At 46.9% G+C, this 144,179-nt stretch overlaps 1 long non-coding RNA gene across 1 annotated transcript; it reads left to right on the top strand.

Moving 5' to 3' along the window:
• Positions 1–44,326: 44,326 nt before the first annotated feature.
• LOC119394289 (uncharacterized) lies at positions 44,327–44,734 on the top strand. The gene is made up of 3 exons (XR_005184098.2): positions 44,327–44,391; positions 44,591–44,651; positions 44,716–44,734. It is a non-coding gene; the product is annotated as an uncharacterized LOC119394289 (long non-coding RNA).
• Positions 44,735–144,179: the final 99,445 nt, after the last annotated feature.

Here is a 144,179-nt window from a genome sequence, read left to right as displayed (position 1 = left end):
GTTAGCGCTTGCGTTCGTCTCGTACTTCTTCTTTGTCCGTGTGTCTTCCCGCGCTATGCTACTAGCCAGTTTACGATGAACCAACAAGCTCACATTGGTGCCCTTGTTAACATTATTTCTAGTTAGCGCTTGCGTTCGTCTCGTACTTCTTCTTTGTCCGTGTGTCCTCCCACGCTATGCTACTAGCCAGTTTACGATGAACCAACAAGCCCACATTGGTACCCTTGTCGAGTTTATTTCTAGTTAGCGCTTGCGTTCGTCTCGTACTTCTTCTTTGTCCGTGTGTCTTCCCGCGCTATGCTACTAGCCAGTTTACGATGAACCAACAAGCCCACATTGGTACCCTTGTTGACATTATTCCTAGTTAGCGCTTCCGTTCGTCTCGTACTTCTTCTATGTCCGTGTGTCCTCCCGCGCTATGCTACTAGCCAGTTTACGATAAACCAACAAGCCCACATTGGTACCCTTGTTGACATTATTTCTAGTTAGCGCTTGCGTTCGTCTCGTACTTCTTCTTTGTCCGTGTGTCTTCCCGCGCTATGCTACTAGCCAGTTTACGATGAACCAACAAGCCCACATTGGTACCCTTGTCGAGTTTATTTCTAGTTAGCGCTTGCGTTCGTCTCGTACTTCTTCTTTGTCCGTGTGTCTTCCCGCGCTATGCTACTAGCCAGTTTACGATGAACCAACAAGCCCACATTGGTACCCTTGTTGACATTATTTCTAGTTAGCGCTTGTGTTCGTCTCGTACTTCTCCTTTGTCCGTGTGTCTTCCCGCGCTATGCTACTAGCCAGTTTACTCATGATAATGATAGTGGATTGAGGACACATTCGCTTTGGCAGCAGCGGAATTTCAAGCAAAGAGTCCTTGATCCGGTGATGAGTAAAACTTCGATAGTCCCGTAAAAGCTTCAACTGCATGCATCTAGGTAATTCACTTATTAAAACAAAAAAAAATTATCCTTAGCTCTCACAACGTGTTGTTCCTGGGGAGTTTTACCGTCAGTGCTGTGTATTCGAAAGGTATTCGAAAAATATTCGGTAGTTCGAATATGCGCTATTCGATTCGAGTACCGAATCAAACAGAACGCTATTCGATTCGTTATTCCAAATTTTCGAATACTCGCAGACCCCTACTAGAAAGCAGACGATCTACATGCCGATACCGCCCGAAATCAGCGTTCTGGAAGAACTTGAGTTTGGCCTAGTTGGTCTTTACTGTTTGACATTTTGACGGCACACAAAAGACGAGGACAGAGGGGGGTACGACGACACGGGCGGTAAAACTCATTTCTTCCTGGAAAGACGTAGCAATATATATAGGACTTATGACATGCGCATAAACCGTTACATTCACTCAGCAACGTAGCGGGGCAGACATTTATAAAAAAACATATTTCGGATTGAAATAATCTAATGGATGTATCGCTTACACAGTCACCACTTTTCTTTCCAATATGTTAGGCCTCCAACAGCTCTCGGGCTATCTGATGTTGGTTTCTGCCCAGATTGTTGATCTCATGAAACCAGCGTTCACTGGCGCTGTCGTTACCGTGCGCAGGCAGATGCGCTAAATCGACTTTTGTTCGTGTTCCCTGGCTCGATCGTTGAGGCACCGCCCCGCCTACCATAAGTAGGACTTGCCTCGCGTGAGGGGGATCTCGTACACAACTCCTGTAGTGCATGTAGCATAAGGCTTTGCATGGTTCTTACCACAGCCGTGCCTTCTTTTAGGTTCTCTGGAGGTACAAGGTAAGAGCCGCGCCAGCTTGAAAGGCGCCGAAATAAAATTGCCGAAGCTTGCACTAAGCCGCGCAAGGCTTGAAACAGCGAAACTGGACGATTCTGAAGACTAATCTGGTTGCTTCTAGGTTGCTTTTATAGGCCTTAGCTAGGTGATGCAAGTTCTTTCTAGGTTACTTCTATAGGTCGTTGCTAGGCTTCAGCTAGGTGATGCTAGGTTGTTTCTACGTTAATTCTGAGCGCAGAGAGGTTCAAGTTAAACCACAGAAAGTCACAGACAAGACACGGATGTCCAAACTGCAGAGACATAACCTGACGTTGAAACCAAGCGTTCGCACTTCTCGTATACCTACGGAAACGTCATCGTTGGCGTAGGCCTTCCATCGCTTCGGGGTCTTCTGGCAGCCGCTGGGCGATGCAGGTTGGTTCTAGGCCGCTTCTAGGTCGTTGCTATAGGCTTTAGCTAGGGACATGGATGTCCAAACTGCGCAGACAGAACCTCGCGCTGAAACGAAGCACTCGTACCTCTCATAGATCTACGGGCATGCACGTCATCGTTGGCGTAGGCCTTCCATCCCTTCGGGGCCTTCTCGCAGCCGCCGTTGCCTTCCCGTTCCCTAGTATTCTCTCGTTGTACGTACTCGGGGACTTCGGCTCGCCGCCGTCGTTTCGCAGCCATTTGTTGTGCTAACTGTTGCCTTCTTCATTTTTAGTGGACCAGTGGTGATTAGTGGGATTTGCCCAATTTCTGTGGCACATACCCATTTATGATCATGATAGTTTTTTGGTTCGCCGCACAAAGAACGATTTTCTAAACAGCTTCGCTGTTAAAGCAAGGGGGACAACGTACTTTCCTGCTACCTTCCTTAGCTTGTGACTAATCATATGTAGATAAGGCACTACTTCAGGTCTTACTGAAAAAGTGGTCGTCCTTGTCCTTGGCTCACTCCTTGAACCTTGCACTTTCTGCAGGATTGTTTCCACCACTGGCGTCATCATCTAGTCAGGGAACTCAGCCGTCCTGAGACGCCCGTGTCATCGTACTTCCCTCTGTCCTCATCTTCCTTGTGCAGCCGAGAGGTAAACAGCATTCTGGAAGGTCGTAACCAGCAATAAAGCTCTGCCTTTACGCATCACTTACCCCGTATTCAGAAACGCTCCTTGACTTGAACTTGACTTGCCACCGCCTCAAGGGAACGTGTTTGAAACGCGTTTGTGCTGCCTTGGCACCTCCTAAAGGCAGAGCGTTCCAAGCGCGTTGAAGGCGGTGGCAACTCAAGTTCAAGACAAGGAGCGTTTCTTAATACGGGGGTTAGACAACTCGCAAAGGAGTTTGTGTGTGGGTTTACTTTTTGCAGCAGTTACACTCCGCTACGTTTCTTCCTGTGGAAACGTAATATCGAAGTAGCCACGGCCGGATGAATATTCCACCCAGCAGCCGTGGTATAGTAAATTTTTAACTTCAATAGCTTATTACAGAAATGCTGCCTATATAGAGGATAGGAAGTGTGCATGTAAAGCTGTATTCTTAGTTAAAGGTGTTGCTGTAGCCCTTGTTCCAAATTAAACGTGTAGATATAATCACTTTGCTAACCATAGCAAACATGACGGTTCTTAAAGATACCACCCGTGAGCAGTGGGGATGCATGCGGCTTCATATGCAGAGCAGTTGTCGGACAAGGATCTCCATTTGTTCTAACACACTGACATTCCTTCATTGGCTGCACAGCACGAGGACATATATAAGGACAGCTCCCTGCTCTCCCATAGTAGAGTATGTAATACTCTGAATCTCTTACCTTTTTCTGTTTTCTTCTTAACACCAGAGCAGACATGGAGGTTCTTAACGATAGCGTACGTTAGCAGTGGCGATAGTATGGCTTCATATACGGAGCATTACTTGGCAGAGCCGCTCAATACATATGCTGACGAACGCTAGCAAGAAGACGCAGTGCCGATGCCGCCAGAAAACAGCAATCTAGCGAAGATCGTAATACTAGCTCATTATGCCAACTCTTGCCTTTCCCGAGCACTGGTTGCACTGAATAACCTGCCATCACACATTGCTACTCGAACCGATTGCGCTACATTTCAGGAACTATGAGCCAACATTTCCAAGTAGATATCCACCCTTTTTAACATTTTTCATATCTTGATCAGTTTATAGATGTTTTAGAAAAAAATTACACCATTTCCCGCTAAAGGGGACCATGAGGCGATGCGAAGCCGGAGCACTTCCATGATCGCGTTCCATTGGCGTTCGTTGGGCATGCTACCGACCTCGCGTCGTGGAACGCGAAGAGGAACGCTACGCGCGTCTTGTCTTCCCTCTAGCCTGGCCGTTAATTCTCACCGGGCTAGCGGGGAACGCGGTCGACAGGTGTGCGAGAGGGGGGCAGCGTAGGAGAGGAGAGAGAGGGGGAGGGGACGCGCATGCGCTGGCGCTCATCGCGGCGTTGCGCAGGAGAGAATTTCGGCATGTCTAGCCCGCGTTTCAGAGGAAGAGTGAAAAGGGGGAGGAGAGAGGGGGATGGGAGAGGGAAAGTGGAGTTGGGAAGTGGAGAGGGGACGTGGAGAGCGGAAAGGGGAGAGGGGGAGTGGACAGGGGGAGTGGTGAGGGGGAGTGGAGAGGGTATGCGCATGCGCAGTAAGGGTGATCACGCCGCACGCCACCACCACCACTGGTTTGAACTCCGAAAAAGTTTTGTTGATTTGGAGGACCTGGTATTCGAGCCCACGACCTCTCGTCCGCGACGATAGGCGCCGAGAGTTACACCAGCGCCCTCTAGAATATTTTCAGGCCTGCTCACTACTCTGGGCATGGCCTCTGACGTCAGTCATTTTTGACCCTCGTCTCCTGCCGAGTAGACGTGCGCATGCATGCTCACGCGGTTCGAGAGAGCAGGATTGCTAAGCCTGACGAAGCCTGCCGTGGTATACTGGTGTTTCTTTTGGCGCCTGCTTGAAGACCGTGGTCTGCGTTTGTGAAGTGCTGCGTGGTGATGTGATGTGCTTCGTTCACGGAATGTTGTACACCTGCAAGCTCTCCTGGAGCAGTGCTGTGGGCCCAAGTATCGCCGATATTGGCAATGTACCGAAGGTTCCAGTGGTTTCATTCTCTCAAGGCGACCAAAAAGAGAAATGAGAGCGTGCCGTTCATCGGGATGACATCGATATGCATTCTCTCCGTGATTCAAAGGTATGTGTAGTCTATGCTACTTGCTTTTCAGATGTTTTAAAGGCACCACCTCTAACACGTTCAGTTATTTCGATAAAATAATGCCGTCTGCACTTCTGACTTGTTAGCGTAAGCCTTTACATGAGGCACATTTAGCTGAGCGTCGCAGACGCTCACCCCCGCGATGATGTAGCGTCTCTAGAGAGTGCATAGATTTCCCGTTTTTGACGAGCGCGTCTTGCCGAGACGCGGTGAGCTGGGCTGCTAAACGACGGCGAAACGAAGTAGACGCACCTTCATGCTCCAATCAAGCGACTTCACAAGCGGTGGGAGAGATGCCTTTTGCGTTCCGCTGCTCGCACCCCGAACTCATAAAAATTGAGCAATAAACGCGCGTGGCAGTATATTCTCAGAACAGGCGTTTCTTTCCTTCAGGGTCGGTAAACATTTCGCTATTTGGCCGTAGCACCGCGGGCTTCTTTTGACTGAGAAAAGCTAAGCAGTGTCGGTGCGTGGCGTCGTGCATCTGTTTTGTATACATAGTATTTCTGACCGGTGCTCCGACCACTTTTTGCGGTATTGTAATTATGCGCCAGTCTCGCCAGCACCTTCGCCTAATTTGTTTCCTTGAAATGTGTACTGCTGCAAGTCAGCCGAATGGGGATGCCTGTAGACACATCATAGATATTGTTTTGTAACTGAGCAAATAAGGATCACAGTGGAGCGGAAAGCCTGTGATAAACCGCTTTCTTAAATGGTTTTCAGGTGTGTGAGCTCGATTTCAAGCCAGTACACTTAAGGACGACTATCAAGTACACCAATCCAAGAACCGGCAGGACAGTAGTAGCTCCCATGGGGGCTACTTGGCTGTCTCTGGACCTCTGGACGCAGTGCCGTCAATTTTTCTCAGTTTACCAAATAAATAGGAACAGTTTCTGCGCATCTTATGGACAGTGTGACGTGTGTGCGTGTGTGTGTGTGTGAATAAAGAATGAAGTATTAATCAAACTTGCCTTATTTATTTCGTCACTTTTCGGGGCCATCAACCTTCACATTTATAAATCGGTCACATTTTCGATAGCGCACAATCTTTTATTTTTAAGTGGAATAATAAGTCGCTTACAGACCAATCACCAAAGACTCTAAAGCGTAACACATTCCTCAAGCCAGCGCCAATCCCGACGCAAAAGGCAAAATAAAGCTGTTGCGCATGTAAAACTAGCCGCGAACGCTTTATCATTTCATAGGAGACGATAGTGACAATGGCTTCACTGTCTCCCGCGCACTCGCTCGCTCGGTCAAGACGCGTGACGTCACGGTGGCAGTGAGCAGGCCTGAATTTTTTTTCTAGGTGGCATTGGTTATACCCACTGCGCCACCGACGCTCATATAGACGATTTTCCGCAGCTGGTTTGTTCAGTCAAAACTAGATGGCGCCACCGCCTTTGGCCGTCCCCCTACCGTGACCGTCTCCATGGCCATCCCCCTGCCGTGGCCTTTGGCAGCGCTGCTCAATATGTCTCCATCCGCCTCGCGTCGTCTGCTCGGCGTTCCCATAGCGTCTGCGCGCACGGGAGTAAAAGCGAGCAGACGGCAGCGCCGGAAAAGTAAACATGGCGGCACCTGTGGATGCACTTTCCTGCCGCCTCGAAGTTGTCACGTCGTCGTCCTGCGCTGTGTGGCCCGTAAGTTCAAAACCTGCGCATTTATTTGCTTTATATTCGCGTCCTGAAACTTCGAGAGCAACGTACTCGTCGGTATTTTGCAGTGTTTGCAAGATTCATTCTCATATTGTCGGAGACAAGGCTTAGCAGGCATGGCTAGATAAACACAGCTTGTCGCAATAATAAAGACAAATCATACCTGACGCTTTTTCTCCAGCGTGAGCTCACACAAAACGATGACCGATTTTGCCATTTATTTATTGCTGTGAGGTCAGTGGGCGAGTAGAAAGCACGAGTTCGGATCGAAGCGGGCTGTCGCTTCTACATGGGTGCTGCCATGTTGGCTTGTAACCCCAGCTACTGGCGGTTGTTAATACAACAATTAAGGGCATACATCATAAATACAAAGTAGATTAAACATATCGCTTATCGTTGTGGCGTGGTATGTACCAAACAAACGCAAATGTCTCAGTGTTTTCAACTTCGAAGCGATTGCATGTACATACAGTTGAAACCCGCAACAACAAAATCGGCGGGGAAAGGACAGAATTTTGCTCTTGCGGGAATTTCGTTGGCGCGATAATGCGGCAGAAAAGACATGGAATTTACAAAAAGCATATTTTATTTCCAAAAGTCAGTAAGTTTGTCTTTTGCGGGCCTTACCATGCAGCAATTTCATCCCTCTCGATCGGGAATCTCGTTTACAACGGTACAGAGTTCGCCCCAAGCACTGGTCAGTGACGGCGGCACTGCGCTGTCACCAGTACCGTCATCAAGTGCGCCTACAGGCGAACCTTCTTCCGGCTCCGCTGGATCAGCGGGGAACAGCGCAGAATCGTGGACAGCGAGCTGCACGCAACGCCGAATTCTTCGGCGATGTCCATTTTTTTCCTGCCCTTTTCCACCTCACTGATGATTGCAGCCTTATCTTCCAGCGTGATGAACTTCCGCTTTTTCGTTGGAGGCGGCATCTTCGCAGGCAGCGAAATCGGACGAAGCAATCGCAACACACAGTTCACGTTGCACCAAGCGACCAAGCAAACGCTCCACAAATGGTACCACAAATGGCTCCACACATGCGACCATGTACGCGCAAAACCGACAAAGCCAAGCACAGAGCCAAGCCAACTAACGAAACTCCATGAGGAATGTGGATTTGGCTACGTAGTCCATGATAACGAGCAGGTGTTTCGGCAAGCCATCATCATCATCATTGTTGCCAGCTTTGTTTTTTTGTAAACAACGATGGCGGCTGCTTCTCAAGTGCGCTGTAGCGATAGTTTTGAACAATTTAAGTGTAGCATGAATGCATTTCAGCAGTTTTCGAATGTAGTTAATGTTGCGAGAGTAGATTATTTGCGCACTCCTGTTTCAATAATTTCGTTAATGAGAGACTGCGGTATGAATATCTTTCGTAGTCGCGAGTTACGAAATGCATTGACTCCTATGGGCGTTCGCCGGTGCTCCGAAAACATTTCGTTGCGGCGAGAATTTCGTTCCCTCGGGATTTCGTTATCGCGGGTTTCGACTTGGAACTATGTTTTGGTGCGCAAGCATGTGATTTGCTTACACCCAGCAGCAACCAGCTTGTGTGGTACGGCCACGGCCGCTTCACTGGAATGCGTTAGCTGGGGCAAATGGCTGGGGGAAGGCCAGTTACGATCACGTGATCAAACATGGCAGCGCCCGTGCGCCACTGCGGAAAATCGTCTCTATGAGGTGTCAGAAACGCGCCTTATATCTATCACACCTCCCTTCCACAGTGACCCTGGTAGGCGGGGGATGGTGTCGCCGTTTGGGATCGGTGAAGTGAAGTACTGCACAGTCACATTGCATAATGATATAATGCGCCGACAAGGAGCGCTTCGGTAGTTTCAGCTTTCACTGAAGCCAGATATATCCCAAGGGGAAGCGAAACGCCTTGCCGCGTTCACGGCTCAAGCTATGAACTCTGCATCTGGCGTTCTTGAAGCGCTGTGTGGTACGGGTAGGCAGCGCTGCCCAGGTGGCGCGCCTAAAATGTACAAGCTGCGCCGCCCTGGCGAGCTAGCTGAGAAACATCCAGTAATACAGAGCCGCCGCGAGGCGTACGCCGGCACGTTTCAACGTGCCGTCACATACCTCTTGGCACGTTCAAACGCATGCTGAACGTCATTCGACACTACCACGGCTTTTGCTCGATGTGCGTCGTTTTGTTGGTACTTTGGAACGCACAGGACTAGCGAAGATCGGGACACTTCGCTGCACTGCGGCGCAGCGGGCGAGCAGCGATGTCACCGATTAGTCTCCGCTGCGGTTTCAGTGATGTGATGTGTGGGGACGGGTACCTTCGCGAGAGTGTGCTGTCGAAAGGACGGATGCTGTCCAATGCCAACTATGTATATGACTTGGAAGAAGCTGTTTTTCGCGGAGACAGCGATTGTGACCTTTCGGCGAAGTGTCAAGCACCGTACGACGTAAACTTACAGGTAAGTGTGTTTAAACTGCGCTAGCAAGCTCGACGGTGTATGCATTGTGCTCGTTGTGCGCCCGCTTTGAAAAAACTTAGTGCCTCAGGCAGCACTGAGAACATTCAGCCCAGTGAGTGACAGCCGTTTTGAGCGAGCATGTCATATTTACGTAATCTGTAGTTACAGCTCCGTAATTTACGTAATCTGTAGTTACATGATTTCCTTTACAGTGTTTTTAACGGCTTGCATGTGCCCACTAAATGCTCGTATTGCATTCTCTAAAAAACGTTTTTGAAGCTGACGGTGAGGCGTGAAATAAATGTAAAAAGTCCGGTGTAAAGTGGAGATCAGTGGTGTTGGCGGAAATACAAACATGTCGCAGGTCTCGTGCTTTAACGACGTCGACTCTCCATCGTCTGCAGACCGCTTGCAAACTTGCGATCGGCCGTCGTCTAATCCTGATACTTAAAAAAATGTCTTTGAAGAACCTGGTGGTAATTGACTTCGTGGTGGTTCCGAGTTTGACACGCAGTGTGTTATCAGCAATGAAACATGCGTAGACAACACGGTTTTTCTAGCGGTCATGAATTTGTAACCGGTCTAGAGCTGTGTACTAGACAGTGACGTATAATACCGTTTTACTCGAATGTAACGCGAGTTTTTTTCTAGATTTTTGCAACCTAAAGTCGACCCTCGTGTTGCAACCAAATACCGAAATTCTATTTTTTCGTCCTGGACGTAATGAAATGTCACCCCGGCGTTACAATCGAGTAAATACGGTATGTGTATAATGTACGGCGCGATGCTTACGCAACCTTAGCTGTCATGTGCTTTCTTTAACTTTCTCAAGGCCAGTTTCAAATAAAAGGTTTGTGATGTTTTCCAGGGCACCAACCCATGTGCATCAGTGGAAAACAAAGCCGAACGGAGTCAACTATGCTCTAGACTACTTTTTTTTTAAGTTATTAAAGACATTCTTGATTGTGGCATTTGTGAATACAATACCGCCGGTCTCGACGCTTCTTTTTCCTCGTTTGATGATCGCGCACGGCGGCATGGTTCACGTTAGCAGCCATTCGTATTTGTTTGTATGCCCGAGCGTTTCCGGCCGTGCCCGGCAGGGCGGCGCACCCTGTCCGCGGAAAGTGAAGCGCTGGTTCCCCATACGCATGAGCACAGGCGTAGATTACCCTATTACTGGGGAGCCCACACCTTGGGGCTTTTCTCGTCAAACGACGATGGCTTTGATGTGTGCACATTGAATACCAGTGTCTATTATGTACACGTTGATGCCATCTTTGCGCGGGATTCATCATATGTTGTGCCCATTTGTATGCTAACTACTTCAGCTACTGGAAAGATTAAATCATGATCATATACGTTAGTCGTCGGGACGGAGATGTGACACCAGGCGTCAACGTTGATGCGTCCACGTCAAAAGGTGCTATAGCTGCAAGCACCAATAGACATTGTGCAAGCTCTTATGTAACAATGTACAATAATAAAATCAACTGCTTCTGTGAAGACGCGGTTCACTTTCGTATTGTACCGATTCCGATGACGGAAGGATCAACCAGGTTTTTCTTTGTATTTTAAAATTTTCTATTCGGCTTGATTTCCCTATTTTATATCATTTTTGTTTTGATTCTGCAACACACAAAGCGCACATTATTTCATGCATCCTTTCCGCTTATGTAATAACCCCTTAAGGGGCCTTTAGGGCTCTTATGAAATACAAAAAAAAGTAAACTAGACAAATGTGTTTTCGTTGCCAGATCTCAACCTTTGTGCATTTATGCAAACTCTGCAGCAGTGTTCTATAGTGTAGTTCCCAAAGCGTGGAAATGTGGATAAATTCCGAGCACGTCGACTGCCGAGCTTATGCTGCAGAGAACCACCGAAACGAATAGGCAGGTGTTGCGAAGTGAAAAAGCAGTTCCTAATAGTAAGTTAGGCCAGCATCATTCTGATTGTTAACCTTATAAAGTACCTGCACCGAATATCATGCCCATCAGTTATCCTTGCGCCTCCCAAATTAGATAGCATACTTAGAGCATTAAACTACGAGAAGTTGAAATGCATCAATACTATAGCGTTTATGACCGGCTGTTCTAGTTGACATGAGGAATTCAGACATGCACAACGGTCAATGACGCCAAGCAGCTATACTTCCTTTATGGTACAATTAAATAACTGTAGATGTACTTACAAATAATAGTGTTCTGCAATGCATAATTTTCTCGTACAATATTTGCTGAACGAACTTGCCCTCAAGTGCGGAGCTTTTCAGGGGCCCGGGCTTCAGTATGCTGTTGTCTCCTGCCATCCGTCTTCTCATGTCACGCTGGCAAAACCATGTATAGCATAGCCATGTACAGAATAGCAATGTATAGTATATAGTACAGCAAGGGGACTGGAAAGAAAAGTGAGGGTGAGGAGGATGTAAAGGAAGAGGGGAGAAGGTAAAGCATAGCATAGCCACGTATGGCGTCTACATTTGAGTGTTTACGATTGAGCATTTAAATTTCTACTGCCCTGTCTACTCTGATCGGAATAAATATTTCTTTACACACATCACACCTCCTGTAGCATCGACGTGCCCAATAAATTCATCAATGTGCTCTCGCGTGCTCTTAAAGAAAGCCGCTCGCAATGGTGTCTCACTGCCTCCACTGACCGAGAGACGACAAAGCACACCCTCTCTCACATGAACTTTCTTTCTTTCTCTCTTTCTCTCTTTCTTTCTTTCTTTCTTCCTTTCATTCTTACTCTCGGGGTTGCCAGGTCAAAAAGCCAAAATATTGCCGGAAAATCGGAAATACTAGCCAAACAGTAGCTAACTTGAGCGAAGGGTAGTTAAAGTAGCCAAATTAGCACACATCTGTTAAAACTGTGACATTTTTTATTCAACTGAATAAATGCAAAAGCCTTTTTGCGAAAATTAAATAAATACGACATCTAAACCCTCCAATATCAAAATTCTTGAGATTCAAGAATAAATTTCTGACCTTAGCAATCATTTAATGAATGATAACGAAGTTTGTTGCACTGTTGCAAAAATGACAGTTTCTTCGCACGTCTTGCATCATTCTTAAATGGAATAAAAGTGACAGCCGTCGCGACGATAGAAATGAGTACGGCGTATGCGTACTAAAGATCACAGTTTCTGGGGATGAAGCATAAAATTCAGCTTCGCAATCATTTCTCCCATGATGACACAAAACTTAACAGATGACACAAAAAGTTCGTGAGATATCCGATATCCAATGTCAGTGATTTCAGAGAGCCCTGGACGCGGAGAACTTTCGATTGACCCACTCACTGCCAATTACCGTTTAAAGACGCGTTGAGGACTAGACGGTCTGCGAAATGAGGCGCCACGCAACAGTTCTCCCCGAGTGCCAGCCATTTATCCAGAAGCCTTTTCCTTTATGTACTGCCAGTGCTAAATTCAGTTTGGCTTGACTGCTGACCCGAAGGTCGCCGGATCGAATCCCGGCCGCGGCGGCTGCATCCTCGGTGGAGGCGAAAATGTTTGAGGCCCGTGTACTTAGATTTAGGTGCACGTTAAAGAACCCCAGGTGGTCGAAATTTCCGGAGTCCTCCACTGCGGCGTATCTCATAATCATATCGTGGTTTTGGGACGTTAAACTGCAGACTTTATAATAATATCAATTTTCGGAGCTAGAAACACGCCTGGGGCACCATGTTCTGACACCGCATACTCGAACGGCAGTGGCTGCGAGCTTACCAAATATTGACACTTTTGATCAAATCAAGGAAAGAAAAAAATAGAGAAAAGTTAGCCAGGTAGCCAAGATTTTTTGCTACCGCCAGCGGCCCAAAAATATAGCCAAATCTGGCAACCCTGCTTACTCTACGCTACACCTGCACTGCCTCATGTAGTTCAGAATAGAATGCAGGCTTGAAAAGGTGAAAAAACTTGGAAGACGCTTGAGCTTCGCTTTCAAGAGCAGAAGCCGATTGCGTAATCGGACCGTGTTCGTATCGCCTTCCCGATCGCTAACCCAGCTTCGTTTTTCGGTGGAGATCTAAACCACGCCGCAAGGTAAGAGAAAGTGAGGACGTCCTGCGGCTACGATATCCATGCATGTGGCGCGACGAAACACGGCCACATGGTGGGGCGATGCCGCTTAAAAGCGCGCCCAATGGGCCCTTTACGCTATCTCGTGGGTGACAAGCCGCTGAAGAACCTCCGAGATGTGCGTATCGAAACGTTAAATGGTGTATATAAATAGCTAGACGTTAGTATGCTAGAGGATGTATATGCGTGGTGGCCCAGCGGCTAAACGCATCGTGCCACGGAGTGAGGGATCGCAGGTTTGAATCCCCGGTATCACTGGAACCGAAGCTTTTTTATTATTTCTTTATTTGCATCTACCTCGAATTTTCGCTCACGGACAGCGCTGATTTTTCGCTCACAACCAGTGACGCCGGCGCCGCCGACACCGACACCGAGATTTCTGCGAAACAAGCTCTTTAACGCTCTCGCGTAAAAATCGTTGAATCCTTGCTGCCAACGTTTTGTCAAGTGGTCTTGTTTTCAAGGCAGGAACTTTGCTTTCTTGAAGAAAAGACCAGTTGACAAAACATTCGCTCTAGCGACACTCCCTGTTCAAGGATTCTTCATCACTGCCTGAAGTAAGTATACTGTAACGCCTAGTTAAATGCCGCTGCCCTCGATTTGCTATTGAAGGACGAACTCTTTCTGATGCGATGCGCAATTGGACGATCGGCCGCGCTCCGTGCAGACGCTGCTGGAGCACCGTCCCCATCGCTCGTCGGCCCACAAGGCAGCTAAAGCACTTTTGTGCTTTTTAAGGACTGCGGGCCTTTGTGAACGCTTTTGACTATTGTACAGTGCCACCGCCACATCCGTGTCAGCGCATTTATTGATCATTTCCTTTTTTTTCGCTCCCCTCTCTCTCTCTCTCTCTCTCTCTCTCTCTGTCTCTCCCATAGTTCCACTCCCCTTCCCTTTCCCCCGGCGGAGGGTAGCCAATCGGACTGCTGTCTGGTTAACCTCCCTGCCTTCTCCCTTTTGTATTCCTTCCTTCCTTCCTAGTTAAATATTTCTTCCTATGACGTCACGCACTTCCCGAATCACTGTTTAATCTTTCTTCTCAAATGTTCTCATTGAACTATTTGGCTGATATCTCGACCAAGAAACCTGACTACTAATTTAGGACTCGGGATCCTATAGTCGCACGTCGGCACCATAAAAAGGCCGACGTGCGAGTACGTGATTGTGCATATGAACACGCATGTCAGGCTTTCAGCGACTTCTCTCGGCACCTGTAGGTCTGCGGACAGCAATATGCGCTTCTTGCCGCTTTCTGCGCATATCAAACGTAAGTAATCTCCATGTTTCCGGGAGACTTGCTATGGTACTTGCGCGTAAATAACTTGAGGGTCTTGAATTCCGTTTATCTTTCCGAACTCCTTCAACTAAGTAAGCGAATATTCGTCGAAGAGTAAATGAGTATCAAATAGTTGCAGCTATTCAATTCCCATTGTGTTCGTGAATCTACTGTTCGATGTCGTCGAATGTTCGCTTACTTCGACTAAATAATGAATAACACGGCTGTGCGGGCTGTCACGGATGGTATAACGACGGAATTGACGACTGTCCCGAAGAAGCATTGTCTTCCATAAGCATCCGAGCTGGGCCCGCTGCAGGTTAAAGGCTCATTCGCACCTGCGACTTGCACCGGTCGCGCGACCATTTGCGGCTGGTGACCAAAGAGTGACTCAAGGCGACCGATGTTGAGACCTGAATTCTGTGTGGCGACTTGTACCAGTCGCCACACAGAATTCACGCCTGCTCGCATATGGCTCGCATTGCCATTGCCCCGTAACATAAGCTGACGTCCTGTTCCTGCCAGGTGTTCAGGCGTTTTCATATTTGTTAGCGGTATTGCATGCATGTGCGAGTATTTAGTTGAACAGGTACCTGATTACTTTGTTAGTTTGTTTTAGGGACGAAGCTCCTCTTAGTCTAACCTTGTCACGCGTCCGGCGTAAGGCGTAACCGGCAGTATACTACGACCCATCACCGATCCTTTGCAAACTGCCCACTACTTCGTCTTTGCAACACATCCCACTACGATCCATCACCGATCCATTACTTCACCGACCATAAAGCCGTTATAATGAAGGGGGAATGAAAGCCACCTTTGCAAACTGCCCACTACTTCGTCTTTGCAAACATCCCACTACTTCCCACTGCTTCCCACTACACTGCTTCCCACTACACTGCTTCCCGTTACATCCCACTGCTTCAGGAGCTTCGCCCAAGCTCTTCATCATTCACCCGTGGATATGCTGTGAATTTTTTACCAGTAGTATCCTCCATGAGCTTCATATCTCATGTAAATAAATTCGCAAATCATGAAATATTAGGTATGCAACTCGATTCGGAATTTTCTTATTCCAACACCTATACCTTCAATCAATAGGATGTTGACATCGCTTTGAGCTATACCGCTATTACTTGAAAATATGTCATTGACTTCTAACCGCCCTGCAGTGGTGCGTGTAATGACCTCTGGGGGACCCACGTGGTACCGCATAAACGCCCCCAGATGTGGCAAAATTAGTACTGGGGGCTCAGGCAAGTGGCCTCGGAGAGAGTGACCATCTGGAGCCCTCGGAGATGACACGAACGCAGTGAGCAGAAAACACATCCCGACGTTTACTGCACCACGCCTGAGCAGCAGTTGCCTGTTCTGGCCCGTGGCGCCCTTGCCACCGCGCTTCAGCCGCCGGCGCCGGCCGACGGTGGTTATAGTGGCCGTTATACCTCCCATGCTGCGTTTCCCCGCAGTACTTATTACGAATGACGCCCAGGCACAAAAAATAATGACGTTGCAGATAGATCACGTGCCTCGTATTTTTGTTTAGGGTTTTAATATAGTCCATTGAGCAAAAACCGTTGACCAGAGAGCTCCCAGCTGTGAGGCTTCCTTACGGTGCTTTCTTGCAGTGCGTGAAAGCGCCTCCACTACGGCGTCCCTCATAATCATGTCGTGGTTTCCGAACGTAGAACCCCAACAGTTATTATTATTATTATTATTATTATTATTATTATTATTATTATTATTATTATTATTATTATTATTATTATTATTATTATTATTATTATTATTATTATTATTATGTACATTACATTAAGTGTCGGCATCAGAAAGAGTATTATGTGTACTTACCGAAAAGGAATTTCCAGAAATCCGCTATCTTGCATCTCCTAGAAATGGCATTGACGGCTTATATTTAAATGTTACATAATTGTACTCACACTATTGGCTTCTAGTTTCCTGATCAGCTTAGACGATGAAGTCGTCGGAGTCTAATGCGTTCGTTACTACACTGAATAGGCAGTTATGCGTTTTACTTCCAGACAATAAGCAATTTTCGCATATGACGCTTTCTTTGGCACCGTACGACAATTATGGCTATGGTCTATGGTGGCAACATCACAACGGTGATAATAAAACTGAAGGCAATTTATGGCATACACCTCTGAAGTTTGATGGAGATTAATAAGAGACGGTTGAATGTCATCAGGATATTGCATTAAATATTAAACTGAAAGAAGGGCGTTAATTATGGCCGTCTTTACAACAAAGACGACGGAGGCCCATGTATGAAAATTCATTTTTTTAGCTTGGCTTTGTCTTTCTTTTAAACTGCGCAGCAGTAGTAACGAAGAAGATTTGACTTAGTACGGTCCACTGTTAAAGGGAACACTCCAATGAGCACCTTTCATTTTGCTGACCCTCTAAGAGCAAGTGGACAGGGTAACATTGTTCATGCACTGTACGAGTCTGTCAAAAAGAGGTAGAACTGTCAACCACCAGTAGTTTTATGCAAATCTAAGGCACTATGTTTTTGCAAGAGAGCGAAATCCAAAGATGCCCTGCACACAAGTGTTCCCTTTAACAGTGGAGCCGTCTGTACATGAGTATCAGGGGCGCAGCCAGCACTTTCTTTCAGTGGCCGAGGGAGGGAGCGGGGATTCATCCCGTCTGTATGTGCGTATGTGGGCATGCGTGCATATACATACACACAAACTGAAAAGCTTCGGTTCGGTGGGAGGGGGGAACCTAGAAGTTGCGTTTACTGTAGGACAAGCTATAATAAAAGGAACAGTTTTCGACACCTTCTCTAATCTGGTTCATAAGTCTACAGGCGCCTAGAGCATACACGTTTGTGCTGTTGCATAATATTTATAGTTTGTTCCAAACAGCATGATTTAAAACAATAGTAATCTGTGTCCACATAAGTGGAAGCATTTCCTACACACTTTAACGTATTATTTTGATTAAAGATTATTTGAATACGTCGATCTCGTTTTACTAGGGTTGTATCACTGCGTTTTCTTAAGCTACAAGGTGGCTCACACGAGTGTACAATTGCTCATTGTAGAATTGATCATTGCTCATTGCTCATACAAGTGCGTTGGGGAGAATCGTGCGTCGCATCCTGCGCCCGAGGTAAATGACAACTTTATTGTTTTCTTACATTAGGTAAGGCTATATTGAACCTTCGTATGCCTGAAGATCGGACAGGAAAAAATAAGGACACATTTTGCATTGTTTTTCTCGTACGACGAATCCGAAATCAAAGCTGGACTGTTCAAGAACACCGCCCCTTCCTCTCTCTTTCTCTCTCTCTCACACACACACACATATACAGATACACACAGCCGCGTGTGGGTGTTGTCAGTCCTCTCAAGCGTTGGCAGCTTTCTCAAACGGTATTGCATATTTTTCACATGTCAAATGCTAACCAATTTAAAAACAGAGGGGCCGAAATCACAAGGCTTTCTCTTCGTAAATTTAGTACGCCATTTAATTCGGAATCGTATATTTTGTAGCACTTAGCTCGTTATTGACACTCTAGCACTTACCGTCGGAATTAAGTGGATTTCAATATTACAAAAAACTCAACAGCATCAGGGTAGTCTGTGAATTTTGGGCCGAGATTCACACCCTACTGTACACAGTGTAAATACGCTGCAGTGGCAGCTCTCGAACATACGCGGCGGATGTATATAACACGTAAATCGGCGCAGGTGTTTCGTGGTCCTCATTATGAATATCACAGCACTGGGCGAGAAGGCGCACTGGCATGAATAATCAAGCCGTCAACACTGACCATAATCGTGAGCCAGGACACTTTGATTGGTCTGCCGGCGAGCAACTTGCTCGGCAAGATCCCCGCCCGGCTGTCACTCACAGTTGACGGATCAGGGTAGGGCGCGTCTGTGCCTTGCACCGACCAGGCGCGTCACGCCCTCAACCTGCGTGCACCGGTAGAACGATCCGCCACCTCTCTGCAGTTCGGGTATTCTTATCTTTAACACGGACGTTGTACACGCCTTGATTCAAGAGAAACCTGTTCCAGCGCGCCTCGCAAGAGCTTGCTGTCGAGAGAAAAGAAACATTGTGCAGACAGCAATGATCATAGATGCGTCAAACCTGTCCCGTAGGTACTGGAACTGCAGTTGGAGCAAGGTTCCAAGTGCGAGTGTGAAATTGCGTTTCCACTTTATATATTTTTGTATATAGGCAACGGCAACGTTCGCACGAATACGGCGCACACAGGCAGAATCAGGCCTGTCGAGATACACGACATGCTAAAATCGCACATTAGATCGCAAGCGTCAAGAGAAAGAAATGCATAGCGCTGCTCCGGGAAGGTTTATAGACGGCACACTGTGAGCGTCACACAAAAGGCAATAGTAAAAGCTCGTTAATTTGGATTTCACGGGACTGGAAAGAACGACCGAATTAACAGAATTCCGATTATCGAAAGTATCAAGAAAACAATAAAGAAATGTCTGTTACATCAATACTCTTTCATTTTCTTCATCATCATCATCAGCCTGGCTACGCCCACTGCCGGGCAAAGGCCTCTCCCATGTTCCGCCAATCAACCCGGTCCTGTGCTCTCTGCTGCCACGTTATACTTACAAACTTCTTAATCTCATCTATCCACCTAATGGGTAGATAAGATGATGAAAAATGGGTTCATTTTCTTGATGAATACGTAAATCCTGTACTATCTTTCCATAAGAGCAGTGTGAAGGCCGCAATTTTCTCCACTCGCGAATTTATCCGCAATGTGACCGCGGCTCAAGACTAACCTGAAACTAACCTGAAACGCGCTAACCCGATATTAACCAGAAACGTCGTTACCGTCGTTATACGGTACGGTTCGCGCTGTTGACGATAGCGATGCGGACTGCGACGCCTCGTTTCGGTTGTCCGCGAACGCCGTTTTCGCTACTTTGTGTCATTTGCGGCTCTTCGCGCTCGCCGCGCTTCGAGAATCGTCTGAATTAACCGGGTTGCGGCCAAATATAACAGAATTAACGAGAGTTTGATGCCATTAAACAATACATATGCTCGCCGGGACCAGAGAACGCTTCCGAATTATCCTATTTTCCGTATTAACAAGTGTTCAATTAACGAACTTTTGCAGTACAGCTGAACGATCTCGCTGTGAAAAACGAATGGCACGGACGAATTGCTGTGCTTATAGCCTATAGTCAGCCTTTGATTTGTCCCCACACCGCGATGGGAGGTCACTATTCTGTAATGCATGATGCCAGACTTCGTAAACAATTTTCGATATGCCCAGCGCAAAAAGAAAGTTGTTTGTTCTTGCAGCAAGGACAAGTGCTGCGCTTGTCTTTGTCGCTTCTTTCGTGCACTATGTCTGTCCTTTCGAATATTTAAAATGGAATACCAACTATACCTGTCTCACACAGTTCTTATAGGTATACAGTCACTATTGTTCAGGGCCTGCTCATTAGGATGCTTTCACATCAGGGAAAATAGCGCTGCACGCAGTATGGCACATGATCAGAATTAGGAAACATTTGCACGTGGTGCCGTCTCTCATGCACCTAACGTAACTCAATGGGAAATACAGTGAAACCTCGCTGATACGATCACAGCTCATACGAATTTCGGGGTGATACTAATTTTTTGTTGGTCCCGGCGAAGGCCCATTGGCCTGCAATGTAAGGGAGTACGGTTGTTGCGAACCGATTTTCACCCAGCGACGTTTGATACGAACGTACGCTACCGCCCAGGTACGAAGAGGTGCTGCCCGCGCTGTTGTGGAAGACATGCGAAGCACGTGCGAGCGCGCGAAAGCAAGCGTGGGCATGCGCGCCGCACCTCCAAATCGTCAGAATCACAGTGTAAGCAAAACACTTTTGTTGCCTCCGTGTGCCTTCGCGTTTAGATCACAGATGATATTAGCGCCGTGCTTTTTTTTCTAACGCGTTGACGCGGACTGCTGTCGTTGTACTGCGTTTACAATGCCGGCCTCTTTCATCAGACATCCTAAGAAAGGTGTACGAGGACCGAAAGAAGGCGAGGACGGTCTTGGTGAAGGAGTCAGGCCTCACAACGTCAATATGCGCGACCGTTGAGGTCGCACTTGTGCGGGCATGGCCGTAAATCTCCCAAAAAACATCCCCACCACCTCCGCGATAACAAAATCATAACACAGGACTGTGGTTCTGTAGTTTTGTGGCCTTGATCCATCGCGTGAAAGCACTTCTTTCATTACTTCCGCTGCAGTACTCCGGTGTCAAGCAAATAAGCGTACTAAAATTTGGAAGGGGCTATCTGTCTCGGGTCACAACGCGCGTGGCTCATTAATACGCGCGTACGGGCTGTGCATTTACGAGTGCTGGTATGATTTCCGACATATAAAAACTTAACTGACAATCATTCAGGCTTCTTCCTGACGTTGTTGCGGCCCTGTAAAAGAATAAACGAAAATGTACGCCAGCTTTCTTTTGTCGCATGCTATTCTTCCATGCCTTCTGGTGATACGAATTTCGGATGATACGAATATTTTTGGTGGTCCCGTGAGATTCGTATCACCGAGGTTTCACTGTAGTCGGAAGAAATCATATCTGATGAAATAAACTAATTATCAAAATAGAATCCCGGTTATATGCAGCCGGGGCCCACTGGAAAATTCTGCTAAGATTCCAGTTGCATTTCAAAAAGATGCGTATCTTCCAAAAGGATTTATATTGTTACAATGGGGCCCCATGTGCTTACAATAGGCGGTGTTCAAATGCCCTGGGAAGCCAGGTGCTTTTTAGTGCGACACATCAATTTTGCCGGCATATTCCACTTGGTCTCTGCTGAGTAGAGACGAGAGTCGATTCTGATAAGTACCTTTTTCTTGCCATATATGTTTTATTTTCTATTTCCCATTCTGTTACTGCAGTGCACCGTTGAAGCCGCCCAGAAATGGCGCCATATACACATCTCCCGAAATTCTGGGAATACACACAATTTCGCTGGCTGCTCTAGCATCTATGCAGTTGAAAGTTTCAGGGCCATGCCATCAATCGAACAGCAGTGCTGCAGATCTTGTGGCTAAGTTATCAAACACACAGCCACGTAATAGTGCACATTTCAAACATCAGAGATGCTAAGCCTTTTCAACTCCATGAGAAGAAGCTTTATTGTACACGTAATTTGTATATGCAAAAAAATAAATAAATAAAAACCTCACAGGTTCCCTTATGCATTCACATAAGACCACTATAGAAGGCGAAAGCCGTCCTTTCTTGCTTCTCAGTCGATGTATTTAGAGTTACTGTATACGCTACCTTTGTATATGCTACCTTTGACTGTATATGCTACCTTTGTCCTTTGTCTGTTCTCCTTTTTGTGCTCCTCAATTTTAGCGCTTATTCTTTCAGTGTTCATGGATAGCCAACTAGCCCAACAGTCTGTTCCGCGGCCTTTATGTAGCAGAGTTGGGCATAGGTCTGGCTAGCCACCACAGCTATGTCGCGAAGACGCACTACGTTTTTTCAGGCAACATGCCTACCGGGTCACCGATAGATATGTTGGGCGTGTCGAAGACCGGTGATTAAATTTACTGTGAATGACTATATATATAGTGTCAATCCAGTTCGCTGCAGCGGCGCCGTAGAGAAATACAAAAATTGGCCCGAGCGTCAGCTTCTCCGCAACGCATGGTTGCTAGCGGCGTTTGAAAGACAGATGCACAACTCTGCTACCTAAACGTAGCATATACAGTAACTCTAGATGTATTGATCATGCTCCGCCACCCTCCGAAAGCTTTCTGCGCCTAACGTGGTTTTGCACTGCCTCCAGGATCGGAAGCACCTCACCCATGGTTTTGCACTGCCTCCGTGATCCAACCACCTTTTACCAAGGCACGATTTCATGTGATGACGTCATTATGTGACGTTACGTCACGTGACGTCACGGTGATGCCACGATAACGTATAATGACGTCATAATTTTTATCGATATGTAACGTCATCACGTGATTATGATTATTTGCATCACTCAACCCCGACGCCGCCGACGTGGGACGCCGACGGTCAATTTTTGCGTTTGATGAGGCACCTAAGTCTTTCGCCTAAAGAGAGAACACGACGATAAAACAAACAAACAATCAAACAAACATATATATGCACCTATATTGTCCCGACTCCCGACTAATGGTTTTATCATACTCTCGACAACCCAGGCGAATAGACCTGCGCGTTACGAAGCCGTAAAGTATCATTGCGTTGGGTGCTTGGGAGCAATATTAAGGCTCCCGTTGAAGCTCTTGAGAAGGCCTCACTTAGGTTATCTATGGCGCATTTAAGTGGAAGAGCATACCGCTTTTCCTAATTTTGCTGTTTCTACAAACCCCGTTGTCATGTTCGGCAAAAGCTATCGCTCTCATTTGTGATTTGTAGTTTGGTTAAGGCCTATCTTGCTAACTTATATTTTGCCGAATTCTCCTCCATGCAGCCTCCATATACCCCTTTCCATATATCCCTCTCTCTCTGCCCCCCCCCCTCCCCCCGCCCCCTGGCTTATCAACAACGTTTTTCCATGTATTCATCCCCATAGCAATGTCCCGAAATTCAATATGCGAAGTTCGCGGGAACCAGTAAGTTATAGGTGCTAAGAGACGACCTTCATGTGTTATTGTTCTCGTTTGTTCTCGTTTCGCTGGGTACTATCCTCATGACCACGCGTGACGAGCTCCGCAAGTGTCCCCTTGCGAAAAGTATAATTCTTGAACCCTGGTCGCTGCCGACGTCAACCCGAATTGCTCTTGAAGGTATAGCATGTCTTATCAAAGGCATCTGAACTTGATTAAAAGTATACATCCAATGTCCTATGCAAACAGATCGTTTGTGCTGTAGTGAAGAGGAAATATAATGGTAACAATGGCCTAAAAGTAGTGATCACATCGGAACAGCACGAGCAAGAACTGGACGGGCGCGGGCAGCGTTGCAGCAAACACATGCTAGGCAGCTCCAGCTCGTGCATCGCGAAGGGCTGGCGATGTGGCTGCAGCGCTCGGCATTCGTCTTCACCACAGTGCTGACATATTTTCTTCACGCCTTCTCTTTCGTCTTCTCTATGTCTTCCGCCGCTCCCCCCCCCCCTCAGTGCAGAATAACTCATGCGGTTGATCCCTTTGACTATCATCTCTTATCCTCTCTCTCTCTCCCTCATCCCGAACTGACACCAGTGAACGCCTCCTCAGTCCAAGAATTAAGGATTAAAAGAAAATGCTTGCCCAAGGACTTGTCTCAGTCCAACAGGATAGTTAATTCAATGGTATGGCCAAGTGTATGCGAAATATATCGTAAACGTTGCCTCAATAATAAAAGCAGTCGCAGATGTACGCATATCCGACCAACTCATATTAGCTAAAAGAACGAATCTGTGTAAGTTCGTTAGCGCAACATCAAGGAGATTTGGGAATGTTTTTGGCACTGCTCAATGTTTACGAAAGAATTTGAATGAGCTATACTATATCCAGTTTAAGGGGTCGAATTCACAACACCTTCGCTAGTTTTCCTTTTAATTGGTCAGCAGCTTAAGCTTTTGGTTTATCCAGGACGCCGCGTCAAGATTGACTGAAATTTAACTAATGATGAATTAAGTACTTTTTCTCTGAATATGGCCCCCTTTTTTTTAGGGGCGAAGCTCCTTAAAGCGGCACCCATTCGTCCCTCGTAGTCGTAGTGCGTGACCATTCGTAACGCTAGTACCAGATCTTGACCTCCAAGTTGGTGCCGGTGGGAGATTTCTCCTGTGCGTTGTTGAACAATAAAAAATTCGCAGCGTGCGCGTTAACTAAAAGCCGGATTCTTCTGTCTCTCATTTCCCATTAGCAGTCATTGGCATGTTCCAGTAGGAAACGTTAGTAGAAGTAGAAGTGTAAGTGTTAGCTAAAAGCCGACTTCTTCTGTCTCTCATTCCCATTAGCAGCCATTGTTTACCTCCAAGGTGTGCCTGGTGAGATTTCTCCTGTGCGTGATTAAACAATAAAAATTTTGTTCAAAACGCCGTTGATTGATGAAATAAACCAACGAAAGACGCCAGATGTTTTCTAAAAGCAAAACGAAAGGACGCCAGATGTTTCTAAAGCAAAACGAAAAGACGCCAGCTGCTTAACGAAAGACGCCAGGTGTTTTCTAAAGCAATTGTTTTCTAAACAATGAAAATTCACAGCGTACATGTAAAATTAAAGTGAGCTGCAAGTCGTCATAACTCTCATCGAACCTTTAGTATAAACGCGCCCGATCTGACGTCGGTGATGATGTACTGGGCAGAATTCACGGAAGATTCACAGTTTACCGATGAACCTCCGCAGCTTCGCCCACTCATCATCATTCACTCCGTGGATATGCTGTGATTTTTTTGCTATGCACAATCCCTTGAAATGGTCTCAAATATTTCGACCTTACTATACCTCCACTCTTCCTTACATCCAGGCATGTTACCGCACGCTGCGCCAGATCTATCGAAGCCGGCGTCTTACTGGGCGTTCTGACAACGCCGCCTAAGAAAACTTATTCTGACCATGGTACTGACGCCTCCGTGTAAGCCTGTGTTGTTGGCTCTTCTTAGTGATGACTCATCACCGACACCGGCGTTCCACTGAATTTTCGCACGGACATCTTTTGTAACCTCAGGGCTTTGTCACAGGTTGCGTTGTTGGTTGCGCTATTGGTTGCGTTGCTGGACGATACGTTCGGGAGCTCAAAACCTAAATATAAGGAGGAGTGCAGAAAAGGGACAAAATGTTATATATATATATGCACTGTGGACTGGAGTTTTGCACATGCGACAGCAGCGCCAGAACGGACAGCCTAGCGAGCGTAAGAAGCGAAGCTGGACCGTAGTGACTGAAGATAAACAGGGCAAAAAAAAATTACAGCATATCCACGGGTGAATGATGAAGAGCTTGTGCGAAGCTCCTGAAGCAATCATGGTTCAGTGGTTTCACCCAGCAGTAATCAAAGCGATACACCGCTTTGATTATTTTTTCTTTTTCTTTTTTTTCTTTTTTTATTTTCTACTCCTTTATTTTTTATTTTTTATTTTATTTTTTATTTTTTATTTTTATTTCTCATTTTTTTATCTATGGGACAGCGCCATCTAGTATATCGTCACCCAACTGCAGTTTGCATGCAACAGCGCCATCTATTGAATGATACGGGAGACGCGACGGCGGGGACACGCCGGATGGAGCGACGACCGACCAGGTGATGCTATACACCTATTCCCCCGGACATACGTCACGAAAATGCGGTGGCGCTGTCGTCGGGCGTTTAGTTTCGCGCGGTGGGCAAAAGCCGCTGTGCCTACCGCAGTTTCTGCCGTGTTTTCGCTGGTGCGTGCGCTGTGTGCCGTCGTGCAACGAACAAAAAACGGTCTACCGACGAGATACGTTGCGGTTACTTACGCAGAAAAGCACAAAAGAGGCGGAATAAGCTTCTGTCCGCTTTTTTTTTTTATTTTTACGAACACCGTCGCAAGAAATTGGCCGCAGCTGCTAAACATGAGAACTCGTCTGCGACGCCGGCTCATCGGTTATGTGATAAAAATTGAGCGGTTTGGCGGCTTGTTTTACCTAACGAAAATGATTAGCTTTATCAAAAGTGTGTCATTATTACATCCCGCACCACATTTTTTGGCATTTAGCCTTGTGTGGAGCCACTGGAAGCATGTCTACCTGCATAAGCGGTGGTAGCTTTGTAATATGCGGAGAATTCATCACGACTGAAAAATGTCGAAATCAGAAGGGTCAAAAGGATTTTGTAGCATTCGCGTCAACTAAAGTCGTGGCTCGGTTCATTAACGCAGCAGCGATCGAAAGCACGACTTCGGCTACACTTTTCCAAATTTTATGCGGCTGCGATGACACACGCAACACAAGTGCATTGGACACGGCTGTTCTGGCTGCGATTCACATTAACACATTTCCAAGTCTGTCACACTCCACAGGCGAACTGCAAGCGTGAAATGTTCCGACTCCGTTTACGGGCTGTAGGCCTTCGCGGTCTCGACTTCAGCGTACGGGCAGAGCCGCGACCCGCGATTGGTGAACCTGACAGATATGTAGCAGCCTTGTCCATGACATGCAGTAATTGTTTAATACGTTATCGTAGCTGTATCGCCGATTAAAGTGTCACCGAGATCGCCTTTCACTTTAGAATGAGTAACTTACCCGGCAAATTTGTTTATGTGCGAGGATTTACCGTAACGATTATGGACCTGTTCGTAATGTTACTCCGCGCATTTTCATTCGGTAGCAAAGAGCGTCTTGCGGGGCTAGGAGGCCCGTTCTTGCATCAGTTACCAAATTAACACGTACAAGTGTACTACAGCAGTGTCGATGGCATTTCGCGAATCAGTCACAATCGTGGCGTCAAGATACCTGATGTTATGGTGAGGTCATCATAGGTAGAGTTCCACGTCAACAGTTTTTATATATTTATTTCAGAGTCCTTGTTGGGGCCACGAAAACTTCCTCTGTCGCGGCCGCCCTGCCGTCCCTTGGAAACACGCGGGAGGCGCCCCGACGCGCGGTGCTCGGAGGCAGCTTTGCATCTGCTGTGCCAGTTGTCACGTGATCATAGAGGGCGGTGGCGAGCTTTGGGCTGGGCGGAACCTACGCGCCGCGACGTCGCTACAAGCGCCTCACTATGTCGACGGCGCCTACCGCTGTTTACAAACATGGAGTAGGTCTATAAGGAGCTCCGCTCCTAAAAAAAGAGCGCGACTACGAAAAGCAAACGCACAGGACACACGCTGTCTTGTGTGTTTATATTTTTATTACATATTTTTGACCGTGGCCGTGGCCGTATTAAAAGGGAGAGGCGGCGCGAGCGTCTTATTTTCTTCGTGCTCCTAGCGGCCGATGTCGGCGAAACTTGGCCGTTAAATGACTGGCACGTGGCGTCCTCTAGTCAATGCGTCTTGGCTATACTGCCTTAAGTTTATGAGTTTTGTTGTACTGAAAGTTAAACTCATTGAATTGTGACCTCACGCTTAGCAGTTCTTGTGTTCAGCCCGCAGAATGTTTTAACACCGAAGCTGTTTAGCAAATTGTTCCTTGTCCGGCGAACCGAAAAACTATCATAATCGTAAACGAGTATGTGCCACATAAATTGGGCAAATCGCACTACTCCCCACTGGCCCACTAAAAATGCAGAAGGCAACAGTCAGACTAACAAATGACCAAAAAAACTATCATCATAAACGGGTATGTCCCACAGAAATTGGGTAAATCGCACTACTCATCACTGGTCCACTTAAAATGAAGAAGGCAACACTTAGCCCAACAAATGGCTGCGAAGTGACGGCGATGAGCTGAAGACCCCGAGTACGTATACGACGACAGAATACTAGGGAACGGGAAAGGCAACGGCGACTGCGAGAATACCCCGAAGCGATGGACGCCCTACGCCAACGACGACGTGCCCGTAGGCTTATGGGAAATGCGAACGCTTGGTTCAGCGCAAGGCTCTGTCTCTGCAGTTTGGACATCCGTGTTGTGTCTGTGACTGTCTGTGGTTTAAGACGAACCACTCTGTGCTGAGTATCAACGTAGAAATCACTTAGCTAAAGCCTAGCAACGACCTAGAAGTAACCTGCATCACCTAGCGGCTGCGAGAAGACCCCGACGTGATGGAAGGCCTACGCCAACGACGACCCGTAGGTCTGAGAGATGTGAACGCTTGGTTTCAGCGCGAGGTTCTGTCTGTGCAGTTTGGACATCCGTGTCGTGTCTGTGAATGTCGGTAGTTTAAAGGGGTGGTGCCATCAAATTTCGAGGCTATAACAAGCCTGTTGTGGGTTTCCTCTGTATGCAAGGACATTCCACACGAAGGGTCGGACACAGCAAACGTTTAGAATATATTTTAATTCACTTCCAAAGTGTACCTAAATGCTCATTCTCCCGATCGAAACCCATCGCTAGCGCGCCAACAGTGACGTAGATCTGTAGGATGGGCAACAAAAGTTGTAGTAACGTCACACCAAATCTGCTGTAGTAATGTGAGTGACCTCGGGACCTCCGCCACTTCCGCAACGTACTTACCGGCTGTAATGAACTAGAATACATTCTAGTTCACTGTAGTACCGGCAAAGCATCGGTTGCTACATCACTCCCCGAGTTTCGATCGCTTCCTGGCTATGTGCGTCACAGCCTTGTGTGGTCACGTGACCACGCCTCCTACACTTCTACATCACTGCCCAACCTCGGCGCCCAGAAACCGAAACCGAATGTTGTCCAAATCAAAAGGCAATATTAAGTTATTTAGCGAGAATACATGAATCTTGGTGCGTGCATCATGCTTCCTGGAGCTATAGGAAACGCTTACAGCAAAGAATGCGCAAGCCATAAATTTGGTGGCACCACCCCTTTAATACGAACCTCTCTGCTCTGAGGATCAACGTAGAAACAACCTAGCATCACCTAGCTAAAGCCTAGCAATGACCTAGAAGCAACCTAGAAACAACAAGATCAGTCTTCATAATCGTTCAGTTTCGCTGTCTCAAGCCTTGCGCGGCTTAGTGCAAGCTTCGCCAATTTTTTACAGAAATTGTAAACTGTTGCAGCTAAGACCAAAACTTGGCTGGATGCCTTCTTAAATGATGTTTCCTGCGCCACGATTGGCAGTAGTGTTCTATTTATATGAATTCTGGAGTAAGAGGGTTTTGTAAATTCGTGTTCTGCTTTTTAGAGAAATTTAGCATTATATTTCAAGTACAACTTTTAATAAAATCTTTGGATGGTTATCGGGGAACATTCTTGTGTTTTACAAGTATTTGAATGGGAAATAGGGGTCCGTTAAACTACATATGCAAACTACAGTACTAGGTAAATCTGCCATACATGTGAGTTGATAAAAGCCCGCTTTGAACAACTGGAGTGAGCCACTGAAGCACAAATGCTGTTGCAACTGCATGCTTGCCACAAAATGTGCTGCTCCAAATGCGTTTCAGCTACGCATAAGGTTACCGATAGCAGGCGTAAATCTCGGTAGGGGTGAGAGGGGTCTGGGGGATCCTGACCACCTTTGTGTTCAGGCCGGGGGGACACCCCTTGAAAGTGTCCCCTCTTGAGGTTTATCTTTCGAACGTCACTACTCGAATTGCTTGATAGTTCAGTAAAGCGCATTCAACTTTTTTTAAATTTCTGTTTATTTTGTAGTGTGTGCCTCTGTTCAATACCCCTCGGCTGTGTGAGCTGTGTGGGGCTATCAGCTGTGTGAGTTGTGAGACAACTGCCGCTCGACCGATTTCAGAGAAGACTGAATATAACTATTTATTTATTTATTTATTTATTTATTTATTTATTTATTTGTTTATTTATTCAGATACCTACAGCGCCCTATAGGCATTACTGTAAGGGGTTACGCGAACTGGGAACCCATGCTCGTTTTATAATTCTATTAAAAAGCATGATTTTAATATTTATGTAAATAAAAATGAAACCTATATTTATAAAAAACAAAATGGCCGCCATGGTAAGATGTGCTTCCTGCCTTGTGATATCTCTGTATTTGTGCCACTGACTGATAGCAACATGCAGTAATAACCTCAGAACATCAGGATTCTGTTCTGCTAACCTTCGTAGCTCCTTTCATTCTTTTTTCAGTCCTAATTGTGTTTCTTGTTGGTGTTGAAATTTAATTTTAAAGGTTTCATGAGCAGGTTTTTTCTTTTTTTTATCTATGCGTAAGTGGATCCATCTCACCGCCCACGGTACCAGCGGATCGCCGCCGAACTGAACGGAAAATAAGCGAAAGAATATCTGACGTAAAAAAAAAAATACTTGAAAAATTTATTCGCGCGTTTATATAGCCCCAATGGGAAAATTCTGCTAAAAGTTTCAGTGTCCCACCACAAAGCGCGCGAGTTACCAGAATAATTGAGCAGAGATGGCAGAAGTACCACTACAAAGTAATTAAATGACGCCACTATTATGTGTCAAAAATTTTTATAAATGTAACCAAATTACACTCTAAATTGCAGCTGACCTAATGTAATGACATTACATTTTTATTACTTTGGAATAGTCATGATATCACTTTGAAATTACTTTAACAAAAGGTATTCAAGCAACCAAGGCTTTGAGTTCGGATGCTGCGTGGCTTTTCTGCGGTTCTGCCTCGTTCCAACGCTTGAGGGTCGGCATTCACACTGAGCTGTGTTTGTTATTTTTCTTTCTTTTTAAGTGCGTAGCACTTTTGCGGCCCTGCTTGTCGTCCGTCCATAGATCTCATGTGGCGTGATCACGCTCAAAATCTAGTGGTCGTTACAGTCCTAAAACAAGGTTAGCAATACTCAAAACCGGGTTAAAATAAACGAACGGGGTCTAAAATAGTATAATTGACCGAAAGAAACCATGAAGTAATGGCAATAATTAATTTGAAATCACTAAAAACGCTTCGGAAACCTGCGGATGACGCCCGCGCCGCGCAAGAGAGGGCGCCACCGCCTCGACAAGCATTCGATTGCTGCTCCGACCGGCAGTTCTCCGGCGCCGATGCTATGAACTACTGCGAGAGATCATTCATACAGACAGAGACTAACAACAGCGCAACGGGAATCGCCATGGGTGCCCGTGCTACGCAATTCTTCAGGTTTCAAAGTAGTCCTGCATTGAACGCAGGATTTGGAACCACACCAATCGCTACACAAAAACGGCATTTTTTATCGTTTTACGCCATAAGGAAACCGGACATGCCATATTTGAGACAAAGGTAATTCGAAATGTGTTGGGTAATTTTCGTGACATTACTCGCTTGAAGTAATTGAATGCATTATTCCTTACAGCAAAAGGTAATTCACTTACTGCAAATGTCTGCATTTTAGTAAGTTTATACAATGCGAAATATTGAAATGTTCTGGGAACCACGCTGCTGTAAGTTTGCAGCAATTTTCCAGTAGGTATTTGCCATACGGAACCGTGAGTCAATTTTGATAAGTAGTTTTGGTTATCAGATATACATTTCTTTTTCACCTATTTACGGTTCCGATTCAGTTAGGGCGGGGCGCCGCAGCCCCAGCCGAGAGATGGCGCTACGTGCGCATGCTCGCATATTCTGGGTACGCGCGTTCTTTGCCTTCAATAATTTTGCGCCAATAGCTCGTACAGGATCTTCCCTTAATTGCGTAACTGGTTCGCCATTCCAACGCTGCGAATCGCACTTCCTTCGGGATCGACAAGGATGTAAAGTTGTTAGATTATTTCAAGTGAAGATGGCTGCAATAGATCGGAACGTCACACTTACTCTTCGTGTTTCAGTTATCGGCAGCCGCGGAGCAACTGACCAAGGCGGCGGGAAGACCTACGCCAGAGCAGTGAGTGCCTAAAGTTTCTGGATTCGACAGGCTTCCACTGAGAATGGTCAGGCATTGTTCTATGCCCGAATTCTTTCGAAATAAGCGAGTTTACTTCAGCAACTTGGATACTTAAAGCAGTTGGTGGAACATCGTTCAATAATGGGAGGCAAATACTCAGACGTAAGCCAGAGGACGCAAGACAGGAACGCCTTTGAGCAACCGAATGTCTTTATTGCTTGTTTTTTTTTTTTAGAACCTTACACATTCGCATGACAGGCACCAAAGGGAGAAAAAGGGTTTCGGGAAAACAATTAGCTGAGCTATAGCGAGGGATACATTATGTCTCTCTCTCTTTCTCACTTTCGTAGATGCACGGACTCTACAGCAACGGGTGATTGGCTCCTATACATGGTAGCCTCTCTAGGAATAGTAGAGGCGTGTTTTTAGATTTGACGGAGAGGAGTCGATTGGGAACAATCACTATAGCTTATTTAAAGAAACGGCAGGAAGGGAAAGATGGAAGCTTGCGATGAAAAAATCCGTAAAAGGGGCGTGGGTGCTCGAGCCGACGTTTCGACAGGTGGACTTGTCTTCTTCAAGGCTCGACCTTAGTTAGGAAGTACTATAGATGTTACAGAAATCATTTGACATGAAAAATTCCAAATGGGAACACAACAAAATGTGATTTTTTTTTCTTGGCGAATTGGCTCGTGACAACAGAAATGAAAAGCGTATCACACACACAACACACGCGCGCGCGCACGCACGCACACAAACACACACACACACACACGCATGCACGCACAAAAGGGTGGACAAGGCGAGAAACCTTTACTGATAGGTCCAGCCCTGTGTCCTTGTCTCGCCCCCCTTCTTTCGCGCAACCTTTTTAATGCGAAGCATTTCTTAGCAAACCAAAGGCAGTTTGAGCATTTCTATCTCCCTATCTATGTATCTGGGTGCTCTCGTGAGCACATACGTCTGGGTGCTCTCGTGATCGCCTCCTTAACATGGTGTAGAACAAAATTGGCATGGGAGTGCGAGAGGGTTTGACGAATGTGACTGTCTGGTCATGACATGAATAACGTGAAAATCTTGTCGAGTACCTCGTCAAACCATTTCCTCCAGATACGTGTGGCACATACCCGTATACTATACGGGCCACGTTACGCGGGTATGCGCCACAGGTGATTCCCAGTTTTTATCTACCCAGGAACGGCGAGAGCAGGCAATGGTAATTTAAACGGAATAGTGTCAAGAAAATGCGGCATCAGCTGCGTTTACCCGATGAATGCAAAGAATAAAAATCAGGATCCCAGCAGGAATCGAACCCAGGCATTCTGCATGGCAACCAAGTATTCTGCAACAGAGCCACGCCAGGTGTTCAAACTGCTTGGGAAAAAAACCCAATGCAAGAGTCATGTCGGTGCAACGTCTATTGTGATTGCAGTGCTGGCTATTTAATTTGATAGCAAAGCAATAGTCATTACATATGTGCTCCTATGACACAGGCGTCATGCCGGGTTAACGTCAATTGTGGTTCCACTGTTGGCTCCACTTTTATAGCAGTCTAATAAACACTACATTTGTATTCCTATGATTCGACAAGCTACCCGCTACGGTGGTCTAGTGGTTATGATACTCTACTGCTGACCCGAAGGTCACGGGATCGAATCCCGGCCGCGGCGGCCGCATTTTCGTTGGAGGCGAAAATGCTTGAGGCCATGTGTGCTTAGATTTAGGTGCATGTTAAAGATCCCCAAGTTGTCGAAATTTCCGGAGGCCTCCACTAGGCGTCTCTCGTAATCATATCGTGGATTTGGGACGTTAAACCCCGACAATTATTATATATTGTGATTCGGCAAAATATATTCAAACGTTGCTCGGCCCCGGAGGAATACGCTAACGAAAGTTAGGTATGATATTTACATGTTTTGTGCCTTTGCGGTGACATATGGGATATTGAACATTTCATTTGGCTTTGCCCGCAGTTTGATGTGGAAAGAGCAGCGATGGTATTTTTTGCCTTCTCAAGTGCTCGTGCAATTCATCCCTAGCTAAATGATGTCGTAATGTCAGGGAATGCAGCCTACGCCCTCGATCTTAGCAGCCCAAAACCTTGGCCACTAAGCTACCACGGCCAATTCAAGTGTACACGGATGGCATATTCTAATGACCATGGTGCTCATGTGGCCTGTCGATCTTCAACTGGCATATACCATATCAATAGGAGTATAGCGCATGACATATGTAGGGACAACATGCTTTGGCTTTCTTCTTTGTACGTACTGTGTATAATAATCCACTGGGAGTTGACTCCAACGACGAGACCACTAAAATACCAAAACCTCAGAATGGTGGTTACGGGACGACGACCCCTACTTTTGCCTCAGACTCTCTTAGCTCTTCATGTATATACACCTGGAACGAAGAGCAGCATACGTCGACCTCTGACTCGTACGACTCACCGGCGCGGACGGCCGGGTGCCTATTTGCAAACAAAGAAGGTAATAAGGAGTTACCGTCGGCTGGGCTAATGAATGACGAGTAGCGCGTCTCCTTTTTTTTTGCGTGCACGAGTGCCCGATGCGAAAACAGCGCCGGGACACTTGTTTCTAATCTCGAGCTCAGATGTGTATACACCGCGTCGTGCAGCACGTTCAAGCCGCCGAGCATGCATGCTGCCCGCGGGCGGTGCGGCGTCGTCCGCCCGAAGAAAACAGCCGGGTCCGAGCCGTCACTCAGTTTCTGCGCCAGGTTATTAATGACGAGCGAAGGGAAAATTTCCGCCGCCTGTTCAGCTCGGCTATCATGAATCATGCCGCGGCAGGCAGCAGCAGCAGTTTGCCGCGGCTTCCTTGTTACACGCTGTGTAACGCGCCCTAATTATCTCTCGCCAGCCCCGGGGCGAGGGGGAAATGCCTCGCGCGCCACGGCGCGTGGTGTGTTTGCTCTTTTTTTGGGAGACTCGGCGTTTTCGAATTGCGTTACATGCGACTTTGTGCGTGCGCTGCTTTTAGCCCTTTCTATTCTGACGCGAGGCAAAACGAAACGAAGTGCGGCAGATGCGCGCGGGCGGTGTGGAAGGTTTATTACGAGAGGGGTCCCCTCCCCCTCCCCTTTATCTGTTTTTACCCGGGAAACTGCTTCGAGAGCGGAAGGGATGAGATGCAGGTTCCAGGTTCTATAGTGTATATACTTAGTTTGCACGAAGGTGGAAGGGGTTTACCGTATACACGCACCACGCCCGAAAATACCGCTGCCCTTCACTTGTCTCTGCGAACTTGAGACACACAGGTTCACATACGCGCACCAATGTTTCATCGTTAGTACGGCGCGCTAAAATTGATGAATGTCCTTGAAAAGCGGTGGCGTCTCACGTGATGTCCTTTCCGTATATATAGGACACTGCGGGTTGGTAGTCACGTGTGAATGAAGTGTATCTTTTGCCATATATCCCTACTTTCGCTACACAAATAATCACGGCGTTTCCTTTTTTTTTATTCTTTTGATAGAGCGATGGACGTGTTCTTGTAGCCACCGATAAGTCTGGAACTTATAGCAAGCATTTGCGACGACCTTGACTATATACATGTGTATACACTAAGCGGTGAATATTTGAGGAGAGCACCTATATTTCAGTAATTGTTCTCGGTAAAAATCTCAGTATGATTATGTGAACTTTTTAAGTACTATTTTATTAATAGTTCCATATCTTTAGTTTTCAGATTAATCTTCTTCATAGCTTAATATCTTTATACGGGCGTTTACGGGGGAGGGGGGTGGGGGGGGGGTCTTGGGCTCTTCTTTTCCACCCCCACTCCAGGCTACGGGCCCATGCATGGTATGAAATCATATGACAACTAAATAAAATAAAGGAACCTCACATAAATTAACGTTGTCGCATACTTAGAGAGAGCACACATGTTCGTGTACTGTTTGTAAGAATATGGCTGAGTAGTTCCCATACAGACGAAAATTTCGAACAGCACAATCTCCACTTTCGTTTGCTATATACAGATATAGTGCAATTCCTGCCACTTTCTGACTCTACACAAACACTAGGCTTCCTGAAAAACGTAAAATCTTTTAGTTCTTTCTTTTGAGTGACTACTCTGTTTCATTTCTCGGACGTATGCAAATATAAACGAGACAATTCGTGGCTGTTTGTGTACAAGCCTGTGCTATCCAGGCGGACGCGCACGTTTGTTTATTCGGCTGCTTTGTCGACGTCCGCGCGTCTACGCTCGCGCAGGCCGTTGATTTCCAGACCCAGAAAGTGTACGATTCGTCAGACTTCGTTACCGCTGTTGTATTTTCTGCCGTGACCTACCATTAATGAAGATATACTCTTATTGCAGAGCTTGAAGCTACTATTAATGCGGACTGTTATTGTGCTGCAGGCCTCTTTCTCGATCCCATTAGGGAAAGAAATGAAACCGAGACAGAATCAATTAAACGTTTTCCAGAATGAAAATACGAAAATAGGGCCTTTTAGATTCCGAAGAAATGGTAAGCGCCAATCGCTGTCTGTTCGCGCGGATGAAGAGTTTCGTCCAGTTTATTCATGTTTGGCTGTTGAAACCTTCCAGAAACTTTTGTTGGTTTTTTTTCCTTTATTTCCCCTTACCGTGTGCGCGCTGGATTGCGATTCATTGCGCCTTACAAGAAGAAAAAAAAATGTCGTTCTTGTGTAAGTCTTGGTGTAGTTATAAATCCTGCGCTTAACGGAGCTCCACTTCCGTGAATCCTGAGGAAGTGCGCAGCACGGGAAGCCCAGTGATTCCCATGACGCTTGCCACCACCTCGTCCATCGCGCGTTTGCCTAGGCGGTGGCGCCCTCTCTTGCGCGGCGCGGGTATCAGCCGCATGTTTCAGAAGCGTTTCTCGCGATTTTACGTAAATTAATGCGATTATATTCTTCGTTATTTCTCTAGTTTATATTATTTTAGACCTTTTTAGCTTATTTCGCACTGGTTTTGAGAATTGTTAGCCTTATGCGGCATCCACCCCTGTAGTGATACACACTTAAAAGGCGAATTGCGGCCTGTTCGCGTGGACGAAGAGTTTTGCCGCGTTTATTCCATGTTTGACTGTTGGCACCTTCCAGCAACATTTTCCCCCCTACTTTCCTGTGCATGCGCGTGTGTGTTTCGTTACGCCTGACAAAAAAAAGAGAGAGAGGAAGAGACGTGCGTAGTCGTCACTGTGCACACACGCCCGCACTCGTTTGTTTTCGCAGCTGCTTTCCCAATCGCAGCGTCGGCGCGCTCGCAAGGGCGTCGACGTCTCTCCGACGTCTCTCGGCTGCGGCGGCGTGTAGCGTCGACGGCGCGCCGCGCCGGTTGTGGGCGCGCTAAAGGCCAGCGCCGAGCCGTCGGCGGCGTGCCGGGCCCAACCTGGGCGGTGCTCTGGCCGGCGCGCACAAAAGGAGAGACTCCATCTGCTCGATGAGAAGCTCCACCCGCGAGGGCGGTCGGCGCCGAATCCGGCTCCCTGGGGCCCCTCTGCCGCTTTTCTTTCTTTCTTGGCCATACCTTTTTTTTGTGTGTGTGTGCGTGTGTTGGCTGAGCGCAACTTTTTCGCTTTTGCTCCCTTTTCTATTTCGCGTCACCGACGCGGCGCGTTTTTCTCTCTTTGCTTTCTCTCTCTCTATTACCCTTGCTATTTCGTGCCGCTTGCGAGAAGCTTTCCTTTGCCGCTTCGCTTTGCGCCTTGCGCGCGTGTGGACCTGCTGGTTATTTGTGCTTCTTCCCATATCTTCAGCGTGATGCAGCGATAGATAGAGCTCTGGTGGATAAGACCAGTCTTTCTCGCTGGGCAGTACCGAGGGTCCCTCAGTCCAGGCATGCTAAAATTCTGTGTACCGCTCAGCTTGAAACGTTTGCCGAGATTACACAGTCGGTTAGCGTGACGCCACGAAGATTTATTATGCTTCACACGCATTGTACACGGTACTACCACGACGCCAGTACCGCGGTAGCCACCGACTGAAATGTACGCCCGGGAACTGGAGACACGTACAACGCCAGAAGTAGCGCTGTGCTCGTTGTTTGATTTATCTTAGCGAGCGGTAATGTGGCATAATGAGTGGGAAAGTTGGCACAAACAAAGTATCGATCAAACCACCGTTGAACTCCAGGGATGAAAATCCTATAGTTAATTTACACTTAACTCGCTGTGTGATATTGTGCGCGGCAACGGTCACATCTCGCAAAAATAGGGGTTTGCGTCGCTCCAATTGCGTTAGCCATGCCGATGCAGCGCAACCTGGACATTACAGCTGAACGCACTCAAAAGAAAAACCTGACCGAAGCTTAATAACAGGAACGCGCACGCGCCGTTTCATCCGAATGTCTATAGGCGCGCTCTCACGCACACGCAGACGAAACGAATTAGGGGTGGCTGGGGCGTCGTACCGTGTGATCAGCGGCGCGGACAGGACGCGGCGAGCGCGCGCAGGAAGACGATGCCTGCCGCCGCCGCCGCCAACGAGGAGGAGACGACGATTCGCACAAAACCCCCGAAGTAGAGGCAGGCAGCCACGGCTGATACACGCGGCCAGAGCCAGATGGGCACCGCGCAGGCGCACGGATAATAACAGGGGCAAGCCTTCTGGCAGCGAGGAGGAAGAGGGAGGAGAGAGACGCGCAGCAGGAGCAAGAAGAAAGCGGAGGGCGAGAGCGCGGAGCCGTGCTAGCACGCGAGGGCCATCTCATTAAATCGCGGAAAAATGGGGCTGCCTGCAATCCATCATTTCGGGGACGGCCGCGGCGGCGGCGGCGTTCTTCGCCTCGCGGGCCAGCGCATCACGTCGTGGCGACCCCCCCCCCCCCCCTGACCCCCCTAACCCTCCCTCCTATCAGCTCCCTGTACAGCGAGCCCCTCCACCCCCCCCCCCCCCCTTCCATGCACCTCGCCGGTGTCTCGGCGTTCCTGCTGCCGCCGCTGATGCAGAGCGCCGCCGTTGCCGGAGAGGGACTACCCACATAGCAGCAGCAGCAAGGGCAGGGCAGGCAACGTTGTGAAGCGCGCCGCAAAACTGAGGGTCTTGCGAGCGATTTTAGCGAGCGAGGAATTGAGAGAGACAACGCCACCCCCTCCACCCCCTGGGCCCGCTGGCGTTCGCATGCCACCAAAAACCACAGGCACGCCACGAAGCACGCCGCCGGAAGTATTCGGGGCGTCGCATTCTTTTTAGACTCTCTCGAATCGCGGTTGCTGCGAACAAATCTTATGTAGCTCGCAGGGCCCTGGCATACCGATTCGAGAGAAGTGTGGCTCCACCCAAAAAGGGTTCTTCAGCCACTTCAGCGACTTACATTGGTACGCGCACTTTAACGTGATGACCCGCACAGCTGCCGACACGAAAAATTCTCTGTTTTGGAATTTGCATGACTTGACATAAGCTCTTCTCTTACTGTTGTACGAAAGACAACTACTCTGCGCTTCGCTATCTATCTATCTATCTATCTATCTATCTATCTATCTATCTATCTATCTATCTATCTATCTATCTATCTATCTATCTATCTATCTATCTCAGGCACGTAGGCAAGGGGGGGGCCCGGGGGGCCCGGCCCCCCCCCCCCCGAAATTCGTCCGGCCTTCTATATTCCCGGGCAACTTTTGTTTTATTTTTGCCATGGAAATACTTTCTTTCGAACAATTAGGCCTTGGGCCCCCCCCCCCCCCGAAAAAAAATCCTGGCTACGTGCCTGATCTATCTATCTATCTAATCTCGTTAGGCTACTACTTGCATCGGCTTGTCCGATTTCTTGGTGTTATAACTCGCAACTCTGTTGAGTTATTTCCAAACACGGGAAAAGGATCGCTTTGCGCTCTTAAAATGACATACACAGGCTTGTGTTCGTGCTGTCGCCGCGGTGATTACGGTGCTCGGCTGCTAACCCGATGGTCCCGAGTTCGATCCCCGGCGCGGCGGTCGCATATTGATGGCGGCGTATGCTGGAGCCCCGTGTACTTATAGATTTATTTAGATGCACGTTAAAGCACCCCAGGGGGTCGGAATACCCGGAGACCTTCATTACGGCGTGCCTCATAATCATATCGTTGTTTTGGCGCGCAAAACCCCAGAAATTAATATAGTTATTGTCTTTGTGCTCAACTGCAGCACGTATAGAATTCAGCATTTAATCAAATGACGTTACTGCGGAGCACGTTAAATTTTATCAACGACTCGTGACGAGATGTTGTTAGAGAGATTCCCATCTCTCTAACAACACGCAGTGGCTGGCAACTGCATACGCGTGAGACTTACTGTCCCATTTTGTAATCCACAAAAGTAGGATCAACTCCAACGTTATGCAATTAAGCTCAAGACGAAGAAGCATGCGCACGCACACATGTGAGTAAACCTTAATTCCTACATCGATGCACAAAGCGGCCTGTATAACGACGAAAACAGTTATTTAATTTATGGCTTTGTTAGTAGTAGTCACGAAACGTCAACCGGAAGCCCTGTGTCCTTTACAGTAAGGACTTACCCACAATGGGAATGCCATGAGATCGATTTTACTGACGCAGGATACACGTTCAGGTTACAGGTGGAACACAACACACAGAACGAGGCACGTTGGTGGAAAAACTGCAATGGGACCTCGTGTATTTTGCTTTCGCTGTGTCCCCGTGAATGAATTTCGACAGACGCCACATTGTCATAGTCAAGTCCGCTGCTGAAGTGTGGCGCATATCCTTGAGCACAGAACGCACATGCTCCAAAGCACCATTTTCTAGGTAAGTTACAAATATGAATGACAATGATGAGAAGTCGTTAAACAGTGATTAGAAGTCGTTGAACCGGAAATGTCACTGAAGCCAACGCTTCGAAAAAAAAGAATAAGGATTTGTCTGGATACTATATCAATTGTAATTAGATTTGTTAAGACTGAAGTCTACCTGCAAGGATTGCATTTTTCAAACGCTGGTGTGCTGTGGGTCAACCTTCGTCCTCGTAGACAGCGTGATATGACGTTAACTTACAGAAAAAGAAACGAATTTTGTCGAGAAATCTCGGCTCTGGAGGCAATTCATAACGTTAGCCCTGTCTGTAAAACGAATGCACACTGTTATACTGGGACAGCCTGTTTTTATATTGACGAGCACTACACTGATTACAATTAGTTCGCATACCTACACTGTAAAAAAATAGTTGTAAATTTACAGATAAAATACATGAAATTTCTGTACCGCGAAAGAAACTTTCTGTAAATGTGCCATGAAGGAAATCTGTTAAAAAGAGAAACCGAAATTTCCTGTTATTCGTGACCTTCAGCAAAACAAACGACTCAAAATTGAACCTCCACAGTTTTAAATACTTCAAAGATTACAAATGTCCATGAAATTTCTTTTCATGTTTTTCTGGTTTCTCCCACAATGTTATTTGATTGTTAAATATTCAGAGCCTTTTCTGCGGTTCTACGTTCATGCCTCGCGGGCCCCTACCTGCCCCTACATTTACAAGATGGCTACCGCTCACGTCGAAGCGCGGCTACGCATGGCTGCAGTGTAAAGCGCGGCTACGGCACCCTCCAGCTCCTGCTTTTTGTGCGTCTGTCATTGAAAGGTGGGTGGTTTGCTTCTCACTAGACTTCCTAACAACAAGAACTCGTTGATATGCCTGCCCGCTTTCGAAATTCGCTCTCGCGTAGTTTCTAATTCAGCTTTGCGTCGGCAGCGCGTGCGACCACAACGTTGTGCGAGAGCCGGAATTCCTTCCATGCTCTGGTAGAAACACTGAAGAGGCCTTGTAAGTGGGTGCTTGAGGGAACGCCTGCTGTTGTACCACATTTATTTCTTTGCTGGTAGCGGCAGCGAACGTCAAGGTATCCTAATTTGTACTTGGACGGTTGCAGAGCGCATACTACAGCGTTCGCAGCGCACTTCATGTGCGTTCTCTGCGGGTAGCCAATAACGAGGTTTCGCTGTACAGAATAATGAGAGGTATTTGTTCACCTTACCCGCTTTGTTTCTTTATTACATCAAACCTGTGTTCTGTGTTTCTGCACCTATTTTTTTCTTGATGCTTGGCCCGACTTTCTCTAAAAACTAATGAAGTGCGTATAACTCAACTCAGCTAACCGAGCGACGTTACAGAGCATATAATTCTTTCTTTTTTTAATGAAAGTGCGAACGTTTCCTTTTTTGTGTGTTTATCTACGTGTAATAGGTAGCTTTCTCCTGCATAGTGAACATGGCCCTGAGCAATGTTGTTGTGGCTTGGTGTACGGCGTTTAATGTTTAGTAGTGGTCATTGCATGATAAGTTCTGCTTGGTTGTATAATGCTGTGTATCTTGAACATTGCTGGCGGGAATGTGCGAACGCATAGCTTCTTGGCGTAGTATCATTGGATGACCTTCCTTACGAAGCTATAAGTTCCTGGCGAAAGATAGATAACCTAGGTAAACCTAGTTTACCGAATGAACGTGTGGGGCACAACCACTCGGTAAACTGATACCTCGATTGACTAGCCAATGGGGCACGGGCTTGACGTGTACACGCGCTACCTCGCGTCATCGCATTCCGCTTGCGTTGCGGTGGAGCACGTCTTCTCCTCGGTAGGAGAAACTCGGCGCGTTTCGGATTGGCGTGTTCCCTGCTGAAGCTCATGTTAGATACGCGGTTGTTATCCGTGGTTTACACACAGCGGCGTGAAGCCGTGAGCACCCCTGGAAAGTGGGCTCAAGTGCGCTCGTAGTACAGGCGGTCAATCGTGGCACATGTCACATGTGATCTCTCAGTGAGCACCAACGCCGACGCCGCTGTTCTAGCCGTGCGTGAAGGCTTATTGTGGACATCGATCGGGACTACCTCTAAAGAATCCCGGGTTCCGGAGAGGCGGACTTTGTTTTTAGTGGCGTATTGAAGGGCGAATGAATCTTTCGTTGGCTCTCGCCCGTTTTGTTCACCAGTGCTTGGCGGCAGTAGGTATTACACTTCCATCGTCGAACAAAAGTACCGACACAAATTTTGAATGACGCAACCAAGTGTGTTCGATATGTGTGTACGAGATGTGTTCGTCGCTGAACACAAATTTTTTTAGCTCTTTGAGGCGCACGTCCTGTCGCGCGTGAGGTTTAGGGCGTCTGAAAAAAAAGACATGCGCACGTTTTGGTCGACAGCTTTAGAAGGACATCCGTTCTATACCTCCGCCCTATCGACATGTAGGCCACAAAAAGAGCAGCTTGGGAGATAACAGCGGCTCCCGAACTGATCAGACGACCGGCATATGACGGAATGGTCTGTGTGTTTTGCCAGCCATGCTACCGCGACAGATGGGCTTTGTTTATTTCACGGTGCTGTTTACTGCCAAATGACGCCATGCGAAACAAACTGTAATTACGCTAATATTACCGCTGAAAAAATAACATCTACTCCGTTAAGCACATCACTCCTTGATTGAAGCGAATTGCTCATTAGAAATGTTCTGTGATTTGTAAACATTCACAATATTCTATAGATTTTGAACATATATATTGCGTTGCTCTTTTGCGGCGAAGCAAATGTCATGCTTTATATAGTTTACAGCACGTAATAGGCAGGAATTGGCGTACCAGGGTGGGGGTTCAACCCCCCCCCCCCCCACAATTAATTGTTGATTTTGCATGTCTAAATATGCACGCACGAACATACATAAAGAGCGGTTGAACCCCTCCCCCGAAAAGGATTTCTGGCTACGGCCCTGCAGGCAGGTGCAACTCGTCTTCTGGCCCAATGGCTTAGCCCAACTCGAAGGAGTTTTTCAGTAAAAATAAAAACCTAGTTGACCCTCTCCTTTTCATAAAACGAAGGACATTTTGCTCCATCTCAGGCGGCAAGTTTTCCCAGATTGATAAAGATCATTGGACAGATTTCCCCACCACGTGCCCTTTATAAATGGATTCCTGGTAACGAAAAAGTGTGACGGAAATCGCAACTTGGTGGCTCGCTAGCCTAAATAATGAAATAGTCGACGCGAAGCAACCGTCATTGCGAACGTCATTGCGCATGCATTGTTGATTCCTTGCGTAAACACTTTCTGCAATGGAGGTTCACTGAGCGCGCCCACGTGCTCTGGTGTTATTCGTCTGCATGCTTAGCCTGACGTCCGTGCAAATGCGCATGCCTTTAAAGGCTTTTTGAAAGCATTATGAATATGTTTCAATTAGGTATAGCATTTAATGTTAAAGATTCATTCTCTCTGAATTGGCAAAAATGTTTGTTACAGTCAGGCATTAGCCTCCTTTCCTTTCTCTTTAGAGCTTTAAAGAAGTGCTTACCGTTATAACAGACTTTTCTATTTCTTTCGGTAATTGCAGTTTTTTATTTACTTCAGCGATGTATGTCTGCAGTCTCTGTGGTACCACCAAGACGTCTGTGCCACGTTTCATCAAGTATGCCGCACTGCACAAAAAGATGAATGCATTCTGCATGAAGTGCCCATTGGAACAGCACAGAAAAGTGTTCCGAGAGTTCCTTCTCTGAGCTAGTGCTACGAGATACCGAGGACGAAAATAGGACTGTAAAGCAAACGAAGAGTCCAAAAGGATTTATATGGTTTTGTGTCATGGAAGCCCAAATTACCTGCACTAAGACGATTACACTAAGTTGGCACTGATGCTATAGTGCCCTAAGGTGGTGCTGCATCTCGAGCTACCAGAAGGTAAGAGAATTATTTGACAGTGACCTGCTCCTCAAATTGTTCGCTGCTTTTATTTTATATCACATCTACAATGTCTGTAGTTCAATAAAAAATATTGTCTAACTTTTTAATTGTCTTCGTATGCTTGTTTGAACTCCAGAGTACAGGAGATTTGTGGCTACTTATCGCATAATTAACTTCATAACTTTTATTATTGCAGGCAAGCACAAGTGAAGATCACGTCGGAGACGTGCCGTGCTCCCCTTTCATCATTGCAAAAGGTATTGTTATGGATACTTGCAATATATTGCCGAATATTTCTAAACAGGAAATATTTTGTTCCAGGAGAGAACTTTCTGACTGCTGGGGCATTTACCATCTGTGATGATTGATACCCATGCTGTGATCGAATCCACCACACGGTGCCAGGCATTCAAGTTGATGTTCTTTGCACACTTCGCCTTTACTATTGAATACCGCAAGGAGGTCAGCCTAACCCTGGTGTTCACACAAAGGTAAAACTTAATGTGATTTTTCTGACTTTTTCAACGAGATTCATGCAACTAACTTGGATAAAGCCACATTAGTTAGTACAAAAGTAGACAAGTACTGAGGAATTTCCAATATCTGATACTACACTCCCACTTGGCTAAGTCAATGAGGGTTCTGATGGAGGGTATGACTAAATGGAAATGTTCAGCTTAAGTGTAAAACTGTCTACGGGAATCCTGAGCGGTCATGAAAGATTTTAAGTAATAACGTTAGTATATGGAACGGTTGACGTGTGAAGTATTTTTAATCACTGTTTAATGAGGATTTCGAAGGGGCACCAAGTAACATGAAAAGTTTCATTCATTTAAATAAGAGATAGCACTTTTTTATGCAGTTCTGCTGCCGGAGCAAGGTGTGTGTCCGGGCTAGTTGGTATACCATAATTGTGAGCACAACGCAGAAAGAGAAAGAGACACAATAAACAAAAGACCGACGAGGATTGGTGCAATCAAGCGAGAATTCTCTGTAAGCAAAATGGGCACAGATTGCATCAGCGACACGTCTATAAGTTTATTTGGCATCTATAGCTACACACGACTTTTTCATATCTCTTATTGTTTGCAATGGAGAACATATGCACGCATGCGCTTTAGGATGAGTATGTCCTTTCTCTGATTGTCTGGGGCAATGCCATAAAATCCGTGGTGAAAATTGTGCCCGTGGTGTCCCATCATCCACTTTGTCCGGGTCTATCGCGCTACAATGGTTTCAGTGTAATTTTTAGCAGATCTAAATTGTGAAACCCATAGTGCCTTCCATGCAATCATGCGTGTGCACTTGAAAAATCGGATAGTTCGGTGGTGTTCTCGGGTCCCAGCAAGCACATGCATTCTTTAATAACACCTTTGTTTTGTTTAATAGCATGGTAGCTTTGTTTTGACTTTGGGCTATGCGCGCACAATGTCACAAAGCTCATACATGATGGAAGCTGTTGAAAGTGAGGACCTTCAGCGGCACTCCGCAAGTCCACATAAAACTCGCTTCTTACATTCCGATGGACAAACGATCAGTTGCCGGCCAATTTTTCGGCGACAAAATGATCATCACGTGGGCGTGGTGGTGTTGCTCGAAGAGGTACGTAATAAGGGATGGGTTGAGAAAACGTTTCGGCTTAATACACGGGGTCTTGGACCGCGGTCTCATTGTGAACGATGAACCTAATTACAGGAATTGTGGCTTTTACTCCTATGCAAAATAGGTACTGGATTTGCGCATTCATCAAGGAAAAGAAAATGCATTGATATAATTGTCATTTGTTTATTTTTTTCTTGATACTCTCGATAATTGGGTATTCGGTTAATTCAGACGTTTTTTCCGGACCCGTGAAATCCGAATTAATGAGTTTTTATTGTATTTGGGTGAGTGTTTAAAAGCACATGAACCTTGCTCTGTGAGGAGCATTATTTCCTTTAAAGTCCTTACACTGCAATAAATGGCATTGTATGAGCCATAATGCAATTTTATAGAAATGAATCTCCATCTGGATCGTGAGGTTATTTTTTAACTGATTCCACACACACCTTAAAGAGGCAATGCGAGGGTTTCCCGAGCGCTCTACCAACATAATCAATGTTGTTCTCAGTGTGGTCCATTATGTTCAGCATAGTCATGCAACATCCCGGTGCACCTAAAAATACCATTCTTCGTTTTTAGGGCAGCCGCAGCAGTCAACCCTGACAAAGGGAGCAAGGTCGAGAAGTTAAGGAAGCAGCGCCGCCTCACACCACAAAGACCAATTTAATCAAACCTCTGCGAGACTATGAATGCTAAGTGCTACAAGGAAAAATTTGCAGTGTCATTATGAATATACGGTATTTACTCGAATGTAAGACGATGTTTTTTTTTTTCGAAAAAACGATGTGCGAAAGTGGGGGGGGGGGGGGGGTCGGCTTAGATTCGGGTACAATGATTAAGTTTTTTTTTTCTGGCCTTGCGAATTTTGCGGGTCGGCTTATAATCAGGGCCGGCCGAGATTCGAGTAAATACGGTATATCTACACATTTTCCAAACCGGTTTGAATCTACGGTGACAACATGTACGCAGTTTTCATTATTTTGAAGCTGTTTACATGCAGCATTTCCTGTGCTTAAATAAAGATTCGTTTCTTTTATCATGAAAGGAGAATCTACTGAAACGTGCCTGTTTTTATTGCGTTATTTACTAGAGTGCTGGAAGCAACGCCTCGCGGGTGTAGCTCCAAGAAGTTCACAATGTCCGCTGCGGTAGTACAGTGGTTCCGGTGCTCGGCTGCTTACCCGAAAGCCGCGGGTCCGACCCCGGCCGCGGCGGTCTCATTTCGACAGAGGCGAAATGGTAGAGGCCCATGTACTGTGCGATGTCAGTGCACGTTAGAAACACCAGATTGTCAAAATTTCCTAAGCTCTCCACTACGATGCGCCTCATAATCATATCGTGGTGTCGGCTTGTAAAACCCCAGATATTATTTTAAAAAACTGAATATATTTGGAATATGCACACGCAATATATTGGTATTTTTGCCATTGCATTTGGCTAAACAAAATATTTTTGCGTATCGCTTGTACAAGTGACATAACTACTTTTTATACTGAGGAATGCTTTTCTAAGAAAATATATATAAGTTGATCTTTATGCATAAAAAATATGTTCCCGAATTAAAATGCAGTATTGAAATAGCAGGAGGTCAGTAACAGAAAACACAGCCTTTGTGACTCGATATCCGAAATTGTACTTATAGATAACATTTCTGTAAACGATAACAGACACTATTAGCGAAATAACAGATAAATGAGAACAGAAAACAGTTTTTTTCAGTGTCTGAAAACTGAAACATGTTTTTAAACATAAAATTTCTGTACTGTAAAAGCGAAAATAACAGTGAAATAACAGAAAGAAGAAAAACAGAAAACCAAGTTTTTTCTGTAACACAAAACTGAACATTGTGTTTATGCAGAAAACTTCTGTAAAGTAAAACGGAAAAACTCCGTTAAAACACAGAAAACTTCAAAATAGAAAACATAGCTTTACAGAAATTTTGTGGCAAGAGAGCTGCCAGACAATTTCTGTTTTTTTCACAAAATATTTTTTACAGTGTACATTGAGTGGTCAAAAGTGTGCTATAAAAGTAGGGCTAGCGTGGTTTAAGCCATACGCCGCATTCCGTTTCGAATATTTCTTTATCGCGCAGCGTTTATTCGCCTGCAACTGCCACTATAGTGGGGAGTTTAAGCAGGGCTTGAAACACCAGAAATTGGAACTCCGGTCTGAAAGTATCGGGAAAAATTAATTAACGTCGCAATAAAATAAAACAATCGAGAGTAGCTGAACAAGAGGAGAATGGGTTAAAAAATGCATTTTGGTGCGATGACGTACGGAGCAGTTCCGCTGACAAAAACGACAAACTTCTCGGTTCCCGCGATCCAACAGTCTCGCGTACATGTTGCCAAGAGCAAACGCTCCATTGCGGCGGGCGATCAATCTACGAAGGAAGTTCGACCGTTGTCCGTCAGAGGCTTCTCTGCCCTTCGTCGTCGTCGTCGTCTTTCGCGGCGGCTCAGCGCAGCCTTTCGTTTCCTTCTTCCTCATTCCCTTTCTCTCTCTCATTCGCAGTACGGCTCGCTTTCGTAAGGCCGCTCTTTGTTTCTTTTAGTACCCTCTCCCACACTTCTCAATGCCCACCGCCTATCTCTCTCTTTCTTTCCTCGTCTCTCTTTTTGTTCTTTCGCCCTTCCCGCAACAGGCACGCTTTCCTTTTTTGCAATCTTTTTCGACGCTTTGTTTTTTTCTTCCCTCCGTCTCTGGCGTGCCTCCTACGGCGGTGGGAGAGTGGCGCTCCTACGACCTTCCAGAAGCAAGCCGGGACTCGCTCGCCCCTCGCCGGGGAGGAGCATTGACCACTCTTGAATGGATGGATCGCCTGTCACTCAAACGCGGGGATTTGCATAGAGTCAAGCCCCCCTCCGCGTAGGAGGAGAAAAAAAAGAAATAAAGGATAAGCTCGACCCTCTCCACGGCTCTGTCTCCTCTCACCCAAGCTTTCCAGTGGTAACGCTCCTCTCTTATATCGCTCTCTCTCTCATTTCCCTCTCCCTCTAACTCAGTCCCGCGTTTTGCTTTCTTTTCGTGTTCGACTCGGCGTGCGCGCGAGCGCATGTGTTTCTCTTTCGTCCACCGGCGCCAGCGCGCTCCACTTCGATTGTTTTGCCACCACTGCGGCAGGCAGCGGAGTTCCTTTTTGGTACTGGCCCTCTCTTTCTCTCACACACTCTTCCCCGTTCCCCAACCTTACCGGGTGCCTTCGCTCGCCCTCAGCATCTCTCTTGGCCAACGCCGCAAAAGCAGTCCGGGCCGTGAGCTTGTGTTGGGGGGGGAGGGGGGGGGGGGGAACGGGGAGGTGAGGGGGTTTCGCGGGCGCAACCGAAAGTCTCGTCGTATCGCCCGGGCTGCGACGAAAACATCGCATGGGGATCAATGCGTCCCTCGCTCGATTTCCACGCGCTTCCTTGTGTGTATGTATGAAGTAAAGGGGGGGGGGGGTGCGTTTCCTTTTGTCCTACGTCTTTTTTTGTTAATTTTTATTTGTCTCTTATTCATCGTTTCTTTCTATTCGTATGTTCCATTCCATTGTGTCTGCATGTTGTGGCCGAGAGTTCGTGCTGTCGTGCGGGGCAACTTCATCGGAATCAAACTCGGTCGCCGCTCGCTTACGTGACGAACTGGATGCAATTCCGTCTGCCTAATTGATTGCGCCTTACAAAACAAAAGAAGAACTAGGGAAAAAAACGAAAGAAACGAAGGCTTAAAAAACCGTCGTATCGTTTATTTGTCTCGCGGATCGGCAAAGAAGCGGCGAGCGAAAGATTGCGGTCGTTCGACTGTTCCGAGCGGTCACCGATTTCAGCGATCACGCGCTGCGTTATTAATAATGTAGGCACGGGCCATAGAATTGTCTATGCGCTAGCGCGCGCCGTGCGCCAGCGACGCGGTATTGCGCGTTTGTAAATATACGCGTTTCTCATTTCTTTCTCGTGGCTCGCTTTCGCGAATATTTGTTTACGATTATTATCCGTAGCAATTTCAGAAAGCAGTCGAGACTGACTCCATGGCTTATTCGTAATATTTGTTTGCGAAGTGTTTGCGACTTTCATTGTGTCGGGATTTTATTTCGTCGTAGTAAAAATGGAGTTTTATGTATATTCATTTCACTCGAAAGCAAGAGGCAATCATCAATTCTGAATGCTTGCCATTTAATGTAAATTGTGACGCCGATTTCGTCGCAAATGTTCGGCGCAATGTGTGTACACGTGGGAGAGGGGTAGGGGGTTGTTGTGGATTTTTGCATGTGCTTAATTATATGCACACTCGTGTTTGACATCCGCAATTTTTCGCCACATCAGTACGCCGTTGGCTACCATGTCTTAGGCAGCCAGCTGGGAACGCATACTGATGTAGAAGAAAAAAAACTTATTGTGTCCTTCGTAGTCGTTTTCAGTATTGTTTTCTCGGGCTGTCATGTAAAGCTAATGATCATACCAAGATAAAATTACTAAAGGAATGATTATCGGCTTGACCGCAGCATGTTTATCTGCAGTCATTTGCCAGTGCATGCAATAAAATACGAGGTAATTTTCTTCATGGCCACTTTTGAAGTAACCACACTTGCAGTGCCCACTTCATAGCTAACCTATACGTTACACTGTACATATAATTTAGCTTATTATTTATCATCCTTCTTTCTACGCATGTGGTCAATCAAAACTGAACCATTTTTTTATTTGCGGGTATTACGTTGTTGGCGCGAGGCTCGTATAAGCAGAGAGAGCGGTTGCGAACTTCGGCGTTTGCAACCGATATGCTGTGTAAAATACGTTCGTGAATTCGTGAAAGACTACTTCACTGCAGTGCTGGTGTGTTGTGTGGTAAAAACAGCCGCGGGGCAGAGCGAGGACTTTATTTCGGGGTGTCCGACAACCCTATATGCATGCTCGTGCCTGTGTTTCTTGTCTCTCTTCCTTTTATTATGCTCCCGTTTCTTCATCCGCCAGCACAGGCTAACAAACCCAAAATAGCAGTCTGGTTATTCTCTCTCTTTTCGCTCTTTTTCCCCCGTTACGAAGGTAATGGCTGCATGGTCCTCACTACTTCTTTTTTACTTTTTTGTAATGGGGTATGGCGCGGCTCCATGAATATTCAGATATCGTATTTGCGCATTGGCCAGCACTGGCCGATGTTAGCTAGAATTGCCAAATGTTAGAGCTAAGGCTGGCTCATGTTGCCTAATATTATCTAAATGCTGGCTAATGTTTGCTACTCTTGGCTAATGTCTGCTAAAGTCACTTGGCTAACCCCCTATTATATTGGCAACATTGTATGTTGTTTTGGCTTAATTTCTGTCCACTGACTGCATTGCCCACCAATTTATTTCTTAAACTCTCTCTCTTCCTTTCTTTCGGAGTTTGGCGCTTGCATCAATAGATGTAGACAGAAAGTTTTATTGATAACCCCGGAGGTGTTAATAGTCCGGTCTGCTTCTCCAGGTGTACTTGCACTAGTAATCAAAATCGGCAGGTCCTGGAAACTACGAATTTCGATTAATCCCGCCGGGGCGTTGAGTTCACGACGGCGCGCCGACGACGACCTGTCGATCACTGCGTCTTCTCCGTGCTCGCATTTTTAAAAAAGAACCGCGGCGCGTTCCCCGCGCGCGCCTATAACGGCGTTTCGGGCCAGCGCCCGCGAACAAATGGCGCTCATTACTGCCATTAGGGCCAGGCGCGCGCGCGCCGCCGTTGGCGCCGTGAAGAATCGCCCGGCGCAGCGCCCTGCCCCCAAATGATCGGATTACTCTCCCCGCAGCGCACGCTAACAGGTGCTGCCGCCCTCTAAAGCACGTGTAAACAAACGATTAAGTCGTCTATTTAGATTTCGCCGAGGGCCGCCGCACTGTAATTAATAACTGACTTCCTCCGCGCGACGTAATTAAATAGCCATTCCCTCAGAGTGGCGGTTTCCTCTGTGCGTCGTCTTCACGGAGGCTTTTTTTTTTCGTTATTGTTATTTTTTTCCCATTTCTCAGCTGGGTCTATAAACTCAAGCTGGCTACGCCAAGTCTTTACTCGAAAAAGTCCTCCGAGCGATGGCAAGCGTGGGCGAGAGAAAGAAATTTAGAGGGATGTACACGGGTATAGTCTTAGCCACGCGGTTAATAATTGTTTTTTTTTCTTTCTTAGTGCTTTCGCTCATTTCCTCTTGATGACTCTTATAAACTCGTGTAAATTGTAGCCGTATAAGCGACGTAATCGCGTTTCCGCTTCGCCGCAGAAAGTCGGTCATTAAGTGTTAACGGCGACAGCGGCGGTCGGTGTTTTTAGATTCACTAATAAGCGACGAATATAGCCCGTGAAGGTGTTTTCCGTGGGACACGTTGTAAATACTGCCAGCTGAATGTAGTTAAGACTCCTTTAATGTATCTGTGTGATTAATGGTAAGGTGCAAAAACGGTTCACCAAAGCAGCGATTTTTCTTCCGAAGAACTAATTGCGGGGAGGGAATCTGTGTAATAGTTACACCATGAGCGCGTATTCCTGGCATAATAAACCTCAGCTACGTTTACCTGACGGTTTCTTTTTATAAGTATACCTTGGTGCGTTTTTCCTGTCTCTCATTGGGTGTTTCTTTACCTGCATGTTTGTGGCAATGTGAAGTGTATATATAGCCCCCCTGCAATAGTCCATCTGCCACTCTCTAATTAATGCGAGGCGAAAAAGTGGATGTATTCATTACGTCAAACTTGGCCGTTTCCCCCATTTAGTTTTTCTCTCAGCCTCTCTCTCTGAAGTTGAGTGTACTTTCCCACTTATTGTATGTTAAGGTATAATCAAGCAATGTTATAACGCTGCGTGCGATTATTTTTGGACGAAGTAACGTAAATTTTTTATTCATTAAATCTTCCTCTCTATCTTGTCACTTGCCAGACAGTGTCCGCTATGGGGCACCACCAGGATAGGCCATATCGGAGTTCTAGAAGATAAGAACGGAATAAATCAAGGCAAGGTAAATATTTAAAATGCAGCGGTCTCACTTTTTTTTTTTCACCTTTCTATAGGAATCTAAAATTTACAATGGCTGATGTAGCTGCTGAGTGTTTGTAATCTGTAAGGGGCACAACTATAGCTGTCATGCAGGAATTCCAATGGATTAAAGCGTAAAAGGTATGAAAGCTTAAAGGCATAATGCAAACAAACTAAGCAAAAAATCTATGCATGGTCTAAAGAGAGAGAAAAGAGAAATTGGAAAGGCAGGCAGATTAAACAGAAGGGAAAGAGCGGTTTTCTACTGTTCTCTGCGGATAATATTCCACTCTTTCACCTCTCGATTGTTTTATTCAATTTATCACCTTCTGTTTTCATCCCAGCTAAGATTTTATTGTATACTATATTGGCATACTTTTCGTCGTCATTCACATGGCACACCCAGCACTCACTTTTTAGAGACGTCTCCAATACTCATCAAGGCTTTCACGTGTTTAATTTTCGTTTTCATGTTTTCCGTGGCACGAATATTCCTTGAGACATTAGAATTTAAAGCTCACGGGAAGTAAACTTCGTCCTGCGCTTCCATTCAGCCATTCAGTTCTGTAAAAAGTTCTGCGGGCAACATGTAGACAGGTGAAAAAAACCCGCGTGAGATACGGATTCAAATACAATTCGAGGTTATATTTGGGAGCATCTAAAATTGAAGACAAATTGTTTTCGTTCACATATAGCAGGAGTAATGAAACATTTACAGGAAAGCGCTTCGGAATGGGATGTATAAAGACGTAAGGTATAAGAGAGTTGACTGCACCAGCGCTGCAAACACCCGGCGAAAGCGTTTTGTTCGGTAATGCTTCGCGCTTCGATTGTCCAGGCCGACGCTTGCCCAGTTTCTTGTCAGAGCCACGTACGTATCAGAGATGTCTATTTACGTATATAACTGCAGAAATTAATCCTCGGCATAAACGAGCTAACTATACGTCAGCGTAACGGTTTTACATCGTACATGGTTCATAAATAAACCAGGCACTATTAGTGTTCTGCGCTATAGAATTGTTCGTAACAGAAATCTTGAACTATACTCATGCTGTTAGGCATATTATTAACGAAGTCCACTGGCCAATGACAAAAAGCGCTTACAAACAAAAAAGATAGTGGATTTGGTCCAGAACTGCAGATTTTGGCTGCTATTTGCATGCTTGGTTTCGCGTGCGCGATGCGAGGTGCAAATTTTACGGGCCCGTATACTGAAAAAAAAAAAAAAGAAGTCACATGGTCCCTCATGCATTCGCCGAAGACAACTAAAATGGGGAAGCCATCTTCTTGTTCTTCTTCTAAGTCGATTGCACTGAATAACACATCTGGAGCTATAGTCGGTTCTTCATCATGTCATGGCAAATACAGCGCACTTCACGTGTTCCTTGTGTCTGCGATTCCATTTGATTTGACGATTGCATTTGATCCGCCGCTTCACCCCCCCCCCCCCCCCAACGTTTTTTTTTTTTTTTTTGCGCGTCATCTGGCGTTGCACTTCCTCCTGGATCTGCGCTCCTTTAACCAAGCGACGACGTCATGAAATGACGTCATAAGGTGACGTCACCCTGTGTGAACGTCAAAATGACGTCATCTGTGGTCACGTCACATTTTGTAACATTCCTGTTGCCGCGACAGGAACTTTTCGCGTTCGACGCGGCATCTGAGGCTTTTGCCTTAAAAAATAAAATTTGTATACGCAAATATTTGTGGCATTGTTTCAATGCGACCTGAATAGCGGGTCACACTGATTCCACGTTAATGCGGTATACGTCGGGAACCCCATAAGGCCAACCTGAGCGCAGGGGCTGCAAGAGCAGGGCATCTCGCCGGCGTGGGCCAGCTATGATGACTAATCTGCGCGTCTGTAATCGCGGGTAGCCATACTGTATTGCGCCCGCTATGTGTCAAGCCACCCGAGGCGACGAAAGAGTTGAGCTGTGCGCGGTGTTGTACTTCGCGGCGGTGACTCAGACTTATGCTCCCTCTTCCCACAGGAGTCCGTTGCAAAACGGGGTAATCATGGCCGAACGCATATACGCGTCGCTTGATTGTGTGACGCGAAAATGCGACGCATTTCACAATCTCGCATTCCGAACCTTGCCTCCCCGTCTCCAAGCTGTGCGTCTCTGTCACGCTCTTTCCACGCGGTATTGGCTCAGCCGCTAGTCTGTGCAGCGAGGTAGTTGTCATGCTGTCTCTTAGGAAATTGTGACTTGCACCGCGCACCTTTCCCCTGCAGCCTGTAGTGCTGCTTGCTAATGACTCCGTGGGTGGGCAAATTAAACCATATTCAAATGAGCGACGCCGCTGTTATTAACGAATGCACCGGGCTTGTAGCGAAGCCAGCCGTGAGTATACCGTGAAGGCTTGTATGTGTTAACTCAACCCTCGCTGGAAGGCGTATGTGCGTTACATGGTCAGGCGACGGTTGCGGCGGTGTGCCACGCGTTAATTGCATGCAAATTTATATGAACCCAGCTGCGTCACTTAAGCGTGCATGAGGAGTTGTATATATATAATAAATGTTTTGACACAAACTCAGAGGGATGCGGAGTGAGTTAGGTATCAACTATGTGTCAGCGACTGCAAAGCCAATAGAGAGAAAGAGTGGAAAAAAAGAGAGTGAGGAGGAGGCAGGGATGTTCACCAGAAAAGCAGCTGGTTGGCTAACCCACTACATCTAGCCCAAATTCAGGGAATGGAAATATGACGAAATGAGAGATAGAGAGAGAGAGAGAGAGAATTAAAGGGAAAGTGTACTCGTGCACGCACTCAGAGGCGCTCGCACAAACCAGTCGTTTTTACAGCAGAAAAGTGCTTTCGCTGCCTCTGTGGCCTATGATCGGTTAGAACGGTGTTCCAATATTATCTGAGGACGGTGGCACAGTTAGTGGTCAGCGTCGCTAATATGGTCATGTGCTCATTGAGTTGTTACGAAAGGATACTGAGTTGTTACGCAAGGAAGTGTAGCAATGAGACCAGGCCAGTAGCCAGGGGGGGGGGGGGGGCGCCCCCCCCCGAAATTTTTGTGATACATGGTGTTTTACCGAAAATAAATAATGAAAATAGGCGTTTTTCTCAAATAGTCAAGGCTTTCAGCAAGTGCCGCCCCCCCCCCCCCCCGAAAAAAATAAAATTCCTGGCTACGGGCCTGAATGAGACCTGAGCCCGCGCTTAGTGAAATGCGCCTCCGGAAACGTAAATACAGACTTACGTTCTTTTTTGGTTTTGCTCATATCAGACGAATACAATAAAATATATACTATAATTACCGCTATACGATGGTTTAACTCAAACCTTGCAGCAATATCGCACTTTAGTGACTGCTGCTTCTTGTTCCGCAGCAACCTAAAGAAGATTTTGCACTTCCAGTTCTTGGTGTCACACAACTTCGCAATACGTGCAAATATTCTAGGTCCGCGTGGTACAATAATACATCTGGTATTTTCGCATGTCTGGAGCTGGAGAACTCGGGGGCAGGCATGCAGTTGCACAGTATTCCTACATGCCAGGTACAAGAAGTTTGAGTACACGCATCAAAAAAGTCGTTGAATGTAATTAGCTTGTTTATTGGGATATATTAGTATGATTTTTCAGACATATATGATCGGACATCATGTGTAAACGTTTCTTTATCGTGGTTTATTGGTTCACTTAACAGTGCGCTTTAATTCTTATTCACATAGTTTGTTAATAGTTATATTGCCTGTAAAGAAAGCAGGCTGGGGAGACTGCGATCGGAGGGAAGGTCCGTAGAAAGAAGGCTTTACGTTGAAAATGAAGAAAAACCGTTTAACGTCTCATGGGTGTATAGTAATTACAAAGCGCTTGCTAAACGTTATCAGGTGTGCAGTAGTCAAAATGGGACCGCTAAACGTTATCATTGTTTGTGATCACAGTAGCACTGAGAATCGTAGCGGCATATTCTACTCAGAAAACTGTTTTCATGCGCCACTTTCTGTCGAACTTGCTGACGTGATATTTCTATGTGCCGCGAAAGACAGAAAGAATTACACTTCATTTTAGAACCAGGCGTGCGCTTACTCGGGAAGTTTTAATAATACGCCATGAAATGACAAATTTACAAAAAAAAATTCTCGAGGCCGCCTTAATCCTTGACTTAGGTGTCTGGTATTGACACTCACACGCCGCCGCTCATGTGCCCTGGTGTATTCCTTGAGTTAACGTTGTGTTTCGTGCGCTGCCGAAGCTGATCTCGGAGGCCTTGTAGAAAGAAGCGCGTAGTTGACATCTACTCCGCCAGGTGCCGCAACGATCCCAGCTGCCCACAATCTTCCAATGAACTCAATTAATTTTAATTAATTATTCTGACAGTTAACTCAACCTTATCTTAGGTCAAGTCCCGCTCCCATATCGTGTGTGTCCAATAAAACTCTTAACCAGAACCATCAATTTGAGTTTTTTAGAATACTTTTTATGAATGTATTCTTAAAACCGGAAGTAAGTGCGCGACTGAAAGTGCTTTGAAGAGAAACAACGATGTCCCTCGGTGCTCGCACCACCAATAATGACAAACAATGACAACTTGTCTCTTACTTGCACACGAGGATTCCTGTCGAAATATGATGTCCCTTGAGGGCATACGGGACCTAACAATGTGAGGCCCGGGCCCGCAAAGCCATTTGTATGATTTTGCGACGGTGGGACTTAGTGAAGCGCTTAGCACAGCAGCACCAAAGCGGAGCAGTTTACATGCGCGTCTTGCAAAGCCACAAGATATTTGCCAGGCGCGCCTTATTGCCAGGAAACACTCTGCATGGGAACTGTAAACTGAAGCGAGAAATTTTCATCCAGCGAATGGTCACTATACTGTATACACTCTTAATCAGGTCCCGCTTAAAGTGCTAGATATAGCCAGGAAGCCGGGCATTTTTCGTCTAGTTTCCTGGATATAGCCAGCACTTAGCCAGGACCTGATTGAGAGTCTACTGCAACCTTGAACTGTCGCTTTTCGGCAAGGACTTTTCGGCAAGGAAACAAGCTTGTAGCTGGCAAATAAATTGCGCGAATGTATCCAGCAACATCCAATTCTTTTTTTTTTATTTTATCCCTTCTTCCCCCAGCCTCGCCCGAAGGAAACTGTCGGAGTAATCTTAAATAAAGTTTATTCATTCATTCATTATACTAACTTGCCCAGAGCTCTTTCTGTAGCGCAGATCCGTCTTAGAAGCGACGCTTAGACAATTAAGGTAAATGTATAAGAAAAAAAGAAAGGAAGGAAGAACGAGATAAAGAAAAGAAAACAGAAAAAGTACCTCGCCAAAGCCAATGAATGAAGGAAATCTCGCAGCGCGATGCAGATTCTGTCGACTATGAAACCACCGTTTTCCTCAACGCATTAGCCGCTCCTTACATCAGGACAAATACGCGCGTCCTCTTAAGTATTTGCGACGGCTTCTTAAGGGCAAGCCTTTTTTTAATGCACCAGGAAGGAGCCGAACCTCGGGAAAACCTTGTCCCTGCTCGCAAGTCTTCGGCGTTCGGTCGTCCGGTAAACAACGTGTACAAAGGGAGACAGGGTGGAGGAGGGTGGCGCAGAAGTCGTTAGGCCTAGCCGAAACGAAAGGATTGCCCGTCGACAAAAGCGACAAAAGAGGCAAAAAGGAGAAAAAAAAAGTTACGAGGTGGTATGGTGACTTCGAGAGGCAATTGCTTTGCTCATCAAAAGCCAACAAGCATAGCTAAGCTCGTTTCCTTCGGCCAAAGTCGCCGCCACCACTCAACAACAACAACAACAAAAAAAAAGGCGCCTGTCCACGGCTTCTCGTGCTTTCAGCGCTGTGCCGATTGCAACGCCATTCGCTTACCTGTACCTGCCCGGCGGCTTGAAGAATCCTTGTCTTAACGAGCAGAACGGCTTCGTGCGGGTGGGGGGTCGTTCTGGCATTGGGGGTCTCATTGTGAAGGTCGTGTAATCCGGAAGGTGACTTCTTCGACACAACAGGCTTACCCCTTGCAATCTAACCTCCCCCTTCCCCCCACACCCCCCAACCTTTTGTTGTGTCCGAATGAGCGAGGATGCATCCTTCCTGAAGGCGACTTCGGGTAGACCGTTTCCCCGACTTCCCAAAACCGCAAACGACACAAGTCGTCACCGACGGCGTCTCCGCCGCCAAGTGGTCGCAGTTCCGAGAAGATGCCACGGGACCCCTTCCTCGGCAAGGACCAGGGAGATCTCGCCGCGTACTACTACGTGCGGCTGGCTTCTGTCGTTGTGGTGCGTGCGAATGGGAAAAACTGCCGCGGCGCGGCTGCTCGTTTTGCGAGTGGGAGCCCACTTCTGGGGAGCAAGCGCGTGCCCGGCGCCAGGCACCCTCTTTTATTCGTTTTTTTTTACTCAAATTTTACTTTGTTCTTTTTGTTCGTCCGTACACGGGGCAGAAACGAGCGAGGCCCGAGTCGCGAAGCCTCTCCGCTCCTTGACAGCTTTAAATTATGATCGTGCTGGTGCGCGATTGAAAGAAACCCACCGCGCGGGCGCGCTTTTCTGTCGCGCCGGACGTTGTGTGCTGCTGCTGTGCCCGGCGACGGGCCCATACTCTTCGCCGCCGTCTCCTGCAGAACGCCGGCAGACAGGCCTGCTTCAGGCGCGGGAACCAAAGGGTTCCTGGTCGTACTTTTCTTCTTCGCTTTCTACCCCCTCAGTGAACAAAGACATTCCAGATGCAAGCCTATGTGTCTTGGTGAGAAAGAAGGAACGAAAGAAAGAAAAGGAGCGAGCGAGGAGTTGAAAGAGCAAGCCTGTGGACATGAGGAGGACGAGTGGTCCCGTATTCTTAAAAAAAAAAAATAAAAGAAAGGTGTGAACATTTAACAAGCGTGTACAGCCCACAAAGTACCGACATGGAACCAGATAACAGAGGAAAGCTGCGGCCTGTTTTCCTGTTCTTCCGAGGTACGTTCTGGACTCCGGTGCGCTTCCTACAGTGGTGGAAAAACCGTGAGAATGCCAAGAGAAAGCTATTGAAGTGCTCGTAGACCGCCTTTCGTGCCGTGGTCCCTGCATCACCCGCTCGCCTCATTTGCTAAATATCCACGACTACGTTCAGCCGAGATGGAAAACAGTTACGTAAAATCAACGCGAATGCATTGCATACGTGTTTCGGTTGTCTGTGACCAAAAGATGTTGACCTCAAAAGGGGAAGTGAGCATAACAGTGCCTCTTGGCTGAGTTACAAAAAAAATCACAATTTGTAACGATAAATTTAATGAAGTATTTCTCCTTCCCAATTTAGGTTCGAAATGCACTGATTTTTCGCACGTGCGCGTAATACATTTCGATTTGCGCAGTTCAGGTGTAATAGTAGAATAGCTGCGTAAGCCACGGGTGACATGTTATTTATTTATTTATTTATTTATTTATTTATTTATTTATTTATTTATTTATTTATTTATTCAAAATGCCTTACAGGCCCATCGAAGGGCATTGAGTAAGGAGGGCATCAGTATTTACAAAACAACAAAGACGAATACAGACAAAGGACTTCATAACGTTATGAAAGAAAGAAAGAAAGAAAGAAAGAAAGAAAGAAAGAAAGAAAGAAAGAAAGAAAGAAAGAAAGAAGCGCGCGGTATAAAAATTTACTATGAATTTGCATTGAGCTGTCACTCAAACAACACAACATATTTCATTTTTTAGACTTTCACGTAATATGCTGCAACCTTTTTTTCATCCATTGTTATACGTATATCTGCTCTCCTTTCAATGTTGCAGCCACAGTTGTGTAAAGTCCCGTATATGACTCACTAATTCCACACAACTGAAATTCCTGAACTGTGGCAACAACATTTACCACCTTTAGAGCGCTCTTTCTTGTAGCATGAAACATTAGTTCAATAGAACTCGTTTATTTCCTGTAACACGCGCATTTCCTCCTTCAGGCAAATGTCACAGGATATATGAAGTAATCAGGGGTGGACTTTTCGTTCATAATATTAATTGTTGGGGTTTTACGTTCGAAAACCACGATATGACTATAAAGGACGCCGTAGCGGAGAGATTAATAAATTTTGACCACCTGGGGCTCTTTAACGTGCTCCTATATCTAAGTACACGGGCCTCTAGCATTTTGCCTCAATCGAAATGCGGCCGCCGCGGCCGGAACTCGATCCGGCAACCTTGGGGTCAGCAGTCGAGCGCCATAACCCCTAGACCACCACGTCGGGTGTGAGACTCCTCGTTGACTTCTTGAAATAAACCCGTGCACATAAAGTAGGTATTTTCGTTCCTACATAATGATGCAAACGCGAATAACTTGCCTGCTAGGAGCACCCTGAAGATGGCCTCCGTGAGAAATTGTCTTGCGCGGAACCTGAGCCCACCACTCGATCTCGGAGGCTTTGCCCTGAATGTAGTTTTCCCACTAAAACCAGTAAAAAAGAATAACCCTATCACATGGCTGTTACAGGCGCAAGAATATTGTGTATACGACAGCTATGTGCTATAAACCGGTCACGATAGACCGCGGACTCGCGTTATTCGAAACGTAATTCACGGATTCTACACGACGTCTACATTCCCGCGTAATTTCTGTAGCTGTCGACTACGGCGGGCCCCATAATCATATCGTAGTTGTGCCACGTAAAACCGCATGTCATTATTGTCAAGATGGTTTATAGTTATTTTAACAGGAACTATATGACAAGATTGCATCACTATTATATACGCACATGACATTAGATCGCATTATAAGAGCACAATTATATGACCACATTCAGACAGTGCTCCATGCATGCGCATTTGTAAGCGACAGGGGATACGGGACTATTACTAGGAATTAATGCAACTACGGGGTACCTGGAAGAAAGAAAGAACAGACAACGTTTTCTGTGTCTTTCTTCCGCTACAGTCTCCTGTATGCATGGAAATAAAATGTGTAATGTATCATACGGTCATGTAGCAACTAGTATCGTCGAGACGCCTATACGGGTCTCGACGATAAGGCAAGCTCTACGCCCCGTCCATGCTGCTCGCGCCGTACACGCAATGCTGTCATCACGTATCTGGCCTGTGAAATTCGCAAGGCCTTGGCGTTGCTCGCTGAAAAAGGGCGGCGGACAGTGCGAACCAGAGACACTGGGGCTCTCGGTGTCGTCCTCGAGTTTCACGCGTGAATTAATAGGAAGAGGCGCGACGGGCGTTCGTCTTGATTAACCGGCAGCTGTCCGGCGCAGGAGAAAAGGGACGCGGCCGCAGCCACGAGCAGCTCCTGGATTGGTCGCCTGACTAATGAACGCCGCCACCGCTCCTGGCTTCTCCGAGCTGGACCCATGGCCGACATCGCGCTGCAACCCTTCCCTTCCTTTGTCTGGGAAATGCGTACCAGTTCGGTTTGCTGCGCGAGTCGCATCAGTGGCGCACAGTTATACGAACCTTGCTGACGCCGTAGTTGTATACTGGTCATGCCTTCGCCTGAGGTTCTGGGTGGAATTCACCAAGTTAGAGAAAGGAAGACCTTATAGAACTTGCATCAAGTATGTCTCACTGGTACGCATGGTGTCACCAGGATTCACCAGTGACTCAAGCGTACACAATAAGAACAAAAACAACTGACACGACTACGGCAACAAAATCGAGATATAAATACCATTTAGTCTCCATGCGGGCATACATAACGGTTGCCACGAGAAAGTTATAACCATTATGCCGGCATAAGTCGATGCCATCATGTCATCAGCATGAGCAGAGTGGTTGACGACTTGCGGTTGAGACTCTAGAACATCACGACAAATGTAAGTTAATGCGATGCAAATGTGCTCCAAGAAAACTTCATTATTCATGGTGAAACGTTTCCTACAAAACCTGCATATAAGTTTTCCATATACGACTTACGCCTACATGTGAACGGCTCTGATAGAGTGCCAAAGCGGCAAATGGATGTTGTTATGGAGAAGGTTCAAACGCGAATACTGTTTGTTGATTGGTATCGCTGCATTGAATCTTAACGTCAGTGAACCGTCAAGCGCGTTGATCAAGACGCATTTGCAGAAAAGTCAGATTAAGGCAACTGCTGTAAGTAGAACCATAAAAGCATGTTGGACGAGCTGTCACCGTCCATCATGTCCAATCCGTGGCCACAAAGAAATGTCACAAGTATCGGGTTCCGGAAAAAGTTTCCTCAAAACAAATCGTCAAGGTCTCTATAGCCGACGATGTTCATAACAATCGTTAGCCACCAAAACGAGTAGAAAGTAATATATAAGTTGGAAGCTAGGTGTGTGTGAATGCTACTTCGTTTTTGTCATACGGAGGGACACATACTAAAATTGAGGACACACTGAATAGGAAACGTAAGCCCTATGTGGATGTAAACAACCACATTGGAGGATTTTTTTTTTTTTTGTCTTCGACATGTTGCGTTATAGCATGGCCTTGAGCATATAACTCAAGCACCGGGAACGAACGGTTAATACATTCAAATTACCGAAAAGCGCGCAATTTGAACATAATAAGAGACGTATCGTCACAACCTGGTGGCTGCCCATTTTAGGTTAATCTGCGTAAGGTGTAAATCACTGCACCACCAGCCCTTGTTTATTATCCTGCTTGCAGGGTTGCCAGGTTTGGCTATATTGCGCCAATTTGGCTACCTTTTAAGGCTGGTTGGCGGGGAAAAAAACATCTTGGCTACTTGGCTACTTTTTGGGTACTTTCTTCTTCCCTCGGTTTTGAGCCAAATTATCAATATCTGATGACGTCGCAGCAGCTGGAGTTCGAGTATGGGGTGTCAAAACATGGCTACCAAAGAACGGTTCAAGCTCCCATAACTGAATTGAGCACTTGCACTGCACAGAGTATGAACTTTAATTAAACGAATGGCTCAGGTTACTAAGCAGGGGTACAGTGAACTAGAGCAGGGGTAAGGGTCAAAGGTGGAGATAATAAAATAAATATTTAAAAAATACATGTTTATGACCTGCCAGTCAAGCAATTCTTGCGCACAAAAGCAAAAGGCAAGGCCTTTGGATACGTGGCTGGGACTCAAGAGAAAACTGTTGCATGATGCTTAATTTTGCAGGCCCCCATTCTGAACCCAACGTTAAAACAGTGTAGTTGTAAGGGAACAGGACAATAGTAAACGCTCCGCATCTAAGGCGCTCTGCACCCAACCACTTTAGGAAATCGGATATCCGACGAACTGCTTGTCATTTCTTAGTGTTAGCATAGTCCTTCAATACTTTCAAGCTATTGAAGGACTGCGGTATTAGGTACGGACTGCGACTCTGGAATATTAAGTGCTCAGACATTGTCATCACGCAAAAAAAAATATTGCGAAAGTGAATACACCTTATGCTGCAATCTGAGCAACGGCGATAGCTCATCACACTCATGCCGTATATTTTTGTATTGTCGTTATGTGGTCCTTTTAAGAGAAGTCACGCAAGACGCGTGAAGGGTCTGTCATTTTTGCAACAGCCTAAGAAACTTCGTCATCCTGCACGATATGATTGTTAGTCAACAATCTATGCTTTAATCCCAACGATTCTGATTTTGAATGGTTCGTGCTCTAAGTATTAACATTTCCACCGAAAGGCTTTTGCTTTTAGTCATTCATGTAAAAACGTCGATGCTGTTTCCAAACACGCGTGGCTACTTCTGGCTACTTTTGCTGCCCTTGGCTCAATCCGGTTACTTTTTGGCTAGTTTTCCCAATTTTCTGACTACTTTCGTGTTTTCAACCTGGAAACTCTGCCTGCAATATTGTACGAAATAAAGTAAAGTAAAATAAATAAATAAATAAATAAATAAATAAATAAATAAATAAATAAATAAATAAATAAATAAATAAATAAATAAATAAATAAATAAAAAATATAAACTGCCGGGCTTATTTTGTGTCATTTATGACGGATAGTCTTCAATGCTTCAATTGCAACGTGATTTTCAGCCGTTGTATTCATTCTGCACGTGTGAGACATACACAGCAAAGGCGACGAATGTAAAACCAATAAAATGTTCCTGGGGACGTACCTTCTGCATGCGAGAAACGCAACTCCACTATAGTAATGTCTGCTGCCAGAATATCACCTGAAGTCATGGCGATCACTATTTCTTTAAGAATGGAAATTTTGATAATTATTTGCGGACTATCATTTCGTGATTAATCGTCGGCCCTTGACACTTTGGACACTTGGAAGCTCCTGCCTCGCACTCGTCTGCAGTATATGGCGCTGTACAATGGGACTATAATGCAGAGGTTTCTCAGACTGTTCGAATTTCTCGCACAAAAAAAGAAGACAAAAAAAACACTGATTACTTTAAATAAACATCCCTGGTGGGCAGTCTGATAGGGTTTGAAGCCGTTGCTATGCTATCTCCTGCAATCCACGTTCTTAACGAATGGAGCTGAAGTGAGATTTGCTTTCTGTTAACGTGACGATCTATGATGCTAAATGTGAAGAGCAAGCCTCGAAGGTCACGGCGATCGAACGAGCAAACCTAAAGTATAGATGCACTGTTTCGTATATTCCACCCTGATAACTACCTGCCTGGACACTATGAGGAAAAACTCGAGCGTTGAAAGTCGGACACTGTAAACTTGCTGCTGTGAATCACCTTATACAATCGATGTAATGTGAGATTATGTGTAACAGAACACTGCGGAGTGAACATGAGTCAAAGCAAGTGTTAGCTGTTTGTATATAGTTTTTTTATGTTAATGTCCCTGTGTTGCGATACGCTTCATCTCAGTTCGGTATGACTGGACAAGAATTGCACATCGCCATCCAGGCATTCTTTCGAGTGGCGAGGCTCCCTGCGAAAACAAGTACTGAACATCAACGTTTTGCTCGATCTAGCTGCATGAACATCTGCGTTGAGACAAAAAAAGGAGACATATCAATCAACCTTATCAGTCCCTACATATAAAGTTGGTATTGATGAGTTAGAGACTTATGTTCAGTGTGAAACGGACTAGAATGTTTAATAATGCATGAAGGTATGTCAGCAGTGGTGATTTCAAAACCCCGGTCTTTTATAGGCTAAACCCAAGGTCGCAGGATCATCATGGCTGCTGCAGACCCTATTTTGGTGAGGACGAAATTGCGAAAACGCTCGTTTACCGAAGAACCTCACATGGTCAAGATTATTTCGCAGTCCTCCCACTACACGGCTTGCCTTATAATCAGGCCGTCGTTATTGTACGTAAGACCTCAAAACTTAATTTTAGTTTAGCTTAAGCAGCCTTTTGTTTCCGCAGTTTCACAGATATGTATTCCCAGAAATTTTGCAGCTCATCTGATGAAACAAGAAACAATAAAAAGCCGCTGTGCAGGCGCAGTGCCCTTCTCTTGTAATTGTTCCCGCGACGTTTGTCTGAACTTATCGCGAGTAACTCTGGCCAAGGGCCGTGTTCATGCTCTCCGTTTTCGCTCCCTAATAACCACTGCTCTCCGGCTGCGAGCACTTCATTAAGCATGAAACCCTATTCTAATTACGCCGCCGCACACACGAATGTGGGCAAGAGAAAAGGAGGAGCTCGGCCGCAGCGCATAGTACTCCGAGCCTGGGCGAGCGAGTGAGAGAGGAGGTCCCAATTGATTCCTATGCCGAGGGTACATCATCGTGATGAAAACACGAGACTCGCCGGCGAGAGCACGGGCCAAAACAAATCCACCGAGGTACTCGTGTGGAATGAAAGCGTGCCGCACGCCCTGCACGCCGATTCCTAATGAAAGTGCCTCACGTGACGCACGCCTCCCGCTCGTGGCCGGCACATGCGCGCTCGGTTGAAAACGCGCGCGGACTCCCCCAGGACAGTGCGCTGCAGGGGCGTCGGCCAGGCGTTGGTGCTTCGAGCTGCGAGCCCGTCGAGCTCGCGCTCTTGCACCGTGTACGTGGATGCGTGTGGCCGCATGGTGTGGCGACATTCTATACGCATGCTATGCGAAGTATACAGTGTGGCAACTTATACAGCTTCGCAACGTGGCCGGTGACACTCAAGTCGCGCAGTGAATGCCACGCACATATAAAAAAAAGGGCTGATCTTCACGCCCACTTAATGGTATCCATGCATGTCCGAACCAAGTGACAATTTTTGCGCGCCTCGATTTGCAGCCATGTCAAGATAATGTTTGCAAATTAGTTGTGGTATTCTATATCCAGTGTTGTACACGTTCCTCTAAAACAGGAACGAATGCTAGTTCCTCGTTCCTTCCCAATCTTGGAACGAGTTCCCGTTACAAGTTCCTTCAGTGCGAAAGGAACGCGTTCCAGTTACTTTTCGAAAATTGGAACGAGTCGTTACTTTTACGTTACATTTGAATTTTTTAATCAAGATATAGTGCCGGATTATCCCGAGGCGAAATAAGGGGAGCAATTTAAAGCTAACATCGAGCTACATATATTTTACGAATTTGACATCGCCGGCAGTACGTTATATGTACATAAAGTGAATATAAAGAAACGCTCCTAGACGAATTTTTTAGAGACCACCAGCCATACTACAGACATGTATAACTGCAACTTTCGTGCTCGTCGATTACAAGTTCAACACATGGAGCACTATCCACGTCAGTCTTCAAATGCGCCGATATAATGCTGCGCTTCGGATATTCAAACAGAAATTCCCACACATGCACCAATTTAAATAAATTTCTTGCACAGGAAACCACATCGAAAAGAACAACACATAGGCGTTTGATGAGTGCTGATTCAATACCGCAGTGTGAGTAGAAAATAATGTGCAGGATACATATTCGCAACTTAGTGAATCCCTTGTTCGAACTCAGCAAGAGTCGCATATCAATGTTGGTATCCGACTGAGCAACCTGTTTTCTCGTCAGCTCTTCGTTGGCAATGTTGAAGAGCCGTTCCATCAAGTGCTTGTACACAAATAGAGACAAGTCAACCGTAGTCGTAGGGGCGAGGGCAGGCTCAGCGGGCGCAACAAGAATGTAGCGCTGGATGTACGCGTATCGTTTATTGCATGACAGACGTTATCGGTGCAGCGGCTGTTGAACTGAACTATAATAAAAGTTGCACGTCAGTGCTCCACTCATTTTCTGCGGCCTCTGGCTTTGTGATTGGCTGTTCTGTCCCATGCGCGTGGAACACCAGGTTCGCGACGATGATTCGCGCCGTTCGAAAACTCCGCGGAAATACGCGTAGGCGCCTCGACTCCGGTAAGTCGGCTCCCCCACTTTTCCCTATGCCGACAAGGCCATGGGGACGCGCAGCAGAACCGCCCGAATACGTAGCCCCTCCCCCCCCCCCCTCCCCGCACACACACACACACAAAAGCTACTTTAGAGTTGGCCGAACAAAAAAGTCTCCGAGGTAAAAAAATTGCGTGCCCTTTCCTGGCGGCAGCCTTACATTGGGGTTCGATGATTCTCGAATGTCAAATAAAAGTTCTCCAAGGTGTGTCTACACTCAAAAGCGGCCCGTGAATGCTGTCAGACTTTCTCAGACAAAAAGAAAAAAAAAATCCGCAGTTCCTCCCGTGCGTGGTCGGTCTTGACATCGCGTGCTTCCCTGAAAACTAGGGTGCAGCATAATCAAGTGACAGGCGAGCGGTAGATTCTTGCGCCTCACGTGGTCGCCCATCCACCTTGTTCTGCATGATGTGCTGTGTGCGGGCGCCTGTTCAATGCCGAGGAACGTTTCTAGAAGGAACGCCGTTCCCTATGCCGTTCCTACGTAAACGTAACGAGTTACCGTTACAGTTCCACCGATCCTCAATGGAACGGTGGCGTTCCTCCGTTCCTCCAAAAAGGAACTAGTTCCTGGAACGTCGTTCCTTGGAACGCCGTTCCGTACAACACTGTCTATATCACACATTACTGGTCGCCATCATAGGCGTGCGCAGAAGCGGGAAGCGGAAGGGGGTGGGGGCATGTTTCAGCACAGTGTCCCCCCCGCCCCCTCCATATATTCGTCGAGCCTGACAAAAAGCGAGTTTCGCATTGGATGCACAACAAAGCGATGAAGTGCTTTTGACAATAGCCAGCCTTTGTACTCTGGTTTTTTCAGAGCTACAGGTGAGAAGTTAACAGTTTTTGGAATACAGCATCAGGGGTACTCAGCCGTCATTATCGTATAAAGACCTGCATGGCCGTAACCCTCCACTTTAAACAGTCACGGTACAGGTCCGACTGAGTAAACGTATGGAGCAGACTTGGCGCCCCCATTTGATTATGAGGGGGTGGGGGAACCCCCCTGCTCGCCCCCTGTGCTCACGCCTGTAGTTAATGACTGCATGCAACTCTGTTGTCGTGACACCATGCGGTGGTGTGACTGTCTCAGTGAGTTATATATTCATGCAAGTGACAACGGCCGCACGTAGCCGCTGAGCTATGACAGTCCATTCTTGAACACGTAGGTCACGTTGATACCGACTATATATGTGCATCTTGGTGTATTTGTTACGTATACTATGTCGGGTTACCTTTCGTATACGCTCAAGAGATTTTAATTACGTGCAGGTGGCCACACATTGTAACTCTCATGCAAATGTGAGCTATTTCGCTGGTGAATCAGCATGGAAATGGGTCGCGCTTGATGTCGGGATAGGCGCTGTTCAAAAGCCTCCGGTCCATTCTAAGCTATATACTGAAGGTAAGTATTTTCATATTGTGAACTCGATAAACGCTTCATCGTGCTCTTGGACACGTGTATGTAAGCATTCCGTATAGTTTGCTGATCCCTGTTAAATGCTACAAAATAGCTTCCATGATTCCATGATTGCTTCCGTGATTGGTCGTCCTTGGCTAACTTCTGTCATGGGCTGAAATGCCAAATAGCTGCTCCTGTAGTTTCAAGCAACTTGTGCCTCAGCACCTTGTATCATGGCTTTCGCTCATAAAACCACGCAAATTATTGCTTCTATACAACTTCTTTTTGCAACATACGACGGTCAGTGGAAATTAGAAGCGCTGGTGTTCTTTGGCCACACCTGGCGATTGTGACACTCCTGTGTGTGTGTGTTTGTGCTTCCCTCCCTCCCTATCCCATCCCTCTCTTTCTTACTTTTCTGTCTCCCCTTACCCCTTCCCCAGTGTAGGGTAGCAAACCACATATGTTTTCTGGTTAACCTCCCTGCCTTTCCGCATTACATTTCTCTCTCTCCCCTGGCACTCGCGTCATTACTCTCCGATACGCCATCATCGCTATCATCATCTAGAAGCCCCTTTTCCTTATTGGGAAGCCATATTGAACAACGTGCCATTGATGTGAATGCGATGAGACTATCGAGTGCCAGTTGTGAATACGCCATCCTATTGACGTCCAGTGCGTCTTTCTTAATATAGTCGCATTGAATGTTACGCTCGAAGGGCGATAGAACCGTCCACTCTTCCACTGCCACTGTCGTTCTGTCGTGGTATCGACGGCGTATGCGTGGGCAGCCGTGCGTGCGGGGGACTTATAGAGGGCCTGCTTAATCTAGCGAGGGAAAACGATGGCTGGAAATGCTATGTAGCGCACAAAGCGCTACATAGCGGGTGGAAGAAGCGGGTGGAAGACGGGCCTGCTCGTGAGCACGCAATATAAGAAAAAGAAAAGGAAGTGTTCGACGTGCAACGCGGGTGTCGGTCTCTTCCCTGTCTCTACATTATTCGTGCCGAAAGCCCGGGAGAAGACCGACAGCCTCCGCACTGATACCGTACCGAGGATGGACAAGTTACGCTGGCCTCGAGGCGCCATTCGTGGTACTACTACCAGACTCCTTTCCGAGGCAAGCAAGATTCTCGTGCAAGGCACTCTACCGTCTTCCGCCGACCTGCAGAAAATCATCGACGGGCTTCACGACAAGGACTCCGCTAACTCCGCTCTCGCAGTACTGGACAAACAGATCACCGACGCCATTGACGGTGAGGAGTTTGACGAGGATATTATGGGCGCTCTGGATTTTCACGAGAAGATCGTAAAAGCTGTCAGCAGGCTTCGGTACGCGCTGAAGGCACGTGCATCGGTTGGTCCTATCGTCATCGCAGCCAACTAGTCGAGGCATGCTAGGACAAGGGATGGATACATAAATTCCATGGGAGCTGCCCACTCGGACACCATCGGTCGTGATCTCGCCGATCACATAGGCCACGAGCGCCCGACTTGCGAATCGTCTTGCCAAAGTTTCAAGTACCCGTTTTTAGGAGCCAGAACCGCGAGTGGCCGGGGTTCTGGAAGCACTACGAGGCGACCATTCAGACGCAAAGCTTAAGAGTTTGAGGGCTTACTCGTCCGGCGCTACGAAGCGAGACATCTAAGGAATACCCCTGAATGAGGAGAACTACAACATCGCCGTCAAGGTGCTCACCGATGCGTATGGCCGAAAAGATCTCATCGATGAACACATAGGCACCTTGTTTGCCTTTGAACCGATGGAGTCATCATCGCAAGTATCAAGGCTGTGGAACGTGTACGAACAAAAGCGGTCAAGACCGGTTGTTTGGAAAGCCTTGGCGTGTCATCTGCAGAGTACGCGGTTTTACCGCGTGTCCATGCACTCATTGCCGGAGGACCTGGCGATCCTGTACCTCAAGCGCACGAAGACCGACCCAGACATCGCGGGCTCTGCAGGTCAATCGAGAGAAGACCAAGTGAAGCTCATTGAAGTTGAAGTGGAAAGTCGGGAGCGGAGACGAATTTAACGTGAGAAAGTCATTTCAGAAAAGCGTCAGCAAACCGCAAGGCAACGGTCATCTTGACACCGCCTCATCTGCCGTCCGCCGTAGTACTTGCAATACGGTCAATCATACCCAGGTATCCTGAGTATGATGAAGGCCTGGACAGACCATGTGTCCCCTCTGCAGCATCTGAATACACGTGGCGCGTAGTTGCCGAGTCACACCTACAGAAGAGGAAAAGCGCAAACGGCTATGGAGGCAAGACATCTACTGGGACGAGCCTCTTCACTGACACCGAGGACTTGTGTAAGAAGAATGCATCGGAACTTCCTACGTATCAAAATCACGAAGGTGTGACAGCACGTCACAATGCAAACCTGACACGCTCTCTAATGCAACCCTGACACGAACGCACCTCCTAACCGGCAAGCATTTTATGTGGCTACCAGCAACTACAGGGTGTTTGCCTGTTTCCACCGCTCATGAATTGCGAAGTCGGGTGAACTGCAAAGAGGAGCTTCTTCTCCGATTGGTGGAAACGCAGGAAGAAATATTGTTGACTTATCCTGCGCTCCGCTCAACTGTGCCATTCATTTTTTTCCGACTGCACGTTGGTAACTTTATGATTGTCGGGAATGACAGCGTAGCGGTACTGCAGTGAAAACTCAGCAGAATGGTTAAGGCGTCTCCTGGCAGGGACGGCAACGAGAGGTATTTCGAAGTCGTCTACCCAAATAGATATCAAGTCCAACGCGTACGATCATCGGCTGTACCTACTAGAGGCAAGCGACCCCACCGCGGCCCCGGAGGTTGTTGAATCTAGCGTAGCGTGGCATGGCGTTTACAGCTGCTCGTGGGCACGCAATATAAGATAAAGGAAAGGCAGTGTTCAACCAGGGCAACGCGGGTGTCGGTCCCTTCTCTCTCTGCAAGGCGTTCTCTGCTGAGACGCGCTGTGCATTTGGCTGCAAGAACAACGCATCCGATTGGACGCATGGTCAACGTCTGCTCAACCTGCTCAGCCGGAGCTAGAGCAGTGTTCAGGCTTGCGCTGTTGGTAAGGTCGTTCGTCAGCAGCTGAATGCATATACCGTGCAAACGCTAATGAATACACTCGTCTGGGTCACGGCCTCGCAAATGCAGCGTTTGAGCCAGCCGAGTAGAGCAATTGTCAATCTAGTCATTAAGTTCTTTTGGCTCCTGAATATCTGCGATGGTTTTCCTTCTGCCTCATGTTGTGCATCATCGGAGTATACGGCGCCTGCAGGCAGCGCTTCCCATCGCGCCAGTTTTCGGTGACGCACCGCTAAACCTTCATATCGCTCTCGTTGTTTCCCCTTCAGGTGAAAGCGCTTATTTTACAGCGGAGCTGTAAGGAACACACCTACTTGATTTTGCAGTGTCCGTCCGTATACAAAAACTCCTAGTGGAATCTCTGGCGCCCTCTGTGGAGCTAACGTATTAAAGTGGAAAAAGCCCGTCAGTACCCGTTTCGTTCGTCCACTAGTCTTTGCGGTGTCGTGCTTCGCGACGTCAGCCGAGTCCCGCTGCCCATACTTGACACGGCCGTCCTTTGCAAGTATGGGGCGCCCATGCATTGTGAGAACGCCCGAGGAGCAGCGCGTTTAGGAAGGACTGCGACGAAAACAGAGACGGTAGTGCTCCCGTCAGCTCTGCTGGTCACTCACCCATCTTCACAGAGTGGAATGGTCTCAAGTTTTATATCTATTTTAACAGGACATTGAAATATGTGAAGCGTTCGCACTTTCGACTAGCGGATATGTGCTTCAGAAATTGGGCAAGCCCTATTACTCACCTCCGGCTCACTAAAAATGAAGAAGCTGTCTATATATGTGAGGGTACAGCAACAACAACAACAAGATGTTCGGCGACGGCTAAAGTCTTGCACTCTCCGGAAGAAGCTGCCCGTCGGGAGCGTCAACGGGAATTGCCGCGTGAACGGCAGCTTCGACGTCGTTCTGATTCAGAAGTGCGCGCACGAGATGCCGAAGCCAAGCGCCACCGGAGGGCAGAATATTCACAGCTTCGAGTGAGAAAAGCTGAGGTTACACGCAAACGGCTTGTATCGGACCCTGAGTTTAACACGAGGCGAGACGATGCGAGACGCCGTTATGAATATGAAATTTGAAGCAGCTTCACTGGCTTAAAGTCGCAAAGACTGGTTAAACAGTGCAGAAGGTGACAAAACTACATACTATAGAGCAAAGCCAAGCAATGAAATAGCAACATGATGCCACCAGCTCCGCTGTTTAACCAGTCCTCGCGATGTTAAATCAGTGAAGTTGCTTCAATTCTTTTTTTCTTTCGCATGTTTACCGTGATTATTCCGGCAATTATCGACAAAGAATGCGATGTATATGGTATCACTCAGCTTTTATCTATTTCGGACATGTACGTATTGGGAATTGGAGAGTGACTCCAACCACATTGTATAGCGATAGACTGCCTCCGGGGCTAGGCTTGGGGAAACGACAATAATAAGAATTTGACAAAGCAACATCACCAAGAGCTTGTAGCCAAAGTAGATATACTTGCACTTAAGTGTTGCATGAGTGCATTCTTTCCTAACTATGGTGTTTATGTACAGGAAGCTTAGTCAAAGTAGCATGTCCCGGCAACACAATGAAGACTGCGACTTGGCTTTATTGGATATGGCTTATGATAGTACAGCGCATGCAAAGCACTCGTGTCGTACGTTTTTTCACTTCCCCAGTGATTGAGCTGCGCTATTTCTCATGAATACTGAATATACTTTAGAGCTGTAGGTGGCTGTAGGTGCTTTGGTGGCAGTGTTAGAAATTAAAAGCTGTGAAGAAATTAAATTCTGGATGTTTGTTGGAGAACTAAAATGTTCTCTCTTCGCGAAACACTTTTCGAGTTGTTTAAAATGTTTGCTCTTCGCATGAAAGCACAGCACAAGTAAAGTGTCCTTGAGGAGTAAGTGTTACAGAAATTGAAATGCCGTACTTGTTTTGAGGTATGCCATCGAACACTGTGGAAGTGCCCTCAAGCCTTTAAGAATCCTGAATTCAATAAACGAATTGAGATTTATACCTGTTAATATGAGTAAACTGCTAAGCACTGCTGCTTGAAGCTTTGCACGTGTGCACGAGATACACTATACGCTGGAAACACTATACGGTGTTACGTTGAGAGCGTCATAGTTACTGTTCTTAGGTTCAATGGGGCAATCGCAATAGCTCGGCGCGGCGCACGGAGATAGTGAGGGTGGTTCACTTATGTAGCAGGCAGCAGAGGAAATGTCCCACAAGGACCATGACCTTTATTCACAAGGTGTTCCTTAAATTTGTTTCTGACAGGTAATTCCAACGACACTTAATGAAGGACAGTAATAAATAAGCGAAACCGACTGGCCAATCCCATAGAACTCTTATGAACGAGAAGATTTGTGAATTCGCTCGTAGAAACAACACTGACTTACTTCACAGCGGAAAATTTCAGCCCCAACGACACAGCACTTAGTTCAACCACCTCTTATTCCGATGGTAATGTGGAGTCATGCAGATATTGCATGCCCCCGATTACTGTCGACATGAATCTAATTCCAGTTCTATTCCTTTACGCGCTTCACTAATTGTCTGAGCAGTGCTCTGCCCACGTTATCAACAGGTTGGTGTTGAAAGGGTTAATGAAGCGAAAAAGAAAATAAATTTAATGGAATCGATAGAGAAGAATAGATACCGGCGCACGGATGTTTTCATCCAGTCTATAACGTCGCACTAAACTCGCACTGCACAGTTGGAATACATGGAACCCGCCGCAGTGGTCCTGTCGTTATGGTGCTTGAATGCTGCCCCGAAGGTATAGCGCGCGTTCGAATTCTGGCCGCGGCGGCCGCATTTCGATGGCGCCTAAATGCTAGAGGCCCGTGTACTTAAGAGTTACGTGCACGTTAAGAAACCCCAGGTGGTCGAAATTTCCGGAGCACTCCACTATACGGCGTCTCTCGTATTCTCAAAAAGGTTTAGGGATGTAGAGCCCCAACAAATATTATTACTATACGATGCACAGTAAAAATGCCGCAGTTATCCTTTTCGCTCGACTCTATGGTTATGTTATCATCCGCCACAACCGGCAGATCTCGGAGGTGAAGTTACGCTCGGAATTCTGACGACGAATGAAAGGAAATAGAATTTGAATATGATTGTCACATTATTGCGGGCTGGCGGTGTTCAATTACGCAGAATAAGCGTTTGTGTTAGGATAACAATGAATCGAATCGGTTATCTGCAATTTAAACCGATTGCGCATATCAGAACTCGTCATCGCCGACGCGCTCATTCAGCGCGCTAGGCAACGGTCAGGCCGCTTGGCGGCCCGAAGGTCAAGTTTCGCTCATTCAGAGACACACATGGTATCATCAATGTCGCGGATCCCAACACACTTCGTTCCGAAGAAAACTTCACTGATAACACAGGAGCGTTGTAAGTGTAGTTTCTTCATCTCCTTCCCCGTTTCTTCAAGTATTATCGAAAAACCTTCGCTGTCCAGTGTATGATTTTTTTTTCTCGTTGTAGGTCAATGCATGGAATCACCGTCTCGATTCAAGTCGGCACTGCGTGAACAATGAAAAGACAGCAAAGCTGAGAGAGAGAAAGGGACGAAGAAGGGGCAAGGGCAGAGCAAACAATTATTTCACCATCTTCAGGAGACGAAGACGGTGCGTGACACGGTGCGAGGACAGGATCCGCGCCGGCCGTGGAAACCTTGAGAAGCGATTCGAGGCACGCCGGCGCATCGGAGCGTCCGCTTTCCCCGGCGGCCGCGCTTTGTGCTCCTCCTCCCAAGGGCTACGCATTCGGCCGCTCTGTGATTCGTCGGCGAGCGATTATTTTCGCATTAGGAACCGCGCTTTCCTGTCCGGTGTGGCAGCACCACCACCGGCGGCTCCTTTTTCCTTACTTTCTTATCTTCTCTTCCTGCACTTTCACCGGGGCTAGACGTCTCCGAACTTTGAATTTTCGTTACCGCTCGAGTATGTCTTTCTTTGGCAGTTCATCCTATCCTTCTCAGATTTTATTATTTTCTTTTTTTTTTCTTTGACGTTCACGCTCACGGCGGGTCTTCTTCGGTCCTTCCTTGGCGCTGGTTCTCTCTCGCTGCATCCTACCGGTCGCCGGCGAAGGGCACCGCGGCAGTGCCTCAGCTCTGCAGGAAGGGCGGATCTCGTACGCACTAACATACAGTATGGAGCAATGCTCCGAGCGATCAAAGAAGAAAACCTGCAGGGAGTGAACGGCGGCTGCTCGAAATCATGTGGGACTTTCAGCCAATAAGCAGCGAGTTGGGCGTAAAACAAGAAAAACTGGGGCTTTCTTTCTTTCTTTCTTTCTCTTTCTTTCTTTCTTTCTTTCTTTCTTTCTTTCTTTCTTTCTTTCTTTCTTTCTTTCTTTCTTTCCTTCTTTCTTTCTTTCTTTCTTTATATTGCGATAGTTGTCGAATCTGTTCGTAGGAACGGTTGGGTCGTCCTCTCAGCAGACGCTGGTCAGCAAGGCCATATAGACGCGTGCGCTGATGGGAAGCTCCGAAAAGGCGGTAAAAGCTGTGTTCTCCAGGCGAAGGCTTGTGGACCGAGTAGAGCAGGTCTACATAGAGCGTGCATCGTGGGTCGCCTTGCACGCAGCTCGCTGTGATTCAGCGTGGGCATGGTTCCGCCGCTGTACGAAAAGGTTCCCCAAATGGAACACCCTGGGAAGCATAAGGCAGCCACAGAAGCGCGATTTTCCTAGGAGCGTCCGCTAATGTGTTGTTAATGTAGGCTTTCCACTTTCCCAGTGTCCTTCTAGGGGGCCCAAAGTGTGGTTTGTCTATGTTTTTACTTTTCTTTCGGGCTTCAACACTCTGCTTTAATTTCACGGGGTTTCAGTGATTCGGCAATGTACTTATTTTCATTGAGGGGGATGCGGTACAAGAGCTCCTGCGTTCAACATTGTGCGCAAAATGAAAAAATAAATAAATAAAAGAAGCAGGGGATGCCGGTGCTGGCTTTCACAGAAATTGCAATGTTATTTATTTGTTTCAGAATCACGCTTACACATATAGCAAAAGCATTAATGGTGTCTAACCTCACAGAAATTTAAGCTCACAGCAATGAAAGTGCGGCCAAAGGAAAGGTCAGATGGACAGCGTTTTCAGATAGATGCGTATGCTGTGTGCATCAGTGAAGATTTCTCCGTCTGTTTTCAGTTGCAGAAATTTGCGACTATTCACGAGTAAACAAATCTCGACACGCATGTAACCAGTAAAAATTTATTCGCCCGCAGGACGCGTACGTTAGAACTGTGCGTGTTCAGTGGATAGATGGCGCGCTTGGATGGCAGCTTGACAAGTCCCGTAACGTTATTGACATACAACGCGATATAGAGGCCGCTGAAAGCAATTGTATACGCACAAAAAAATTAAAAAAAAACAGCGCATGTGGTTTTTTACAACGTTGACTGAAACTAAGGCTAGCCAATACATAATAGGTTCGTTACAAACAAGCAAACAAACAAACAAATGAATAAATAAATAAAAAGCAAACAAACAAACAAAACAACATAACCTCGGCCCACAAGCATCGCTTGCTCATGGAAAGAAAATTTGCATAGATAGAGTGGCTGTTAAATGCAACGATTTTATCTACAGTATATTCTAGCACGGCCGCTCGATAACTCTACTTTGGAAGAGCGGTAAATGTTCAGAGGCAGCAAGTCTCAGTTTCGAAAAAATTCAAACTATTTATAGTGTCTTGTACGATCGCGCTCAATATGACTCTTCAGCACGGGAGCGCGTGCACATGGCCGAACGTGCTTCACTTTTGAGCTTGACTTCCACTTGCCCACTATAGGGTGAAATAAGGTCGTGGTTGTTGTTATAGTAACGGGAGCGCCCCGTCTTGTCGCCTCTATTCTGGGCCCTTCCCTGGCGGTGTTTTCGAATTTCAGCATAGCTTATAGGGCGAAACCCTAAGAAACAGGATTAGCTATAATACACTGCATAATTGCGTTACATAGCAAGTCTAATGCTATGCAAGTTGAATGATACAACCGATAAAATGTTAATAAAGTACTTCTTAGTGGTACGCTTCAACGATAATAATGTTGATGACATTATACTTCAGATGGTGTTGAATTGCATAGTGAAATGCCCGAAAACATAAGTTTCTGATAATTAGTTCAATCTTCGGGAAGGAGTAGATTGTGCCGTTGCGAAAATCTTGTGTTATTATTAGTGATCAGGTTAGCGCGAGTAAAAGTGGGAATAGTCCTCCTTCTTCCCTCCCCTTTCCCAAACACACACCTGTGTAACGCCCCGATTGGGGAGCGTTTAATCGGTAAAAGAAATGAACTATGATGGGATGATGAGGAATATCTCCCATCCTTCATTCCAAGGTTTACATATGTAGCACATATTCATAATAAAAGCTTACGCATTAGAATGTCCGCAAGTTTACATTGCAGTCAGGAGCGTACTTGTTACAAAGAAACGATAACCATTTTAATTGCGCGGACATTTCATGAAATAAAATGCTAACAATTTCTACTATAATACGTAGCGAAGCGACCGTGGTTTCAAATAATGGCGCTCACAAAAACACTGCGTAAACAGGGGTTGTTTGATTTATTGCTCAACTGACTGGTTGATCGATCGTCTAGTCTCTACGTTCAGTCAGCTAGTTGCTATATATAGTACGCAATTTAAAATAATTTCGACTGCTTGAGGGCACTTAACGAGCGCTTAAAAAGCTTCCGTGCAGCGAGAAAAGAACACAAACACGGCTCGTAAAGCCATGAAGGTATTCACAAACCGCAAGAATATTACCAAAAAAGGCATACGACCATCGCCGTGCGTGGGTATGTAAAAAAAAAAACGCGTGAACGTGAAATCCTAAATAGCGTGATGCAAAACTGTAAAATTGAATATATTCCCACCGTAAATCAAAATGCAGCTTACCCTGCTGAAGTCGTTTATTCAAGCAACTTGATACTAGCCTCAAGACGCCATGGTACCAGCCACCCAGGTACAGTGTCAACCATTCTAATCATCCGGCTTTATGCACGTGCATGCTTTACATTTGTCAACGCTTTCTTTAGGATCGCTTCAAAGCTTGCAACTCGACCACCCGAAGTCGAATGTTCGGTAAAACTTCTAGACTAGGGGTCGGGGGGCATGTGAGCGAGGAGAAATTCCGGAAGGGTGCTGGGTGTAACTCGGAATAATCGAAACGAAATAGAGGCGCCCCATCGGAGAACACAGAAAGAGAAAAAGAGGAAAGAGAGGGGAAGGGAAACGAGAGAAAGTAAGGAGTGGCGCTCAAGAGGGCGCGCAGTTGCTCCGAGAAGGGGAGGCGCCCAGCACCAATTGTTTTGACGGCCGAGAACCATTAATAATTTCTCCCGCCATTGTTGTTTTCACGGGCAAGGAACATTTCGGCTGACCATGCGCACTGGAATGCTGCCCGCAGCAGCTCCCGGGGTGTATTAATCTACTTCACTCAAGAGAGCCGGGGGGTGCCCTGGGTGACACACTGCGCCCCCCCCCCCCCGTTACCCCTCTTCGCATTTCCAACCTCGGCTTCGTCTATACATGCTTTCGCTCTTCCCCTCTTCTAACTTCTCCTCTCGGTGAACTCGCCCAAAGCGCTGACGGCGTTGCCAAGGTTCTTCCACGCACTTGCGCCCTCTGACGCCAAACTTCGGTGCGATAGGACTGTAGCGAGGCCATGGCGGTCTCTCGCGAACTCCGCCCCCTCTTCTCCTCCCAATTTCAGGCCCAAACCCCCGGTCAACCCAAGACCCTATTCGCAGTCTCGGGTTCTCCATGGCCTCTGGGCAAGCTCGCGGCAAGGCCTCTGAGAACGTGTATACAAATGCGCGCATGACTGCGCAGTGGTTTGGGGGACCAGGCAAATGAAAGGGTTGTTTCGCTGCGCTGTCACGGATGACGAACTGCCTTTGCTAGACGCCTGGCGACTCGGTTCAATGTGAACTTCCTGTCGGAGCGAAATCGCACTGTTGCGCTCCACGCGTACACACGCCCATTTTCGCTCCAGCTTCGACGGCTGATTGCGGGTTTGCCGTTGACGTCATATTACAGCCACGCTATGCGGAATGCGGAACAGCAGGAATGTTGAAACTTGACAAGTGCTTTCGAACTTGTTTTCATGTAACGTGAACCTGCATGTTTATAGTCACGCGTCTAAGGTCACGCGTCTAAGGGATCATAAGAGAATCAGCGCTATCTCAAAAATGGCTTGAAGGAAGTTCTTCGAGACAGTACGGCAGTGGTGAAAGAACATTATCTGCCGTACTTTATTGCATTCTTTTTGTTACGTGAGGGAAATCTGATCTGATAGATTGAGAACGTGTTATTGTCTCTACCAATAATATGTAACCATAATTTCGCGCACCGTTGCCAGTATTGTATGCCGCATCCTATCTTAAGACGAACGTGCTATGCGCTGACCAACTTCTAAATATGCAGTCGCTCCACTTCCAAGGCCTACCCTCGTCAAGTGGTTAATCAAAATCACTATACTACATAAAGAAAGAAACCTCACCGCATAAAAACCAAAGGAATTACGGCTCCCCTGTGTGATGAAAGTAACCTCGTCAATATACACATCCCTGCAAAGTAAGCTTCTTTTCGCAACAATATGGCAACCATAACTTGCAATCGCCTGGAAGTATGCTTTGCTGAGCATCACTCGATGTGGCGAAGGCCAAGCACGATTGGAGGAGAGGAGAAGGAGAATTTGTCCAGCTCTTGGGACAAGTATCGATGAGAGGTGAATTTTACAACTCAGCAGTCCCGTCCACTGAAATTTTACATTTTTTTCTTAAATCTAGCTGATGGAGAAGATTAGCTAAGTTCATTTGTTCAACTACGGAACGTAGCCACATTCGAAGAAGTGTTCTCGAAGGTGCATCGTGCAAATAATTCGCTTTCTCTTTCGTCAAACAAGCTAAATCAAGTTTTAGCATGCTGCAGTTTAGATTTTATTCAAGTCGGAGCGCCGATATTACAAAGCAACGTGTAAACAATAATTGCACTTGTTTAAGTTCGTGTATAAAGCATTTTCCGGCGACAACGTAGAGTACTCTTCATCACATGAAAACGTGTTCTAGGGAAGCTAGGCTTCATGACAGGATGGTACCAGCTAACGTGGTGCTGAATCTATCAACGACGGAATTGAAAACGCTTGCAGCAGCGAACACGTAGATAAGTGCGTGGTGTGAGGTATACATGATTAAGATAATGAACATAATTATGCAATTTGCACTTGCGTTTACTTTCAGATTAAATACGTTGAGAAAAGTACATCAAAGAAGAAATAAAAGACCAGTATCACTCGTTGTCGCCCTAGCTCATTCAGCGGTTGAAAATGGTTTTTTGAACGCTCCACTGGTTCGCTTATTTCACACCTAATGAATGAGGCGGTAGCGGGGCACGATTTGCTCACGAAGACACCAACCAAACGCCGGAAGGCATACGGAATCACTCGACGCTGCTATCTCAAGTTACTAACTTGCGCACATATTTCAAAAAGGTACGGGAAGCTTAATGTATTAAGATAAATCTTTTAACTGGGCATAAATAGGATCCTTCATTCCTTAACAAAATCATCCTTATCTGCGGCTCATTTCACGCATCACTGCTGCGACCTTCATATCTGCACGCACACACAGAAAAAAACAGCAGTAATCGTCTCACCTGTGGTTTCGCAAGGTAATTACACCGCTCCTCTGACATGTTCATTAACAATATTAGACCTGTTTTGCTTGATGAGATCTTGCAGCTTCACAGGTACTACAGGGGACAAAATTGCCCAAGACACCATCGAGATATGCGAAAAGTCTGTAATCTATCTTTGCCTGCTATGAGAACATGAACTCTATGAGATTCAGCCTGTAGGGATACATAACCTCTATTAGATTTCGCTCTTAAATCAAATCAAACTTATTTCAACATACATACAACCGATGTTGAGCACCATAACTAAAAGACAGCAAGGCTCGACGTGGTCCATGGCCCCATTTCTCAGACAGCAACAAAACAACAAACGAGGAAAAGTTTAGCACGATACAATAGAAATAATGGGATGTTTACACTAAGACCTGTGAAAACACATGATTATGCGTATGCAGAACTGGTCATCGATACACTACCAAAACGTCAAGCACAAACATTATATATATATATATATATATATATATATATAATTCGTTCTAGACACCGGTAGTTGCCATATTTGAGAGCTTCTTGTATTGGCCGTTTTATGTTTTGGCATTAAATTAGAGATACGTTTTAGGGTGTCGTTGCCGTTTTGAATATTGGTTTTATACCTTCTTATTAAGATACTTTCGTAAATGTTGGGCATTAGTAGCAAATCCAGTTTTTCGAATAGTGGACTAGTTGGCGCTAAGTAAGGAACATCTAGGATACAACGCACGGCTTTTTTCTGCATTCTGTGCAGGTTATTGATGTTAGTAAGTGTTCTAGTGTCATTCTATTGGGCCGGGGAAAATTTCATCGCATTAACACTGTGTAAGGAGAATTTGTGAGTTACTGCTCTGGCGGAAGAATTTAATGACTGGCTCCTTCATCTAAATGCTAGCGCCCACCATTCAGATGCAGTGGACATTATTTGCAGAAATTATAAAAATTTCTACCAATAACCTGCTACTTCACCTGAGGTTCACACGTCTACAGCTTGTTGAGTGAGTGAGTGAGTGAGTGAGTGAGTGAGTGAGTGAGTGAGTGAGTGAGTGAGTGAGTGAGTGAGTGAGTGAGTGAGTGAGTGAGTGAGTGAGTGAGTGAGTGAGTGAGTGAGTGAGTGAGTGAGTGAGTGAGTGAGTGAGTGAGTGAGTGAGTGAGTGAGTGAGTGAGTGAGTGAGTGAGTGAGTGAGTGAGTGAGTGAGTGAGTGAGTGAGTGAGTGAGTGAGTGAGTGAGAAGCTTATTGTGGTCCAAAAGTGGTAGAAGCTGAAAAATGGTTCAGTCAAAAATATTGGACTTAAAATTTAGGCCCGCCAAGTAGACGCCAGACTTAACTGCACAGCCTCTTGGCCATATTTATAACTTAACTACTTTGGAGAGGTAAGTTTCCATGAAAAATTCATTGGTCAAAAATCAACTTAATTATTCAAAGTTTGGGACAAAAGTTATCTTAGCAATTATCGTCTCATCTCTATACTGCCAGAGGTGGCTCTCGAATCGGCGCACACAAGTCTGCGCCTGTTGCCTGCGAGCGAATTTTGAACAAAGTGCTCGCTGATATCTGCGGTGAAGTGCAAGTGGCCTATATAAACGTGCCGCTGCTAGGCGCGTTTTCTTCAGAAACGTAGATGGAGCTTCTTTGAATAAGTAATACTGGGGCGCATGAATGGTCTAAAATTTGAATACGAAGCAAATACATTATTTATATTTTATTTGAGATTTCTGTATTCCAAGTTACTGAATATTCATCTGTGTTCGATTTACGAGGCAAAACTACACGCATGAAAGTCTCATGGCCATGAAGTCTATGCAAGGTGGAAGGAGTCTTAGTGAACTGCTGCCAGGAAACGCAACAGTTGTTACGCAAGAGCACTAGTTGCTGAGTGAGCACCCAAATAAGGCGGCATCCACTCATTAATTTTCAGTCATTGGATAAGGATGGCTAGCGTGTAGGCAGAGTGCAAATCTAGGCTGCGCTCGATATACGACACCCAGCGATGCCCGTTCCTGATACCTCTGAAACGAATGGACTCAAGACCGTTTTCTGCAACCAAGATGATAGGACCAGGTACAAATGTACCTAGAAGAGACAGAAGGCAATGAAAGCGCTACTGAAGTACTTAAAGTCAACAGATCTGTGCGACCACCTGTAGACTGGATGCGCTCCCCCAAGTGTGCGCGTGATTCTGTCCATCTCTCTCTTTCTTCTGTCTCTCTTTTCGCCTCTTTATCCCTTCCGCAACTGCAGGGTAGTTAACTCGGACCTGCGTCTAGTTAACCCCTCTGCCTTTCCCTGCTTCACTCTCTCGCTCTCTCTCACTCTCTTTTGACCCGTATTAACAAGATTATAATTACTGTTAATCGTGCTGGCTCATCAGCCTTTGTTCGGCTATGGTCGTTATCTCACCATTGAAATGGCGGCAACATCACGAAGTGTCTAAACAGGCCCTGCACGAGACCTGTTGTTACACTATAAAACTATTGAGCTCTGTTTATTTCATTATATTTCTTTGCAATCTGCCTACGAGTATTTTCTTCTATAGCCATGCATACTAAGTCTGAGTGCATGTAAGAAACGAATCTGAATTAAAGGAACTGAATAATGATCTTTTAATTATTTTAGATCCTAACACTCCTGTGGTTTCTTCGCATTTGCTATAAGCACCATGAAAGACGACAGAAGTCATCGTTCACTTTATTATTACAGACAGATCACAGCAGAGGAGCTTCAATGCCTTACTAGTATAGGAGGAAGATCTAGGAATGCATGCTGGTAGCCGAAGACCTGAGACCTGACCCTACCTTGAAGGCCTCCCACAGGCTGCATTACAGCACGGCCACACGTGCTTGTCACTGACGCAGAGAATTGCAGAACTATACAAGGTCTACATGTATTGCAGACGCTATTTCACAGTTCAGGTCTAGTTCAAGAGCCTTTTAGAACTCGTTGGAATCTCGTTGATACATTTTTGCATAATACGTTTTCTGGGGGATAACCTGTTTTTTTTCTGTTTTTTATTTTCCCAGCCGACGTTTCGCAGGAGCGAATTTACTTACCTATTGTTAATGTGATCACGTTGTCGCCTGAAAGTGGAGCATGAGACTCCAGAGGTGGGATTTCTCTGGTCGTATGTCCGAAACGCGTAGCTTTATATTGCAATGTAAAAGCTCAAATAACAGTCCAACGATCCACGGACGATGTTTTGCACTCCCGCCACCATGTAGATTCTGCATGGCGGCGTTGTCTGCGGTTTGTGTTTGTAACTAGGCTGTTCCTCGTATGGCTCCGAGTGACGCTGCACCGCATATTGTGTCATGCGGAGCAGCGCCACTAGATGCGATCCGAGCTTTTCTATTGAGTTTATCACCAAGTTCAGCCTATTTTCAGACTCCAGAGCTTGCTTTGATTAATACAACTTTCGGATAATACTTTTCTTCCCCGTTACCCTCGAATATCGTATTAACGCGATTCCACTGCACACGCAATGATTAGTAATACTCGAAGCCTCGAAGTGCAGAGGTTACTCAACAAATACCAGGCCAATTTTCGATCGCAGTGACTCGCGATGAGAATGTGGTTTTTGCTCGCCGTTGAATGCTGTATGTGCGGTCTCGGCTTTCTCAATAGGCCGTATTCTTACGCCTATTCGGCGTTGCCGGTCGTCAGAAACTCGAGGATCACGAGGCCGTGCCGCTTCACAGGACCCTTCGAGAGGACCAACCCTCATTCTCCTAGTACGGCGGGCGGCCACTCGCGTCGGGGCCCTTCCACCCTTCGCTGCCCGGTCCCAGCCGCCGCCTTTCCTTTTTTTGTTTTTGTTTTTTGCTGCACGGCTATATTACACAGCGGCGGGCCCTAAGATTATCTAGTTCAAGTATTACAGTGGAGAAAAGCGACCGAGGAGCCGCGGCCAGGCAATCGCTTCGGCAAAAAGGGACGCGCCAGAGGTGCACAGAGATGAGGGAGGGAGGGAGGGAGGGGTTCCGGGACACAGGCTGGTGGTGCAGCGGGGGCCCGCGAGGGCAAGGGCGAGAGAAGTGATGCGGAGGAAGCATGGAGAGAACGAAAGACGGAATAAGAAAGAAAGAAACGAACCCGAGGGGGGGTAAGTCCGCACCACCGGACTTGGGGCGAGCGCGGTAATATATCATCTGACAGAAAGATAATCCATCTCTGCCCGACGCAAAGGGAAACGCAGAAAGCGCAAAAGAAGGAAGTTGGGAGGAGAGGGGGGATCCGACGAGGCTCCGCTGGAGAAAGAACGGCACCGAGAAAGGCGCGGCGGCGGAGGCGACGGGGAAGGCGGGAGGGTGGACCGGGAGGCGTACGGTAGAGAGAGAGAGAGAGAGGCGCGCTCGCGCGCGCGCGCGCGCCGCAATTTTGTCGGCGACGGCGCGGCTCCCATTCTGCAGGCCCCACTCATTCGGCCTGCCGTTGGACGGCAACCCAGAGCTGCTGCTGCTGCTGCTGCTGTTGCTGCTGCTGTCAGAACCCAGCATGCCTCGCCTGTGCACCGGCAGTGCTGCTGCCAGTGCCCTCGTTTTGCGGGGCTCCAACGCGGATCGAACGTTTCAAAAGCAACCACGAATGAACGAGGTCTGGGAAATCTTCGGATGGCAATAAGCTGTCGTAAGTTATTCAGAGCTAGGTTGAGCGCAGACTAGTAATCAGCTGAATTGGGAACGTCCTTACTGGTGCATTTCTACAGCACACCTCCGTTCTGCGCCACTGGCAAGCCGGTTGTTTAGGCGTTGTCGTTGAGGTCGAGGTGGGTGTGGATCGCGCAAAGAAAAACAGGGGTAGCCATGAACATAGCTTGGATGCAAAGGACGTGACTTTAATAACGTGGACTGCAACAACGAACGCGACTGTCGTCGTTCGTTATTAGTGTTCTTTTTTTTTAGAGGGGGAGGGGGGTGTAAGGAATGTGGTCGATAGTGCCACACGTCAAATTTTCGTGCTTCGGCAACAGCAAGCAGGCTTGATAAAACGCAATTCAGGGGCCTAAGTGAGTGAGGGGGGTGTTGCCACTTGTGGGCAGCTTACTTCGTCTCATTATAATGTTAAAGTTTCAAAGTCGAAGCTCGTCAAGTATAGGATCTAGCTCCCAAGTAAAAAGTAGCACGTTCCCTTAGGTATTCGACTCAGACGGCTCGAAGGCGAAAGTCATCGTCTTCGTTAGCTTCTCAGTCAATTGTACTGCACCCCCACCAGTGGCGTAGCCAGGTGGTGGCACACCGGGCCCGTGCCACCCCCGAAATTTCTTTTGCCATGACATACACGGCACAAAATGACACTCGACCGCATCTGTCTGCCCGGCCACCACTTCATATCAGGGAGGTGCCCCATCCGAAAACAATTGCTGGCTACGCCCCTGATCCCCACCCCCTTCCCCGAAAGCTTCGGAAACCTAACGCGGTTTTGCCGTGCCTCCGGGATCCGCCCACCCTTTACTAAGCGACGATGTCATGTGACGACGTCATCAATGGACGCCATTATCACGTCACAAGTTTTGGCGATCTGTGACATCGTGATGACGTCATATCGTGGCGTCATCACATGATGGTAATTTCTTGCTTCGTTCATACTGGCAGCGCCGACGGCCACGTTTCGCGTTTGATGAGGCATCTAAAGCATGAAGAGCCCGAACATTTCTGTCAGTGGTGTCTAAAGAACTTGCGCCATACCGCTGCATGCCAACTCCATATTATACAAGTCACCACAGGATACATTGGTCGGAGACAGCAATAATTTCTCTGTGTGCGAAAGAGGAGGCTGGAGTTGTCGGGTCGGGGGTTGGGAGGAGGGGAGTGGGGGGTGAAGGAACATGCCGCGACTGCTTTTTTTCCCGAGTAATGTAGTTTCCCAATGTAGGAGAAACTACAGAATATAAACTAGATATGTCCCGCACTACCATGAAGTAAACATACACAAAACGCCTTTGGTTTACTGCGGGGATTTGTATTGTTACGTGTAGCTTAGATACAAGGCTATTTACGCAATATATTCACACGCAAACCGAAGGCAACAAAGATGGCGACTGCCTAGCCCTCGGTATCACAGCGCCTTCCCGCTCTCCTTAAGTAAAGCCTCGCTGAGGCGGAAGTTCCGTGTCATTGTAATTAACATTGTCACTCGGCCATGTAGCTCCTTTAGCTTTGTCGAAGTGGGACATTAGCAAGTACGTGTATAGCGTGCTACAAAAGCTTATTTAACATAATATTATGAAAAAGCGTGTGTAAATATCATATAAGTATATTTAGCAACCGCTTCTTCAATCGCCAGGGAGCGAAAATCTGTAACAGCATGGCATTACCAGTATGTTTAGCACACAGACTTAGAGGTTGTTAAAACATCGCACGTGCGTGAGATATCCCGCCTGCATGCATACAAGATAAGAGTCAAAACACAGCAAAAATTGTTTTGTATCTTTGCTGTAATCGAATAGAAAAATTTTCTGATCGAGTAGAGTGCGAAAACGTGAGAAAAAATTACTTTTTTAAATTATCAGTCGAATGGCTAATAACCTGTAATTCCAAAATGAGACGTAATATAAACATTACGTGTTGCTCTGCCTTCCACAAATAAATAAATAAATAAATAAATAAATAAATAAATAAATAAATAAATAAATAAAAGAAGCTTCCTTCTAGCGTACATGTAATTCTACTGACGAGTGGAAGTCGTTGAACTCGCCAGCATCGTAACAAGAAATGTTCTCGAAGGGGTGAGAGTAAGTGGCGAAGCATGTGTACCCCTGTATGTCCACAGATATGTCTCAGTAATTCACCCTAAATAAACTCATGAATATCTAAGCCAATATGTTTTTCTTCCATTTTCTGATTGTCTCTATCTTTAGTTGTAACCACATCACCACACAGCCTTCTTTTTTTCTGCTGTCTTTTGCCCGTAAATGAAGAGGTGACGTTCCAGTGCTTTCTTAGTTTACATGAAGTTCTCATAAAACCCTTCTCCGTTCGTCATGATCGGTTCCTAACTTAATTTACCCATCTATAGCTCTCATCATTCAGTGCATGTTTGAAATATATACGTCAGCCGGAGGCAGCGGGTGGTGGCGCTTATCCTGTGCGGTACGGCGTGCGTGCCTCTCGGTACCGTATCTAACTTGCGCTAGGCAGTTAATCAGTGCGTACCCTTCTGAGTCTTGAAAATGCCCCGCACGTCTTTAAAATGTAAAGTCACAGGTTGTCACTGCAAAAAGAGCAAATAAATGCTGGCGAATCTTATATGACTCATATGAGCGATGCGATAGAAGTAATAGCCAATGACAAATGGTTCCTACGATGATAAAATTCTGTGTCATCCGGTTCTGTAGAAATAATGAACAGCCATCTTCAAACGCACATTGCGACAGCAGCTCCGGTCGGTTAACATTGGTCACGCCATTTTTTAAAGCGTTATCGCATACGCGAGCCAGAGTTTCGAAGCTAAATACATTTCCGTCATGCGAGACTTCACGAAGTGGTCAGGGGCGCGAGCTACATACCTCATCTCTTCTAACAAAACGGATCTGCCTAGTCCATTTTCCCCTTTCAGCGAGCGTGATGCAGCACCAACAACGCCTATCAGACAACGTGGTTGGAATGCATTCAGCTAGTACGGTATCGAAAAAAAAATGCACGTGAACGCTACAGAGAGCTCGCTAAGTAAAACATCAACGGTGCATGAGCCCCACTCCGTCTTCGCGGAATAAGAAACGTCGTATACCTTTGCCTTTTCATGGCACGCCTGTATCCCACGGCGAAGAGTATATACGTGCGGATGCCGCGGATCTGCACGGAGGCTCCGTTTGTGCGTGCGTGTGTACCTGTGCGCGAGAGTCCGTTCGACGCATAGGACGAGCAAGAGGGACTGTCTTATGAGAAAACCTGGATCCCATCGCGCGCGATCGTTCATGAGACCTGTCTTCGCGGCGTGTACCTCAATGTCTGATCCATCATGGCGGGGTGGATACCGGTCGGGCTGCGCCGCAAATAGTAGTCGGCCGCGCTGCGCCTGACAACAGCTCGATCACTGCCGAAGGTGGGTCACCTCCAACCCCCTGCCTGTCTCTGGCAAGCGAGAACCTTTGAGAGTCGGCTGCTGCCGGCTGGCCAATCGGCCCCGCGCGGATCCATCACATCGCGCACAGCCGGGAGTTTGTGCCTGCCGCCGTCAGGGGCCGTGTCGATCGACGGCTGGGCATTCGCCAGAGCGAAGACTTAATTACGCGTCGACGACGCGAGAAACTCGAGGGGCGGTGATAGGCTGTGGAACTCGGCAACTGCGGTTTAGGGCCGTTCCCTGAGGACGAAGGGTAGTGAAAAAAAAGCATGAAGACATAATATTATCATGTGAGGGATAAAAATACTTCGCTCAAACTGGCATAATGCAGACATAAGCCGGTGGTGCTTGTTCTGTACTCAGGGCTTGTTATGCACCATATTGTCGGCTCTGTGTTTCGATAGATTCTCACTGTGCAGTCTTGCATATGCGTTTCTAATGCTAAGGACTAAAAGTGTTCCTACTTGTGCCGGTTGGTCCGTATATATGCAATAGCTACATTGTGTATGTGCTGTCAACCACTCGTTCCATTCGTTCCATTTGTCCCGTCTCTAGCGATCTTGCAAACTGTAGATATGCTGAGATTGAGATTTCAAGGCCCATCCATAAGTACGATGTACGCTAGCGTTGGTCCTATAAGGAAAGTTCTTAACTAATCCTGATCCTAGACGTATTCTGATGGAGCCGGCTGGCCAGGATCCGGAAACACTTACGACAGAAAGGTTTCGTGAATTCGGCCCCATAATAGTCTCAGTGTTCAACATGCAATGACTGCTTTGTGCGATGACATCTGTGTGTAGTTCACGGTATGACACCACGAGGTTCAATTTTGTACATTCTCAAGTGAGGTTAGTGTAACTTCGTTTCCAAATACTGTCATTCAGGGAAAACATAGACAGAGCTGCTGCAACCAACACGAATTCGTCGTCGCTGCAACCAATTTATAGCAGTGTGTGTATCGCTGGTTACACACTCATTCTTGTATACCGCCGGTTTCATATATATTTATATTATTTATATTATATTATATTATATATTTATTTATATTATATAAATATATGTTATATATTTTTATATATTCTTCGACCTCTTAAAGCTTTCCGTTCCAGAATATTGCTGGCCAGTGGCTGACCGCGACAACACCACTCAATCAAAGGCTTTTTCACACTGTCAGTCGTTCTAACTAGCGACGAACGAACGTTCGTTAAGACAGCGCTGTACTATAATGGACACATGAGAGATGCCTCGCATCGGCGGAGGCAATTACTCACCAATAGCCCCTGTATCATTTGCCTGTGGCACTTAGTAAAATTTTCTGTTATGTTCAATTATTGTAAACTATGTAATCTTATTTAGCATAATTGTTATTGTATCATTTCTCTATTTTCTATTAAGTGGCCAGTTACGTATCACTTCAGACACTATGGATTAGCACTCGCGATTAATATTTTTGTAATTGTCGTCTTTGTGTAACATGATGCCAGAGTGAATACGGATTTTCTATGGTGATGCATCAATGTCTCTTTTTAATTCATTCACGGTGCTTTATTTATAAATAATGTGTGCCCACCTGCTATACTCTCATTCGAGAGTTGTAGAATTGCAAATAAATAAATAAATACGTGAAGGAAATTCGTGTTTCGTTGTGCTGAAGGGTTTCTGCAAAAAGATGTCTGGAATGACAACGCACTTCGGTGCAGGAGCGTGGGATTCTCACAACGAAAAGAAAAAAAGACCCTATGCACTGACCACCTTCAATGGTCATAGCAGTACAAATTGCCTATAAAAGTACTGCATCTAATGCCTCGTTAAAATGTTACTTTATCTGCATTTGATGTATTATCTTTGCAAATATTTTTTCCCCGTAATCTTTACTCAAGGAACGAAGGAACAGGAGAGGGAGGGAAGGCGGGGAGGTTCACTGTTCATTTAACCCAACTCGTTTCGCGCAGCATAACAACTTCATTCTGCCCAAAGTGCGAACTAATTATGGCAAACAAACAGTTCACTTTGCAGCCATATCATTGTGGAATACATTGCCATTTCTATTAAAAATCCAGAAAACCCATAAACTTCGCCATGAATTGATGAAGTTCTTGCTATGTAACATTAATTCTTCTGCATAACTGGTTTTTCGGCTTGTCATTCTCTCCTCAATCTGTTGTTTTATATTTTCTCTTTTTATGTTATTTGCACTTATAGTTTATATTACTGTTGACACATAGTTGATCATAACATCGTCTTTTCGTTGTATCTGTATCTCATTATAATTGAATTTTGTTATCTTGCTCTTGCTACTGTCGCTGCCAATCAAATATTTATGTTAATATTGCATAGGAGGTCCCATTTCAGTTTACACTACGGTACCTCCTCCTGTATATCCTTATCTTGTACATTGTGTTATGAATGAATAAAATTTTGATTGATTGATTGATTGATTGATTGATTGATTGATTGATTGATTGATTGATTGATTGATTGATTGATTGATTGATTGATTGATTGATTGATTGATTGATTGACGGGGGATCTTGAAATTTAAGGGACAGAGAAAAACAAGGAGCACATGTGCAGCGTCATAGTCAGTCTCTTTTGTGCTGTATGCATCGTTACTTGACAATCACGATAAACACAACTAGTCTATACAGCCGCTTAAATATCGAAAACACCGCGAGAGCTGCTCAGGAAGCGCCCCATTAAATGATGCAGCGACTATTATTGCTTTAACATACATTTTCACTGGAAAACCTTTGTACTGATTATGTTTTGACATAACATATTCCTAACACTTCATAATAATCAAGTCCAGCACATTCAGCAGTTCGATCTAATGAAGGAAATCGGGATAATGTCTGGCCGCCAATATTCTCTTGGAACCTCGAAATATCACAGAGGGGTTAATTGCTGCTTTGTATACAAACAGTGCTGTACTTAAATAAAAAAGAATGAAGAGGACGCAATGGCCGTCAGTGCTGAAATAGCCGGCGTATAATTGATCACACATCTGTAACAAGCTCTCTTGAAAGCTCTGGGTATTCACGGGCTTCAATTTATTGGTTTGTTGAAAGAAGAACTTACAGTTGGCGCCTCACGCACTCGTCTGACAATCTATGGTTCGACTGATAACATCTATGAACATCGCCATCTTTCATTTTCTCTGCCCCTTTCGTGCTTTGCGATAGGTCGCCCGAGGCATGTCGCTGATTCGTCGTCGCAATAGATTCGTTTTCTGACTGAGAAGGGTGGGAAGGTCGAAAAAAGAAATGGATCAGCCGTTCAGGCCTCTTGAATTCATGATGGATCAGGTATGAGACGGGTAAACAGGGGGCTTTCGATCAATGTCAATATTTCCGCGCCAGCTTTCTCTGAGGCCACGAGACGGCTCTAACCCCCCGTCGCTGATCGGGGCGTCGCACGGGCGACACCTCGGCGCTCAAAGAAAACATACGTAAACGGACGAAATTCTTAGTTGAGAAGAAAAGAAGAGACGCGTTATATACGGAAGGAAAAAGTTGAACTGGTGGTGATACTATGGATAAAAAAAAAAAGCAGGAAGATCGGATTCACGTACAGCAATTCGACAAAACGGTGACATACAAAAAGCGTGGATGGAGCCAGTCATTCGTCAAATTCAAAGTCACGGGGGATTGGCTTGCCTGGGGACGAAGTAAAGACAGCAAGGAAGAAAAAAACTGGGGAGCGGGACGGACGGCGTTTGAAGAGTTGTGAGAAGCACGTAAAAAGACTTATACCAAAAGCCCCTGGTTCAATCGAGAAGACGAGACTATAGTTACACCCCTGGGATGATCTGCTTCGAAGGAAGACAGGATAAAAAGAAAAAAAAGTAAGGCCTTAAACGGGGAAGGCGTCGCTCTGTCGGCGGATTCTCGGAGCGAACTAGGGGTCTTGTTTATTGTGCGCGCGGGATCTGGGCCCAGACCGCGTTGTCCGCGTATGTGTGCGTAAGGAAGGAAGAAAAGAAAGAAAAACGAAAACGAGATAGCAGCGAGAAAAAGGAATAAAGAGCTAGCGAGGTGAGAGATGGGACTGTAGGCCACTATGATTGAACAGGGCTCCTCAATCACGGACGCCACCGTTGTCGCCCGTGGACAACGACGTAGCCGGGACACCGCCAGACGGCTTTCCCTGCGTAGGGAACAAAGGGACTCGTGACTTCTGCCGTAAGGAAGATAGGGGAAAGGCCTTATGGATGCCCCAGATCTGGTCGTTCGTTGCCCCCTGTCCTTCTGTGCCCATAGCGCTATCGTGTTACCGCTTTCTTGCACGGGAGCTGACGCCGCCGTGCCTCGGGTGTCAAGTTGCGGCCCAGTTCCTCCGGGATTTGTCATGATACGCTTTATTGGGGCGTGCGTATATGCATGCGGAACATTCGCTTGTGTTTCGCGTGTACGAACGTTTATGTGATACGTGCTTTGCTTTCTGCGGATGCAAGTGTTCCGCTGCCCCGCTTACTTGAACTTATTTGGTCATTGTAAGAAGTTGTCGCTTATAACAAGAACTGGGAGGAAACAAAAGAAACTATATGTTCCTAATAGCACCCGTTATTTATATTCTTTTTGGTATCAACACCTGCGTTCTGTTCCTGTGCTCACGTAGTAGTACTTGAGTAGCGTTGGTCGTAAGGACAAATATCTGCCAATAATTGATTGATTGCTTTATTTCGTCACAGTACAGTGTAACAGGAGGCGGAGGGAAAAGCCGTAATGACGGCTTGAGGGATCCTCCGCCCCCTTTGTGAACAATGGCAGCAGCTGAAAGGACATCACAGTATCATACACTTTTTATACATAGCTTATACAACAAAGAAACCTGCTGCAATCTTCTGCACCCAAATAATTGCTACATTGCTTATACAGCAAAAAGAGCCGTTAATTCAGCGACACTTAAATGAGACACATCTATACCTTTGCTAATGTAATTATTTAGAATTCGCGGAAGAGTACATCGAAGCATCTGAAAACCATAATTAGTACGAAAGTAAGGAACGTTCCACATTTCTGTATTTCGAGTTTCATAAGCCTTTTCCTTTAAGCAAAGATTCGCCATATCTGTAAACAAAGAGTTTGAGCGTTTGCAGCTAAGACAGTACTCTCGTAGTAGTCTGTATTGATATAGGTCGTTCACTTTGATTATCTTATATTTTTTAAACAGTGGGTCGCTAGGTGCTGAAACTATAGCGTTTCAGCACCTAGCGTGCTGAAAGAGTGAGAACTTAATTACTGAATGTGGCTGGTCAAAAATATGCAAAGTTCCATTTCGGTTATCAGCTTTTGATCACGATGTCGATTCTGAACCAGCCAGCCAAACCTTCCTGCCCTTTGCTAATAATCTCAGTGACAAACCTTTTATGTGACCTCATCTTTTAAAAGGCACTGCATTTCACCTCGATTGTGCAGGCTCTAAGAGAAGGAATGAGTAATGGCAAAATTCAGCTGATATATAGTAGGTACTACCTTGTACGCACAGGTGCCTTCCTGCTGGCGTCGTTGGGAGATATATGTAGGCGGCAACAATAGCAGCAGCACCAACAACACACGCCTATAGAAAACGCAGCACTCTTCATTGCAATATTTTCAGGGAAGTTGACGGTGCTTCTCAAAACACATTGATCGACTAAGCACTCGGCCTAGTCGCTCTTTGCCTTTTATCGTAACAGCTTTTAAATTTTAAAAAATATGAAAAATCAGCTGCTTTTCAGAAGTGTACAGGTAAGTAAAATGTATTTTCTTTAAAATTACTCCTTCCTGTTTGCATCTGCAGTCCCCGGGCGCATTGGTGCAATTCCTTTGACTATATTTGGCACAAGTTAAGGCTGGTCCCGCAACAATGGGCGAAGTCACCTTGTGGTTGGTGCGAAAGCCAATACGATCCGTTGCTTGATACGTTTGGGATCACCGTGTTTTGCATTCAAGCGTGCGTGGTTTCTTCTGTTGTTTCTGTACGTAGATGTTTATCTCCTTCTTGTGATTGTAGTCCTTCGTGCTTCCAGTTTTACTATCATCACCGCGTGCTTATCGTTGAAAACATGACTTTTCGCGAAGGTTCGCGAAGGTTTGGGAAAAAATAAACAGTCTGAAAGCTTTCTATTCTTGGATATTCGAATATTTTTAATGTACCTTGTACATATTTTAGCTCAGTACGAATCTGTTCAGATAGCATTTGATTTCTTTTCTGCTTGCAGTTACTCTGCACTACGAGGAACATTAAAAGAGGTATGCGTGTATGTATTTCCCGAAATGCGCAAGCGGTAAGTGCTCTGACTTTGTCCATTGATAATTATCCGCCTAACATCGAAAAAAATCATGGTTTACAGTTTGTCTCGTTTCCATTTATTTTCTAAACTTCCGCCGTCTTGTAGAGATATGGTTCCCTTCACTATTGGCGCGAGTACCTGTAGTTCACGTCGCAATGCCTTTACTGAGATTAAGTGTGCCGAATAATTTCATCACTGCAGACTTTCCTTTGATTACGCTGTTTTTATTTATTCTCGTAATAAAGGAAAAAAAAAACAGGCGGTATGTGATAAGGGCTATATAAACTCGGACTAGGAAAGTATAATAATAATAAGGAAAAAAAGCACCGCCCGCTGAAGCTGAGAAGGTGGGGGGGGGGTAGGAGGGGGTGAGAACGGTGGAGGGAAAGGTGTCCATTATGTGCCGGCGAGCAAGTGATGCAAAGCGATGCATCCGGGACCTGCAGTGACGCCCGCTGCCGCCACACTGCAGGGGTCTCCAGCCCCCTCGGCGGGGCCGATAACCGTGGCGAATGTTCGAGGGCCGGCGACCGCTCCGTGGTTGGCCGCCGCCTCCGATACGCACTGGGGGCAGCGCTTTTCATCCAGCCAGGACTTGACGGGTAGTCTCCGGCGCTGTTGACGCCTGGACAGATGCATTCCTCTCTTCAGGTTACCCCTCGCTCGCTCTCCCCCTCCGCCATGATGTCGAAGAGTTGAGACAAGCGTTAACGCTCTCCGTGAGGGTAATAGCGGTATAGTTGCAGGGGTTTACGCTGTAGACTTCGCTTATTTTGTCGTACACGATGAAACTCTATAAGCGATGTGTGAATAAAATATGAGTTGAAGATTGTACAGAGGTAGATAATTATGCAAAATAGTGCGCGAGAAGAAGCCTGAGAGCATTCGGGGCATGGATTTTGTGGGTCTATAGCAGGGGTCTCAAATTCACCTTAGCCAGCGGGCCGCAGTCGCGCAATTCAATCCCGCAAGGACCGGGGCAATGAAGAAAGTATTAAGAGAGGGGGGGGGGGGGCAGGTTGTAAACATTGTCAGCAAACGTTGACATTTGAAAGCAAACCTTTTGCCATATCTCATATACGGGCCATTTCTGAATGAGATTTGTTGCCAGGATTCCAACAACATGTGAATACCGATCTCCAAAATGACTCAAATCTGGACGCCAATTCTGAAATGTAGTTTTTGTTTCAGGGTTATGTTTCAACACGTGGTGACCACATGAGGCGCCTCACAAAAACAATGCTTTAGACCAGTCATGCCTGTGTAGCTCACGAACATACTTATAAAGAAAAAAAAAAAGAATGTGCGGCGAAGATGGTCATGTGCGGGCCGCGTGTTTGAGACCCCTGGTCCATAGCGAAGCTTTACGAACTGGAAGCGCTGTCAGCGAGCCTGACACCGTTATGAACATAGTTATTCGGCGATACTTTTAAGCTTTCAGTTCCAGTTTAGGCAGCCTGTGTTTACAAACTTTCACTCGTGTTCATTACTTTAAACCGACTGAATGTTGTACAGCCCCAGCATTACGTAAAAACAAAACCGCACGTCACTGAACAACTTCTGTTCATGAAATAACTACATTAAACCGATAAAAACATTTGTGAACATGAGGTGTCGCTGGAGCCGACGTTTCGACAAGCGGACTTGTCATCTTCGAGGCTGCAATGTCAAGACAGGAAGAAAATCCGCTAGTCGAAACGTCGGCTCTGTTTTTCATCTCGTCAAGCTTCGATCTTCCCCTGAACTTCTAAATTGAAGGAAGGGAATCTTGAGGAATCGTTTCTTTTGTTTGACACAACGTTAATGAAAACCAGCGGATAATGAAACCACGGAAGGTATAGGGGATGTTAATTGTACATCTCTAAATGTATTGTTCTAATTGCGATATAGATGAGAAAAAAAGTAAAGTCGACGAAAAGACGACTTGCCGCCGGCAGGTTCGGTCCCTGCCGGCGGCAAGTTGTCTTTTCGTCGACTTGAATTGCTTCGAATCTATATCGCAATTACTACAATACACTTAAAAACAGTACAAATAATATTAAGCGCGATGTGACAAGAGATTTAGAGCAACTCTAAATATCTCCCTGGCGTTGAGATCCTGTCCTTTTAGTGAGGGTGCTTGCATGGCTTCGACAACGGGAATTTCTGCCCCACCGAAAGGGTGTCAGTATCAGTCCTATAATATGGCTCGCCGTCGCACAGCCACAGCCATCCTGATTATGTGCAGCCGCAGACAGCCATTTCCAAGTTTCAACCTATATCATTGCTAAGTGCTATAGGGCCCATGCGTAGCTTTGGGCCGTCGCTCATAACATGACATGACATGACAAGAACTTTATTGGAGTCCTGAGGAACTCGAATGTGGGGAGCCGGAGGCCCCCAGATCAAGTTATTGTCAATGAACTTTCGCGGTTACTGTCCTCAGAGCACGCTTTCTTTTTATATTGTCAGCCATTGACGCGGCGGGCAGTCACTGCTGCTACAGTTTGAGATTTCGTGAATACTTCTCATGAATACGTTTATACTCCTGCTGGTCGTGACAGCGTTGCAACTGCTTATAATTTTACCTCATGCACCGACCCACGAATCAACACCTTATATAACCGTATCACTGCCTATGTTCCCTTCTTGACATGGATGTGAGATAATGTGCCATTTTAAGGGCACACAATAAATGCGTATAATATGAACTGTTCGCCTCCCGGAGATTTGCAGGGAGCTTTTAGTCTACAAATGACAAATTGCACCGTTAATGTACGCCGTTCTCAATGAGCTTTCAGGAATACTCATTAATAACCCGTGAAAAGCAGTTCGAATATGAACTTCACTGTTGCCCGAACTATAACATCATTTAGCAAAGTTTGCAGGGACTGAATGCGCCATTTTTTTATAACGAATTACAACTACAACGAATTTGATAAGGCACCTTACGGTACATAAAATTCTGTTAAATTAAAACTCCAGCACTATACGAATCAGTGTGATCGCAAAATCTTCATGTACAAAAATGTGAATTGCTCTGACGTGTTTGCTTACGCCGTTATATAACACTGCGGCGTCACGCGATACGCACTGTATACCGATACGCATTCACTGTGGCCTATCAATGGGCTTCCATGAGCGTATCTACAATATCCATATCCTCGTAACTTCTGCATTCCAGAACTTCTGCAGTCTGAGTCATTTTGTTCTTCGCCAGTTTGACACCGGAAAGTGACGAAGGTGTTTGCTGAAGTTTCTCCTATAACAACGCATCTTGTCGAACGACTATCACACTCCCCTGTACGTGTGTGTTTCTATCTCCTCTCTCTCTCTCTTTCTGATTCTTTTCGTTGTTACTATTTTGCCTCCCCTCACCGCTTCCTATCGCAGGGTAGCAAACTGCATATTGAACTTCCGGAAAAGTCACACGGCAGAAGGACCGAATCTGAAGGCAGCACTTCATTTGCAACGCGGCTTCAGCTTGGAGCTGCCGCACCTTCTTGGCCCGTGGCAAAGCAGCGTTTGTGCGATGCGCAACACAGAGACGATGTTGGTGTTTTAAGGACTATATACTCGCCTTAACGAAACTTTATGAATGACTCTTTTGCGTATATATTTGTGCTTGTGACTGTACGTACTATTTGTGTGTATATGCGATCGCTGCATATGTCATAGTCATCAACCGGCACCTGGAGTAGCAAGCCAGGCGATAAACCAGGCTAACGTCTCCGGGGATATCATTAAAAATTGCTATATCTATCTTCCGATTGACCTCCTTACCTTCGGCATAACCTTTATTTCTCTCTCTTGGTCAGTTCCTGCGTTTTGAAATCCAAACGAATTGTTTTCTACTACTGCCGCTTTTGTGCTTGCCAATCCTCTCTACGTTAGTAAGTTTGTCGGTGCCAAAAGAGTGTGAGAAGCTGCGCCATGATCCATGCTGACCTATCGAGCCGTGCAATGCCGACATCGTAGATTTGTCATCGCGAAATACAAGAACAGAGATTATACTTAAATGAAGACGGCACAATTTTGTTCAAAAGGCTTCTTCCCCCTTTTGAAATTGAGTTCCCTCACCGACCTGTCGTCAGTAGTTAGTACATAAGCGTCCTGATCAAACCCGATTGGATGGGGGTGACTCTGATTGGTTCAAGATTGTGAGGTGAAGAGCCCATGGCTTTGAACTCCAATTCGTGCTCCCGGTTAGACAGTATATACATAGCACTGTCCAGTTGATATGAACACTTAGCAACCTCATAGAATGCAATGTACGTACAGGTTCAGAGTGCAAATAAAACGACCCTGTGCATTTCGTAATGTGATTATTTTTATGTCGACTTGTGGTTTATGCCAATAGGCATAGCTTTATGTCGACTATGACAAATTCGCCCAACAGCAAGTCCTGTTGACTCGTCACGAGTGTATATACGCGCCACATACCTGATGTTTTGCGTCCATAAAATGATGAACAAGCGAAATCTAGCGCCACCGAGGGAGGGAGCAACATCCGCTAGCGACGCAGCTGCGTGCGCAGACGGCGCCGGGCTGGGCCGACGAAAGACTTCTCGCTGTTCCGCTGCTTTGGCCGAGAAAATTACAGTCTCCTATGACTGGCTGGCGTCTACGCGCGGGGAGGCGATGCGCGCTGGACCCGGAGTAGTCTGCACAGAGAGACGAGGAGAAGAAAATATAAGAAACAAAAAAGAAATGAAAGGACAACAAGCTGCGTGGAAGATGCGCGGGAAGACGGTGCATTTCTCGCGGAAAGGGAGGGGTATACGCGACCAAGCGAGCACAACGGGCGGTGCACGAGTCTCCGCACGCGGCCAACGACTCTGGCCACCATTGGAAGAGAATCGGTCGATGTGCGCCGATATAGAGACGCCCGTCACTGTGGGAACCCCAAATTATATGCCCCCGCATACTGCAGCCAACGTGCGACACCAGCGTGAATCGCTGTGATTGAGGCGAAAAGACGGCTCCGCGGGGCGGTTCGTTTTATATTCATTGTTTTCTTTTTCTTCCCTATACCTGATCTTGCAAACTGTCGTCTGGGGTTTGATTTTGAATAAGACAAGCAGAAATGAAGTGCTGTGTGAGAGTAAAGGTATGGGCTGCCAGTCGACCCAAGCTCAAGAAGCAGTTGTGCTTTTCTTTCTTTTTGTGTGTTTGTGTGTGTATCTGTGTTCTTATGGCGTCAGTTTCCTTCCCCTAAGAAAGAATCAAACGCCAAATTTAATTACGCAACCATATCAACCAGCACAACTTCCTGCCCTACTGATGTTTATCTTTGACTAGCTGCCCCTGCAAGACTGTTGTAATACATTAAGTATAGTACTGGCAGTGGGGGCGAGTCGGTACGAATGCATTGTTAAGAAAACGGCGCGACGGAAAGAGACGATGAGATTGGAACGACACGAACGCAACCACACGAAGGCAGCGTCATGTTCGTGTGGTTGTTTTCGGGGGGTTGCAGTCTTCCCGTCTCTTTCTGTCGAACCGTTTTTAGATGTGAAGCATCTTATAGCGGAGTTCAATCCGGTGGTGGTGGTGGCGGTGGTGTGCGGCGTGACCACCCTTACTGCGCATGCGCAAACCTTCTCCACTTCCCCTCTCCCCTCCCCCTCGCCACATCACCTCTCCCCTTCCCTTTCCTTCTTTCCTTCCCCCTCCCCTTTCCCATCCCCCTCTCCTTTCCCCCTCACCACTCCCCCTCTCCTTTTCCCTCCCCCTCTCCTCTCCCCCCCTCTCCTCCCCCCTTTGCCCCTCTCCACATCACCTCTCCCCTTCCCTTTCCCTCTTCCCCTCCGCTTTCCCCCTCTCCACTTCCCCTCTCCCCTTTCCCCCTCACCACTCCACCTCTGAAACGCGGGCTCTACATGCCGAAACACTGCTTCGCATCGCCTCATGGTCCCCTCAACCTCCTTGGGTCCCCTTTAGCGGGAGATGGCGTGATTTCTTAATAATGCAACTACTAGATATGCCTCTAATGCTTTGCGGTAGCTATTAGTACGAAGCACAAGAAACAGTTAATGCACACGAGTCTGCGCCCTGTAAAGATATACACTAGCTATAGCCGTGGCTTCCCTTACCGTTACACAAATATATTAACGCGATAGCGTTAACGAGCTCGTTTTGCAGAAATTCCAGCTTCAAAAATCATCTTGACCGTGACCGAAAAATCGAGCAAGATGCAAATGAAATAAATAATAAAAAACCTCAGTTCCAGTGAGAGTCGAACCCAGGCTGTCTGCGTGGAAAGCAGGTGCTCTACCACAGAGCTACTCTATTCCTTGAAACTGCTTCGAAAAAAAAAAACAAAAAACACTATATGAATGTCATGTAGTGGAAGGAGTCTCCTTATTGCATGTAATATTGCGTGGCAGAGGCGTAAGATTGCGCCAGACGTCAAAACATGCGAAATTCGCAACGATTGGGTGCTTTAAAGGCCCACCCATTACGAAGCGCTCATTCATATTTGATGATCATCTGCAAAAACATCAACAAAGAAGAGCAGCTGCGTAGGTTCGCGTGTTGCCTTACGGATGCGTAGTGGGCCCTTCGCTGATTCGCAAAAGGAATTAAGAATTATGGCGTAGTGGGCACTTAACAACTGTACTTGCTGGAGCATTCTAGGATAGTTTGAAACGGCTACGCGCACAGTCGTTCGTTTCCTTACGCCACGGTTGAGGTATGCACCGAGAACCAATGCCAGGTTCGCCGTTGAGAACGCGATGAGCACGGGGCCCAATCACGCTATCACGTTCCACTCTTGAAGGTGAAGCTCAAGCATCCTCCAAGTTCTTTTCTTGTTTCCACGGTATAACCATAAGTAGTACACATGTTCAGGAGCGTAGGCAGAAATTTTTTTCGGGGGGGAGTGGGGCACCTCCTTGATTGGAAGTGGGGGCCGGGCAGGCGGATGTGGTCAAGTGTGATTTTGAGCTCTGTATGCCATAGCAAAAGAAATTTCAGAGGGGGGGGGGGGGGGGGCATGGGCCCAGTGTGCTCCCCCCCCCCCTGGCTACGCCACTGCATATGTTTTCTCGTCATATTCGCAGCTAAATGTACGTGCAAGGTACTATACCGAATGCAGAATGTATTTTTCAAAGTAGTGTTACATATTGTCGCGTGCTAACGCAGTCGCCAAAGTGGTATACGGATTGAACTATTAAACGGAAAAACATGCGCCCAGCGACGGAAGGGACATTCGATCACAAAGTAATGATAGCGGGGAGCCCAATCGTCGGTCGTCGGTGATCTGATCCTTCGGTGAAACGCGTTGGCTTTTATAAACGCTCTGTCTACTTCCCAGCGTTATCGTTGGCGCTCGCGTAAGTTTGAGAATGCGCTCATAAATCTATTCACGTCGCTCACAAAAAAAGAGAAAAAAAAAGAGAAAGAAGAAAAGGTAATTGAGGAGACGCTTGAGCTTCGCCTTCAAGAGTTAGAACGCGATAGCGTAATCGGGCCCCGTGCGCATCGCCTTCTTAACTGCTATCTTAGCTTCGGTTCTCGGTGCATGCCTCAACCGTGCCGTAAAGAAACGAACGACTGTGCGTGTAACATTGGCCGTTTCAAACTATCCTAGAATATGCAGACTGCAAGTGCAGTTGTTAAGTGCCCACTACGCCATAATTCTTCCTTCTGCTAATCAGCGAAGGGCTCACTACGCGTCCGTGGTAACACGCGGACCTACGCAGCTGCTCACTTTGTTGATGATTTGCTGCTGATGATGATTAAATGTGTGTGAGCGCTCTTTAATTAGTGGGCCTTTCAAACACCGACTCTTTGCGCAAATCTTATGTTTTGACGCCTGGCGCGATGGTACATTTCTGCCACGCAATATTACATGCGTTAAGGAGACTCCTTCCACTACATGACATTCATATATTTTTTTTCCGAAGCAGTCTCAAACAATAGCGTCGCTCTGTGGTAGAGCACCTGCTTGCCACGCAGGTGGCCTGGGTTCGATTCTCACTTGAACCTAAAGTTTTCTCGATTGTTTGGTCTCAGACACCGGAACGAGCTCTTTAACGCTATGGCGTTAATATGATTAGAACATCCTTACTGAAACGTTCCGATTGCCACTCCAATATTTCCCTATGTTTTCGTACGGAGCGAATGTCAAATCCATATATTTTTTATATATTTGTCATATATCCGTAAAAATCTTACGGAAAGATATGGAAATATTGGAATGTCATCCGGAACGTTTAAGTATGGATTTAGGCATGGTATGCGCCTAGCGATAACATGTGTTACAGTCATAGTCGGTGAAACGTGGTCACTATAAAAAAGAAGAATCAAGTACGCATTTCAATATAAAAATATATTTTTATTGCATTTGGGATTCAAGGCTTAAGAATATCGTTGACATCTGCATCACTCATAGCCTGTTAAAGCATCATAGCCTTCTTCAGTATAGTATCGATTGAAGCTCCGTCTGAATAAGCGGAAGATCCGTGCAGGCGAACATAATCTTTGGCTTCAGCCTGTACATGTCCAAAGGAAAACAAAACTCGCGCTACAGACTTCTAATGGACTCGACCTCATTTCTCTGACGCGCTAACTACCGCACTACCGCGTAATGGTTGCCAGGTGTGGTTATAACTTGTCTTAAGTGACAGTCCTGCTCGGCCATATATTCAAACTGCTGTGACTCGATGCATAGCGAAAGCAGTTTGAATGTGTTCTTCAAAGTTGCTTGTACTATGCTCTGAGTTTCTTAAACTGCAGACTGACATAATAGTATCAATGTTTATACAGGTCTACACCTCCGCTTTACAGGTAAAAGCGCGACTACCCATTAATGGTACAAATAAATGAAAAACTCATTTTTCTAATATCTCAGATTGTTATTTATACAATGAGCATGCCTTATATATCCCTACGGAAAGCCTACGGAAAGCCATGGCACGAAATGTATTCATGTTTGGGCCTCGAAATGAAAGAATTGCTTTTTCATTTTTTTCCCTCTCTCTTCATCACGAAACGTTTTATTTAGCAGTTCATCTGCAAAGTTCATCTTGCAGATCGTATCAGCGGCGATAAAAGTAACACCAGCATGAATTCACAAAATTGTAAGTGTGTTGTAACGTGTCGCAATACAAATGTTATAAATGCGACTTCAATTTCCTTTATTCAGGCGCACCATAAATGTATACCATGCGCGTGATTGTGGCAAAGTTATCGTACTTCGATTTTCAAATCCTGTTAACGCATCGCAGTTCGCGGTCCTCAAACTGCAATAACGCATCACGGCGGCTAAACACACGCCGTTGCGCATCATGGCCCTCCGCCGGCTAGTTAACGAGACTAATGGCAAGAGGCAGCGGTACTCACTAAGTTCTTCAATTACGGTTATTATGTCCAACGTTGCGTTACGTAGCGCTCAGTCGCTCTATAGTATTACGGGACGCAAACGAGCTCGTAACAAAACTCCACCCCTTTTCGTGTGCTCAAGCAGTCCCGTATGAAAAGAGCGTGGTGCATCGCCTTATTTAGCGCGCAAACAAGAACAACAACAACAACAACAAACGTAATAAAAGTACATGACTCCCACCTACATCCGCCTACCTTTCTTAGGTGAGCGGCAGGAAAGGCCCTTTTATGAGCGCTTTTTTTTTACTTGCAAGTTTATGGTTGTTTTTTAGAGCAAAAAACTTCTGTAACAAAGGCATAGATGAATGCGGCAGGCGCAACGGCTAAATTCTAAGATGAAGTTTTACTATGGCGACTAAGTCAATTAGGTGGCACAACGTAACTGTGTAAATGGACGCGTTCTTGTGTTGTAAGTTCGTGCTATACACGCTTATGAAACTTGCGTGTCCACCAGTCGGTACTTGGCCACACACGTGAAGTTGCAAAGTCTGTTATAGTTCTAGCAAGGTCTTAAGCAATTAAAAAAAAAAAGAAAGAAGATCACACACGTACCCATATCGTCTGTGGCGTGTGGTCGTGTTTACTTGTTTTTTCTTTCTTTTGTTTTTCTTTAAACGCAAATAAGATTTCTTTGCCTAGCACGAGGGATACCGGATGGGTGGAAAATCGGCCTTCAGGTGTGACGTCGGCATACACAGTTCTTCGCCATGCATTAGTATTAGCGATGCTCACGAGTCTCACGTTGCACTGCATGCGGCTGCGTCGTAAAGCGATAGCTGTATCCTGAGTCCGTGCGAGCGAATTTTGAAACGACAGCGTCTGCTGCCTACGTAGCGGTGGCCTTTCAAGCCCTTTTTTGATGTCGTCAGTGCAGTGCTGCAGAAAGAACTTTCGAGGGCGTTCTTGCTTGCTGTGCTGCGCGTCCACAAGATGTAAAGAGTCGTGACGCCGGCTATTGAGGTAAACAGACGGCAGCTGCATTACACACCTAGAAACTGCGGAATAGCAAGCCAACAAGTGCGAAGATCGCTGAATTTTTCTGGAATTTCCAGTCACGAAACTATCAGGTAAGAGAGCGTGCGACATTGCATTGTTCCTCGAGTGTTCTGTGGGAGCAACGTTCATCAGCTTATTTTCCGCCCACTCGCCTACATAGCTACGGTTTTAAGGACACAACCATTTTATCTATTAACCTGAATCTCGAGCAGACACAGCTCTCCTAAACGAAACATGCTTTCACCCTAAAGCGATTAGCGACATTAATTCATCGAAAAGACCGCGCGACAGTCAGCATTTAACTATTTCCGCGGTTACCATTCTAGTGAGCGGAAGTAAATGTTTCCATGACAGCAATTTACGTGTTGCATACCTTGTTAAACTGTTCCGATTTATTAAGGTTTTCACCTTCTCCGTCACACTGTTGGCCTTGTCGCGAGCGATCACCGGCTTCGCGAAGTGACGCGCATGCTATCGATAAAAAGGGCGGACGTTTTAGCAGGCGACTGTTCCGCGAAGGTACACGTATAAGGCTGTACTTCGTAGCAAGTATGGGGCTTGGGAATAGTGAAATTTAGAGCCGAATCAAATAAAAATACGAATTGAATAGTATTCGGATAGTTTTAAATTAGTAAGGCAATTATTTTCAAAGCAGCCCTAAAATGACAATGTAACCATTTTCGAAACAGCCCAAGAATTCCGCAACATTTTATTTGAAACAAATATTCACCAGCTTTTTAATGCGGGAACATTACAATGAGTATAAGCCGACAAAAAAAAAACACAGAGTAATGTAAACTGAGGCAAGCTCGTATACAGCAGCAACTATAGAGCCTTAGAAATATTTTGTAGCTGCAGGTTGAAATACAGCATTGACTACAGTATTCAAAGTGGCACTTTATCAAGAACTTTTAAATAAGCCCTATATATATAAATATTAAACTATATTCGTGTGTAAAGGTCATCCTGAATGTCATAATGACGATAGTGGATTGATGACTCGGTCGTTATGGCGACTCTGGAGCTTTAAGCAAGAACGCCGTCATCCTGGGATCAATATAGCGCCGATGGTCCCGTAAAATATTGGGCTTCATGCATGTCGGTAATTCGATGATTAAAAAAGAAACATTACCCCTCTTTGTGCCAACCTTTTCTTACACTGAAGTTCTTTCATCGGTGCCAAGGAAGTTAAAAAGAATTGCTGGAGTGGTGATTATTGCGCAAGAGTGAAGCCGTGCCCACCACAAGAAGGCGGCTGCGCCCGCCATCTTAGTAGGGGCACGATAAACCACCGGAGTATAGCGAAGGAATGCGTGCGTTTTCCTCGCACGCCAGATGAGTATAATATGGCAACTTTTACGGGTCACATACTGCTCAAAGTGTGTCTCTGTGTTACTAGTTTTCGTAAGTAAGCTTCAATGTCATGGCAAATTTTATTGGCGATCAATCGCCAATACTCCTCTCGACTGGTTACTTTTGTCGGCAACGACGATCTTTTATTTTATAATTAACGCAGTTTTTACACTAACAAATCAAAGCCATTTGATCTCCAAGTAGGCAACACCAGAAAATAGCATGCTTCCGAACTCTTTGGTGGGCAAAAGCTGGCTTCACTTTCGCTGGTAAGGCGTTGCGAGAGCTTCCTCTCCAGAATGTTTTAGATGCGAAGTAAATTATGGCGGAGTTCAATCCGGTGGTGGTGGTGGTGTGCGGCGTGACCACCCTTACTGCGCATGCGCATACCCTCTCCACTTGCCCTCTCCACTTCCCATCTCCACCTTCCCTCTCCCCTCCCCCTTTCCACTCTTCCTCTGAAACGCCGGCTAGACATGCCGAAATTCTCTCCTGCGCAACGCCGCGATGAGCACCAGCGCATACGCGTCCCCTCCCCCTCTCTCTCCTCTCCTACGCTGCCCCCCTCTCGCAAGCCTGCCGACCGCGTTCCCCGCTCGCCCTGTGAGAATTAACAGCCTGGCTAGAGGGAAGACAAGACGCGCGTAGCGTTCCTCTTCGCGTTCCACGACGCGAGGTCGGTAGCATGCCCAAAGAACGCCAACGGAACGCGATCGCGCAAGTGCTCCGGCTTCGCATCGCCTCATGGTCCCCTTTAGCGGGAAATTTTTAAACCTCCTTGATCGGTGCTTATTATTCGAAATATATTCGAAAGATATCTACCATTTCTCGTAAGCACTATATTCGATTCCAGTACCGAATCGAATAGAATGCTATTCGATTCGTTATTCGAAATTTGTTTAAATATTTTCACACCCCTAGTAGCAAGGTATCGAAATCTGATACTTGCAAGCACTTATTTTCGCTGAACTGTGAGCACCAGTTTCATACATCAGGTGCAACGCTGTGGAGGCTAGCGAGACTTCTTGCAGTAAATCCGTCCGCGTTAAAAAATAGTTCGATGTTCTTACCACCCAAAATTGACTTTTTTTTTTCGCTTTCACAGTGGGCAGTTACAGAGAATGTTTTGTGTCTTACAAATAAACAAACGCCGTTATATCTGCGGTATTATGCAGCTAAATCACTGAGCGTCTAGTTGCTTTTGTTTTTCGTTATTTTATTTGTGGCCCGTCGCGACGCGTCGCGCGCTGGTTCGTGCTCAGCTTGCGCGAGCGTTTACAACGACAAAAGCCGAACACTGGACGCGCGGATTTACACATTTGGTTTATTGAACTTCTTGCATAGCTTCCACAACGTTGCACTTGATGTGTGAAACGGAGTATAGACACGTTTATGCAGTGCATGGGCTGGAAGGCCTACCAGTCAACGCGGCAAGTTGTAACATTTCGATGCCACAAATCACGCGAAATGGCTCATTTGGGTCTTTCTTACCTGTATACACGTTTTCAAGTATGCCTCCCTGGGTGCAGCCATAAAACCGTCTGGATTGGGATAGATATGCGTGACCCTACAAAAATGCAATGCGGAGGCAGCGACTTCAGCGTGCGTCCGCATTTGTACTCCCGTCCCACAGTCCAGAAAGTAGGTGCTCCCTTTCTTCGTTGAAAAGGTCTACAGCAGCATATCAGCGTACCGGAAATAGATTTTGCACTTTTCCAGTTTTCCCGCTGTATTTCATCATTCGGTGCCACTGACGCCGACTGCTGCGAAAACGTTCGTGAAATGCACCGATACGCTATGTGATTCTGCATGCACGCCAAACGTTTGCAAGCCAAAAGCCCAAAATTCGATTGCATAGTCCTTTTTTTCTTCGGTTATGACAAGAATTACAAAGCACTCGGCCAGCAAATGACGTACGTATACAGCTAAATGGACAGCTAAGTGAACAGCCGCCATATTAAGTCTCATTCCAGTTTTGACAAAGACTTTATTATATGCACGTTCGCAAAGACATCATCGCAAACGAAAACTATGCGGGGCAGGCCCGCAGCCACGAATCTTTTTCGGGGGGGGGGGGGGGGGGGGCACTTGCTGAAAACCTTAACTTTTTGAAAAAACACCTAATTTTATTATTTATTTTTGGTAAAAACACATACTTCACCAAAATTTCGGGGGGTGGGGCCGGGCCCCTAGGGCCCCTCCCCCCCTGGCTACGGGCCTGATGCGGGGTATACTTTGTTGTCCTAGGAAGATGGCGGCTGAACACAATCCGCTTGGAACTCGCTGAGAAGGTCTTCTGCTCACAGAAACACGTAGGAGTTTTTGTTATGTGCTTAGTATAAGCCACGTTGGTTGTTTTGTAGGTTCGAATCAAGGAGGTTTAAAAATTACACCATTTCCCGCTAAAGGGGACCATGAGGCGACGCGAAGCCGGAGCACTTGCATGATCTCGTTCCGTTGGCGTTCGTTGGGCATGCTACCGACCTCGCGTCGTGGAACGCGAAGGGGGACGCTATGCGCGTCGTATCTTCCATTTAGCCTGGCCGTTAATTCTCACACGGCGAGCGGGGAACGCGGTCGACAGGTGCGTGAGAGGGTGCGGCGTAGGAGAGGTGAGAGACGGGAGGGGACGCGCATGCGCTGCCGCTCATCGCGGCGTTGCGCAGGAGAGAATTTCGGCATTTCTGGCCCGCGTTTCAGAGGAAGAGTGGAGAGGGGGAGAGGAGAGGGAATGTGGAGAGGGAAGGGGAGAGGGAGGAAGGGGGAGAGGGTGTGTGGTGAGGGGAAATGGGGAGAGGGGTAGGGGTGAGGGTGTGTGGAAAGGGGGAAATGGGAGAGAGAGGGGTAGAGGGTGAGTGGAGAGGGGGAAAGCGAGAGGGGAAGTGGAGAGGGTATGCGCATGGGCAGTAAGGGTGGTCACGCCGCACACCACCACCACCACCACCGGTTTGAACTCCGCTACAAGATGCTCCGCATCTAAAAAAAATTGCGGGCAGTTTGCAATAAGTCACGCAAAGCTTGGCACAGTGAAGCACGGACCCGCCGGCACTCGTACACCCCGTCGACCATAACGTCTAGCTTCGAGATGCGCGGCTTCCTCCTCTGGAGTACGCAGCAAGGCTATGCACGGTAGAGCGGAGGTTGCGCGCTATGTCGCCATCGGTGGGCATGGCTTAACTACAACACATGAGTGGCTTGGCCAGGTGGGGTGATACCTGGTCACTAGATGACGCGATGCTTGCTTCCTCTTTCTTTCTATCTTTTCTCTCTCTCTACTTGTTTCTCTCTTTCGTTGATGTTATCTGTCTTTCTTTTTTTTCTGCATTTCTTTCTCTCCCTCTTTTTCATTCTTTCTTTGCTACGCCTTACTCTCTCTTTCCTGCTCGTTTCCCTCCTCCTCACTATCACATCTCTCCTCCTCATGCTCACTTCCCTTTCCCACCCCCTTTGCTATACTATACAGGGCTATGCTATGCAGTGCTAGCGTGCCTGGATAGCCGAGTGGTTAGGACGCTCGCCTTCAGATCGAGGTTATGCGGGTTCAAATCCTGCCTCGTGAACCATTCTTTTTCGGCAAGAATTTTTATCTTTCCCTTTCTTTATACCTTACTTTCCATCTCTCTGTTTGTTTCTCTCTTTCTTTCTATTTCTCACTCTCTCTCTCTCTCTCTCTGTCCATTCGTTCTCAGGTAGCCGCACAGTGGCACATACCCGTTAAGATTATGATAGTTTTCTGCGATCGACTCACAAGGAACAATTTGCTAAACAGTTTCGCTGTTAAAAGAACTTTAAATGCGAAGGATTTCTTAGCGAACCTTTGGCACTTTGAGCGTTTCTATCTACGTATCTATCTATCTATCTAGCCGCCTACGTCTGGGTGCTCTCATGTTCGCCTCCTTAACCCAGTGTAGACCAAAATTGGCATGGGGGGGTAAAAGGATTTGACGAATATGATTGTCGGGTCATGACATGAATAATGTGAAAATCCTGTCGCGTACGTCGTCAAACCCTTTCCACTAGAGACGTGTGGCACATACCCGTTTGCCACGGGCCGCGGTGTACGGGTATGCGCCACAGGTGATTGACAGTTTATATCTACTCAGGAACGGAGAGAACAGACATTGGTAACTTAAATGCGAGAGCGTGAAGAAAAACCAACATCGGCAGCATTGACTTGCCGAATGGAAAGAATGAAAATTAGGATCCCAACAAGAATCGAACCCAAGCATTCTGCGTGGCAATCAGGTATTCTACCACTGAGCCACGCCAGATCTATAAACTGGTTTGGAAAAACAGCCTACGCAGGCGTAATTTCGGTGCAACGTCAATTGTGGTTGTGGTGCTTGCTATGTAATTTTACAAGAAAGCAGTAAGCACTACATGATACTCCTACGATGTGTACTCCTACGATACAGGCATCACATCAGATTAACGTCTGTGGTTCCAGTGTTGGCTCCGCTTTTATAGCAGTCTAATAAACATTATATTTGTATTCCTATGATTCAGTAACCTAATTTGAAGCATTGCTCGACCCCGGAGGAATACATTAACGAAAATTACATATGATATCCACATCACCGCACCGCAAAGTGCAATTCGTCAGCCAGAATGACGCAGTGTCCTCTTCATTTCTTACGAGGCTTGGCGATGGCCTCATGCTGACCGAGGATGATGCCAGACTGGTTGGCAGCCGCTTTGTAGACTAAGCAACGTAGGCCACATACGCCCAGCTAGTCTACGAATACGACAAGCGCCATCCACTGATGTTGGTCTATATACGTAGCACTATCCAGACCTACCAGCCTCGATAGCCTATACCTCACCAACGCGAACGGTGACTTCAGGTTCCGACATGTCGTCGGCTCTATCGACAGGCAATTTGTCGACGAAATGACCGAGGCATCCACGATTTCGAACAGTTGTACTATACATCTTCACTACACAAGGACCCCTCGTCACCGCGATCACGACCGAATCCAATAACAAGTCATGACCAGCTCCTGGTGCTCACTGATCACGGTGATGATGACCTTGTTCAAGGACTGTCAGGAACTTTTTCCACACAGAACCCCAGGTGCTCGAAATTTCCGGAGCCCTCCACTACGGCATCCCTCGTAATCATATCGTGGTTTTGGGACATTAAACCCCACATATTATTATTATTATTAGCCACGAGGCCTAGAGTAACTCCTCATAAAAAAGAATACGCTCTATGTGTATTCAATAGTGAATGTGAAAACGCGGCAGTATATCATACGCATTAAAAGGAAGCAAACAGCACTGTATTGCTATGGGCAGAGCACGGTGAGCTACCGCGTATGGCCATCACTCGCAGCACTTGTGTAACAATAAATGAATAACAACACGCACTCGACGCTTCACTGCGTGCCGGAACATATACGTGAGAACCCCGTGTCTGCACACGACCGACAAAAATCAAACCTTGTTCATAGATTAATGAACCAGCCAGGGCACTGCGGAAACTCAAGCTTCTTTTTCTTCTTATTTTTTAACTTTTTTTAAAACCGATAAGAAGGTTAATGTGCGAAAGTTTCCCGGCACACTTTCGAGAAGAAAGAAAAAGAGCGAAGCTATATGTAGGAATAAACCGGCGATGCAAAAGAGAGATGAGCTCGAATGGGAGTAAATGCTCAGCAAGGATAAAAGGGAGGCTGTACTTTGCGGAGAACTTCGAGAAAAACTATAAAAGTCCAGCCCCGGTTTCAAGCGGCTGAATTCAACTACAGCCGCCCGGGGTATTTAAGATGGTAGCAAGGGCCCCCGGCCACAGGCACAAGTGCAGCTCCGAGAGTTTGCAGCTGCCTTGCCCGGCCGACCGCACACGCGCTGTTCTTGCAGGCAAGCAAGAAGATAATTCTTTTTTTGTACCTTCGGGAAAGAAATGGAAAAGTGATTTGGCGAAGACGCGAAGGCTAGTGGTGGCCTGCGATAAAAGTTTCACCGGATGATCTTTCGAAATCGATTAGTATTCATTATGATAATTCTGGAGCGGCAGGCGGCAAGCCGCGGCCAGTTCTTCTTCCATCGGCGTCGAGTTCATATAAGAGTCGTGTGCCAGGAGCGTGGGCGTGTGTGAGCGGTGCCGAATATATGCGGCCCGCGCTGTTCTCGTTTCTTTCGATTTTGTTTCTTTTCTTTCTTTTTCAACTTTCCTCGGAGCGGCGAAACGGGCCGGCAGAAAAGAAGACAAAAGCTCGAGCAAGAGAGAATCGAAACTCCGGGACTGCGGTATAGTTGGGCAGAAAGTGCGCATAATGACGTATGCAAATAATAAGCGCGCGCGGCCCGTGCTCGCGGTCCCGTCCAGAAGCAAATCTATTCATTCTGGCACAACAAACCCTTCGATCGACGTTCCGTCTTATACCTCGCTTTTTTCGACTGCTGCTTCGAGGGAGAACTTTTGCGCCGCTACCAGCAGAAGCAACAAATCGCGCCAAGAATAGAACGAACGCCTGCCGCGCCAGGCCTGTGCATGGTTCTTCTCTGTTCGTGTCAGCATGCAAATTTTCTGCGCGGACTTCTCTGGCTTCGCCTTTGCGGTCGTGGAATCGAAATGAGATGCGAAGGCTACTCGCAATTAGGGGTTGAAAAAATATAGAAAGAAACGAAAAGGAAACGTTGCCGTCCCTTCTTTGATTTTCGCGCGAGTTGATATAGACTTCTGTCGTTTGTGAGACAGCTGCCATTTCGGGGCCGAATTTTGTTCGTTCTCAGAAAGATCGCATTGGCGCAGAGAGCAGCGATACGAGGTTGTGTTTCCTTAATTATGCTGCTCTAAAGTTTTGAAGATGAGACTTAAATTTTTGTCGTAAGCAAACAAAAATGATCACTTATTAAAATATTCGGCGAGGAGCTCCGGCCTTGCGTGGTGCCATAGTACTCGCGAAAAGTCATTAACTCGAGATTTGTGCATAGAATTGCGTGTTTGCACGTTAATGTAACTCAAAATGGTCTCCAAAACTGAATATCTTTTTCATTAAACTTGTTTACTGGAAAGCTTCCCTATGCTGCTGTCGTCATACCTTTAAAACGTACCATGGCAGCGCAAACTTCTTGCGCTATCTCTAAATGTAAGCTAAGACATTTCTCGATAAATTACTGATTCTGTATTCTCCTGTTTAATGCAGTAACAATGCGCGCTGGACAACATGTTAATAAATAAATGGCAAGAGAGGCTTTGCGCTGCCTGTAGATATCCAGGCGTCCTATTTTCCTTAAAAAAGGCTACATCGCTTCGTTGTGACAACTGTTAGCAAGACTTTGTGACCTATGTCACACGTATTATCATGATGCTTCTGATAATGATTCATTCTTTGAAATAACCTGAAATAATATTTGTTACGTTACGTGTGATCTTATCTTACAGGTCAGCCAATTGTGAGTATCCTGCCATATAACGGTTGTCATCTTTGCTGCCATAATGGCTGTCGTCCTATCACGCATATTATTTGTTTTTGTTTTTTCACGTTTCAGTTACAGCTTTTCTGATATCGCCGTCTGGAAGCCTCTGCCTTCATATACCGTTTTTTTAATCGTCATTTCTGAAAATAGTGGAATGCCATCACATCATGGCTCTTTTAAAACAAGAAGGAATTCATGACCACTGTTTACTGCGGTTGCTTTGCGATGTATAGGATTTGAAGGGCTCTTCAGAAAGTCGGACGTCCGAGAGGTGGTTCGAAACGTAAAGTCGAAATATTTTGCAATGGTCACTTCTCTTCATTGCCAACAAAGTAGGGTAGGATCGCGTAGGCAGAGTCCATCAGCAGAGTCAGCAAAGCATGTGTTAGCTGGTCATCATTAGGGCAAATCTCCTAATCAGCTCCTCTATCAATAACCTAATCGATCATCTCTTCTAAGTGTAGAGCACTGCTCACCTGATCAGCCTAGAGAAAAGCGTGGATTTTAAGGGAGAGACATTCATCAGAGGATCAAATTCCTGTGGACCAATAAACTGAGAATCTTGCACCAAGGCATCACCTAACCCTAAGCTGGACAGACGGCAGTCCACGGACTGTCGCCGACAGCACACAAACACATACGCAAACTTACACACACTATCTCAGACACGCCCCACGGAATACCGAGATGAATGCCCCTGGTGCGGAGGGAAACCAACAGTGACACATATTACGTACCAGTGTGCCTCGCGTCCCGATGAGGGGAACTCCTCGTTAATAGAAACACATTACCATACTGTTCGTGGGAGGAGCGACTCTCATAAGAGGCCCTGGAAAGCCAACTGTCAACATTGGGCCAAGGCCCGGCGAGGTGCTACAGCCACTGAAGCCCTGAACGAAGAGCTCCACCCATCATTTGTCTAAGGACTTCTTGATTAAATAAATGTTTCTGCTCTCTCTTTCTGTCTTGCGAAATCTTCGAAACCCTCCTCACGTCTATCATAAATGACGAAGACGCGTTCCATTCAACGATTCTACCAGCAGTCATGGAAGTGAGGATGGAGATTCCGTTCAATATCTAAGTAAATATATAAAGACTTGTTCATAGTTCCCCTGGTTTCTCGGCAAGTCAGCAAATGCTAGTTATGACGAGAGCCATGCAAAGAGGCACATTGTATCGATTATCGCTGAATGCATGCTTGCGAGAAATATTCTAGAGCATCGGTGTGCAACTTGTTATGTGCAATGAATAATTGGGAGATTTTAAGCACCACACACCGTGTTCCGCCATCTACCACCGATAAAAATCCAAACAAAGTTCAAGTTCAAGAGAAGATGGAGGATGGAGTAACCATAAAATCGTTGAACAAGGAATGTCGCTGAAGCAAACGTTTTGACAAGTGGACTTGTCTCAGTCAAGGCAGCAAATATGTGCTAAGGGAAAACCCGCCCCGCTGGTCCAGGGGGTATGGTGCTCGACTGCTGACCCGGAGGCCGCAGGATCGAATTGCGGCCGCAGCGATTGTATTTTCGATGGCGGCGAAAATGCTGGACTCCCGTGTACTTAGATTTAGGTGCACGTTAAGTAACCCCAGCTGCTCGAAAGTCCGGGAGCCCTCCGCTACGGCGTCCCTCATAAGTATACCGTGGATCTGGGACGTTGAACTACAATTGTTGTTGTGCTAAACAAAGCAGGGGTGTCACAAACGAGCGCATCGATAAGGCGCGCGTGCGGTCGCTTTCACGCGACCGCGGGAAAGCACGGCGCCAGCCGTTCGCTCAACAAGCGCGCGAAACGAAAAAACACAACTATTAAAAGACGCCGGCGCGGCGCTCCTCCTCACCTACTCGAAATAAACGCCCGGCAGTCTCGAAAGATCACGAAGGAAAGCATGGTGCGACGCCGAGTGACGCCACTGCGATTGGAACCGTCGAGAAGAATCTCGCCCCTTCCTTAGCTTTGGCTGTGCTGCACGCCGAAGAACACCCCAGACGCTTCTGAAACCCGGGGGAGAGAGAAGATAAGCGTGCACCGACGACCAGCGAGCGGTCAGTCGGTCCGGAGATGGTGAAGTTATGTTGAGTGTGGTTCCCTCGGCCAAAGAAGACGTCTTTTATGATCTTGTGCGGTCAGTCGATCATCGATCTGGAAGAATCGGGTGATGACGTGATGTGAGCAGTGAGGAGTTACGTGAGTGTTTCCTGGAAGAGAAACATTCGGGCCCGACGATGGGAAGGAACAACGACGATCAGCGCTGGAGTTTGTGTGAGTGTTTCCTGGAAGAGAACCATTCAAGTTACGTCCAAGAATTGTGGACTGGATACGCTGTTGAATATTCGAGACTTTAGCTGCTCTTGAATAGTTTGTAATGCATGAGATTGCATTTGTAGCTCGCCGATCTGTTTGTTCCCATTGTGTCAGACAACATCTAAGTTGTATTGTGAGTTGTAGTTTATACCAGCGGAGTGTGCATGTTTGTGTGATGCTTGTACTGCCTTAAATGAGAATATATTTTGTCTGTGTTATCAATTCTTGGCTCGGACTCGGTCTTTGGACCGCAAGCGGCATTCGCTGGCGTACTAGAAGAGAAGGACCAACTCTAAATTGTCTGCGCTTTCGTGGTGCGTTTCGAGGGGCCGATACGTCAGGCCTTGGACTATGCCTGGCGATTGCCACCCGATTAACGGGACAAGTGACAAGGGGCCACAAACCATATTCCATCTTCTAACATCGGTAGCAATTAGAACAAACTTGAAGTTCGGGGGAAGATGGAGGCTTGAAGTGGACAATAAAATCGCTGAACTAGGAATGTCGCTGGAGCCAACGTTTCGACAAGCAGACTTCCCTCCGTCAAGGCAGCAAATATACGCTAAGGAAAGCAAAAGGCACTCATCATGTTCCGTCATCTATCGTCGGTAGAAATCCATGCAAAATTGAAGTTCAGGGGAAGTTGGAGGCTTGAAGTGATGAAAAAATCTCTGAACAAGGAATGTCGCTGGAGCCAATGTTTCGACAAGTAGACTTGCCTCCGTCAAGGAAGCAAATATACGCTAAGGAAAGCAAAAGGCACTCATCATGTTCCGTCATCTACCGTCGGTAGAAATCCATGCAAAATTGAAGTTCAGGGGAAGTTGGAGGCTTGAAGTGATGAAAAAATCTCTGAACAAGGAATGTCGCTGGAGCCAATGTTTCGACAAGTAGACTTGCCTCCGTCAAGGAAGCAAATATACGCTAAGGAAAGCAAAAGGCACTCATCATGTTCCGTCATCTACCGTCGGTAGAAATCCATGCAAAATTGAAGTTCAGGGGAAGTTGGAGGCTTAAAGTGATGAAAAATCTCTGAACAAGGAATGTCGCTGCAGCCAATGTTTCGACAAGTAGACTTGTCTCCGTCAAGGCAGCAAATATGCGCTAAGGAAAGCAGAAGACACTCACCGTGTTCCGTTATCTACCGTCGGTAGAAATCCATACAAGATTGAAGTTCAGGGGGAGATGAAGGCTTGAAGTGATGATAAAATCGCTGAACAGGGAATGTCGCTGGAGCCAATATTTTGACAAGTGGACTTGTCTCACTCAAGGCAGCAAATATGATCTAAGGATAGCAGAACACACCATGTTCCGTTATCTACCGTCGGTAGAAATTCATACAAGATTGAAGTTCAGGGGGAGATGAAGGCTTGAAGTGATGATGAAATCTCTGAACAAGGAATGTCGCTGAATCCAACGCTTCGACAAGTAGACTTGCTTCCGTCAAGGCAGAAATATACGCTAAGGAAAGCAAAAGGCACTCATCATGTTCCGTTATCTACCGTCGGTAGAAATCCATACAAGATTGAAGTTCAGGGGGAGATGAAGGCTTGAAGTGATGATAAAATCGCTGAACAGGGAATGTCGCTGGAGCCAATGTTTTGACAAGTGGACTTGTCTCAATCAAGGCAGCAAATATGCTCTAAGCAATGCAGAAGACACTCGCCACGTTCCGTCATCTACCGTCGGTAGAAATCCACACAAGATTGAAGTTACGGGTAAGATGGAGGCTTGAAGTGTGCGATAAAATCACTGAACAATAATGTCGCTGGAGCCAAGGTTTCGACAAGTGGACTTGTCTTCGTCAAGCCAACAAATATGCGCTAAGGAAAGCAGAGGACACGATATACCGTCATGTACTATCGCTAGAAATCGGAACAAAATTGAAGTTCAGGGGAAGATGGAGGCTCTAGGTGATAATATTGTACGAGGAATGTCACTGGAGCCAACGTTTCGGCAGGTTGACTCGTCTTCGTCAGGTTAGCAAGTGCTGTTCATGTCGTGGGCATACCGACGGCTTACCAGTCGATGTGCCTGGTAAGCCGACGATGCACACACTACCGAAATTACACGAAGACGTCGATGAACTTCGTAAGGTTTGGTTCTAAGTAAAATAAAATGAAGCGTAAACAGCTACTCGCTGACTTCTTCGCGTGAAATCGGTTCCCACAATGTGTGGGGTCTGCCTCAATTTTAGAAGTCATAAGTCATCGATGTATGAAATGGAAGTATTCAAGGTTAACTTCATACGCTCACAACTCTCATGCTAAAATTTTATTGCCAATCTCTTTTGTAATTCCCATTCAATGTCGCTTTGTGTTCGCCTACCAGCCCTCATGTGCTCGCCCACAAGGTGAATGCATTTTAGGGGCGAAGCACCTTAGGGTGTCGGCGTGTCGGCGTGCATCGTGCATCGTCGTCTGCTGTCGCGGCGTGCATCGTCGTCGCCGTAGGGACGGTCCATTTGCTTGAGCGCAACAGAGGGCGCCACCACTTGAGCGCTCGCCGTGTGGTGAGAGAGAGCGAACTACCAGCTCGCGAAAAACGAGAACGTGCCCTCGCCAGCGAGAGAGAACGCCGACGCAGGCAGCGTCTGCTAGCGAGCTCCTTGATTGAAAAAGCCGACTGCTCGCGGTGCACAACCGTTCATCGGCCACCCCGTATACATAAGCACTGGATTTAGACCTGCAATGTAGTGCCGGTGGGGGGTGTCTGTTGTGCGCAGTTGAATAAAGATACGCAGCGTGCACGTTAACTAAAAGCCGACTGCGGGTCTCTGTGTCTAATTTTTCTTCTGTCTCTCATTGCCTATTAGCAGTGATTTTGCTGTGGGAAACACCGGCGCACACTACATGCTTCGCCCCTCCACAGGTTTCACGTAAGTGGAACTGAAACACGCTTCCTTACATGCTTCGCCCCTCCCCAATTTTTTAGCCTCGGTAAGCTCGAAGGATTTATGTATTCGCTCATGAAACATGGCGTTTTCTTTCTACTTGAACAAGCATGAAGTGAGAGTGAGTTTTAACCGAGGAAAGCAATAACAAATAAACAATGAAGAAGGTGGCCGTGTGTGTGTGTGTGTGTGTGTGTGTGTGTGTGTGTGTGTGTGTGTGTGTGTGTGTGTGTGTGTGTGTGTGTGTGTGTGTGTGTGTGTGTGTGTGTGTGTGTGTGTGTGTGTGTGTGTGTGTGTGTGTGTGTGTGTGTGTTGCATCAGCGCGGGGAACCGAAGGGCACAACGCGTCGTCCGTCATACTGACGCAGTTAAATCATCGCGCGAAGATGGCGAAAAAACGAAGCCCGCGGAGAGAGGCGGAGATCGACGCAACCACCGAATGACGAAAAAACGACGCCAACCGAAGGCAGACACACAGAAAAATGTAAAAGAAGTGCGGAGCTGCAGAAAGCGGTAAAAGATGAAGCTGAATGCTATGGGCTAGAACGAAGTTACGCACACGAGAGGCTTTTCCCGATGTGTGCAGTCGAGGCTATGCCGTCGAGGGAAAAAAGATTACCGTGCAGAGAAGGGGAGGGATAGCATGAGCGAAATGGATTTTTAATATCCTGCTCTGAACGCTCACATATAGATAAACTTTGTGTGTGCGCCGCTTATCTTTGTCCTTGGCTCGGTTATTCGTGAGCTCTGATCCGTGATACGGGATTGGCCGGAGCCGTCCTGCTGCACGTTCACGTGAAACAAATACTGATTGTTTTTTCCTGCTTTTTTTCCCTCGGTTCTTCATCGAGAGTGGCTGGGAAGCACCTATACTTAAGCATCTTTGTTACCTATTCTGTGCTATATGTATACCAAATACTCTTTTAAACACTCGCAGTAAGAGATTAAAACTTACTATGGCCTGTTTATCTTTGCAGCAGTGTTGAGCAGCAGTGATCACTTCAGTAGAAGATTTTTTGCATATAGAGTAGCTTGCATGGTACAGTGGGACCTGCGCCATTGGAGGCATGAACAACTTAGTCTTGAAGAAGATAATTGCGATTGACTTGCAGCTAGTGACATATTAGCTATCAAATACGCTACTGTTTGCAGCCTTTATTATACGTAGCACGCATGACTCAATAAATGTATTTTGCACCTCGCGACCACATCGGCCGAGTTAAGGAACGGTGGTATCAGAAGTGCCTGTGACAGTAGTGGGCATCAATGTCATTCCATAGTGTTCAAGTAAGTCACGCAAACACACTTTCTCATTTTGCGGAGTTTTCTCAGGTTCTTCAGTCCAGCTTAAAACAATAATACCATGCAGAACATCGCCTTGCGCGTCGTATGTTATAAGTCCAATCGGAAGCGTAGGAGGGCTGCCGACTTTCACGGCTCAAGTGGAGAGGAAACTTGGCGAATGTCTCCTTCGTGCGAAGGGAACATGGAGGGGGCCCGTAGAAAGGGCTGCGTGCTCCGGCACTAACTGAATACTTTTACCGGCGCTCGGTTGTGCGCTCCGTATTTTGACACTGATTAACAGACGGCTCATACCTTTGTAAGTGTTGTGTTCTCATCCCTTGAGTTTGCGTTGAAGCCATAGAAAGCACGAACTTCGCTTCGCTCGCTTCAGCGGCCGCGTTTCCTTACGCAAGCGCTTGTTGAGTAACGCCAGGTGGCATGCTACATAAGTGAGTTGTTAGCTTTACCTTGCATAACAATTTAATTTATTGCTATCAAATTCGCTGCTTCGCCCATGCTGCCAAACTGTGAGCCCTTTTTCTACAACGCTAATGGTTTCCTCAAGCATTTTTTCCGGGTAATCCAGCGCGTTGATACGCTTGACGCGTTTTCGCAGCACTGACGGAGCGTCACTGAGTCACCGCTATGCTACATATTCGCATTCGCACTGGTACATTTCTGCTTTGATTTTTTTTTTATTTCCCTATACTTCCGTGCCGCGCTTAGCCGTGCTCCCTCATGGATTATACAATATAGTGCCACTTTTATGGCGTTATCGAGTTCCTTGAGGAGCACCCCAGATTCACGAATGAGTGGGGTTGTTCGTAAGTTACGAAAACTATAAATAAATATAAAAAATAAAAAATAGGTATTGAGTATTGTACATATTATATAGGAGCATTAGTGTGCTACAGGAAAGGGCCAGTTAACTGCGCTAATAAGTAACTCAATCTAATTGAATGATGATAGGTGTGCATGGAAAACTTCAGAAACGAACATTCGCCCTAAGTGCACATAAGAAATTGACATTGGCTGGGTACGTAGTACTTAAGCGTATGGTTACGTTAATTGTTAACCATCGAATAGTTAATTAACATTAATTAATCGCCTAACTATACTGTAGAAAGCGGATAGCTAGGTCGCCAAGACGTCACAGTCTCGCCGCAATATCGAAGCAATGAAAGAGCTCTAGCAACATATTGGAATGCTATACGAAGAAGTCGAACAGCTAACTCCTTCAGGATGCGATCTGTCGTACTCTACAAAACGCTTGCGTAAGGGAATGCGGCCGCTTCAGCGAGCTAAGCAGTTTTCGTGCTGTCTGTAGCTTCAGAGCGAAGTAAGCGGAGAGAGCACAGCACGTGCAAACGTATGAGCCGGCACTTGATGCCCTCTAAAGATGTACGGCACGAACAGCCGCAGGGCGAACACGCCCTGTTAGTCAGAGCACGCATTTCCCCCTGGAATCACGCAGCCACCCTGCCCCCCTCCGGCTCCTATCTCCATGTGCTCGTTTCTTTTCTCCTTGAGGAGCAATCGACGGCAAAACTTTAAGACGGAGAAGTGAGTACTGCATCATGACACTAACGAGAGCCTACAGTGAACGCTTCGACAGTCTCAGGTTTTGTTGCAGCAAAAGACACGCAGGCGGGAAACGGAACGCCTTCCCGCGTGCACTGGCTCAGGCTACGAACTCTGCCTCTCGCGTTCCTGAAGCGCTGTGTCTCTGCCTTGCACACTGGGCGCTACGCCTGCAAGGGTACGACTTTACGGTATTGTACAGGAACGGCAGGAAACACGCTGACGCTGACTGCCTTTCGCGGATGCCGCTGAATACGACAGTTTGCGACGCCGACAACTTCAATCACCTCATTGCGTCACTGGCACCAATGTTCCCGGATAAGGCCACCTTTCAAATTGAGCAGCGGAATGACGTAAGCTTGGAGCCGTTATTTGCTGCCGCACGAGCATTCACTTCAGAAGGCCGCTTTCGCGTTCGGAAAGGACTACTTTACAAGAAGACCTTCTCGGCCACGGTTTCCCGCTTCCTGCTGGTGGTTGCAAGATACGCTACGTTCCTCTGTCCTGCGCGCCATACACAACGACGCAACTTCGGGCCACCTGGGATTGACATGTACACTTCATCGTACAAAGGAGCGCTTTGACTGTCCGTGCATGCGCCAGTCGGTTGTGCTGTACGTGTCCAATTGTACCCAATGCCAGGCGCAAAAATCAGTCACGACAGCTCCAGCCGGACTTCTACAGCCTGTGACGCCTCCCTGTTCTCCATTTGAGCAAGTTGGTATTGACCTTGTGGGCCTTCTTCCGCGCTCGTCGAAAGGCATCCGATGGATTGTAGCGTGCGCCGATTATCTTACCCGCTACTGCGAGACGGCCGCCCTGTCACCTGCGACTGCTGGCCGTCTCCTCCTTCCTCCTGCAGTTCGATCATACTACGCTACGGACCTCCTCGCGTCATAATAAGTGACCCCGGACGTCAGTTTACGGCACACGTTGTCGAGGAACTCCTCCGTATGTATGGCTCGGTATTCGACACTCGACGCCTTACCATCCACAGACGAATAGCCTGACCGAGCGAAGAAACCGGACACTGGTGAATGTGTTGTCAATGTACTTGGCGCCCAACCATAAGAACTTGGACAACGTCTTACCGTTCATCACTTATGCCTTTACTACTGCCCTACACGAGATCACCAACTACAGCCCTTTCTTTCTTTCTTTACATTCCACCCCCTCGTTATACCCTGGATACTATATTTTCATTCTGTGATAATGAGAATTATTCTTTAGCCGAAACTCTGTGTCACTGATCCCGTTAATGGGGATGGCAATCGCCGGGCGGATTCCAAGGGCGGACGTATCGGCCCCCCGAAACGCACCACGAAAGCGCGGACAATTTAGAGTTGGTCCTTTTAGTGCGCCAGCGAACGCCGGTTGTGGTCCAAAGACCGTGTCAGAGCCGAGAGTCGATAACACAAACGAAATATATTTTCAGTTAAGGCAATGCAAACATCTCAAACACATGCACACTCGGCTGGTACCAGTTACAACCTCAATCTAACACAGATGGTGTTAACACAACGGGAACTAAACAAACAGATCACGCGCTACAAATGCAATCTCATGCATTACAACTATTCAAGAACAGTTAAAGTCCTGAATGAAACAGCGCATCCAGTCCACAATTCTTGGACGGTACTTGAATGCTTCTCTTCCAGGAAACACTCACGCTTACTCCAGCGCGGATCGTCGTTTTACCTTCCGTCGACGTAACTGGTCACGGCTCACACGGCGTCGTCATCCGATTCTTCCAGATCGACGATCAACTGACCACGCAACATCATAAACACGTCTTCTTTAGCTGACGGAGCCCCACTCAGCATAACTTCACCATCTCCTGACCGACTGACTCACTCACTGCTTGCTGGTCGTTTGTTGCATGCTTTTATCTCCTCTCAACCGGGTTCTAGAAGCGTCGGGAGCGTTCTCCGGCGTGCAGCACAGCCAAAGCTAGGAAAAGTTCGAGATTTCTCTCGCCGGTTCCACTCGCGGCGGCGTCGCTCGGCGTTGCGTCATCCTTTCCCTCTAGAAAGATCCAAGCTTTACCGGGCGTTTGGTCTGAGACTGATAGTGGGCGAGGAGGATACGGCGCGTCGGCGTCTTTTGATACTTGTTTTTTCGTTGTTCGCGTTTCTTTGGTGAGCGTCGGGCGCCGTACTATCCCGCTGCCGTTTTAAAGCGGCCGTGAGCGCGCTTTATTGACGCGCTCGTTCGTGACAGCAAGCCTGCTTCACCTCAGCTGCGGCTGTCGTCTCCAGCGATGCCGGCATGAGCCCGACGTCGGTCCTCCTGTAATGGTTCTATAATATTTGGCGTTCACTCGGCGTCGAGAACGCCTCGCCACCTTGCTGCGTACAACACACAGCATACGCATGCACGAAGGCGGGGGGGGGGGGGGGGGAAGGGGGCGGGGCGCTACCCCTAGTCATATAACGGGGGTGCTAAATCCATCACACACCTTTACTCAGTAGCCCCTGCCCGTAATTGCTTAAAGGGCCGGGCTATAGCCATTGAGGTTTATGGCGATAATGGCGGCCGAGAACATCTGGTATTGCATACCAAGAACTGTTTGCTCCCCACCTGTACCACCGAAAAGCCAGGGCCAAAGGCAAGCCGTTGTGAGAAGCGCGCCATCGCTACATTTTCATCTTTAAGGCGAAAGCCTGAGATGCCGCCTCAAACGCCAAAGTTGACCGGCGTCTCCCGTCGGCGGCGTCAGCCCGATCGATGCAATAAGCATCACGTGATGACGTCACCATATGACGTCACCATGACGTCACAGATGGCCAAAATTTGTTACGTCATGACGTCAGTTCAAGTAATGATGTCGTCGATGACGTCACACGTACGTCACACGATGACGTCATGCGATGACGTCACTGCTTGGTCAAAGGTGGGCCGATGCCGGAGGCAGCGCAAAACAAGGTGAGATGCAGAAGCTTAAAATGCCTCCGCTCACGGAGGCATTGTAATACCCCGTTAGTTGCACAAAGCCTTCGGAGGGGGGCGCGGGAGGTTCAATACGTCTAGAGTCACTGTATATGCTACCTTTAGGTAGCAGAGTAGCGCATAGGTCCGGCTAGCAACCACAGCTATGCGGTGAAGTCGCACTTCGTTCTTGCAGGCGACATGCCTACCGTGTCGCCGATTAACCTGTCTGGCGTGTCGAAGACCGGCGATAAACATTGGCTGTCGATGGCTAGTGTTAATTCAGTTCGCTGCAGCGGCGGCGTCGAGAAATAAAAAAATTGGCCCAAGCGGCAGCTTCTCCGCATGGTTGCTAGCGGCGTTGGAAGACAGATGCGCAACACTGCTACCTAAAGGTAGCATATACAGTAACTCTAAATACGTCGACTTAGAAGAAGAAGAAGAAGAAGAAGAAGAAGAAGAAGGTGGCATTCGCCTTCGAGTCGACTGAGGCGGATGGATAAGAGACTCTGTGAGTTTTCGTCCATCGCAATGGCTGTCGAAAATAGCGCCAGTTTTCCTCTGTCTAAGAATTACTCTCCAGAAATCTAAGCACACCTGTTTGCATTAAGCAAACTTTTATTGTTCAATAAAATTTCCCTTCGTTAGCATGTTTACCATGTTTGCTAACATAGAAATGAGGTGTATAGTATGCACCAAATTTCTCAGTAAGCACATATGCAGTCGCTAAAAAACTTCTGCTCTCATGTAGCATCATTTCAAATAAAAGCATGTGCTAAGATTGCTGTAATATTTATGTGTATTCAAATGTGCACTGACATCGCACAGTACACGGGCCTTTAGCATTTCGCCTCCATCGATATGCGACCGCCGAGGCCAAGCATAAATTCGTGCAGGATGCCGAAGTTTTTTGCGCTGTTGCAGAAATCACACTCTCTTCAGGCGTCTTGCATGTCTATTTTTAAGACTACTAAAAGTAACAGCCTTTTGGCGACAACGAAAATAAGTACCAAATAAGTGCGCCCAAAATCACAGTTGCTGGGACTTACGCATAAATTCTAGTCACTTTCGCAATCATTTCTTGCGTCATGAAGAAGTCTGACCAGTAAATATTTCTTAGTCGCAGTTTGTTCCATATCCTAAGAAATGACGCATGCATTTCGTCGGATGTCTAATCGCTAATGTCAATGAGCTCAGAGCGGCGTAGATTCGAAGCGCTTTCTATTGTCCTGTTCACAAGTGCGAAATTCAATTTTGGGAGCTCTAAGCGCGTCTTGGCCGTCATGTTTTGACATCGGATACTCGAACGCCAGCAGCTACCACGTCACCAGATATTGATCATTTTGTTCAAATAGAGAGAACAAGAAAGCAGCCAAAAAGTAGCCAAGTAGCCAAGCCACTTTTTCTACCGCCACCAGCCTAAAAAAAAAGTTGCCAAATTGGCGCAAAGTAGCCAAATCTGGCAACCCTGACAGCTGTTGCAGCTGTACGAATACACAATAGTAATACTCTAACTCACTTAGCAGCCAGCGCACCTGCACCGTTCTGGCAGGTACTCGGAGCCTGCGGTATAGTCTGTTCGCTACTCAGTACAGGAGTGCGTTATCTCGGCCTCTCAATATTCTCGCGCCAACGACGTGTCTAATTAAAGCACGAAGGCCTAATGCACCCCTGTTAACAGGCTTGTTCTGACGTCTGACGGAGTGCACCTACGAACACTAATTGATGTTCGCCGTTCCTAATGGAAGTGCAATCAGTCCTTATACGGCGCTTCCCTTTCGACGAACCTCAGGTCCGCCCATCGGTTTCCGCGAGACTCAAAACCGGGACCTCCATTCAAACTGCGGACATGACGACGTCGCGCAGCTTTCGCCGGATCGGCGCGAACCTGCAGGACGACTACTCGTTCGGATGGAGTAATCACACGCGCTGACCCGACTAATGTTCGCCGCCCCTTCCGAAACGACTCCGCCCGCGTTTTGACCTGATGAATGGAGCATCGAAGCGAGCGCGGCCGAAACAATGGATGTCTATGGGCACGCGCTAGCGTTAGAGCCGGTGTCGCCAGCGAAACTGTTCTGTCATTCTTTGGCAGACCCCGAACAAAGTTTCGGTCCGCAGGGACTTCCTTACGTGCCTGGAGTCAATGTTCTCGCACGTGCTCTCGTTTGGGGTGTGTTGGTTTGCCCGCTGAATATACGCACTTCCTGGAGGAACTATGTTGAAAGAAAAAAAAAAAAGTTAATTTCCCGTACAACGCTATCACCGCGTTCGATTAGTCAGGTGTAGCAGATCAGCACGATCTCTATTGCTTAACACAATTGCACTGTAAGTTATAATGCTGCATCAGAGACTCCTTTCTTTCGGTGCAACACGTCACATACTGAGTGGAGATCACTTATTGGTAAACGCGGACATCGAAAGGCAAAATTGTAACAATTTGCGGCGGTAGTCACTCGCCACCACGAGTTCACCACGCTAATGAAACACCGTGAAAGATTGCTATATATAGGGTTATGGGCAAGTGTGTTCATTGTGCAAAGAAGGGAAAACAGCGCTGAATTTCTGGACGAACACAAAGGAAGACAGACGACGACAGGCGCTGACTTACAGCTGATCAGTTTTAAGTCAGCGCCTGTCGTCATCTGTCTGTCTTTGTGGTCGTCCGAAAATTGAGCGTTGTTTTCCCTTCTTTGCACCGTGAAAGAGTTAGATATCTGCAGTTATTTAGGCATGTACGAAGCATTGAGCTGTTGCAGCAAACCGAAGGCGCATATTCAAATAGGTGTCCTCAAACTGAGTGGAGTAGACTTTCTTCACAACTTACATGCAGCTGTACATGAGCGGATTGGAACGCAAGAGAAAACGCTAAATTAGGACACCTTGACTATATAGCCCCACATCCCCAGCTCACTATGGCTGCACGGCATGAGAAGGAAATACACTTGTGCAGAATGACGCTACAAGTGCTGCGCAATGATAAATATTTTTTCAATAACGTAGATTAAGCTTCTACATACCTAAAGCAGAATGCTGAAGGAATTGTTAGTTAGCGCGCGTATACTTCCGTTAGAAACGCTGAATTAGTGTGGTTGGCAAGCAATAACTCGTGTATGTAAAGCCATAGTTGGTGGTCGATGAACATACATATACCAGTTTTCTCAGTGTCTATTTATGCATTTAAAAAGGGTTTTGTTGTAATCTAGCCACGCGTGCCATCTTGCATTGTCTTACTATCTTGAAGAAGGCTTGGGATAACCAGAACTCGACGTACGACACCGCAACCATTCACAAGTGCTCGATATCTTTTCCCGCTAAAAGGGTAGACGTTTACGGCTATACGCCGCGAAACCATATACTGCACTCCTGCACGCATGATAACTAAGAATGACAATAAAAATCACGTCCACGTCGCAATGCGCAGCTGGCAGCCGCGCATGCTATAACCATTTATCTAATGCGTATTTTTCACTTTGCATTTAGTACCCTATAGGTACGGTACATTGACTATGATAGTTGTGACGTCTGTGCATGTGTTTTAGAGGCTACACAACAGACGCTATTGTTGAATGTGAAGACTACAACTTGTGCAAATAGCGAAGTTCATCTTCACTGTGTTCATAGAAAGAGGCTGGGAATAAAAAATAGGTGCGGCCTGCCGAAAGAGCGCGTTTTCAAGACGATAGTCTTTCTTGGGGAATTTAAACGCAGAAATTTTGGTCTGTCTTTCTGTTTGTCGGCACGTCACCCGATTCAGCCGGATTCGCCGCTAGGGGGCCAACGTGAGCGGATGCCTGCAACGTCGGCTCCAGCAAACGGTGCGTGCTACTCCTACCCAATCTCTCCTACGGCCACTAAACTGCTCGAACAGCGACACAAGTGCCTAAGGAACACAGAGACACCGCCCATTCCGGGCAAGCTCCGACCTTCTGTGTGCTACGAACAATTAGTGCACCGAGACGCTGACCCTCCGAGCTAAGCCTCTCTGGGACTCCGCACCTCCGCCGACACTGCCAGCGACGCCTGCCGTTATCATGGAAGTAGCGGATGAAGGCCACACCATCACTGCAGAAGAGTTCCAGGCAGAACATTGGACACCTGTTCTCTACAAAGCCTACGCGTCCCGACCAGCCAGTTCACAGAAACCGCTTCCCTACCCCAACGCTACGTTCGAGGCGGCTGACGCAAACGCCAGGAACGCGGCGCACGACGCAGCAGCCGCAACTGGCAGCGGCACGACGCCAGCCCGCTTACCACCTGCGACCAAGGAGACTCGAATCACTGTGAAACGCAGCAAGCAGCTGCCACCGCTCCCACCGAACGCTATTCGCGTCATCGTTCGCCCACGAGGTGAACTGCGACTTCGAGATATCCCAACCCCTCGACTCACGAAGGCAGTGCAGGCCGAACTCCAGATCACTCTACCCGATGACTTCTGTCTGCGCATCCACCCCACCAGTAATACATTCACTGCGGTTACGACACACTCCTCAACAGCTGAGGTTCTGAAGACGCTGACCTCACTCACTATTGGAGACCATACCTACCCATGCGTGGCGTACGTGGCAGCCCCACCGGGCGCTACAAGAGGAGTCATCTCAAACGCCTTTTACGACGAGACCCCAACGCAGCTGTACCAAGACCTGGTCATACGAAATCCGGAGTACGCTATACTCGCAGCTCGACGGATGGGGAAGACGCACTCCATTCTCATCACCTTCGACGCAAATGAAGTCCCGCACTCCATTAAATATATGGGAGCCATTCACCGCTGCACTCCGTACCGTGGCAGTCCGGATGCCTGTACGAATTGCAGACAGCCTGGTCATCGTTATGACGTCTGCCCAAACCCCAAGTCTAATCTTTGCCCACGTTGCGGCACACAACACCTGCCCCAAGAACCTCCTTGCACGCCCAAGTGTATTCTGTGCGAGGACTCTCACCTTACCGGCACTGGATCGTGCAAAGGACGAAACCTTCACCAACCACGCAAACAGATAAAGCAACCAGAAACGCAGCAACAAGAACCGGTCGCACACGGGGACAACTTTCCCCAGTTGTCGCCAGGGCCCACCCAGTCCACCCAGCCCAGCCAACGCAAGCAAGCCTGGACCGGGCCTCTGAACAAAGACTGAGGCCCTTCCCGCTCTTCCTCCAAGCACGCATCATTCTTGACAGCGACTCCCACTCTACAAGACGCCCTGGCGAAGTCTCGGGAGGAGGCAGCGGCGGCCAAAGCAGAAGCTCAAGCAGCTCGAGCAGAAGCCGCAGCCCTTAGAGAACACATCGCGAAGCTCGAGGCCCAGTACTCTTGCCACAAGCTATCCAAACCCACCTACCCCCGCTCCAACTGCATCACAGCCTCCTCCTCCCAATCCACCCACAGCCCCTATCATAGCCAACCACGTCAACTCTACTTCCACTCCTCATGCTCTAGAGTTAGATGTTGACACGGAACTTCCTCGGCACTCAACTGAGTGCACACCGCCCCATCCTTCCACACACTCCTCTCTAACCGATGTACTAAATCTGCTTGAGTCCTTTACTGCTCGTTTTGAGGCGAAATTGCAGGAAGCTATCTCTAGCATCAATCAGGAATGTGCAACGCTCAAAGATGCGGTAGTACGTGTAACAACAGACACTGCTGCGCTTAATCACTGTTTTGATGCCCTAACTCAAGCATTCAATGACCGCTACAACAATCTTGAGTCACAGCTCAATTCTTTCACAACCCGCCTTCCAAATCGAGACCTCACCCCTAGTAAACGCAAGAAGCCTAAGGCAGCCGAAGGGCAAGACAGCCCAATCCCTGCCGTCGCTCACGACTCCCACCCCGGTGCTGCGGCCGTGCCCATTATCGACTCTCATGATGGCAACTCCAAACCATAATCTTACACTCTGGCAGTGGAACTGCCGAGGTTTTGGCCAGAAGCGTCATCTTGTCCACCAACTTCTGTCTTGCGCTGCGGGACCCGACGTCCTTGCCTTGCAGGAGCCCTCTAGCCCCCTCACCCTACCCGGCTATACTTCTATTATACCCACATCCCCTACACCCTCTCGGGTAGCGTTTCTAATTCATCGCTCAATCACCTCCATTTCCCATTGCTTAGCAGTTCAAGACATTGATCACCTTTTAATTGAACTTGTGCCGCAACATGCTAGAGCGACCAGTCTGTTCATACTGAATGTATATAGCAGCCCTAAGTGCCTACAAGGCAACTTCGAGCACCTCTTTACACTTGCGAAACGCTTAGCGAATAAGTGCCCTCTCCTCGTCGTGGGAGATTTTAACGCCCCACATACAGCCTGGGGTTACCCGCGCGACACACCAAAAGGACATCGGGTGTTGTTAGCAGCGCAACAAACCGGTCTCTCCCTACTCACCGATCCTACCTTTCCGACACGCACGGGAAACAGTGTCTATAAAGACATTACACCAGACCTTACGTTTGCACATCGCCTCCCTCATGCCACATGGTGCAACACGCAAGAGAATTTGGGTAGCGATCATTACATTATCGAAATTCTCTTAAATATGCAACTACCCCGCAGGCCTCCCAAAGGCTCCACTTTCACTAAGTGGGAGTCTTTCCGCACATATGGAGCAAGCCGTACCCACGCCGCTATCACGGACATCACCGAATGGTCCAAACAACTTCGAAGTGATGTCCAATCCGTAACTTGTCCTATACGAGAGGACTGCCCAAGCGACAGAGTTGACTCCCGCCTCCTACATTTATGGGGCGCTAAAACAAGCTTTGAACGAGCTGGCAAAAGCAGCGTTGGAACCGGACTCTTAGACGTCGCATCGCACGCCTCAACAAAGAGATAGAGACCCACGCAGCCGCTCTTTCACGACAAAACTGGGAATCACTTTGCAACAAATTAGATGGCAATATGAGTTTGCCTCAGACTTGGAACTTGTTTAGGCACTTAATTGACCCAACGCAGTCTAAAACTACCCAAAGGCACAACCTCACCAAACTCCTACATACTTCCGATATACCTCCAACAGAACTCCTACAGGAACTTCGAAATCATTACTTCCCAACATATCCTATAATAACACACCCCGACTATACAGGTCCCCCTAGTGACCTCCTCGACGAACCCATTACAGTAGCAGAAGTTCAAGCCGAACTACAGAAACTAAACACTTGTTCAGCCCTTAGTTCGGACGGGGTGCACAACAAAGCACTCCGAAATCTTGATGCCCAATCCATTGCCGTCCTTACTGATTACTTTAAGGAGGGCTGGCAAAAGGGCACCCTCCCACCTCAATGGAAAGACGCCAAGGTCATCTTTATACCCAAACCTGGGAAACCTCTGCTTACCTCTAACCTCAGGCCCATATCCCTCACCTCATCTGTCGGCAAACTTATGGAGCATGTACTCCAAACCAGGCTTTGCCAGTACCGAGAAGGCAAGAATCTCATGCCCACTTGCATGTTTAGATTTCGTCCGGGTCTTTCCACACAGGACGTTTTCCTACAACTAAAACATCATATTCTCGACCCTAAAACCTGGGACACCAGAGCTATCTTAGGTGTAGACCTCACTAAGGCATTTGACAGCGTTATACACTCAGCTATACTACAGAACTTTGTAACTCTGGGAGTCGGTGCAAAGACGTACAACTACGTCCGAGACTTCCTCAGCCACCGCGCAGTCACACTTACCTTTGGCGACCACAGCCTTCCGGGCATCACGCTTGGCGCACGAGGTACACCCCAGGGAGCAGTTCTTTCCCCTCTTCTTTTTAACATTGCGCTTCTTCATCTGCCCCAACAGCTGGCTCAGATCCCCGACATCCATTTTAGCTTCTACGACGAACATATCACTGTCTGGGCAAACCACGGCAGTGACGCCGAAATCGAAGAAAACCTACAACTGGCACTGACCACCATTGACACATATATACGGGAGCGTGGCCTTGCCTGTTCCGCTTCCAAATCAGAGCTGTTTCTCTACCGCCCGAAGCAATGTAATTCAGTCATTCCCCCATCTCTCTCACACTAGGTGACAATCCCATCCCACCAGTCTCTAAAATTCGTGTGCTAGGGCTAGTTCTCTACTCGCATGGCGCACACGGAGAAGTCATAAGGACTCTCCAAACACACGCTCAGCAGACCACTCGACTGATTCGCCGCATCGCGAACCGTCGGGCTGGCCTACGCGAGCGAAACACGCTACGCCTCACCCAGGCTTACATCATAAGCCGCACCACATATGCCCTCCCTTACCTACCTCTCCGACAGAAGGAGAGAGACCGGGTTAACGCGCTAATACGAAGTTGCACGAAAACGGCTCTACGACTTCCACCCAGCACATCCAATGCCCGACTCCTCAAACTATGTACATAACACATTTGAGGAACTCGCGGAAGCCACCTTTATGGCTCAAAGATCTCGTCTGTCTAATTCAGTGGCTGGGCGCACTCTGTTGTCCCAATTAAACTTAACCCCAATTACACACTCACCCGAGGGGGTCCCTCTTTCTTCTAACCTCCGCTCTCACCTCAACGTACCCCCAATCCCGAAGAATATGCACCCTGTGCGAGACGAGAAACGCAGAACGGCAAGGGCTCGGGCCCCCGAGAAACAGTATCGCGAGGACCATGACGTGGTCTACGTGGACGCAGCAGAATACGTGTCAGGATCCCGTATGGCCCTGGCGGTAGCTGACAGTCAGGCAAAGCTTCTAACATCGTGCTCAATCATCACCAATTCTTCCACAGAGGCAGAAGAGGCAGCCATCGCGCTTGCATTTGTTTCTACATCTGCCTCCACAATCATAAGCGACTCAAAATCAGCTATCCTGAACTATGCCAATGGCTTCATTTCCCGCACCGCTGCTCGCCTACTACGCTTCTGGCAGCCCCAGCGTTCCATAACACTCGTCTGGACGCCAGCACATGCCGGCCTCCCTGGCAACGAGGAGGCTCATTCCCTAGCCCGAGGTCTCACATTCCGGGCAGGAGAAATGGAGCCCCCTCCATAGGCCGAGGAGCGCCTGCTCTCCTTTCGAGATATTCTCTCGTACTATCGGGACCAACGAAAAGTATACATCCTCCCAGCCCAATCCCTAACCATGCACAGGCCGCACATTGGCGACGCCTACAAACTCAAAGTGCTCGATACCCCATATTACTAAACGCCCGATACCCAGACCAATTCTTCCCTTCATGCAAAGTTTGCGGTAAACCAGGAGATTTCCTACACATCCTCCTCACATGTCCCACCTTCCCTCATCCCCGGCTGTGGCGGTGTCTTACTGGGGGTCCATCATGACCAGCACTTCTGCTTTCGATCAGCGCCGGATCATCTCCTGCGCGATGAAGAGGATTGCGCTTCAGGGACATTCCTTCGCTTTGTAAGGGTGCCCCCTCACATTGAGGGAGCACCCACGTGCCATGTAGGGGGCTGGGCCCCCGCGTTCACACACTGGCAATAAATGTTTCTACCACCACCACCGATTCAGCCACCCGGCCAAAGTTGAACCACTTTCTTACCGCCCACCCATCTTGAACTGGTACGGCTGTTCATACTTGTGAACGTTGTCGATCAAAAAGCAAACATTACGCATATCTGAGGCGCAACATCATTAGGTAAGTATTAGGTGGTGTGTTCCTTTAATAGAAAATACATAGATACGCAATTTTAAAGACCCTAGTTTCTTAAGCTGCGCTGAAAATGCGACTGCGCTGAAACTTGTCTTCCTCCATGCCCTCTGCACAAGCTCATGTTGTGTTTCGGTTTCGGTTCAGTATTGCATTGTACGAATGACAGGGGGCGCCGCTCTGGCATTCCTGTTTAATTCCTGTTTTACCCAGGCTACGCGTTAATAAGAGAGTTTGTGGAGAGTACTCGTTGAGTGCGGACGTTTCTTCTCCTTCGGCGCATCGCGCCAAACAGCGTGTTCGGGCTGGCCGGCGTCCCCACCGGTCGCGTTGGTCACCGCCGGTCTTCGCCTGCCGCTGCGCCGGGACTACCAGCCCGCAACACAGCACTCATGTTTCCCGACGTATTGCCAGATGGCGTCCATATCTCACGCAGCGCCTCTTCTATCGTCTTTAGACGACATTTGCAGCGAAGCACGCAGAGGGGGAGGAGGAATAAACTTTATTAGGAGAAACCAGCGGAGTTTTGAGACGTGACCGAAACATCGGTAAACCACGGCTATATACTAGTAAGCGAACGCTCGAGGCGTCGGCTCGGGCGAGCGCAAGCAAACGCTCTGGCTGGAAAGGAGCAGCCGTACGCTTGCTTACGAGGTAGAAAAGATGTGGTTTCCTGTTGCGTTGGCTCTATCACTGATCGGACATTTCAAGATAACCGCGATGCCCAAGACCTGTTGTGTGCTGGTGCTGTCTGAAAGAGACGTATAGCCAGTGTTACTAAAGTCTGCAGATCCTCTTCTATAATGATAACGTTCCTGCAGTGCAGTCATGAAAACAATGAAAATTCACAGTTCCTGCAGTCATGAAAACAATGAAAATTCACAGCGTACATGTAAAATTAAAGTGAGCTGCAAGTCGTCATAACTCATCGAACCTTTAGTATAAACGCGCCCGATCTCACGTCGGTGATGATGTACTGGGCAGAATTCACGGAAGATTCACGGTTTACCGATGAACCTCCGCAGCTTCGCCCACTCATCATCATTCACTCCGTGGATATGCTGTGATTTTTTTTTTACTGTATTGCACATAATTTGGAGCTTACTCAGAAACTTGGAGGATGCTTGAGCTTCGCCTTGAAGAGCAGAACGCGATAGCATAATCTGGCCCCAGTCGCATCACCTTCTCAATTGCTATAGCCTAGCTTCGCATCTCGGTGGACACCATGCCGCAAGGAAAGGAACGTCCCTGCGCGTAACACTGGCTGTTTCAGACTATCCTAGAATGCCTACTGCGAGTAGAGTTGCGAAGTGCGCACTGCGGAATATTTCTTCCTTTTGCGAATTGGCGAAGTACCCATTACGCATCCGTATGGCAACACACGCACCCGCCCAGCTGCACACTTTGTTGATGCTTTTGCTGTTAGTGATCAGTGCGCTTCGTAATTGGTGGACCTTTAAACCAACCAATCGCTGCGCAATGCACATGTTTTGACGCCTGGTACGATCCTACGCTTTTGCCACGCAGGAATAGATGCGTTAAGGAGACTCCTCCCACTACATGACGTTCGTATGGGGTGTTTTTTTCCCGAAACAGTTTGAAGCAGTGGCTTGGTTCTGTGGTAGAACACCTGTTTGCCACGCCGAAGTCCTGGGTTCAATACTAATTGGAATCGCAAATTTTTATTATTTATTTACTCGCATCTCTTTTGAATTTTCGCTCACCGACAACGCATATTTTTCGCTCACAAACAAAGACGCCGACACCGACACCGGCGTTTCTGTGAAACGAGCTCTTTAACGCTATCACATCAAAATGTGCAAATTTGACGGCGTCTCATATATTCGGTTACAAGCCGAATATATGCGATGAAATTGTCGCGTAACATTTTCATTCTTAATGAATCTTGCGTCGTGGGCAGTTCGCACAAGAATGGCTGTTACCAATCTCACCCCAGCTGGTTCTATCATACCACGTTATACTATAAAACGCATAGGAACAAATCGCTTCCAGCTAACTGCCAGAACTTTCCCATCGCTTGCAAAGTAGTATCCCTGTAGATATTTTGTGGAATCTCCTAAACCTCAAGACTCCAAGCACCATGAAAGTATTAAGAACAGAAAAAAGAAATAATAGCAAGGGTGAGCTAAGTTCGCGAGCAGTTCGGTCGTTTTACGCAGTTCAGGGAACACGGTACATGAAGGTCCCTACCATAAGACGATCGCGCAAATGACCATCGCAATACGGTTAGCGGTACAGAACCAATTTCTCTTTCGCCCATTGGCGCCGTTACTAGGCGTACAAAGTATATATACGTGTCCACGATGGAAGAAGATAACGAACTAAAATAGAAAAAGAAAGACACGAGCAGCGTCTGAGCCCAGATCTAGACACGACCAAGGCATGATTCGTATACCACCTGCTGAAAAACAAAACAAAAAGAAACATATAAGAACCATAAGCCTTTCGCCACGACCCCAACCATCTCCGCGGCATGGCTGAACGTCGTCGTCGAAAGAAAATTTCACGAGCACAACCGGCGAGCTTAGCGAAGAAGGAAAGAAGGTGAGAGAGTGGGGGGGAGGGGGGGAGGCGCGAAAGAAGAGCGAAACCTTGGTACGCCTGACCGCGAGATAATGAAGTTTCGCACTCCAACGATAATGAACCATAAAATAAATTATCGTGAACGGAATGATTTCCTCAACTGCGCTCTATACGGCTTGTTTTTAGTTCTTTTCTCATCTGTCCTTCTCTACTTCTTCTCCTTTCCCGGCCGTATCCTCCCCCGCGAAGCGTGGCGGGCCCTTTGCACGCTGGCGCGGTCGTTTTAAACTAATTAGGAACGGCGGCCGCTGAAATATTGGGAGCAACCTGAACGATGAGTAGACCGCAAGACGGATGGGGATATTATGAGAATGGTGGGGGGCGCTGCGTTGACTGCGCCGCTTCTGCTGCTGCTACTGCTGATGTACACACTGCTGGCGTTGCGGTAGTGTCGGCCCGGTAAGGAACGGAAGAATAGAGCCGGCGAAGCCTTCGTTTCTTTTCCGTTCCTTCAACGCATTAAAAGAAGGAACGAGAAATGAAAAGAACAGCAAAGGCGAAGAGATGTGGACACACGGAGAAATTAAGTAAATAAATAATAAAAAAAGAGCGCGACTTACAGGTGGAAACGGGAGCGCGGTCACGGAGTCTATAGCCCGCGAAATGACCCGCCGCGGCAGTTTGCCCGGGAGAAGTAATTTACGCCTCGTTGCGGGTCCGCAAATGAAGTCAGACATATTCTCGCGAGAATGAGAAAGGAGGCGTCGCAGGAGGAGGGGAGGGAGAGAGGCAAGACGCTGGCGAAGAGGCGAAAGACTTTCTTCGGATCCCCATCTTCGTTGCGTGGCATATGTGATCTAGTGCGTGCTGTCTCGTAGATAAGCGGCGACGGAACATTTGTTGATGCACACTTTTCCTTGCCGTAGTCTGTTTGTTGATGCATGCCTTTATTAAATGTGTTTAAGGAAAGGTTGGTGCCTGGGTGTGGTTCCGGCTACTCTTCTTCTCCTGTACAATAGTTTGTACCGTGAAGTTATCAATAACCATAAAACAGTGCAAAATTTACACATGAATGAGCATTCGCATTCCTAATTCCGGTGCTGCAATATAAGTTGTTGGTTTCTTTATGCCCATCCTGCCATGTGCATTTTAGGGGCGAAGCATCTTAGGGTCCTGGCTTGTCGGCGTGTCTTGTCGTAGTCACGGTTCATCACAAACGGTTTTGCGCCACAAAAATTGGGTAAATCCCACTACTCGCCACCGGTCTATACTATGCATATTATGAATTAAAGATACGTCGGTATTGTCTAAAACATTATGTATTGCTTGGCAGCGGCGTGAGAATCCCCGACGAAATTTACCAAGGCGCTCAAGTTTCTTATCTACAACCAGAGACACAAACGTGGATCTCTACGGTAAAGTCACCTGTTTGAAACACCGCTTCCTGATACATATCTGCAAATAATGTTGCTTTACTCGCCGCCGGTATGCTAAAAATGAAGAAGGCAATCCAAGGCAAAAATGGCAACAGTTTAATCCAACAAATAGCCGTCGACGTTAGTAAAGCTGAAACACCCTTCCCTACATGTCATACGGAACTGAAACCGGGCATGTAGGGAAGAAGATTATTAATAAGAAGAAGCACCCTAGGGTTAGCTGCATTCCGACGCAGTTTTCCGACGACGCTATAGTGGAGCTGAAACACCATTCCCTACATATCCGGATTCAGGCTTGGCACCACTAGTGCCTCATCAGAGAAATCTCTCTCAAGACAATGTGGCGAATTATCTCGGTCAGGCCGTTCTTATTCTTCTTCTTCTGTCTCTCATTGTCCATTAGCAGCGATTTTGCAGTGGGAAACACCGGCGCACACTGCATGCTTCGCCCCTCCCCAGGTTTCCCGTGAGTGGAGCTGAAACACCCTTCCCTACATGCTTCGCCCCTCCCCAATTTTTTTTTCATGTAATAGTTTTCGAGGACAGACTGGTGCATTTGGATGGTATTCCTACTACTCTTCATTGTTTGTCAAACCAAATATTATCGCGAAGAATCCACCGGAAAAAACAAAGTATTGTCGGGAAACACGAACGTGTATAATAAATTCTGCATCCGTATTAGCAAAGTCAGAGGAAAGAAAGGTTTAAAACTTGCAAAAGTGCACTTGAAAGTCCACATTCTTCTTTAACATAACGTGCATCAAAAATACGTAATAAAACATTTCAAACTTAGATTTAGTAACATTGAGTTGTGTATAGAAGACATTAAATCCGAATCTAAACTTGTTATGTCGTTATGTTTTGGCATATATTTAAAAGCAACATACGCTTTGCTAAAAGCCGTTTGTAGACATACATACCCGCAGTGGTTGACTATATTATCAGGTGCACTGAAGTATAAACGGTACTCATAAATGTAGCACTTAAGTTTCACCATAAGCCATTTCTTTTCACATCGCTATCTTAATGGAGCCAGTACTTTGGTATCATTCTTGAGTGCAATAGACATTTTTTTGTGAACGTGAGCATATTCTAGTGCTTGTCTTCAATCTTGTGATTATATACGAAAACGGCATCTCGCAAATACAGAAAAAGAACGCGATCGCAATCTAGTCCCTTATTTAGGCGCGCTAAGAGCATTTCGGAACTGTTAATGCTGCCATCCAACCTTATTTTTTCTTTGCATATGCAGTTAGGTAAACAGAGATACCCTCCGCTCGAAGCAACATACGGTATACTGGTCGGCTTATGCACAAAACAAGAGTTTATTCGTTCAAGTATTACTTCATCACGAAAATTCATTAGTTCTACCAACGACCAAGTATTATTACAGGTAATTCAAGCTATAGTCGACAACTCAAACCGCTATCGCTGTGTGGTTAGCTGGAAAGAAAACACAGCAAAAGAAGGAAAGTGTAAGTACTCTGATCACATGGCGAGAAAACAGCGTCTGATAGTTCGCCCTTACAAAAGAAGTGCAACAGAAAATATACTCTTTACATTGAAATCATCAACTGATGGACTGCTGATATCTCTCAGAATCAATAAGTTGTTATACGCAAATAAATTATGGCTTGTATGGCGGTTGCACTTTGAGACAGTAAGCGTTAGAAATATCTACTTTTGCTTAAGTTCATTATAACCAAGTGCAGCAGAAATTGCCTACACGCGACCGATAAGGTATAGTGAACATGTATGCATAAGAAACATGCACCCAAGTTTGCTAATACATATATACCCTCGCAGCTTAGAGGTTATGATGCCTTGCGGGCGAGCTGGTCGAGGGCTCATTTCCGGGCAGTTGCAGCAAGGAGCATTTCGATGCGGGGGAATACAATGATGCTTTTGTGCACAGAGTTACGTGCTTGTGTAAGAGAATCCGCAAATGGTCATACCGGTTCAGCAACCCTCCCCTACGATGTCTTTCATAATCGAGTGTCCTTGGCGAGGTAATAGAGGGATTCAACTGAATTTGCCAACGCATGCCTCCACAGGTTTCATCCAAGCCTGCAACTCGCTCTTCCATTAGCAGCAAAAAAAAATATACAAACAAACAAAAACGACAACAACAAGATACACTTATGTGCCGCCTAATAGCTGTGGGTAACAGTCAGAAATGTCTGTTTCTACCTCAGTGGAATGACTGAGCTCGCCTTGGTAGCTCAGCAGTTAAGGTGCCACGCTGCTAGCTTGAGGACACGGGTTCAATTCTCGGCCACGGCGCTCGGGTATCGACGGGATACGCGCCAGAATTTCTGGGAACATTCCAGATTGTAGTAGGTCATTTTGTCAAGATTGCGCGCATGACGCGAATAGTCGATTATTCCAGAGCGCGCGCAACCACCAGTGATAAGGCTAGAAAGTTCGGTGCATGATGTATAAAAGACGGCGCGTCCCAGCAATGATCAGTTCACCGACGGCCGACGCTCTGTTCGCCGCTATCAGTGTACAGTGTGTATTGCTGTAATCTGACTTTCCTTTTCCCGGCCACAAGTTCGGCCAAATAAAGAGTTTCATATTGGATACGCCGACTGCTACCTTCGTCGACGTCACGACCAGGTGACAATATGCACTCCTTCAAAGCGTCGTGAAACGTGAAGAGAAACGCCACGCGCGTCGTGTCTTCCCTCTAGGCTGGCCGTTAAAGGGCCCCTGACAGCCGATTTTTTGTTTGTGATATTTATGCTGTGATAAGTAGGTCTATGTCTTGTAATTACGGAATGACACCGTAAATGCTCCAACGCGGTGTCTAATTAATCCTAGCAGCGTTAGTTATGGTCATTTTTAGTGTAGGTTCAAAACGCGCGCCGAAAGAGGATAAGAAACTAGCGCCGCGCCGCGGCGGTCGCGCCTCGGGGCACGCGTGATGACGTGCGCTCAATATTGGGTGACGTCACCCACGCGCTTGTTGAACTGCCAGTTTTAGAACACACACACGGAGAGCTCACGCTGCCTGCCGACACGTACCGAAGAAGTAGAAGGTGGGAGGAGCAAAGAGCAAACATATGCTTCGCAATATAACACAGTGCGCCGCGCATATTAGAAGTGAAGCATCTTATAGCGGAGTTCAATCCGGTGGTGGTGGTGTGCGGCGTGACCACCTTTACTGCGCATGCGCAAGCCCTCTCTCCGCACCTCCTCACACTCTCCACTTTCCCTGTCTCCCCTCCACACTCCGCTTCCCCTCTCCCCTTTGCCTCTCTCCCCTCCCCCTCTGAAACGCGGGCTCTACATGCCGAAACGCTACTTCGCATCGCCTCAGGTCCCCTTTAGCGGGAGATGGTGTGATTTTTTTCTGTCTTTGACGTCGACAACACTTGCTTTACCTTTGCAACGTCACAACGGGCCTACGTCTACATCATACTAGTGGTTATGTTGATAGGTGTTCAAATTTCAGATGAGCACTCAGGCTTACTTTAAAAGCAAATAAAAATATCTTAAAGGCAACGCTCGTCACTCATAATCGGTCAGAAGCGCCCCCGCATATAGGACTATCACACAACACAAGCATCTCGAGTTTCCAAATTCGGTTTCAGGGATCCTTTAACGCAGTGCGACAGCCAGGCGAGCGTCGGAGAGCTATCTTCAAGCGTTGACGAAATTACACTTCTCTTGGAAACGCGCTGAATGGGAGGCTCGTAGCAACGGCGCCTTTTTTCTTTTTTTTCGAGACTCCTGGCACACGTCACCACCCCGTTATAAAGGGAACGCTCATAGCATCCATCCATCCATCCATCCATCCAAGAGCACTGTGA

This window comes from Rhipicephalus sanguineus, chromosome 5 (genome assembly GCF_013339695.2).
Source record: "Rhipicephalus sanguineus isolate Rsan-2018 chromosome 5, BIME_Rsan_1.4, whole genome shotgun sequence".
In the NCBI taxonomy this organism is placed as follows: domain Eukaryota; kingdom Metazoa; phylum Arthropoda; class Arachnida; order Ixodida; family Ixodidae; genus Rhipicephalus; species Rhipicephalus sanguineus.
Note: the sequence above shows the minus strand (reverse complement) of the source record. Positions and strands in the feature narration are given on the sequence as shown.